Source organism: Bos indicus, chromosome 12 (assembly GCF_029378745.1).
Source record: "Bos indicus isolate NIAB-ARS_2022 breed Sahiwal x Tharparkar chromosome 12, NIAB-ARS_B.indTharparkar_mat_pri_1.0, whole genome shotgun sequence".
In the NCBI taxonomy this organism is placed as follows: Eukaryota; Metazoa; Chordata; class Mammalia; order Artiodactyla; family Bovidae; genus Bos; species Bos indicus.
In genome coordinates this window covers 32714009-32858187 of record NC_091771.1, presented here as the reverse complement: position 1 = coordinate 32858187, position 144179 = coordinate 32714009, and the positions used below count along the sequence as shown (strand labels likewise).

Genomic DNA, 144179 nt, shown 5'->3' with positions numbered 1-144179 from the left:
TTCTGTCCACTGTAAATCAATTCAGATCCCTCACACATTTTGAGAGCGCAGTGGAGGACAGGTCTTCTGAAGAGAGATTTTTCAAATGACAATTAAGCCCTCCAGGCCTTCTCCCGAGGCTGGCTGGACCCCACCTCTGGGATGATGGCTGGACAGCATCCTTCTGGAAGGTTGTGTTATTATGAAAGATCATTCTTTTCCATCCTGACCCTGTGAAGCTTATGAGACAGGCCCGATTATTGAGCCATATGGCAAAGAGAACTTTGGGTAAACAAATTTGTATTTCATTAAGATGTAACAGCCTCATAAAACGTGATAATTAAAATGTAAATGGCAGTAGGTGTGCTTGTTCAAAGCTGGCTTCCTACCTCACCAGCTGGCACATCCCAGGTGAGTGGCATTCCGGGGTTTACAGGCAGGTACTATTTTCAGTATTCTCTGCCTTCTGTTCTTTTCTCTTTCTGATTCATTGATCGGCTGTATTTTACAGAATCTCTTAGGGCATCTACGAGCATAGTCTACTAAAGGGCTTGTTCTTGTTTTCTTAACATTTTCTTGTTTACTTGCAGGAGTCTCTCCTCCAGGATGGGAGGGAAGAAATAAGAGTGCTTTCCCATGTAATTCCCATCTCAGCTTGGAATGAGCAAATGCTAAAAGCAGCTTTGCTGTGCAGAAGGCTTGCTGGGGAGGTTAGAGTTAAGTTAAGGTGACAGGAGCTGTTTTTCAGCTGAAGGGTGGGCTGGGGGAGAAGTAAGGTTTCCTCTTCTGCATCCACCCCATCCCCAATCTCCTCTTTCTTTTTCTCGCCTGTCCTGTCTCCCATGGTCAGAGGTGGAGGGAGAGGGCTGGGAAAGGACAAGCAGGGGAGGGAGGTGGCCTGAACGAGAGGGGCATGGATGCGGGGGCCACTCGGAAGTAAAGGGACTCCTGACTCTGAGCCTCCATCCAGCATGGGAGCGTCGCCCTTCCTTTCCTTTCCTTCCTCACACCCCCAGCAGCCTCCGCAGGGCAGTCTTTTTCCAATTCTTAATTGGAATTTAGCTCTAGATTCCAATTAAGGTCCCCTCTGATGGCACCAGACAAGCCCCTGCTGCGGAGAAAACAGGCTGAGAAATCCCAGATTAAGGAGGTCACGGAGGAAAGTGCAGATCAGGACGGGGGCTCACAAGAGGCTTCTTCCTAAGAAAATTGTACGAAATGGGACCTACAGAAGTCATCAAATAAAAATTTGGTGATATCACCCGCTCCTAACCATGAATTAAGATACAGCACAGGGCACAGGGTGGCTTCAAAGTCAGCTGGGCATTGAGGGGTTGGGGGCCATGAGGATGAGCGTGGGGTTCCCCTTAAGTCAACAGTGTTGAATGGTGCTACCATTGGCGGTGCAAAGAAACATGAGGTCAGTGTTCCCCCAGCTGAAAAGGGAGAGGTAGGGTCTGAAGGCGTCTGAAATACCCTCAGCCTTGCCCCCAGAGGCCACGCTGCCAGCCCGAGTTAGGGCATGATGGTTAGCATCCCAAGGACATTGGGGTAATATTATTCTAGCTCAGAGGAGAGAGGCAAGCCAGGCTGATGACCAGATGAGGCATCCCTTGAGTGCTGGGTTTACACTAAGTGAACACGTGAATAAATGATGGCTCACACGCGTGAATGCCAGCAGCCTGGTCCCGGCCCTATTGGGGAGCGTCCAACAGAGGAGCCAAGACAAACATACATGAAACGTTAACACTCGCTCTGGCATCCCAACCCAGGTCAGCCGGCGGCAAGGGTGTCAGCTTTTACGATGGGTCACCCAGAGGGCTGGCGGAACTTAAGAGTCTTCATTCTCTTAGCTGAAGCCCAGCAAGATTGAGTGGCTTCTCTGGGCCACTGCCATCCATGCATTGAAAGTGAAGGTTAGTCTCTCAGTCGTGTCCAGCTCTTTGTGACCCCGTGTGCTGTAGCCCACCAAGCTCCCCTGTCCACGGAATTCTCCAGGCAAGAATATTGGAGTGGGTAGACATTTCTTTCTCCAGGGGATCTTCTTGACCCTGGGATCAAACCCAGGTCTCTTGAATTAGTAGGCAGATTCTTCACCACTAGGGCCAGCTGGTGCCTGCAGCTTTGCATAAAAGTCCTGCCTTGAACTTATTTGGGCCATGTTGTTTAGTCACGCAGTTGTGTCCAACTCTTTTGCAACCCCACGGACTGTACCCTGCGAGGTTCCTCTGTCCATGGGATTTCCCAGGCAAGAATGCTGCAGTGGGTTGCCATTTCCTTCTCCAGGAGATCTTCCAACCCAGGGATTGAACCTGCGTCTCCTGCATTGCAGGCAGATTCTTTACCACTAAGCCACCTGGGCTTCCCTAGTATATGCATAAAGTAAACTGCAAACATACCTTTTTTCCATATTTACTGACAGCATAAGGATGTGAGATTGAAGGTACCCTGGGAAAGATATGGAAGGTGGAAGTATTTGTGGTTCCAGTGGACATAGCGGTAGATGTGGCTGCAAGGATGACCTGTCCACTTCAGCCTTCCCTCCCTGGTCCACTGGGATGTGCTCAGGAATCTATAAAGCGGGCTTGGGCAATGAACAGGCCAGAGGTTAGCAAGTACTCAGGGTCCCCACAGTGCTGCTCAGCTCAGAGTTAAACAAGAAGGAATCGTCACTTCAATTAAACTAAAGCACAGAGGGCTGGGCATCTTCCCCTCAGGTACCAGCATGGCCCCAGCCCCCAAGGAGCCACAACCGAACTAGAGCCAGTGCCCAGGGCTTCCATCTCACGGGCCAGTTTGCTCAAGTTTAATTTTGGTCCTCAAGACAAGTTTTCTTTTGACATTTAAAAAATTGCCTTGCCAGTCTATGGGCCCTGAGTTTTGTGATGGCTGTGAATGAGTTCTGACAAATTAGGGAATCTTTCTGGATCTAGATGGAGATGTAGGAAGATAAATGGTAGCTGTCTTCCACGAGAGTCACAAATCCGGCAGAATGTCAGGCCGGGAAGACAAGAAAGAATTCCTGACAGCCGCTCCACGGGACAGCCAGCGTGGGCTGAGACCCCGGGACTCACTGATAAGGCGGACAGAACACAGCGAAAGGTATAAACGAACCTCACACTCTGGAGCCCTGGGAGACAGCTGGTCATACCCATGAAGAACTCTCCACCGTCTCAGAGACGTCTCACTTCTGGCAGTCAGTTAGATGGCCAGCTCAAGTGCGCATGACGCTGCCAAGACCTAGGAAGGACGTTAGACCACTTCTGAAAAGTTAAAAGAAGATGTCACACAATCTGAGACAAAGACGTGAATTTTTAGATAGAATTCCAACAAACTTGGTTATCTGGTGTTCAGCTCACAACCCATAAGAAATACCTTTAGGAAGAACTCAGAAGTCTAGAGACAAGAACTTGAAAAAGCCTGAAAGAATAGGAGGAGACAAAGACAAAACCAAACCAAAGCCTAAAAGCAGATGAAAGTCCTCAACAAGCAGAGCATCCTGGGACCAGTCACAGAAGAGACAGGGAGCCCTGTCTTCTCAAGTCCCCAAGAGCCCAGCCATACCCCATTCCAACCTGATACAAAAGGAATATGGGCAGGCCTGGTGGAAGCAACAAGGGGATAAAATATGCTCATTATACTGCATTTATACATAAAGCCGATAAATATATTCCTCCAAAGCGATTAGACATTTTGAAAGTTTTTACTCTAAAGGAATGCTGCTAAGTCGCTTCAGTCGTGTCCGACTCTATGCGATCCCATAGACGGCAGCCCACCAGGCTCCCCCATCCCTGGGATTCTCCAGGCAAGAACACTGGAGTGGGTTGCCATTTCCTTCTCCAATGCATGAAAGTGAAAAGTGAAAGTGAAGTCACTCAGTCATGTCCAACTCTTCACGACCCCATGGACTGCAGCCTACCAGGCTCCTCTGCTCATGGGATTTTCCAGGCAAGAGTACTGGAGTGGGATGCCATTGCCTTCTCCGACTCTAAAGGAATAGATATCTTTAAACAAAATGTATTGACTATTAATAAGTCTATTCATCTCGTAGGACTGTCACAACAGACTGACTTCAACCTGACTTGTTAGCATAATTCATACAAGATTCAAGCATGATATGTATACCAGAAGCATTTCCTCTTTAGTGCTGAGTAGTATTCTGTCTCATGGATGCCCCACGCTTTGTTTATGAAAATATATTCAGGAACGCAGCTTCTTTCCATCAGATTGTACAGTGTGGCCGACACAGAGCCGATAGAGGGAGACGATGGCTTCCCCTTAGTTATGGAGGCTTCGGTCTTCACTCCCGATTCCAGGCCTCCTACTCTGTGCCTTGATCATCACCCTGCAACTAAGATGAGTGTTGTGGCTTCCTCCACCTGCCTCTGCCCCAGCCATTCCCGCCCCCCACACACGTACACACGCGCGTGTGCACACACACACACACACACACACACACACAGCACACTGCTCTCCCGCCTGGAAGGCCTCTCCCCTCTACACCCTGGAGCTCTCATTCATCTCATAAGACTTTGCCCAGGTCGAATCTCCTCTAGGGATTCTCCCATGACTGATTCGGACTAGATCAAATTCTCCTTCTCTATGATGACTTTACACGCTCTGGGTACAGCTGCCATATCATTTACCACAGGACATCACAGCTATTTCTGAGGTTGTCTCCTCAATATGCTATACATCCCTGGAAAGCCAAGGCTTCTTGTCTCTTCCATTTTATTTTTAAAAATTTTTTATTGTTTGGCCATGCCCTTTTGCATGCAGGATCTTTTTCCCCCAACCAGGGATCGAATCCACACACCCCTGCAGTGAAAGTGCAGAGTCTTAACCACTGGACCTCCAGGGAAGTCCCTGTCTCTCCCATTAAAAAAAAAAAAAACCTTTCTCTGCCTGGAACACTGCCTGGCACAATGCCTCACATATAAGTCACTCAATGCAGGATAGCTGTTATCATTTTAAATCAAACAGTAGTAAATCATGGGCAGGAAAGTGAAGTGTTATACAAGCCAATATGAATTATTTATGGACTGGATACTTTTTCTTTTCCATTTCACTTCTTTTCTTTTCTGCTGATTTCTTCCTAATCTAACTTGTTTCCAAACTGCTGATCTTTAAGACTGGGGAGAAAAAAAAAAGGGGGGGAGGAAGAAAAGAGAGATAAAGCTAAAGAGAGTGAGGGAGGACATAGACACACACACGTGTGTGCTTGCACACACCTTGAGGATAAGTATTTTACACACTGAGATAACCACATTCCATCACTAATTCCCTTACTGCCTTGAGGTGAAGTGTAGAGTCCTGAGTCTCTAAAAATAGGGCTACAAAGCACATCTCTTTCAACAAGGGGCTTAATGTATTAATTAATGCTTACTGAGTACTTTGAGGATGAAAATTTACACACAAATCCTTATTAGTATTAGCTATGCTCTGTATAATAAGCCTTAGATGTGAAATTTATGCAACAAATCAGGTAACATGGCTCAAAAGTAGACAAGCATGTACAAAGTCCATAGTCATCATCCACATTAATCACATATTCAAAAACTCCCAAATGCACACTCCAGACTGGTTTGGCGATCATCTGTATCTTAATCCTTCATGAGCATTCCAATGTGATTGTTGGCCCAGCATAGGGCTTTGTGATGTATATTTTAATGTACTTCTAGAGGATTTCCCTTTTTTTTGTTGTTGTTAGCTACATTAAAAAGACCTCATTCTGATGTATTCTTCCAGTGAAGGGAAAAAGTTGACAGCACTAAAACATATTTCATGTTATAAGATTTGAAATGCTGGATTTAGCCATTATGTTTCCATTGTAGAGGGCTTCCCAGGTGGCGCTAGTGGTAAAGAACCTGCCTGTCAATGCAGGAGATGTAATAGATGCAGGATCAATCCCTGAGTTGGGAAGATCCCCAGGAGAAGAGGATGTCAATCCACTTCAGTATTCTTGCCTGGATGGAGAAGCCTGGTGGGCTACAGTCCATGAGGTCACAAAGAGTCAGAATGACATGGTGACTAAACAACAACAACATGACTTGAAACAAGTCAGGTAGAACTCCAGGCTCTTTGGAATTCAGCCTCACTCATTTCAGGAAGCCAACCCCACCTTGCGTGATGTCTTGCACTTATTTCTCAGTGTGGTATGTGGGATGCATTGATTTCATCCCCGGCTATTGTTTATGGAGGCCTTGCTTTTTGTCAGGTTGAGCTCAGCATTTTACAGGCTTCACTGTGAAGCTCCCTTCTGTATACCGAAGGCATCCTGACACCCATTTTGCAGAATCAGGAAGCTGAAACCCAAATTACACAGAGCTACCAAGAGGCAGAACATCCATTTAGACCCATTCACGTACTTTTTCATCCCCCACTATGTCAGGGGAGAGACTGCTCTTTGGATTTAAACGTGTGACTTGAACATGTTCTTTAACTTCTGTGAGCAACCATTTTGTCATCTGTACAGTGAAGGTGTGAAAATAGTTAAGCTTTCAGGTCTGTTTTTCTCTGAAATTCTACCAGTGGAAGAGGAGACAGAGAAGAGACTCCCTGCTGTGGCAGAGCTGTCCATGGTCCTGACAAGACTGGCACCAATAAATGATAATCAGCTTATCAGAGAAAGAAGCACAAGAAGCAAGAAACGCCTCCATTAATAAAGATCTTGCTGTTATTCTCTGGGTCTCTTAAGTAATTAAGCATGCCATCTCCTGCTGCTGGGTGTCCAGATTATGCTGGGAGCCAAGCCTCTGCAAATTAAAGATGCAGGTAGACATGCACACACACACACACACACACACTCCTTTCCCCCACCCCCAAACCTGATATGCCTGTGTGTTCCAGCTAAATGATCCACAGCACATTTTGTCTCTATTTTGTATTCTTTTGCCTTGAATTACAGATTCTTTTTCTGGGAGGAAGCAGATGTTCTTGAACCTGATTTTCCAAGCTTAGCCACCCTAAGAACCAAGTGAAATTAATTTAATGAGTTCTCGAAGAAATCAAATAAGTTCCTTTGTTTTAGCACATTTTCATTGCTTTTCTCATTTATGCACATAGATATGTTTCATAAGAAGAAATATATTTACTGTATAAGCAGTAATGGGACCCCGTGCACTATAGCCTGCCAGGCTCCTCTGGCCATGGAATTCTCCAGGCAAGAATACTCGAGTGGGTTGCCATTTTCTTCTCCCGGGGGATCTTCCTGACCCAGGGATGGAACCTGAGCCTTCTGCATTGCAGGTGGGTTTTTTAATCATTTGAGCCACCAGGAAAGTCCCATTAGGTCCTTTGTTTTAGCACATTTTCATTGCTTTTCTCATTTATGCACATAGATACATTTTATAAAGGGATATATATTTACTGTATAAGTAGTGGATACAGGAATGTTGAAAACATGAGATGAACATTCAGCCATATTTTCCTCTATAAATCTTTGGCTGGTTACTGAATTTTGTGCCATCATTTCTTACTATTTACCTTATATATAACCCTGATGTATAATTTAACTTGTAAAATGGCATTCATAATAACCCCCTGGTACTTTGAAATCTTTTAATTCCTTGATGACATTTGCAAGGATTTTTTTTTAATAGCAATATTTAAAGGCCTGAGGAGATCTTTCCAAACATATTGAAATAATGTCTCCCATTGAGAATTATTATAAGCTACAATTATGTTAGCTTATAATAGCTCACATAGCTCAGTTGGTAAAGAATCCGCCTGCAATGCGGTAGACCTGGGTTTGATCCCTGGGTTGGGAAAATCCTCTGGAGAAGGGAATGGCTACCCACTCTAGTATTCCAGCCTGGAGAATTCCATGGACTGTATAGTCCATGGGGTCGAAAAGAGTCGGACAAGACTGAGTGACTTTCACTCACTCACTTCACAACTCTGTTAATGAGAATGTACTGGACTCCAGGAATATAAAATTCTAAAAGCAACAAGTGGTCAGATTATGAGCTGGGCACTGCACTTAGTGGTTGCCTGAATCTCTACTTGAATTGTGCATTCACTAGTACATCTGCTTATGTACATAAATATGGTTTTACACTTTCAAATACACACATACCTTTTTTCTTGCATGCATGTGTAAGTAAGCATATATGACTGAATCTAAGCTATTTGCGTGTGGGGCCAAGGATGATCCACTGTTCTCCAAACTCTCTTCCTGAGTGATTTGCAAGGGAAAGAAGGTCTTCCAAGGAAACACTATGAAGATTCTTGGAGCAGACAATGAACCAGGTGACCTCCTAAGTCAAGTCAAGGAAAAGAAGCAGAAAATGTAGTATCTGGTGCTCATCCCAGTACCAAGGGCTAAGGTGGACCTTGGGGAGAGGAATACTGTCCTCAGTTCACGCACAAAAGAAAAGGACCGAGGGCTGGGAGGCAGCATGAAGGCAACAGAAAGCTCTTTGGGCTCCTAGAGAGTTTGCAGTGCTGGGAATGTTGGCAGCAGCCCCTGGGAAGGGCCAGCACCACCCTGAAGGTTGTGGCAGAAACAACTGCCAGGAAATGGAGGTGCCCAGTGTTCTGGAGCTGTATCCAGGCCTGGCTGGGCAGCAGCAGCAGGGAATGGCTGGTACAGACGGAATAAATTCCTCAGGAGGCTGTGGGGACCTATGGAACAGCTTTATTTTAGCTGTGTTGGGGGAAGCAGTGACAGCCTCCAAATCAGTTACTTTTTTCACATTGTTTATGTTTACTTACAGACCCTGAAGCTGGGAAAGGTTGAAGACAAAAGGAGAAAGGGATGGCAGAGGATGAAATGGTTAGATAGCAACATTGACTCAATGGGCATGAATTTGAGCAAACTCTGGGAGGCAGAGAAGGGCAGGGAAGCCTGGCGTGCTACAGTCCATGGGGTCGCAAAGAGTCAGACACAACTGAGCAACTGAACAACACAAAAAATTTTAATTTGTAAGTATGTTAGTAGAATATATTCAACAGAGAAAGACTAAAATGCCATTTTCCATCACCCTCAAACCTGGTTCCCTCTTCCATTCTCCAGGAATAACCACCATTTGTTCATGCATACTGAGGAACATTTTTTCCGGAGGAAGAATTATTGACTGAAACTCAATGAGAATACAAGTTTTAATATTGCCTTAAAAATAAAGAAACGTAAAAGAAACATCTGAAGTGTCTAGAATTTAGGCAATACAAAATGGCCAATGAAAAGAAGAAGAACTTCCAGGGGACTTCCCTGGTGGTCAAGTGGTTAAGACTGCTTTACCTGCCAATGCAGGGAGGCAGGTTCAATCCCTGGTCAGGGAACTATACCCAACATGTCTCTTGGCCAAAAAACCATAACAGAAAACAGAAGCAATATTATAACAAATTCAATAAAGAATTTAAAAATAGTCCACAGCAAAAAAAAAAAAAAAGAAAGAAAGAAAGAAAGAGCTTCCCTTGAGATGTTGGAAACATTTATTCTGTAAGCCCAGCCTCATAAATTCAACATGTCTCAGTGGAAGGAAAATGGAATGAAAGCTTTGGACCTAAATTACTAATTGATGTGGCTCCATGGTGTTTCCCTACAGACAGACAGAAACATCTCAGCCCTGAGCTTATGTCTACAAAGGAAGTATCGGCCAAGGTCTAAGCTCTCGTCCCTAAGGGCTGGTTAGTCTTCCACACCAATGGCTTGAGGTGGGCAAGAGCCAAACAGCTGGTACTCACTGCAGGTGACCTGTTAACAGTTTATCAGGAGAATGGTGTTGGAAGATTTTTATAAAATAGGATTAAATCCCCTGGGTTGCAGCACTTCACAAAGCAGACATGATTCCTCGGGCACAGAATAGAGAGCGAGGCCTCCATGTGCTGCTTAAATCCTTCCTCATGCATTTCCATGGAACCAGATTGTCAGGACCTAATTCCATGACTCACTCAGGTGCTCTGAATGTTCTATAATCTGGTAAATGGTACTTTCAGGGCCCAAAGAGTTCACACAGCTTCCCTGTGGTTCCTGCCCAGGGGAAGAATCATTGGCACCCGGCATTTTGTTCTTTTGACCAGATCGATAAGACCCAGGACTCAGCTTGGGTGACTGAGCAGGTCTCCAGAGGGTCAGGATAGGGGCTGGACTTCTTCATGCGTGTGGGGTGAGTAAAAGGCAAATGTTGTGGGAAAACTCTTGGCCATTTGTCCCCCCTCCCCCCTTTTTTGAAACTGCATCTTTTTTTTTTTTTAATTGGAGGATAATTGCCATGAAATTAAAAGATGCTTGCTCCTTGGAAGAAAAGCTATGACAAACTTAGCGATTTAAAAAGCAGAGACATCACTTTGCCAACAAAGGTCTGTATAGTCAAAGCTATGGTTTTTCCAGTACTCATGTGAGAATTGGACCATAAAGAAGGCTGAGCACAGAAGAATTGATGCTTTTGAACTGTGGTGTTGGAGAAGACTCTTGAGAGTCCCTTGGACTGCAAGGAGATCCAACCAGTCCATCCTAAACGAAATCAGTCCTGAATATTCATTGGAAGGACTGATGCTGAAGCTGAAGTTCCAATACTTTGGCCACCTGATGCAAAGAGCTGACTCACTGGAAAAGACCCTGATGCTAGGAAAGATTGAAGGCGGGAGGAGAAGGGAACAACAAAGGATGAGATGGTTGGATGGCTTCACTGACTCAATGGACATGAGTTGGAGCAAACTCTGGGAGATGGTGAAGGACAGGGAAGCCTGGAGTGCTGCAGTCTGTGGGGTCGCACAAAGTTGAACACAACTTAATGACTGAACAACAACAACAAATTGCTTTACAATGTTGTGTTAGTTTCTGCTGTGTGATGAAGTGAATCAGCTATATGTATACATATATGCCCTCCCTCTTGGACCTCTCTCCTACCCCACCCCGCATGTCACCTCTCTAGGTCATCACAGAGCACCAAGCTGAGCTCCCTGTGCTCTACAGCAGCTTCCCATCGCTGTCTGTCTGTTTTACACACGGTAGTGTATCTATGTCAATGCTACCCTCTTGTCCCCTCTCTTACAAGGGCACCTTGAGCACCCCTGGCAGGACTCTTGGACAAGCCAGTCACCACGTGTCCTGCACATTCCTAATGCCGAGGGCTGCTGGAAGGGAGCACTCTAGGCTTTCTCTCTGTTGCCGATGCTCAGGCAGTCAGTGCACAGCAAGTTTGAGCAAGATACTTCTTAGACGTCATTTGGCGGCCAGATTGGTCTTGGACTAACACAATTTTAAATCAAAGGATTTGTTCACAGAAATGACCAGCTGGGGATCACATTGATCTTGGTGGGAGGAGGATGGGTCTACACCTGCAGCCCTGAGCTTGATCCTGGACAGCCCTGTTCTGTGGGGGCGGCATGAAGGATTTAGAAAGAAGAACCTCCCCTCCAGTAAACCTTATAAAAAGGGGAGAGGGCCCCAGGATAAATAAACCTTCTCCTAACCATTGGCCTCCAGGCTGAGAATCAGGTCGATCTAGTCACCTGTGAAGTAGGAGGGCCAGTAACAAAAACACAACCCAGGCCCTGCCCTTGAGGGAGCGACAGTTCCAACTTATCAGACGGAGGGCTTGTTCCCCTCACAGGCCTGCCCCACTGTGGGCGCTGAGGACACAGGTTTTAACGAAGTAGGCAGGAAGGAGAAGTCAAAGGATATGCCTGCGGGGGTGGGGAGTGGGAGGTAAGGTCAAGGAGGGTTTTACGAAGCATCTGTGGGAACTTCCTGGTGGTCCAGTGGTTAAGACTTGCTATTTCCAATGCAGGGGACTCAGGTTCGATACCTTGTTGGGGAGCTAAGATCTGACATGATGTGCAGTCTGACCAAAAAATAAGCAAAGAAGGGTTTGCAGCATTTGGGGATGCACACTTGGCCAAGTGGACAGATCAAGTTTGAGAGTCCTGGCTTTGGAGTCAGGCAGGCCTGTTTCATTTTCTGACCACTGCATGCCAACTCTGTGATCATGGGCAAACTCTGAAGCATTTCTGAGCCTGTTTCTTCATCTGTAAAATGGGATCAATAGTACCAACCTTGGAGGATTGTTCTACAAATCAGAGGAGATAACACATGTGAGGCCTTCAGTCTTCCCAACCTGGGGCTCAAACCCAGTCTCCCGCACTGATATACACATGGATCTGGCCACTTGTGTGTCTACCAAGAGGAAGAAGGCTAGAAGGGGGCAAAACCACCTCAGTAGAGCCTTGTAGGGCAGTGTCTGGGCTCTGACCTAAGTCCAGAGAGAACCAGTGGGAGGTCTGCCTGGGTAGGAGTGAAGGTAGGGGGCAGGGGGAGGGGAGGATCCATCTCTACTGGCAAGTGTTAACGTGTAAACACAAGTGGTGGTGGTGTTTTAGTCACTAAGTTCTGTCTGACTCTTGTGACCCTATGGACTGTAGCCCGCCAAGCTCCGCTGTCCATGCGATTCTCCAGGCAAGAATACTGGAGTGGGTTGCCATGTCCTCTGCCCGGGGGATCTACCTGACCCCGGGATCAAACCCACATGTCCTACGTCGGCAGGTGTATTCTTACCACTGAGTCACCAGGGAAGCCCGTAAACACAAGGAAGCACGGTTATTTGCTGTGGGGCCCTCATGAGATTGCAAGAAGGAAGGCGACCAGCTCAGAAGTCCTCGCTCCCTGGCGCCAGAGCTCGTGGCTGTTTGCTAGCTCTGCCCGTGTGCGTCTTCACGTGGAGGGGCGTTTGCCTGTGCTGGGCTTGAACTGGGTGCACACAGTGGAGGTGAAGCGGCAGGATGCCGGCCGGCGGAGGCACACAGTGGCCTGTCTTTGACTGGCCTCCTCCGCTCACACTGTGTCCCGCACTTGTTCTCAAAGAGATCTATGAAGCCTCTTCTTTTCCACTTCCAAGTTTTCTGTAATCCAGGAGAATAAAGACCATGTGGGAAATACAAATACTGACTAGGGCCAAGAAACAAACACAGAAACCTCTCCAAAGCGGGAGCTCACCGAAGGCCAGCTCTTGGATCCTGGAGGAGTTGCGGTTTCTCAGTTTCTCCCTCTGTACAATAGGGAGAGTGGTCCCTACAAATGAGGACTCGCAGGAGCACGGACCTTGTGGGAGGTGCTCAGTCTGTGGGAACTGAACTTGACATCGATGGTGAAAGAGACCCTGACTTAACCCACCAATAGGAATTCAGAGGTGGGCACTCCAGACAGAAAAGCAACAACTACAGCACATCTCTCCCTTCTGTCTCTTAAAAAAACAAAACAAAACCAAAAATAAAACCCAAAAATTTCCATTCAGAGCCTGCTCTGTGCAAAATTTCAAAACAGACATTTCTTTTTGTCTTTCACTACCCTTATTTAAAAGAAAACCCATAGCATAAAATTTCCCTTCCTAACAGAGTCGGACACGACTGAAGCGACACAGCAGCAGCAGCAGCAACCATTTTAAAGTGTGTAGCTCAGTAGCAGTAAGTGCTTTCACACCGTGATAGAACCAATCTCCAGTACTTTTCCATCTCGCAAAACGGCAACTCCGTATCAATTAAACACCGATGCTCCACCCCCTGCCCCCAGCCCCTGGTAACCATCCTACTCTCTGTCCCTAGAGCTTGACCACACTCGGTACCTCACGCAAGGGGAATCGTGCAGTGTTTGTCTTTCTGTGACTGGCTTATTTCACTGAGCACAATGTCCTCCAGGTTTATCTATGTGTGGTGCGTCAGGATTTCCTTCCTTTTAAAAGCCGAGTGGTATTCCACTGTATGGATGGACCACTTTTCCTTTATCCATTCACTCCCTACAGGAAACTTGGGTTGCTTCCACTTTTTGGTTGCAGTGAATAATGCTGCTCTGGACATTGGTATACAAATAACTCTCTTTTTTCTCTTCTCCCTCCCTCTGTCTCCCTCTCCTTCTTTCTGATTTGTAATCCAAGTTTCTGATGATTTTACCCTTTACTCTACACTCTGTCATCAGGAAAGGAGATCTGAGAAATCATTAACACCTTGGTGCAAATGTACTTAATGTGTTACCTCTAAAAGCGAGTGTCTGAATTTTAACAAGAGGACTAAATGGGAAGGCACAAGAGGAAATGAATATCAAACTGCTGAGTTTCAGGGCTGAGGTCCCTGGGTGGGGATTGTGTGGGCCCGTGGAGTCCCCCCACCCCCGCCAGAATGTCTCAGAGCTGACTTCAAGTTCTCCCCCAGTGAATACACCGGTCTGTTCCAATCAGGCCAAAATTTCCTTGTCTTATGAGCCAGTTCCAAACTGAGTCCTTCTGGATCACCACACTCACGGAGGACATCTAAAAATTAAGCATGCACCCTCTTAATCATTTCATTTTATACCGGGAGGGAAAATCCTTACAATAGACTCCTTCTGCTCAAATCATGGCTCAGGTCAAAGCCTGAAACCCTCCTCCACGCAGAGCTTCAGCCTCGCTCTGTCATCTCAGGAGTGGGAGCTCCCGCCTGCTTCTAATCCCCGCACTGCGGCTTTACTAATCTCCTTCTATCATCTTTCCTCCCGATGGGCTCCAGCTCAGCTCTCCACACCTGTCAATTCACCCACCTCCTGTTGTCAACCACCACGCCTGTGTTGCTGCCGGAAACGCACACCCTCCCACAGCCCAAGACGTGTGACATAGGAGATATTTTTCCTCCTACAGACTTTAAACTCTGTGTTCTCAGCAAATGTTAATCAGCTGCAGGAATTCATGGCTGTTCAATGAAATCTTGCTCTTCTCTCTTCAATTGTAGCCTGTCAGCTTCAATCAGCTGCGGAGCCCTGAGTGTTTCCTTTTGTAATGCCTCTCACATACACCACCCCCCTACACACACACACACACACTCCTATCTGCTCTACATGGTCTGGGCGTGTGGGCTTGCTGGGAAAATAACGGCTGATTATATCAACTGTGGAGGCAAATGCAGAATCTGGAGGCATAGCCGGGCCTAGTTACTGAGTGTCAGGGTGGCTGACCGAGCGTCAGGTGAGTGTGGACTGGTTAGCAGAGGTGAGAGTGGCAGGGCCTGAGAGTGGCTACCAGATTCAGGAAATAATGCAAAAGTGAGACCAGGAGCCAGGGACCCAGGGAGGAACTCGTTCCCGAAAATATCTTTCTGCTGGCTGCTTTTGGGAAAAAATGAGTAGGCCACTCAATAGTGTTTTGGGGATCACGTCCTTTCTTTAAGACTCCCCATTCCCGGTTAAACCACTCATGGTATTTAACAAATACCTCCCTGGGACCACTTACATTAGAGTCTCTGAAGATGGGCAGCCCAGTAACTGCCCAGGTGATGCTAGAGAAGTCAGAATTAAGCACTGCTTGGTCATCTCCCCCATCATCCATCCTCCATGAGACTTCCAGATGAACCTTTCAGGGCCTATGCTCTGGAACCTTCTGTGGCTCTCCTTTTACTTCTGAGGTGAACAGGTTCCTTGTCCCACTGTTCAAGACACGGTGGGGCACCCTTGCCTAGCCCACCTGCACTCTGGCATTCTCCTGCAATGTCCTTGGATGTGGTGGGTCAGCCTGGCTGACTCCAGCTGTGCAAAGGCCCTGGGAGGGATGGATGGGTCCAGGTAAGGTACAGGAGTGGGAAGGACAGCCGCCCGGCAGGCAGAGCATGGTGTCTGAGGCTTTGTGAGCGAAAACACTGACGCCCAGAGCAGGCTTTTGGGGGTCCCGTGAAAGGGTGTGTGGAAATGTTCAAGTTGCAACAGACAGGAAGTCTGCAGACCAGAGGGGGCTCCCAACCATGGATCTGTGACTTCCAGCCATGGCAGGACTACCTGTCAAGCCCAGATGGGTGCCGAGAATAAGGTGGAACGTCGGTCCTGGCCCCAGTCCTGCTCCATCCCGGTGTTTCATAATCAGCACTCAGAAGTCTGCCAGCCGCACCTGCTCCCAGGGCAGCTCTGAATCAGGCTGAATTTACCATGTCCTCTGCCCACTCTGGACGAGGTTGATAGTCCTGAGCCCCTGACCACCTCTGCTGCCTCTTCATCCTGCATTCCATCCGTTCCAGGACCTTCTTCCCTGCTTCAGACCCCAAACAACCCCTTCCCCCACCCATGTGCTTTGCACCCAACTCCCTATTAGGAGATGATAAATCAGGCTATAGATAAATATTTATTGATCCAGACAGATGTTTGTGTCGGTGCTAAGTGATAAAAAGCAGATTGCAAGGGAGTTTGTATCTGTGCAATAACCCCAGGGGTGTGGTATGTATGTACGGAGAGAGTCTTTCAGGAAACTCAGCCATATGTTATGAGTAACTGTCTTGGGGTGGGAGGTGGTGATATTCTGGAAGTCTTTTACTTTTCTTCTTTCTATCATCTGATAAGTATTGTGTTTTTAGTAAGAAAAACAACAAAAAGACAGTATTTTTATAAATTAAAAATGTATTTCCAAGAGTCCCGATTCTCTGCTGCAAGGGTGAGGCCAGCTATGAGCCCTGGCCCCAAGCAGAGTCAAGCCAAGTCGCCAAGTGTGGGGCCCAAGCTCCCTAGGGCAGGGGAAGGGGTTCTTAAGACTGTGACTGTTAACAGCTAGCCTGGTTTTCATCCAGCCCGTCATCTGACAGCTGTGCAATCCTGGGCCAACTGCTTAACCTCTCTCTGCCTTGTTTGTCTGATGGAAAAAATGGGATCAGATTATTTTATGGATAATCTGAGGAGTATTTTGAGGATTAAATGAATTATTTATGTGACAAGTACTTTGCATGGTGTCTGATATGTAGTAAGTATGCGATCAATGTTAAATCCTATGGGGAGAAGGCGGACAGGATTGGATGGGGGTGTGTGTCTCACCTGGCACTCCAACACCATTTGGGTTCCTCCTTTTTATATCTCCAAAGTTCTGCCTAGCCTTTCTTTCTTTTTTAAAAAAGAAATTTAGTTCATTTTATTTTTTTTTTTTTTGCCAAGCTGCCCTGCATGCAGGATCTTAGTTCCCTGACCAGGGATTGAACCCGTGCCCTAACCATACAGGACTGCCCGGAAAGTCCTCCATCTAGCCTTTCAACTCCATCTCAAACCTCACATACTTTACTCAAGATCTCCTTTTCTGAGCCTCTGACCTGCAGTGGCTCCACTCTCCCCTGCATCCGTCTGTCGCTCTGAACCAGGTTCCCTGAATGTGCCTCCCTTCTGTCAGTTAATTGGGCACTTGTTTTGCTCCTTTTGGGAACCATATGCCACGAAACTATGCCGTGCCTTCCATGAATTATCTGAGTTGCATCGCACGTTTTGAAGACAATCAGTTTGCCCTACAAAAATGCTACCTGGAATCTCCCGGCTGGGCACCTGTGAGATGCTCACCTTCACTGCTTCATGGCAACTGTCCTTCACTTGTTGCTTCACACCTATGAGGAAGATTAATTGCACATTCAAAACATGATCTTTGGGGGAAAAAAATATGACCTTTGGTTATGTGTAAAGGTTCACCGTTTCGACAAGTTCCACCATTAACTTTGTTCTCTGCAAGGTCAGTTGTAAGTAAGATTGCAGGTTGTCTGAAGAAGCCAGTATCTGGCCACAAACTCACAAACGACTGGGATGACGTCTCAATGCTGAGCAGTGATGGTTGCCGTTCTGGGCACATTTGAACACGAGGAAGTGTGCTGATCAGCGTGAGGCTATATTGTTGGCCTGGAGTCAGCCACATTATATTTGGAGAAGGAAAATGCTAAACTTGTTAGGGTTTTGTTTTAGATTTACCTCTACACATCTTGGCAAATAAACTGTAAATCATCTCCATCTAGACCATACTTGCTTCTCAAATGTTTTTGTCTTCTGTTTGCTGGGGAGCCACAGAATCTTAACTGGAGGACGGCATGGAAACCTGCCAGCAAGCTGGTGGGAATGCAAATTGGTGCAACCACTATGGAGAACAGTAGGGAGGACCCTCAACAAGCTAAAAATAGAACTATTGTATGATCCAGCAATCCCACTTCTGGGCATATATCCATACAAAACTATGATTTGAAAAGATACATGCACCCCTATGTCCACAGCAGCAGTATCCACAGTAACCAAGACATGGTAGCAGCCTAAATGTCCATTGACAGACGAATGAAGAAAATGTGGAACACATATACAGTGGAATACTGCTGCTGCTGCTGCTAAGTCGCTTCAGTCGTGTCCGACTCTGTGCGACCCCAGAGACGGCAGCCCACCAGGCTCCCCGGTCGCTGGGATTCTCCAGGCAAGAACACTGGAGTGGGTTGCCATTACAGTGGAATACTACTCAACCATAGAAAAGAATGCAGTAATGCCATTCGCAGCAACACGGGTGGATCTCGGGATTATCATACTAAGTGAGGTCAGAAAGAGAAAGACCGTGTGATATCACTTACAGGTGAAATCTACAATGTGGAACAAATGCACCGATCTACGAAACAGAAACAGATAGGTATAGAGACTTGTGGTTGCCAAGGGGAGGGGTGGATGGGGAGTTTGGGATTAGCAGATACAAGCTGTTACATGTAGGACAAGTAAACAACGAGGTCCTGCTGTAGAGCACAGGGACCTCTATTCAGTGTCCTGAATATAGTGATGCACTGTAATGGAAAAGGACAGAACAAGAAGCTATATACATGAACGACTTCTCACTTTGCTGTACAGTAGAAGCTAACACATTACTATACATCAACTATACTTCAATAAAATAAAAAACAAAACAAAAACAAAACCTGCCAGTGAGAAGTAGTTGTCGAGGTGGGCACCTCTTTGCCTGAAGCTGTGTCAACCTCACACACTGATGTGAGGAGGAGGGTTCAAGGCCACATATCGAGTGTGTTTCATCTGGGGTAACCAGCCCTCCCCACCTCCTCCTGCCCAAAGCCCATTGAAAGCTAAAACCCAACAGCAAGGGCTGTTGTTGCCCTGGGCGTAGACCAGGTGCTCAGCAAATGCTTATAGATTGGTGGCCTGTGACATTTATTTAGTGTCACTTTTTGGGAAGGCAACAAGTAGAGTACAGCATGAGGAGCCTACAGATTTAACAGGATGAAGAATTTCTGAATTGGGCTAAAATGTTGGAGTCTGTAAAGTAGGCAAAGAAAATGAAGACATGAAGGGGAGTAGCACAGGGCTTTGGGGCGTCATGGCTCATGGGTCGCTGTGTTGAGGCCTGAGCCCCACTTCTCTGAGTCACGTCCAGGCAGTGGCATGCTGGGGTGATACAGAGGTGGTGGGAAGGGATCTGCCCTGACTTTGACCTGGGTCTTTGTTTTTCTGGAAGCATTTCACCTGGGCTCTTGGGACCCTTCTGTGCATATGGGAGGAAGTAAAGCATGGATGAGTGGATGGATGGATGGGTGTTTGCTTAGTTTGAAAGCAAATCTGGAAAACTATGTGGGTCAAATGGGAAAAGTTGTTGGAAATGAAGGTGGATTATTTACTGATTCAGAAGACCTTTAGCTTCCAGTTAGAATTGAAAAAGTACAATAGAGATCATTCAGAGACAATGACTTCATTTTGAATCTGGTACAGAGTTGGTCCATAAAGAAAACTGAGCACCAAAAAATTGATGCTTTTGAACTGTGGTGTTGGAGAAGACTCTTGAGGGTCCCTTGGACTGCAAGGAGATCCAACCAATCAATCCTAAAGGAAATCAGTCCTGAATATTCATTGGAAGGACTGATGCTGAAGCTGAAGTTCCAATACTTTGGCCACCTGATGCAAAGAGCTGACTCCTTAGAAAAGACCCTGATGCTGGGAAAGATGGAAGGCAGGAGGAGAAGGGGATGACAGAGGATGAGATGGTTGGATGGCATCATTGACTCAATGGACATGAGTTTGAGCAAGCTCCAGGAGATGGTGAAGGACCGGGAAACCTGGCTTGCTGCAGTTCATGGCGTCGCAAAGAGCTGGACACAACTGAGTGACTGAACAGCAACAAAAAACTACCACTGTTGCATGGGGGCTGACGTGGGGGGAGTAATAGATTCATGCAGTTGTAAATGTCAGATCTAAACACCCAATTCTAGGACAAGGAGGAGAGGCGGTGTGTGGACCCCAGGTGGAATGATGGGGAAGCACTAAACAAAGAGAGCCCCCCGGTCCCAGAGCCTCGGGGCCTCAAGTCCTCTGTCCTGATATCAGAACCATGTTTAATGGCCCCTGCCTGACAATTCTCTCTCTTTCAAAACACCTGGAATTACAGAAAGACTGTGGTACTGTTGGTTTGCCCAGCCTGGCTGAGCCTGACCTCTTCTCCTGGTTGCCACTGACAATTGAGTGGGAAACGGCTTTTACAGGGCAGTTATACTGCAATAATCTATAAGTCATTAACTGTAGCTATATTTAAGCCTGCCAGAATCAATCTCTAAGATCCCAGCAATTGTTATTGACATAAAGGCTAGTTCTGCAACAAATCCTTAAAAAACAAGCATTCTAGATCTGGGGCTGGGGATTGGCACTGCCCTCACCCTCCAATTCTACTTTGTTTCCTGGGGCTGGATGTAAACCCCCCACCCCCATCATATCCTTCTTAAAAGACTCTGCCATTGGAGGGTGTTACAAGCAGGCCTGCGGTAGATCTTAGATCTTTCGTATATACTTGGGCAGATATGAGATTAGGAACTGCTGAATACAGTATAAGCCGAAGCCAATGTTTTCTGGTTAGACTTTATGAATGATGCTGTCATGTGCTAAACTGTGTCCCCCCCAGTTTCATGTACTGAAGTCCCAAACCCCAGTACTTCAAAATGTGTCTGTATTGGAAGATGCAGTCACTAAAGAGAGGGTTAAGCTGAATGAGCCCGTTGGGGTGGGACCCTAATCCAAGATGACCCATGTCTTTGTAAGAAGAGGATGAGACACGAGGGGGCTGGTGTATTTGTCACTGGAGCTAGTATCCAGGATAAAAAGCAGGTATGAATAGTGCTCATTTCTGATCAGGATTGTAGTTTTTTTTTTCCTGTATTTTATATAGAAAATATATTTCTATATCTTAAAATTTTACAAATGGTTTGGTAATAGTGGGAGAAGAGTTAAAACAAAAGGCAACGATAATGAAAACACAATGCTGGCCAGCCAGAACACCTCTGCTGGGTGTATGTGGGTGTCTGGCTCCCATGCTGATTTAATCCCAGATGGCAGGAGAGGAGCCCGAATGGCAAAGAGGGGGCGGGAGGCCTGGCTCCTGACGCAGCCGCCCCCTCAGCCTCTCATCCCGCTTGGTGCCTTACAAAGATGGTTGTCCTCAGATCTTTACTTACCTAGCTCCATGTTCCTATCAGCAAAACATCTACCCTGCGAACCTTCAGGAACCCTTTCTACATTCCAGGCACCACTGTTTCTTCTGAGCCACTGAATTCTTTTTATGTAATCAGCTTTGTGAGTCATTCTTCTTTAGGTTGGCAGCTAGGAAACTAAGAACCAAATAAACGGTCCACCTTTAACTACTCCTTGTGATTTCACCCTCATCTCACCATGTCCAGACCTCATATGTTTCTTCTTCAATTTCCTCGTTAGTTTTTTTTTTTTTTTTTAAAGATTTATTTATTTATTTGTTTCTGGTTGCACCGGCTCTTTGTTGCTGCACGTGTTTTTTCTCTGGCTGCGGCTAGCAGGGACTACTCTTCGTTGCGGTGTGCGGGCTTCTCGTTGTGGTGGCTTCTCTTGGTGCGGAGAATGGGCTCCAGGCACTCGGGTTTCAGTAGCTGTGGCACATGGTCTCGGTAGTTGCAGCTACTGGGTTCTAGGGCACAGGCTTAGTTGCTCCAAGGGCTTAGTTGATCCAAGGCATGAGGAATCTCGGATCAAGGAACAAAGCAGTGTCCCTTGCATTGCAAAGCAGATTCTTAACCGCTGAACCACCAGGGAAGCCCTCCTCATTAGTCTTTTTACCTTGTTTTGTGGAATATATGTTATGACATCCTTTAAACCTTCTTTGTAATCATATAATGTGTAAGTAAATAATTTGGCTACATGAATAGGACCTGCCTCAGTTTGCCTCCTGCCTCATTTCTGTATAACCTTTCCACACCTCTCTCCTATGCCTACACTGACATGGGTGTGCACACATACACACACTTTATGTACATTAGCTTTCTGGGTCTGTCCGGAGTAAACAGTGATATTTACCTGAATTCACCATGCACCCTGCTACCTTTGCTTTTGGTTCAACTTTGCCTACAGGTGGCTCTTTGCTCGAGCTTACTGATTCCTGCTCATCCTGAGTCTCCTCCTCAAGAAGGCTTCTGGCATCATTTTCCCTTTTTCAGCCTCTTAAGATGCTTCTCATAGAAACTTCTGGAAGTGTGTGCACACTGACTGCCATAGTCCGCTTGCTTCTCCTGATATTCTCGACTAAACTGCAAATTCCTCAGCAGCTGAGACTTTTAATTTTTGAACATTTTCATTAAGTGCAAGTAAAACGCTCCTGACTCTTGTCCACATTGGAACAAATGACGAAATAGAAACCAGCAAGGACACCTCAGAGAACGGGCCTTTGTTTGGGTGAATTAAGATAGTCTGTGTAGGCTTGGTGTAGTCATTCAGTCTTCCGTCAGTGTCAATCAATGACGCTATCTAAAATTGCTTGATTTTCCCTGGAGAGTAAGGTTTCACTCTATTAATAGCTGTCATAATAGATCACTTGGTTTAACACACACTGACCTCATATTCAGCTTTGCAGAGAGATGGTTCAGGTTTTCAGAGTCTAAAACGTCAACCTCTGTGCCTGTATAAAATACATACATACATATATATATGTTTAACTGAAGTACAGTTGATTTACAGTGCTGTGTTAGTTTCTGGTGTACAGCAAAGTCATTCAGTTACACATATACAAGTTCCCTGTGCTATATAGTAGGACTTCATTGTTCATCTATGCACCAATGTATTTTTTAAAAATTGCCTTTATTTCTGTTTTTCCTCTTGCAGAAAGGAACTACTGAGTAAATAGTATAGATAGATTTTATTTGTTATTTATTTTTTTGGTCTCACCACAAGGCATGCAGTTTCCTTATTCCCCAACCAGGGACCCAACCTGCGGCCCCTGCAGGGGGCCTCCAGGGAGTCCTTACACCAGTGTATTTTTGATTGTAGATGTCTATCTTTTCCATCTATACAGGACCCAGTGAATTTCCTTAGTGTTCACCGTGAAACTCCAGATATGTCTTCCAGCCTGCCCTTTCTCCAGCCTCCTCTGTTTATAATAACATCCTCCTGGCTTAGCCAGAAACTTGAAACCTTGACTCAGTCCCTGACATCTTAACCTCCTCTCTTCCTCCTTCCAGACCAGGGCTAAACGCCGAGGGCCAGACCACTGTCCACGCCCCACACCCGCCATTCCTCTCTGTTCCCTCTGCTGTGTAACCTCTGAATCCTTGTTACCTGTCACAGCTGTGAGAACTCAGTAACTCACCTCCGACCCCTCCTCTTCAACCCACCTCCACTCCACAAGGCAGAAGTCCACCCGAAGCACAAGTGCAAGTCCTTTCAACCCTTCCCCGGGTCGCTGGCCAGTTTGCTCGCTCGCACATGTGGCTGGATGGATCAACCGCCTCTACTGGGTCCTCGCCATCTATGCAGTGATGTCTGAATTTCTTAGCAAGACCTTAATGACCCAATGGAGATAAGTCCTAATCTCTTCCTCTGGCTTCTCCACCACTTCTTCCCATTTCTTCCCAACTCTGTTGTTTCCAAAATGACATCTACCCTTGAAGGTTCAACTTAAAGGTTATCTCTTCCATGCTTCTGCTCGAATGAATCTATATCCCCCTCTACGATGTTCCAATGGAATTTAATTTATAACTGACTTCTCCCCTAGAACTAACTACCTTTCTTCCTTGACTTACAAGGTTTGAATTTGATAACACGCCTGGGTTTCCCTCCCGAGATGCCACTCGTGGGCAGGAAGGAACACTGCTCTTGGCTTGGCATCCTTCAGAACACCTTGCAACTTACGTCTCCTTTTAGAAAAGTTGTTGAATATCATTAGTGCTTTGCAGTAACTCGGAAGACTTGATGATTGTTTATGAGTAGTGAGGGCTAGTGAACGTGATGTGGGAATCACAAAGAGAGGGGAAAAACAGCCTTTCCACCTAGGATGACTCAGACTGACAGCTAAGGCAATTAGGACATCTTCTGAGGTTTATTAAAATAAAAGTCCTCTGTAACCCCAGGCAAGATATTTAACTTCCTTGAGCCTCCCATGCCTCATATGTCAAATATCTTACTTTCAAGGGCTTTTCTAAGGAAAAATAATTTTTTTTTAAACTCCCAAATCTGTTAAGATCTTTTGGGTCTCCTACATGGCAGGCAGATTCTTTACTCTCTGAGCCACCAGGGAAGCCCTTAAATTTTATAGGAAAAGCCATTGCATCATAACCCACATATAAATGGGTTTGCAATAGTTAACTGGGAAAACTCCCAGCTCTGATGGTCAGAGGGAGCATCTGGAAATGAAGGCACGTCCCTCAGGTAGCATCCACCTGGGAGCCAGTTACTTCCTGTTAAGGACCCAATGTCTTATTTAACTCAACCTCACAGATTTGAAAATGGCCCCAGCAGCTCTAGCCGGTCACTGTGCAGTCTGCAGTGCATGAGAGATCTGTAAACATGTTTCAGGAGCAAATTAGTCACAGTAATAACCCGAGCAGTAAAATGAAGACTGTCGTTTAATAACTGAATGCACTGGGACAACCCAGAGGGATGGTATGGGGAGGGAGGAGGGAGGAGGATTCAGGATGGGGAACCCGTTATGCCTGTGGCAGATTCATTTCTATATATGGCAGAACCAATCAATATTGTGAAGTTTAAAAATAAAATAAAATTTAAAAAAAAAGAAAGAAAGAAACAAGCGCTCTTCAGTTTTTGTGATGATACGAAAATACAGTGCATGTGGATCTATTAATAAAAGAAGCACCCATCCCAGCTAGGGATTAACACACTCCCTATGAGTCTAATTGGACCAGCCTGTACCCTCAGCAATATCAACTACAGGGTTGATAAAAGAAAAAAAAAAAAAAAAAAAAAACCTCCTCATTGCAACACCCAGGTCCATCCTGTACCCTATTTACTGCTTGTTTAAATACTTACCATTAACTTGAGTCCATGTCATAGGTTTGGTTCAGGCATTTCCAAGTAACTCTTCTGTATTGTTTATAAAATACTGACTTAAGACCGGATTCCTTCAGGTGGCAAAGGGAATAGGGCTGATAAATCGAGTGTCCTCTGGACATAGAGAGGGTGGAGAAGAGGAATAATTAACATTTCCTGAACACTGGCAAGGGTTCAACCACTTTTAAAAATTTTATTTTTATTTTATGTTTTAAGTTTTCTTGAGTCAGCTGTGAGTATACATAGGGGAGGCAGGTTCAAGAGGGAGGGGACATATGCATACTTAGGGTACATTTTTTAGGGTATATATATATTTTAAGTTATTTATTTTTGGTTGCGCTGAGTGTCGGCTTTCTCTAGTTGCAGAGATCTGGGGTTACTTTTTAGTTGAGGTGTGCAGGCTTCTCATTGCACGGGCTTCTCTCGGTGCAGAGCATGGGCTCTAATGTGCGTGGGCTTCACCAGTTGGGGCTCCCGGGCTCCAGAGTACAGCACAGGCTCAGTAATCATGGTGCATAGGCTCAGTTGCCCCTTGGCTTGTGGGATCTTCCTGGACCAGGGATCAAACCAGAGTCCCTTGCCTTGCAAGGCAGATTCTTAACCACTGGACCACCAGGGAAGCCAGTACAACCACTTTTATGCACATTTTATATGAGGCAACTGGGCCTCAGAAACATGGTTACTGCCCTGAGTGAATGGGGTTCAGGAGTGCAGGTCCCAAGTGTTTAATTCCAGAACTCACATCCTTCACAGCCCATCCCTGCTGCCCTTGCAGGCTTCAGGGCCCAGAGTGAGCAGACAACAAATGGCGTTTAGTTATGGCCCGTGCTTCTCTTTCAGGAACAGATTTGGCAGCCAGGTAACTTCAGATCCACGTGCTTTCCCTGCAGCAAGGTCAGACTGCGAGGCTAGCAGATGAGGGTCAGGAGAAGGTGACCAGGGCCGTGGGGCTGGGGCAGCGCTGGAGCAGGTGGGAGCCCCAGCCATGCGTGGCCAGGCTGCCCACCATCCTGACACCTTCACCCTTCCTGCTCCCACTGCCGTCAGCTTCATGGCCTTCATGGGGGATGGAAGCCTACTTTCCACCCACTCACCATGAAAATATCTAAGCCCTGTGCCTCGGAGCCCTCTGTCCTTCAGTGCTCTGTGGATCTCTCGGATGTGAGTTACTCCTCTGCTGTCATGAAATCCATTCAACATGCATTAGTTCAATGCCTAGCATGTGGAGGGGCCTGGGATTCAAGACAGATAAGAATGAGCTGCTGCCCTCTAAGGATTCCCTGTCTGGTGGGGGCCAGTGAAGTAGCTGCGGGAAGAAAGGAAGGTGGAGGGGTACACAGGTGAGCACAGAGGCAGAGGTGAATAAGCGCCAGAAGGCTCCAGAGAGGGTGACATCGAGCTGCCTGTGAAAGGTGAGCTTCCCAGGGGCAGAAGGGGACACCACAGGTATCAGACAGCCCAGGCATGCGGGCGAGTACGGGATGCTTTAGGAAAACCGGTTGGAGCCAGAAAATGATTTGACTTAATCTTGTAGACGATAGGCACCTTGGAAGGTTTGTGAGCAGTGAAGAGATACAATCAGATTCATAGGAATTTTAAAAACCACCCACAAAATTGTGTGAAGACAGAAAGGGACTGGAGCCAGGGGACCAGTATTAGAAATATTTCTGTCACAGTACAGAAGGTGGTGGCAGTGACCTCAGCTTGCATAGTGGCACTTGGAAAGAAGGGCAGGGGACAGATGGCAGAAGCACTGGATGTGGTCTCGGAAGAGTGTGTGCACGTGGCAATTTTCACCATTCTCCTGGTTCACTGGAAAAACAGCTTTAGCACTAAAATATCACCCCAGGTAAATAACATCATTTCTCCATGTCCAGCTGTAAAATGGGCATAATTCCATGTACTGAACAAGATGTTATAAATGTTAAGGATAACAAGCACATCTCACTGCAAATAATGAATTGTCAATACATGTTAGTTATTATCACCATATGTAATTCCCCTCACTTGAAAATAAGGTTGATATTATATACCACCCTGCTCTCACAAGATAATTGAGCTAATATTCCACTGTAAGATAAAGCGCTTCATTTTTCTGGGGTAGATTTTATCCTTGTGAGATGTGGGCACGTAGATGTGTATATTTATCTCACTGTAGTGTCAAGACAAAAATAGATACTATCCTTCAACAGAAAGCTAGCGTAAGTGAAGCATGTTTATAAAGATTTATGTATGGAGCTACGTTAACTCTTGAGAACTGAGGTATTTATAGTCATTATTACACTTCATCCTGAGAACAAGGACAGATGAACATGTCAAAAGTGTTGACAATTATTGTGCTCTTCTAATTTGATTTCTTACATATTCTAATCATGTTCTTTTAATTAGTAATCACTCTCATTCCTTGGCTTTGCACAAAGTGGGACTGAACTCACTTCCTAATGCAAAACAGTTTATAATTTTTATGTAAGATGACATGCTATTAAGTAAAAAGAATGACAATTGTTTTTTCACTAAGGACTTAATAATGATAAAGAGAACTTAAGCACATCACCAAGCAAGTATCTCATTTATAAAGAGTCTCACAAAATCAGGGTGTTATCACTCTCAGATTCATCTGATTCAAAGTAAAGAGGACACTAAAACTGCCTACACTTTAACTTTGGGAATTTATCCAAGAATTTGACCAGCAAGGGTAAAGAGGAACAAAGATGGCACATTTCAAAAACTTTGAAGAATATAGCTGTGAGGATCTCATTAGGAATATACTTGAGAGCTTGTTCAGCTGTCCTGATAATAACACCGGGGCAGTGTGCATTCAGCTCACTGGTGGGCACAGCCCTGGCTGCACCACGTGCTCCACACACATCATTTCATGGTACACGAATGACTGATCGCCTTGCATCACCAGGATTCTCTTCAGCACGATGCTTTATCATCACCTCCAGTGCTCCCAAACTTAACTTTACTGCTTCAGCAGGATTTCAGTTCCTGGGGATAAGGGCACTGTATATCAGGTTGGACAAATATTTATAGGGGAAAAAAAGGAAATGATAAAGTCTTGAGTAGTTAGTGGTGCCTAGTCTCCATGAGCCCATCTTGTAGAACAAGCAAGATGTTTTTGTTCCTGGAGACACGTGCTGAAGTATTAAGGGTAGAGTGTCTGGGTGTCTGCAATTCACTTTCAGTGGTTGAATGGAAAAAAAGTCATGCATGCTGACAGAGAGACGAGATAGACAGAGATAGATAAAATAGGAGGGGATTCAGCGAGGGAGAGAGAGACTGATAAAGATTGGAAAAAAAAGTGGCAGTGGGCAAACAATTGGTGAATCTTTTACCCAGAACTAAATCTAAAATAACAAAAAAGTATATGTGAAGAATTTTTTAAGATTTAGCAGTAGGAGAAGGCAATGGCATCCCACTCCAGTACTCTTGCCTGGAGAATCCCAGGGATGGAGGAGCCTAGTGGGCTGCCGTCTCTGGGGTCGCACAGAGTCAGACACGACTGAAGGGACTTAGCAGCAGCAGCAGCAGCAGCAGAAGGGTAATAGAATTTGTCTGTGAATGCATTCAAAGTCCATAAATAAAACAAAGGTGACTCCTTCAAAGCAAATTTTTTCTTTTTATTATGATAGCTTCATTATGTTGACATCATTATGTTAACTATGGTTCCTATTTTTTTTAATGATTAATAGACTTTATTGTTTAGCACAGTTTTAGACTCACATGATAATTGGGCAGACAGTTCATAGAGGGCTGTAGATAGATGGCCAGACATCCATCACCTGCACCCCTCCCCAACCGACCCCCTCACATGATTTCTACTACTAATAATATCTTTTAGTATGGTTACAATGAATGAACCAATACTGATACATTTTTATTAATTAAAGTCTGTGGTTTACAGGATATTTCACTTTTGTGTTATACATTGGGTTCTACATTCTATGGACTTTTGACATATATATATAATGATGTGTCTACCACTATAGTATACAGAGCAGTCTCACTACCCTAAAAATTCCATGTTCTGCCTATACACCCCATCCTCCTCCTAATCCCTGGCAATGACTGACCTTTTTACTGTCTCCATAGTTTTGCCTTTTCTAGAATGTCATATAGTTGGAATTATACAGTATATAGCCTGGCTTCTCTCATTTAGCAATACTGTATATGTTTCAGATTTGTCTCCATCTTTTCATGGCTTGATAGCTCATTTCTTTTTTATCATTGAATAACATCCCATTGTCTGGATGTACCAGTTTGTTTAGCCATTAACCTACAGAAGGACATCTTGGTTGCTTCCAGTGTTTGGCGAATGTAAACAAACACATGGATGCAGGTTCTCATGGGGACCTTTGTTTCAACTCGTCTAGGTAAATACCAAGGGGCTCACATGCTGGATCACGTGGTCAGACTCTGCTTAGCTTTGTGGAAAATTACCATGCTGCCTTCCAAGATGGCTGGACCATTCTGCATTCCCACCAGCAGGGGATGAGCGCTCCAGGTGCTCTGCATCCTTTCCAGGTTTGCTATTATTAGTTTTTTGGATTTTAGCCATTCTAGAAGGTATGCTGTAGTATTTCATTGTTTAACTTACAGGTCTCTCACATGTCATGAATATTGCCCTCTCTGTTTTGATGAGGAGTCTCTTCAGACCTTTTGCTCAGTTTTACACTGGGCTGTTTGTGTTCTTACTGAGACTTGAATGACTTTTTTTAAAAAGTGGGTCATCTCATGAATAAATAAAGAAGAGTGAGGGAAGAGACTGGGTAACCATGGCAGAAACTACGTTCGCCTTTTCCCTCACTATTAGAGCCCTAACACTGGTGCCGACAAGGTCCGGGGCTTGCATTACTTAGCATTTTAGGTTCTTTGGCATCTAGGGGTGGTCAGTGTGACACATGTCTGGCCAATCAGAAGCAGGCAGAAGGTGGTGGTTGGGACCTCCCAGAAAGATTGTTAAGGGGAAGATTCAGTTGGTAGTCATCTCTTTGCTCTTGCATCCTTTACCCATCCCCCTACCGTTTTCCAGAGTACGAGACAATGTCCAGAGGGGAGCAGGCACATGTGAGACGAAGACAGAGTCACGTGTCAAGGACAGCAGAGACTATGGGGAGAAGGAGGCTGACACCCACTGACACCCTGGAGCTGAGGCAGAAGCCCCAGGCTAACTCCAGACTTGCTACTATATGGTTAAGAAACACCCCCTCTCACCCCTCCTCACTCTTATACACTTGACTCAAGTTTCTGTTACAGGCAACCAATTGACTCCTGATTTGGCAACATTTTTCAAGCTCTGTTAAGTGTAAGGCATTAGCCCCTTAATGAAAATGCTCTGAGCAATTTTATCTGAAGGACTGGATCACAGAAGTACTATATTTGAAGAAAATTTTCTACATTATGGACACAGCACTAGGGTAGGCTTATATTTACTGGATGTTCCAGCACTGCTCTAGACATTATGCAGTGAGGAAACAGGAGTAGAAAGTAAGTGCCTTACCCTCATGGGATTTACCATCTAATTTGATATCAGACCAACTTCTAGGAGACAACTCTGCACACATAAGGATAGTACAATTAAGAGCTAATAGAAGGTGTAAATTAAGTGTAGCAGCACTTTATATACGGTGGTGGGGGGTGGTCACTGAAGCCAGGAGGAGCAAGGCAAATATGATTAGCAGCCCTGAAAATACACTCTGGGTAATCTATGCCTTCATGTTTTTGAATTCTAAATCAATGACCTAAATATAGACATGGAAGTTACTCCCCTGGGTAAGAGAAGACAGAATGAAGAAAAAACATTTTCACTTGAATGCCAATTCAGCTTTGAATTGAGCAGAAATTTATCACTTGGGTATTAATACTTCAAATACAGAGCACTATGATAATTCACTAATATCCTGTATACTTTATGAATGACCAGAATATTTCATGTTGCCATGATATGGAAACTAAATATATGTCACCTTAAATTGAGCTTCAAAAACCCTTCCTTTGGAAGTAATGTAGGTTAATAGATTACACATAAAGAGGGGTGCATGCTTTTTCTTCTGCATTTCCAGTGCTGCAAACATTGCTAAAATTGTTATCAACTACTATGTATTTTTCCTAGCATGTAGTTGCTGTTACCAGCAAGATGAGATGTGGGTAGTTATCACATGTCTGTAAAGACAACCTGAGTTAGTTTTTCCAGAACTCTTTATTAGGATTTGAGCTTGGGATTTAGTGATCTTACTGGTAAATCAAAAGAATAAAGCTGTTGTTGTTCAGTCGCCAGGTAATGTCTGGCTCTTCGAAACCCCATGGGCTGTAGCACCCCAGGCTTCCCTGCTGCTGCTGCTGCTAAGTCGCTGCTAAGTTGTGTCTGACTCTGTGTGACCCCATAGACGGCAGCCCACCAGGCTCCTCTGTCCCTGGTATTCTCCAGGCAAGAATACTGGAGTGGGTTGCCATTTCCTTCTCCAATGCATGCATGCCAAGTTGCTTCAGTTGTATATGATTCTGTGAGACTTCATGGACAGCAGCCCACCAGGCTCTTCCATCCACAGGATTCTCCAGGCAAGAATACTGGAGTGAGTTTCCATTTCCTTCTCCCAGACTTCCCTGTCCCCTACCATCTCCTGGATTTTGCCCAAGTTCATGTCCATTGCATTGGTGCTGCCATCCAACCATCTCATCCTCTGTCACCCTGTTCTCCTCCTGCCTTCAATCTTTCCCAGCATCAGGGTCTTTTCCAACGAGTCAGCTCTTTGCATCAGGTGGCCAAAGTATTGGAGCTTCAGCTTCAGCTGAAGTTCCCCTTAACAATGAGTATTCAGGGTTGATTTCTTTTAAAATTGACTGGTTTGATCTCTTTGCTGTCCAGGGATTCTCAAGAGTCTTCTCCAGCACCACAGTTCAAAAGCATCAATTTTTTGGCGCTCTGCCTTCTTTACAGTCCAGCTCTCACAACTGTATGTGACTACTGGAAAGACCATAGCCTTGACTACAGGGACCTTTGTCGGCAAAGTGATGTCTTTGCTTTTTAACACACTGTCTAGGTTTGTCATAGCTTTCCTGCCAAGCAGCAATTGTCTTCTAATTTCATGGCTGCAGTCACCATCCGCAGTGATTTTAGAGCCCAAGCAGAGGAAATATGTCACTGCTTCCACCTTTCCCCCTTTTATTTGCCATGAAATGATGGGGCCAAATGCCATGATCTTAGTTTTTTTAATATTTAGTTTTAAGCCTGCTTTTTCAGTCTCCTTCACCCTCATCAAGAGGTTCTTTAGTTCCTTTCGTTTTCTGCCATTAGAGTGGTATCATCCGCATATCTGAAATTGTTGTTGTCTCTCCTTGCAAGCTTGATTCCATCTTTTAACTCATCCAGCCCTACATTTCTCATGATGTGCTCTGCACAAGTTAAAAAAAAACAGGGTGACAATAAACAGTCTATCATACTCCTTTCTGAGTCCTGAATCAGTCAGTTGTTCCATACAAGGTTTTAACTATTGCTTCTTGACCGGCATACAGGTTTCTCAGAAGGCAGGTAAGATGGTCTGATATTCCCATCTCTTTAAGAGTTTCCCACTGTTTGTTATGATCCACACATCCTTCAAGACCTGGGAGAACATAATTGGCTTTCTCTCTGTCTCTTTTTTTGTCTTCCTTTCCTCCCTTCTCCTCCCCCCTTCTTTTCTTTCCTTAAGTTTATCCCTAAGTCATCAAGTCCCACTGCCACGGGGCTTGGCTGAGTAGTTTCAGGCGTACCCTGCGTTTAATAGATACTGTGGATTCTCTCACATTTGGAAAGAGGGAGACTGGAGTTGGGGGAATAAGGGAAAACATTTGCAAAGGAAGATGAGAAGGCTCTGCAGGGAGGCCGGTAAAGGATTTGAGAAGGGCATAAGACCAACCGCGGGCACGGCTCTAATCCTCTCAGGGCGGCCAGCCCTCAACTCTGCAGCACGCAGGTAAATGCATCTCTGTCTGCAAGATCCCTCCAAGCCCGACAAGGTTCGGTTAGGGGAGGACACCCGAAGGGACTGCAGTGCGCCCATCATAAGTGGAAAGGATGCGCGGCCCCCACACTAAACTCTGCCCAAAGCGTCCTCACCTGTCCATCCCCCCGGGGGAGGGACTCTGGTCAGAGCCTCATCCCCAAGCTCGGGTCGGAGGACCAAGGCTGAGAGCCGCCTCCTCCGCAATGCCCCGCCCCTCGGCGCAGACACGCCGCGCTCCTGCCGCGCTCCCATTGGCCGAGGCGCCCGCCAATCCAAGAGCCGCGGCCGACGAGCGGGCCCTGGTTGGTGAAGCCGGCGCTGGGCCCCACCCCGCTCCGCCGGGCCCCCCACCGGGAGGGGGCGTGGCCGCGGCCGTGGCCGGGCCGGAGGCGGCGTCGCCGGCGCCTCTGCGCGCGGGGCGGTGCGGGGCGGTGCGGGAGGTGCGGGGCGGCAGCGGCGGGACCATGGAGCTGGGGGCGCGGACCGGTGAGTGCGCGCTGCGGCCGGCCAGCTCTCTGTCCCCGGCCTCGATCCCTGCCGGCTCCGGGCCGGGCGGAGGCGGGCCCCCGCAGCCCCGCGGCCAAGTGAACTTGCTGCATCGCCCGGGCGCCTGGGCGGTCGGCGGGGCCCAGTGCGGCCCGGCGCATCCTCCCCGCCGGCTTCCCGCGGTCGCTCCGCGGCCCTTGGCCCCCGTACGCGCCTCCCGGCCGCAGGGCTGGCGCCCGGGCCTCGGCCCGCGCCGCACACACGAGCGCGGGGCTGCCCGGCGCCCGGTAACCTCGCGTCCCTCCGGGCTGCGCGCGCCCTCACCGCACCTTGGCCCGGTCCCCGCGTGCCCGCCGCCCGGGGTCCGGCCCTCTCCGCTCGGCTCGGCCCTCCCCCGGTGCTGCGGGAACCCGAGGTCACGGTCCTGGCCTTGGCCTTCGGGCTGGGCTCCGGGAAGGGGTCGGCAGCCCGGGAGTGGCGCGCTGCGGGGCCGCGGGGCTGCGGGGTCGCGGGGCTGCGGGGTCGCTGGGCAGGGATGCGTCCTCCGGGGAGACTCTCCCCGCGGGGCCGGCGGGGCCCGGGGCTTCGGCACGGGGGGAAAGCCTTTGCCTCTCTCGGTGTGCCGGCTCACGGGCAATGGCGATTTCTTCTTGGTTCAGTCTCTGCAAGGGAGAGTTCCCTGGTGGAGAGCAGAGTTCTTAATTATTAAGAAACTCAGCCGTGGGCTTAAGGGATGAATGGAACATCTCATTTCTTAGCTGCTATTGGGCGGAATAGGAATTCTTTCTCATTTGGGGGTGAATTTTAAATACTCAGTCACTACTAGCAATAATTACTAAGTTTTTAAAAGCTGACACTTTAAAAGGTCTGCTTTAGCTTTTGAACCGCTTCAAATCAAGTGTCTCGTGGGGCAGGAGATACTTAAGAACTGGAATCCACATTTTTTTAAGGGGAGGAGCCAGCCATTAGAAATGTTTTGCATCTTTAAAAAAATGAGGTTTGCCAAAAGTTTAAAATGTCTGCTTCTCTATCAAAATTAGGTTCAAAGTGTTATAATTGACTTACATTTCTTTTGCCTCTAGGGCAAATTCCGTTGAAGGTTGGTTGCTTCTTTTTGTATCTGCTTCACCCAACTTTCCTTTTCTAGCCGTGAAACAATGCGGAGATTCTTGAAAGCTAGTTCTTTTTATCTGCTTGAGAGGTTAAACAAAAGGAAGCTGGCCTGGTCTTTCCCATAGGCAGTTCTCATTGTGTGTCTGGGCTCCTTTCTAAGAACAGCCGCAGTCAGACTCATTTTTCTTCATTTTTAAAGACCTTCTTAATTTATATTCATGAGAGTTGTGTCTTTTCAGACGTTTCGAGCTCACTAGGTTGGAAAGTTTGGTTGGCTTTATGTAGTTACCATCTGACCTGTAGTCTCTGTTTTCTTACCACAGTGAAAAGCTTGTTCTAGAACTATCTACTTATAAAAAATTGTTCCTGCCCTTCTGGTTGCTGACCTGAAGTTGCATTATAGCATCGTTTTCTCTGTCTGTCTCAGATTTATTGACCGAATAGTCATTGATGTTCTACACCATTTTTACAAATTCTGAACGATGCTGCTGCTGCTAAGTCGCTTCAGTCGTGTCCGACTCTGTGCAACCCCAGAGACGGCAGCCCACCAGGCTCTGCTGTCTCTGGGATTCTCCAGGCAAGAACACTGGAGTGGGTTGCCATTTCCTTCTCCAATGCATGAAAGTGAAAAGTGAAAGTGAAGTCGCTCAGTCGTGTCTCACTCTTAGTGATCCCATGGACTGCAGCCTACCAGGCTCCTCTGTCCATGGGATTTTCCAGGCAAGAGTAATGGAGTGGGTTGCTGTTGCCTTCGCCAAAATTCTGAAAATAAAGGTGGAAAAACACACTTTGCTGAGCAGTCCTGCCAGCATTAGCGCATCCCTCCTCTTCCCAGTGTGTCCTTGTAGGTGGGCTTTACCCTTCTTCCTGTGGAGATCTGCATGTGGCAAGAAACGTTTTGGTTATTGGAACATTTTGATTGAAACAGTTGCCTGTTTCAAGTGTTCAGAGTTATCTGAGCTCCTGGGCCATTGCTGATGGTCCTTCAGAGTGCCCAGAACTTTCTCTGAAGGATAGCTATTCGAGATTGTGTTTTCCAGGCATAGGTGACTGTCATTCCTTATATTTTCTTGGGAGCGCCTCCACATGGCTGGACAGACTGCAAATGCTCAACTTCTCTTTTCCATCCTTGTTTCTCAGCACATGGTTTTTCCAAATGCTCTTGGCATTTGGACCTTTGCATTCCTCTTCAGGGCTGGTTCTTTATCCCCAACTCATTTTAGGTAGGTAATACTGGAATATCCTAGACCAGCACTGCATAAATAATGCATATTGTATAATAAATTTAACATCACTCTAGAGATCAGTGGAGTAGAAAGCCTGCAGTCTCCTCTCCTCCTCTTACTGGCGCCCTAGTCCTGTCCTGTTTCTCCATGGTCAGGTGTGTCCTTGGAGAACGGGCAGTGGGGCAAGGCTGGAGGGAGGGGAGGTTGAGGAGTAGGACAGGGTTGTGTGTGTGTCAGGAGAGGGAGGGGACAGGGCCATGCAGGGTGTTGGTTGGTGGATGGCTCTGCTGTCCCTAGATACCAGATCAGGAAGTAGCAACCATTCCCTTGGGGAAGATGCTGACCTTGTCAAGTTCAAGGTGCCTGCAGGGCGCATCGGTCAGTGGCTGCACTGGGATCCTGATATTGAGAGGTGTCTGGACTAGGAGACACGCACTTGAGAGTTCTCAGCACTGGCTCCCAAACTACTTGCCACAGTGAACTCGCAGGGAGACTGTGGGGATTAAATTGTTGAAGGACCCTCAGCGGTGCAAACATCTGTCCGCCCTTAGCACCCAAGGACTGCTTCCACCAGAGTTTCTACCAAATTCCTTCTGATGATGTTGTCTTTGCAAAGCTGGGACTTCCCTGCTTGCTAGGAAAGGGGTTGGGGGAGAGGTATCCAATCCGACTGCAGGTGTGAGAAATTGTGAGCTGTTCCACACAGGCATGTGGGCTGTTCATGGTTTATTTAACAGTGAAGTAAAATACCCGTTTTCTCTCAATAGAAGTGCACTGTTTTCAAATGGAAGTGCTAGTAGATACTTGTTACTTGCATGTAGCTAAGGGTTTCATTATTCGCTGGGTATTTTCTGGTTGCAGTCAAGAGGGTGCAGTGAGCAGAGAAAGTTCTGGAACCTCTGCCTTTGTTAACAGCGGAGGCTGTGGAGTAGATTGGGTTATTCAGGAAGCATGTGTAGAGTGAGAAGAGAAGTGAGGAGAATGGACTCTGCGGGGTCCTCGTATTTAAAAGGCAGGCTGCCACGTCGAGACTGAAAGAATGGGAGTTGGGGACATGGGTGGTGTCTGGGAAACCATGATCCAGTGAAACATCGTTCAAGGGGGATGATAGCAGCCAGGTCATTATCACAGAGGTGATGGCAGTGGTGACACAGTGACGGGAATAGGAGCGAGGCAGCCGGTTTGTGAGGGGCTTCCTTGTAAGCGGGGGCCAGAAATGTGGTGCTGAAGGGTGATGGAGGAGGGTAGGCGAAGCGGGGCATTTTCTTCTTTTTTACTGGAGGGGTTTGAGCATATTAAAGGACCAAGGGGCAGAGGGTGCTAGACAGACATGCCGTTGGAAGATGGTTTCGAGGTTTCTGTTGGATTTAGCCCTAGGATGTAATTACTGATTTTGGCAGGAGGCATCTCAAGGGAGCCTTACTGCTGTGGATTGAGGGGTGATGGAGCTAAGGGGGTGAAGCCAGTCAGGGAAGGCTAGATTTTGAAGATGAGAGAAGGGCCTTCGCTTAGAGAGGAACCTTAGTCCAGAATGAGTTTTGTGTTTTGTGATAAGCACAAAACGGGGACCGGCACTCAGTGAGAGGATTGTTATGAGATGAACTAAAATGGAGCTGTTGCAGTAGGTAGTCAAATCTTTGGATTGGGACTCCCGTGCTGGTCCAGTGGCTAAGACTCCGTGCTCCCAGTGCAGGGCCTCAGGTTCAATCCCTGGTCAAGGAACTAGAACTCACATGCCGCAATTAAAGACTCCGCCTGCCACAACAGAGATCAAAGACCCTACATGCTGCAACTAAGACCCGACGCAGCCAAAATAAATGAATAAAAATAAACATAAAAAAAAAACAACTTTGAATTGCACTGGAGCACAAGTTTTAAGGTCCAATACTGTCAGAAGTTTCTCTTGCTAAAAGCAGTCTTCTTAAGATGCTGTTTTCCTCTTAAGGCACGCTTTTCCTGCAGCAGGTGGTTCTTCTAAGGGTGGGTATTTGTGTGCACAGCCTTGTCATTTTCCTGGGTCCTGGTGTCCTTGGAGGGTCACATTATCTGTGACGTCCACTCTCTGGCTGCCCCTACCTGGCGGTGCTTTCTTGGCCACTGACCTCAAGGCCAGTCTTGTTTTTTTCCGATCAGAGCCCCTCCCCCTTAACTTAATAGATGTCCTTCAATTAGAATATTCTCCATACTCAGATTTCACTCTGGATCTTTGGAATCACCCTGATCTGTTTTTCCCCTGGACCATGCCTCCTGTCTCTGAGGTTAGCTCTTCACCTCTGTTGACTTTTTATTTTTAAAAAAATTTTAAATATCCCAAACACCCCAGGGTATTTTCTCACTTTTTCAAGTCTGCTAGAGTCTCTGATGGAGAAGGCAATGGCACCCCACTCCAGTACTCTTGCCTGGAAAATCCCATGGACGGAGGAGCCTGATAGGCTGCAATCCATGGGGTCGCTAGGAATCGGACACGACTGAGCGACATCACTTTCACTTTCATGCATTGGAGAAGGAAATGGAACCCACTCCAGTGTTCTTGCCTGGAGAATCCCAGGGACAGGGGAGCCTGGTGGGCTGCCGTCTCTGGGGTCGCACAGAGTCGGACACGACTGAAGTGACTTAGCAGCAGCAGCAGCAGTAGCAGCAGAGCCTCTGAGCCTTGACTCTGAGCTCAGCATCTGGGATCATTTCTCAAGACTTTACAAATGAGATTTTTTTCCCTCTTATGCCTGTTGTTGGGGTGCCCTTCGACCTTTCGGAACAACGGTCTTGAAATTGATGTAGAGATGTTTTCAGTTGTATTTACATATTCTTGAACTTTTTCAATGTTTTATTTATTTTAATTTCTTTCTTTTAGTTTTTGCTTTCTGGTTCTATTCAGAAGGTCCCCTCGTGTTTGGATGCCTACCATGTATCATGATAGTTACTGGTGGTGACAGGATTGATACAGCCAAACTCCTGTCCTCTAAAGCCAGAGAGGTGAGGCAGAGGGTTAATTGTCTCATTCATCATCTATAAACTCCTGATGGGCAGGAACCGGACAGGTGGTGCCTGTCTTGGTAGATGTGTCTGGCTTTGTCAGATGACCTCAGGTAAAGACCACGATAGCGCATAGCCTTAGCTCAAAGGGGTAACACTCATTGTCTTCCACCAGCCAACTTGACCTTTGATCTCTGAGTACTTCTGACAGTGTTGGACCTTAAAAGTTGTGTTCCAGTACAATCCAAAGTTTTTTATTTTTTTTAATATTTATTTGTATTATTTTGGCTGTCCCGGGTCTTCGTTGCAGCATGTAGGGTCTTTGATATTTGTTTCGGCAGGTGGAGTCTTTAGTTGTGGCATGTGGGACCTAGTTCCCTGACCAGGGCTTGAACCTCGGCCCGCTGCATTGGGAGCACGGAGTCCTTGCCACTGGACCACCACGGGAGTCCCAATCCAAAGACTTTATTATCTACGGCAACAGTTGCATTTTAGTTCATCTCCTACCATCCTCTCCCTGAGTGCCGGTCCCCGTTTTGTGCTTGTCAACAGTTCAGTGAAATTCTGTTGGCAGTGTAAAGGTATGGATGTGACTGACTGTGAACCAGAGCCCATGTGGCCATATTTTATCCACTAAATGAATGAAATAGTGTATGCCTTGCACATAGAAGAGCCTCAAAAAATATATTTTCATTGACTGAATGTCATCAGTTTTGATTCATGACTTAAGCAGAACACTACCCCTACTGTGTAATTTTAAAAACTTGATTGGAGTCATTTTGTCCTGCTAGCATCACACTTATTTTCTTTCAGCGTCTCAAAATAGTATATGACACCTTGTTTTTTGGTTTTCACCTGTTCCTTTATGTAGTGCTGGGTTAGGGAATTACCTGGGCAGATTTCCACTTTGGCCTGACATTGTAACTCTTTCCTCAGGCTAGAATGAATGCTTCTGGAGAGGCTCAGGGATTTAAATTACTCCTTGTGGTGCCTGGAAGGAATAGTACCTAAACAGCCAAGCGTCCAGTCCAAAGTGGGGTGGCATTAACCAGAAAGTTGCAGGGAGAGAGACAAAGCAGCGTGTGCTCCTATTGGTCTCATCCTGTGAGTGGCTGTCCGTAGCCTGGAAAAGGGAGCCACAGAGTCACCTTCCATTTCTGCAAAGTAGTATCTTTTTTTTTTTAATTTTAAATTTTATTTTATTTTTAAACTTTACATAATTGTATTAGTTTTGTCAAATATCAAAATGAATCCGCCACAGGTATACATGTGTTCCCCATCCTGAACCCTCCTCCCTACCCATACCATCCCTCTGGGTCGTCCAGTGCACTAGCCCCAAGCATCCAGTATCGTGCATCGAACCTGGACTGGCAACTTGTTTCATACATGATATTTTACATGTTTCAATGCCATTCTCCCAAATCTTCCCACCCTCTCCCTCTCCCACAGAGTCCATAAGACTGTTCTATACATCAGTGTCTCTTTTGCTGTCTCGTACACAGGGTTATTGTTACCATCTTTCTAAATTCCATATATATGCGTTAGTATACTGTATTGGTGTTTTTCTTTCTGGCTTACTTCACTCTGTATAATAGGCTCCAGTTTCATCCACCTCATTAGAACTGATTCAAATATATTCTTAATTTTGGTACCATGATTGTAATTTTCTAATACAAGACATTCATCTATTTCAACAGTAGAAAACTAATTTATTTTATAACCGACCCTGTAGATTTAGAACATAGCTTCGTTCTTGGTTTTCCATAGGATTTGTCTCTCATTTTTGTACACCCTTTAGAGTTAACGACCTTGATTATTGATTTAAAAAACGGCAATACACAGAATCCCCCAAACTCCCCAGTCACCTGTCTTCGGATTTCAGTTACACACGGCAAACAGTTTTGTTTCCAAAGCCTTGACTGAAGTGGAAATTGTTCTTTGAGATATCCCAGGGAGGAAGATTATTAAAACATTACTTCTTTATACAAATTGGCATTGTAATTTTGAATGGTTACAGGCTTGTCAACCTTAGTGAAGTCCCTACCTGAGCCTAATTAAAAATGCATATCTTCTGCACTGTTTGTCCATTGCAATCACATAGATTAGTTAAAAACTTCTTCCATCTCCAGGATGTCCAGGAACATCCTGGACATTCTACTTCTCCAAAAAAAAAAAAAATTATGGACATGACAAAACCTTAGGGCATCATTTGAAAGAATTGTATTAGCGATTAGGCATTAAAGGGTTTAGAAGATAATTTCTTTTAAGCCACATCTGTGGCTACTATTTCCTGCTACACAGTTTGGAAGTTTGTGGCTTTATTTCTTCAGCTATTTGGTTGCTAATGATTGTCAAATTTCATTTGAAACAAATGATATTGCCCTGTATTTTAATATTTACTCAGCATTTTTTTTTCTTCTTTTTTGGACACCAAAATAACTTAGATCCACTGTGTATAAGTGAAAGTTCCAAGTACAGTTTTGTTTAAATGGAATATGTACTCTCTCCAAATATTTATTGGGATACTTGATGATTTTATTGGACAGAAACAGTGGGGGCTTATCTCTCTTGTTCCCCCATTACATAAGGGCTTGAATTAACTTATAGGAGATACTCATAATAATAAAGCTGTCATAAATAATGAGAATCAAAACTCCATGAGGACTGGGAATTAAAACAACAATACCTGTACTGTCAGCGGCACTTGAGCCTCCCAGGTCGTTGTTTTAGATGCGAGGGACTTATTTGAATAATGCAAGGTGTCAGTGACAACACGAGAAGCACCTTGGCTTGAGGTGCTGTGTGTTGGAAGCGCTGTTGGAATTCAGTTTATTCCTCTACTTAACAAGTAATTTGAAGGCCGTTGTGTTCTGCCTTCTCTATTAATGCTGGAAGGCATGGTCATAGGTGGATTTTTCACTTTTCTTGTGGATGGTTTGGAGGGAGAATGGGGAGATTTGGAATTAGGTAGACAAAAATCCTCTGAGCCTGGAAGTCCTGCCAGGCCAGCATAATTTTAATATCTAATATTGTCAAGGATATTACAAGGAAAAAAATAAAAGGGCAGTCTCATTCATGAACATGCTTGCTAAATCCTAAAAATTAATAGATCTGTTAATATAAAAGTATAATATATTATGTGCTATTTATGTTTATTCTAGAATGCAGTGTTGGTTTAGCATTCAAAATCCAGTGTATATCACCATGTTAATGAAGGAAGAAAAGCTAGACAATCACCATTAGATGCAGGAAACACTAAATTTAATATCTATTTGTGATGAAAAACTTTCAAGCAAACTAGGAAGAGTATCTGTAAGAAAATGTGCAGCAGATGTCATATTGGTGGCGAAATAATAAAAAGTGACCTTCTGAAATTGGAAATGAGATATGGATGCTTGTTATTATCACATTTATTCAGCATTATGTTGTGGGTTCTTGCCAGTGAAGTAAGATAAGAAAAAGAAATAAAAGATACAAGAGTTGAAAGAGGAGAAAATTTAGTACATGCAGACAAAACTATTTTGTATGTATAAACATCCAAAAAATTACGTGTAAGTTATTAGACTTAAGATGTGTGTTTAGCCCGCTTGCTAGATTCTCTGTAGCCATAAACAATTAGAAAATGAAGTTAATAAAGGTCCTATTTATAACAACAGTAAGTATCTGAATATACAGGAGTAGAACTTGCAAGTAATTTGCAATAACTTTACATAGAAAACTATAAATTATTTAGAAAATTCAAGGAACAGGTAAGTAAAGAAGGAATATACCATGTTCATGGAATGAAAGACTAATATTACAGAGATGTCCATTCTCCCTAAATTGATATAGATTCCTTTCAACTCTAGTCCATAGCCTGAAAAAATTTGGGGGTGTGGAAATTGGCTATGTTTATGTGTTTCTAGGATTTATATGAATGTAGAGAGCAAAGAATTTCAAGACACCCTTGAAGAAGAACAGATGGCAGGACTTATCAGATATCAAGAGTTGATAAAGTCATATGTTCTAGACAGTGCAATATTGGCACAAGTGTAGGCAAACAAATTAATGAAACTGTATAGAAAGCCCTGAAACAGAAGCAAAAATGTGTAGACATTTGATTGTATTACATACAGAAAGTTTGGAAAGTGTGGTCTTTTTGAGAATTGATGTGTGATCCAAAAGAAAAATGGGTAAGAGATTTGAATAAGTATTTTACAAATGTACAGGTATTGCCATACAGATGGCCAGTGAACACATGAAAAGAAGCTTAAATTCATTAGGAATCAGGACGCACAGATAGAAGTAATCCTGAGAAGCCACTGTAGAGTCATCAGATTGGCTAAAGTGGAAAAGGCCAGACAGAGGCATTTAGCGTGCAGAGCAGTGGGGCAGTGGGCACTCGTATCCCTGACGCATGGGTGTGCAAACTGTCACAAACATGGAGAATTGTCAGGCGTTATTTACTAAAGCTGACTATCCACGTACCACGTGAGCCAGAGTCTCTGTTCTATGTGTACATAGATCCAGCAGAAATGCACGACCCTACCAGGATGCAGGTACGGTGGTGTTCGCAACAGCATTGCTGTAATAGCCCTTTGGAAACAGCCTAGATGTTCATCAGCAGTAGAGTGACTGAGTAAATTGTGGTGAATTCATGTATTATTCAGAGATAGAAATGGAAAACTTTATGTTCCATGCAATAACAATGATAATCTCATACATTTAATGTTGGGCAGAAGATGCTAAACAACAGAATTCATAACTGCAAAATTTCACTTAAATAAAATTAAAAAGAGGTGTTAGTGAGGGAAGTGATTTCCTTTGGGAATGAGAAAGGATGAACACCTGAGCGGGCATGAGGGGCACATCTGAGGGTGCTGGCAGTGCCCTGCTTCATGATCTCTGTGAATTACCTGGGTTTGTCCACTTCATGGTAATTCTCTAAAAGTTGTTAGGGGGCTGTGAACCTTTTTGTAGATGTGAAATATTTCCAAGAAAAAAAGTTTTAAACATTTAAGTAGAAAAAGAAAAGGAAGAGGCCATTTGAGTCTGTTTTAAATGTTTTTAATGTAATTACAAAGAAAAACCTTTGTTTTCACCTGTTGTTGTTGTGTTGTTCAGTCACTCAGTTGTGTCCGACTCTTTGCAACCCCATGGACTGCAGCACACCAGGCCTCCCTGTCCGTCACCATCTCCTGAAGTTTGCCCAAGTTCATGTTCATTGCATGGGTGATGCCTTCCAGCCATCTCATCCTCTGACACCCTCTTCTCCTTCTGCCCTCAATCTTTCCCAGCATCAGGGACTTTTCCAATGAGTCGTCTGTTCGCCTCAGATGACCAAAATACTGAAACTTCAGCTTCAGCGTTAGTCCTTTCAGTGAATATTCAGGGTTGATCTCCCTTAAGATTAACAGGTTTGATCTTGCAGTCCCAGGGACTTTCAGGAATCTTCTCCAGCACCACAGTTCAAAGGCATCAGTTCTTTGGCGTTCTGCCTTCTATACGGTCCAACTCTCACAACCACTGGGAAGACCACAGCCTTGACTATATGGACCTTTGTTGGCAGAGTAATGTCTCTGCTTTTCAACACGCTGTCTAGGTTTGTCATTGCTTTCCTGCCAGGAAGCAGTCGTCTTCTGGTTTCATGGCACCACAGTTGCTTTGTGCTGGTTTGTGTCCTGTGACCTTGTAGAACCTGTCTTTCGGTTTTAGCATGTCACTTTGGATTCCCTAGGACTTTCTACATATGGGATCATGACATGCTCTAGTCATGAAATTGACTGACAGTTTTCTTCTTCCCATCTGGATGATCTCCTCTTTTTTCTTTTTTGCCTTTCTGTACCTGGTGGAACTTGCATTCCAATATTGAATAGAAGTGGTAAGAGTGGGCATTTTTGCCTTTTTCCTGATTTTAAGGGGAAAGCATTGTCATTCAGTAAGATGTTAGTTGTTTTCATAGATCCCCTTTATCAGGTTGAAGACATTTTTTCAGTTCTTAGTTTGGAAGCTTTTAATCACAAATAGGTATTAGATTTTGTGAAAGACTTTTTCTATGTCTTTTGAGACAGTCATATAGTTTTGTCCTTTATTAATATGACATGCTGTGCTAATTGATTTTGCGGGGTTAAGCTAACTTTACATTCCTGGGATAAATCCAATTTGTTCATGATATGTAACTGTATGTTTCTAATTTGATTTGTTAATATTTTGTTGAGGGTTTTTGCATCTAATCACAAGGGATATTGATGTATAGTTTCCTTGTGGTATTTTGTCAGGCTTTGGTGTCAGTTTTCAAGTAAAACTGGTTCATAGAATGAGTTAGGAAGTGTTTCCTCTTGTAGCAGAATTTGTGAAAGATTGATATTTCTTTTTAGATATTCACCTGTGAAGTCATTTGGACCTGAGCTTTTCTCTGTGGGAAGATTTTTAATTACTAATTCAGTCTCTTAACTTGCTGTCCATTTATTCAGGTTTTCTCTAAGTCAGTTTTGTTAATTTATATGTTTCTAGGAATTTCCCTTTTCATCTTAAATTGTCTAGCGGTGTAACCTTCTTCAGAGTATTCCCTTGTAATCCTTAGTAGTGATCAATGTCTGTTCTTTCATTCCTGACTCTACCGATTTGTGATTCCTCTCCTTGTTTCATGGTCAGTCTAAGGTGTGTCAGTTTTGTTAATCTTCTACCAGCTAGGTAGAACTTAACTTACTGTTGAAAAACGATCTATAAATGTGTTTTAGACTATAGAATTTTAGAATGACAGTTGTCTGGAACTGTCTTTTTACTGTGAAACTGTTGTATAGCAAGAAGAGAGAAACTAGATTAAAACACAAAAGTAAATAAAATACCCAAGCTAGAGAAGGGGGAAGATGGTGATGATCCATTATAAGCAAATTATTTAACTATAATTTTTTGCTTCCTTTTTATTGAATAACTTTTGATATAATCAAATAAAATTCAAGTATTTTAATGTTTCATGGATTCCAGACAAACATTAAATCGAAGTACAAAAGATAGGAAATAGGTTGAAAATAATAGTTCTTTATGAGGGAACATTTGTATTTTGGTTTGTTTTCCAGATATAACAAAATCTCATATATATTATCACCTTGCCTATTTTACCATTTTTCTTTTGTCTCTGAACTTTTGGGGGGGGGGATGAAAAAAAAAAAAAGAAAAAGGTGACTCTCTCTGCATCCTCATCACCCTGCATCCATCCCTCACTATGATCTTTAGAGATGGTATGTACCCTTGTGAGGGGCTTCGCCAGTGGCTCAGTGGTAAAGAATCTGCCTGCAATGCAGGAGACTTGGGTTCAGTCCCTGGATGGGGAAAATCCCCTGGAGGAGGGCATAGCAACCCACTCCAGTATTCTTGCCTGGAAAATCCCATGGACAGAGGAGCCTGGCGGGCTGCAGTCCATGGGGTCGTACAGAGTTGGGCGCAACTGAGCACATATTCTTGTGATGACCCTTTCCAGCAGGAGACGCCGTTCCTAACAGTTAGCATGCCCACTGATTATGCATGGTCATCAGAAGCAAATGAATGAGCCCAGAGAAAAATGAAACTGAAACTTGCCTGAAAAACACATGGTTTCTGGATTGACTGCCTTTCGGAAGCTTAGCTGTTGAAAATTAGAGATGCATGTATTGCCAGTCACTTCTTATCTGTATTTTTGGGTTTCCAGTATGAAAGGCACTTGAAAATAACCTCTTCAGTTTATCCTTTTAGAGCAGTTATTAGGATAGGTTCTTGTTAATATGAATGTGTCCAAAAGTTGGCTTTCATGTTTTTTTCCCCCCTCAGAAGTGCTATAGCATAATGTATTTTAAAAATATGTGCAGTTTCTGTTTCTATCAGGAACATCTCAAAGAACCTCAGTGAATGGAATCCCTTTCAATGGGCTTTGTATAAAAGCAGCCAAGCATTAGATTCATATGCTTTTGTAGGTTTAGTTAGCTTTGAAATATTATTTCTGAAGTGTTGGATTTCGGCACCTTGTCGTCTTTTTTCTGCCCCGTAATTCTAGTGTCAGCCTCAAATTATTTCTGGTAATTTCAGATTTTTTTTTTTTTTAAGATTCTGTTTGTTTTACAAGCATTGGTTTGTTGGTGAAATGAGAAACCCTTCCTTATCTAGATGGATGGAATATGATTTATTTTCCTGAATTGAGTGAAATTTGATTTATCTCAAGTACTAAAATATATAAGATTCAGCAAGTTTCATTTAAATTTAAGTTTCCAGAAGTTCTGAAGTGCTGGGGATATGAACAGTAGTGAGTTAAGCCACATTTTAGGAAAGTTGAATACATGTAAACCCAGAGAGGTTTGAGTTGACCAAAACTTTTTGATCTAATGTCCTTCCTTCTCCCCCATGCAGAAACAGTAAATGCTACATCCTAAGGCTAGTTTGTAGCCCAGTCGGTAAAGAATCTGCCTGCAATGCAGGAGACCTGGGTTCGATTCCTGGGTCGGGAAGATCCCCTGGAGAAGGAAATGGCAATCCACTCCAGTATTCTTGCCTGGAAAATCCCATGGACAGAGGAACCTGGCGTGCTGCAGTCCATGGGGTTGCAAGGGTCGGACACGACTTAGCGACTAAACCACCACCACCACCAAGGCTGTTTTAACCCTCTCGCTGTTGTTGTTGTGTTGTTCAGCTGCTAAGTTGTGTCCGACACTGCGACCCCATGGACAGCAGCATGTGAAGCTCCTCTGTCCATGGGATTCTCCAGGCAAGAATTCTGGAGTGGGTTGCCATGCCCTTCCTTAGGGGATCTTCTTGACCCAAGGATACAACCCGTATCTCTTGCATTGCAGGCAGATTCTTTATAGTCTGAGCCACCAGGGAAGCCCATTCTATTAAAAAGTATTTGTATTTGCTTTTTAAATTGTGAATTTGGTATTTCCTGCTTTTGTTGTTTCTTTGAGCAGTTTTTTGGGGAAATGGCCCAGAACACACTGTCCTGTGGCTTTGGGCCGCCTCTCCATTCCTCGTCTGTATCACATCAGTAGGATGTCCCTTCTTAGAGCCATGAACGTCTATCGGAGTCTCTCTTGCTTTCTTCAAGTTTGCCTTTGTGGTTGGGCGGCTGCGTCAGGACCATTTCAGTTTCCGCAGGTAGTTAACAGGCATCAGGAGGATGGCTGTCCCCTCAGTGGCTGGCAAAGGTTGGGTGTGCAGAAGCCACGGCTCACCAGAAAGAGATCTCAGAAAGGTCCTGAGAACTCAGTTCAGTGCAGTTCATTTTGGGCTCAGCACAGTGAATCTCTGACCTCCTGGTCCATGTGCTCAGTCATGTCTGACTCTTTGCAATCCCGTGGACTGTAGCCCACCAGGCTTCTCTGTTCATGGGATTCTCCAGGCAAGAATACTGGAGTGGGTTGCCATTCCCTTCCCCAGGGGATCTTCCCCACACAGGGATTGAACCTTGTCTCCTGCACTGGCAGGCAGATTCTTTACTGATGAACCACCAGGGAAGCCCCTGACCTCCTGTAAGATAATGCATTTTTGCCTCCTGTTTCCTTACATCTCTGACTTTTAAATGATACCTCTGGTGCTCTCCTATCATTCCCCTCCCTTCCAGAAAAGCAAAGCAAAGACACCCTTGGTTTTGCAGGATTATGGAGGTCCAGTGAGCATGATAACAAAGGCACTTTATCATGGCTGAATGACAGGGGACCCATACATTAACAGACTGGGAGTTCAGTTCAGTTCAGTCACTCAGTCGTGTCCGACTCTCTGCGACCTCATGAACCGCAGCACGCCAGGCCTCCCTGTCCATCACCAACTCCCGGAGTCCACCCAAACCCATGTCCATTGAGTCAGTGATGCCATCCAACCATCTTATCCTCTGTCGTCCCCTTCTCCTCTTGCCCTCAATCTTTCCCAGCATCAGGGTCTTTTCAAATGAGTCAGCTCTTCGCATCAGGTGGCCAAAGTATTGGAGTTTCAGCTTCAACATCAGTCCTTTCAATGAACACCCAGGACTGATCTCCTTTAGGATGGACTGGTTGGACCTCCTTGCAGTCCAAGGAACTCTCAAGAGTCTTCTCCAACACCACAGTTCAAAAGCATCAATTCTTTGGCGCTCAGCCTTCTTCACAGTCCAACTCTCACATCCATACATGACCACTGGAAAAACCATAGCCTTGACTAGACGGACCTTTGTTGGCCAAGTAATGTCTCTGCTTTTGAATATGCTGTCTAGGTTGGTCATAACTTTCCTTCCAAGGAGTAAGTGTCTTTTAATTTCATTGCTGCAATCACCATCTGCAGTGATTTTGGAGCCCAGAAAAATAAAGTCAGCCACTGTTTCCACTGTTTCCCCATCTATTTGCCATGGGAAGCCTTCTCTTAGTCCTTTTTCTTGAGGGCTGGATGGTTTCTGCTGGAATACAAATGAAACACTCAGGATTTTAAAGATATTTACTATGAAAATCCCTGACTGTGGCAAATGAAGTTGTCTTATAATTCACAAGAAATATTTGCTAAGAGTGCTTCTCTGGAGCACTTATTTTTGGAGTGGAAGTGTGACTTTAATTTCCAGTACTAGGAAGTGAACATAATTTTTATGAAACTAGTCATGGGGTCTGAAATTAAGACTATATGGCCTCTGTTAACCTAATCTACATTTAATATATTCACTGCAGTATATTGAGAGTCCTGGTTGTTAACCAAAGAATTATTTATTGCAGAAATTATTAAGGACGGCTTAATGGAATTGACTTATAATTTCATTCATCTCTTCATAACTACCAGATTAAAGGATGCTTTGTCTTGAGTTCAGTCATTTCCTCAAATTAAAATAAGGAACTTATAAAATCTTTTTCAGCTTTATGGGGAGTGTTCATGGGCAGCGAAGAAGCACATGAAATAGTCATTCAGGAATCTTTTTAGACTCTGATTGCTGAAGGGACACATAGGAGAAGAGGTTTGGGAATCTCTTGCAAAGTCAGAATTGCCCTGCAGATGACCTTACAGAAAGTCAGAACTGTTTCAAAGACTTTGTAAACGAAAAAGATGAAAAGAGTTTCTCCTTTGATAGTTCCAACCGCTGGTGCCTGGTGCGTTTGGCCAAGGACACGAAGGAGAAATGTCTCGAAGGAGAAATGTCTCCCATTCTCTGGGGAGTGATGGTGGGGTGGGGGGAAGCAAATTCCCTCTGAATCAGAGCTTCCATCATGAAATACATTAATATCCTCCAAAGTGATAGCATGGGAAGCACAAAAGGAAAAAAACTTGGCAAAAATCGACAGAAGCGAGCAAATACGTAATTGTAGCAAATGCTATTTTCATGTCAAAGAGAATGAATGGATGAAAACTTGGAGGAAAACAGGATATGGATAAAGGGGAAAGAATTCACAAGAAGTAAAAATTCCATGGTTTCAGGACCTATGTGATACTGAATAACGGTTGAGTTTAAATACTAATAGCAGCTGCAATGCAGGAGACCTGGGTTCAATCTGAGTTGGGAAGATCCCCTAGAGAAGGGAATGGTAACCCACTGCAGTATTCTTGCCTGGAGAATCCAGTGGACAGAGGAGCCTGGTGGGTCACAGTCCATGGGGTCACAAAGAGTCGGACACGACTGAGTGACTGACACATACACACACACAAAAAACAGCTGTTTACATTACCCTGCCAATGTCACAAAGAGTCAGACACAACTGACACACACACACACACACACACACACACACACACACACACACACACACACACACACACACACACACACACACACACACACACACACACACACACACACACACACACACACACACACACACACACACACACACACGGCAGCTGTTTACCATGCCAGTGGAGCCCCCACTCAGCTAAGAGGCTATTCTGTGGTGCCTTCTAGTTTGGGGCCGAGGCACTTAGGTAAGCCATGAACTGGTTTAAAAGAAACACATGGTTAGAAGTGATTTGCTTATAACTAATACATTAGATAGCAGTTGTTTTGCTTTATTTGGTCATATGGGGAAGTGAGAAGATTGAAACATGACACATGTTGCTCCTGTTGATGCGTATGGTTTGTTTGGCTAATAAGTTAGACGGTAAGCTTCTCAAAGGCAGAGGACTGGTTCTTCTCCATCTTAGAGTTTGGTGTCACAACTTACAGCAGGTACCGAGTCGCGTCTGTGGACATCATAAATCAGGAAGTGTTCACTGCTGAGTCTGCATGTGGACCGTCAGACTGTACACCCCAGAGCAGGCTTATTCTGAAAAAAAAAAGAAAAAAACAACAATGCTTGTTGCTTTGCCATGTGTATGTTTTGTTAAGTCCAACTGTGGCCCCAGATGCCAAATGAAAGATTTACTGTGTGGCTGATGGTTTCCAGTGCGAGTGGAGGTTGTAGCTGGGGACGGTGCTCTAGAAACCTCACTTCCCAGGCCCAGGCAAGAGAGAAGGTTTTGATGTTGTTCCCATGGATTGTGTGAGATTTAGGTTTTTTTTTTTTTTTTTTTAATTGTTTTAAGCCTGTCTATCTTCTGAGTGATCTGGGCTTGTATAGCAGACAGGAGTGCTGTGCACCAGTGGCAGAGAACCTGGGTGTGTTCGCTGGTTGGAATCGTGTTCTGAAGGAGGCCTCGTCTAGTGCATAATTCTGACTTTGTTTATAGAATTTTTAATAATGAAGTAATATTTGATTTCTCCAAGTAGTTTAACATTTGACTTCTGTTGTTCAATCATGTTTCAAATGATTGTGGCTCAGTGGTAAAAAATCTGCCTGCCAGCGAAGGAGATGCAGGAGACCTGGGGTTTGACCCTGGGTCAGGAAGATCCCCTGGAGAAGGAAACAGCAGCCCTCTCCAGTATTCTTCCCTGGAGAATCCCGCGGATAGAGGAACCTGGTGGGCTGCAGTCCATGGGGTAGCAAAGAGTTGGACATGACTGACAGTGCATGCATAGGATTTTCAGTAATGATGTAATATTTGATTTTTTCAAGTAATTTAACATTTGGCTTCTTGTTCAATCATTTTTTTGAAAGACCTTCTCCACTGCAAGATACATATTAAAAAAAATCTTCTGTTTCTTTCAGTCCTTTGTTGGCTTTATTTGAAATTTCTTTTGCTATAAAGGATGGGTTCAGACTCAGTGGGTTTTTAACCCCCTAATGGGTTGTTACAGTAGCATTTAATAATAATCTTTACTCCAGTGGTTTGAAATGCCTCACCCATTTTAGACTGAGTTCCTAGATGTGTATGTATTTGTCATTTTCTGCGTTTTCTAATCTGCTCTGTCATAGGTGTGTTTACTCAGAAGTCAGCACCACACGATTAATTACTGTAGCTTTAGTGTCTTTGTGTCTGATGGGGATGCTATCAGCTCTTTAGTCTTCTTTTTCAGAATTTCACATCTCTGCTTGTATTCCCGTAAGAACTTTAAAATCGGCTTGTCTTGTTCCTAAGAGGATTGTTGGGCATGCTTACCGAAAACCTTCCTCAGTGATGAGTGACACTCTGGATTCTTAGGGCCCCATCTGTGTTGTTAGCCTAGAGACTTGATTTTAAATCTAGTTCTGACATTAAGTGGCTTTGTAACTAAAAAAAATCGGATTCACGTTTTACTATTTTACAACTGTTTGCAGGTGCTTTTAAAGAATTGGCTGTGTACTCACTTTTTTTTTTTTAACTTTCTCAATCACTAGACACAACTATTGTAAGAACCCTTAACATTTTTTAGCATCAAAGTGGGGTGCTCGTCCTTGCAAAAGTTGGAAACAACTGAATTAGAGTCCTGTAAGCTCTTTTTTGTTCTAAAATTCAGTTCTAGATAAACGAGAGGTAGTATATCATCAACCCCATCAAGGATTGAATTTACATCATTGTCGTCGCTGAAAGGGCTACTCCAGCAAAAGAAACTGCAGAAGTGGTTCTTGGCAAGATCATTTGTCTGTTTCTTTCTTTTCCTCTGTAAGCAGTTGGTGTTTTGAAAGGAAGCATATTGTCTAGATTTTCAAAGTTCTCTAAAAACAGGATGGGGGAGTGCGTTATTTTCGAAGCATGTAACGCAATTGCATCTTCAGCAGAATTAAGTGCTTTGAAAGCTTGCATTCTTTATGTTGTCATAGTTGACTATTATGATTGAAATAAGTATGTATATGTGTTCTTCCCTTTCTGAGCGTTCGTTGTTAGGGCCGGAGAAAGCCTTGGATGGAATGATTATGGGAGGAGACAATCAAGGCTGTGTTAATTCTCAGATGAGCCAGAGTTTACATTTTGAAGGGCACATCACATCTATACTCTGTAGGATTCTGTAACAGATTGGAAAATAATGGAACAAATGATGGGAGAAGATTGGCCTTCATCTATCGGTGAATAGCAGTTACCATTAAAGTGAGTTTTAAAAGTGAGGAGACGACAATTTCTTTTTTTTGCCCCCTTTGGAAAATTACTTTCGGGCTTCATTGATTTTAAAATTGTTATGGGACTTAAAGAAAAAAACCTAAAAAAAAGAGCCACAAAAAAGCCTATAATTCTATCAGAATGGTATTCTGAAGTGGAGGATGAGGTTTGGGATGAGTTGAATCTAGTTACAGCAGACACAGTCTCTTTAAGAAACAGGAATCATAGGGGTCAATATAGTCATCAGATAAACTTGTTAAATCACCACCATGAAATTAGAAAGGTTAAAGAAGGGAGTTTACCAAAAACAAGAACATAAGAAAATAATCTTAGTATGGCTTCCCTGGGGCCTCAGTGATAAAGAATCCGCCTGCCATTGCAGAGACTGAGGGTTCAGTCCCTGAGTCAGGAAAATGCCCTGGAGAAAGAAATGGCAACCCACTCCAGGATTCTTGCCTGGAGAATCCCATGGACAGAGGAGCCTGGCAGGCTACAGTCCATGAGGTTGCAAAGAGTCAGGCAAGACAGGGCAACTGAAAAACAGCAGCAACAATCCTACATTTGGAAAATTCAAACTGGGAGTCAGTTGACTGGATCCAGATGCTGTTTGTGTGCTAAGTAGGAAGAGGAAATGCCAGGAACGTGGGACTTCAGTCGGTAAAGCCCTTGATGTGTTTCCTTCATTGGAGCACACATGACGGGGGTCAGCCAGAATCAGAGTCTCAGATCCCAGGTCCTGGGAGGGAAGCCAACCAGCCCACTGTGGGTCATGTCCGTCCTGGTCACACTGCGGCCGGGGAGCGTGTGTGTGTGTGTGTGTGTGTGTGTGTGTGTGTGTGTGTGGTGTCAAATTAACTCTGCATGTTTCTATCCAAACTGTGGGTCATGTCCGTCCTGGTCACACTGCGGCCGGGGAGCGTGTGTGTGTGTGTGTGTGTGTGTGTGTGTGTGTGGTGTCAAATTAACTCTGCATGTTTCTATCCAAACTGTGGGTCATGTCCGTCCTGGTCACACTGCGGCCGGGGAGCGTGTGTGTGTGTGTGTGTGTGTGTGTGTGGTGTCAAATTAACTCTGCATGTTTCTATCCAAACTGTGGGTCATGTCCGTCCTGGTCACACTGCGGCCGGGGAGCGTGTGTGTGTGTGTGTGTGTGTGTGTGTGTGTGTGTGAGGGGTGTCAAATTAACTCTGCATGTTTCTATCCAAACTGTGGGTCATGTCCGTCCTGGTCACACTGCGGCCGGGGAGCGTGTGTGTGTGTGTGTGTGTGTGTGTGTGTGTGTGAGGGGTGTCAAATTAACTCTGCGTGTTTCTATCCAAACTGACTTCTGTGTCTTTTGTCAATCACAGATTGCCTTTTGGGAAATAATTTTTAAATAATTGTTTGTTTATTCATATTTGGCTGTGCTCAGTCTTCATTGTTGTATGAAGGCTTTCTCTAGTTGCAGTGAGTGGCGCTACTCTTGTTGGGGTGCGCCGGCTTTCCTTGCGGAGGCTTCTCTTGGTTTGGAGCTCAGGTTCTAGGTGTGGGAGTTTCAGCAGTTGTGGGCTGCCTTAGTTGCGGCCCTGGCTCAGGAGTTGTGGTACATGGGCTTAGTGGCCCCAGGGCATGTGGGATCTCCCCGGGCAAGGGGTCGAACAGGTTCCCTGCATTGCAAAGCTGATTCTTAATCACCGAACCACCAGGGAAACCCGGGAAATACATATTTTTTCCTTAGATTCTAATTTGATCTTGGGCACCCTTTGCCCTCTGAAAAAGCTTCCTTTATAGCTTATATGTGTGCCAGTAAAGTGTCAGGGTGTCTGTTCCCCCACCCTGGCCAGCATGTAGATTTTTGTGTCTTAACCTTTGCTAATATAAGAAGTGAAAATAGCGTATGGCATGGCGACTCTTCTCTGCAGTTATGGATGTCACGTGAGGTTAGGCACTTCTTCATGCCTAGTGTTCGTTGCTCGTCTTGTCTGACTCTTTGCAACCCTATGGACTGTAGCCCCATGGACATAGTTCCTCTGTCCGTGGAATTCTCCAGGCAAGAATACTGGAGTGGATTGCCATTCCCTTCTCCAGAGGGTCTTCCTGACCCAGGGATTGAACCTAGATCTCCTGCATTGCAGGCAGATTCTTTATTGTCTGAGCCACAGGCAAGTCCTCTTCACACCTGCTCTTCTGTTAATCACTGGATGGAGCGTGACTTAGTTCCCTTAGTTCCCTGTTTTTGTTCGGACGAATCCCTGGGCTGCAGGGAGTCTTCTGTTTTGTGAGAGGATTCGTTTGGGAAGAGTTTCAGCTTGTTCTGTCAGGCATCAGATACAGCACTAGGAGTGGTTCATCTCGGGACCAGCTTGGGCAGAGGGAGCAGGCAGGTGCCAGCAGAGCACAGAAGGAAGTGAGCGCGCCTGGTGGGAACCCCCGGGACCGACAGGTCAATTGTGATCAGTAGGACTATAGCCATGACCACGCAGCAGGCAGCAGGGACTGTATGGTCTGGCCAGTTACCTGTGTCGCAAGTGACAAAATTCCATGAAAGTTAGAGACGTTGACCTGGTGTGGTGGTGTCCATAGATGCCTGTGTAGGAGGCGTCTTGCTGATTCAACATTGGTTGAATGCCGAGAGTAAAAATCCTTTGGGAATGATTTTGCATATATCTGGTATTTAAATCTCCCCTTTGGTTATTTCTCCAAAGCACCACGGAGCTGGGCAGACGTGTATATGCATTTCTCTTGCAGTTATATTAAAAACAGTCTCGTTGGGGAAGGTTGGGGTGGAGTGCACCGTCTTCCTCTCAGTGTTAGACCTCGTGCTCTGTGTGATCTTGGATGCGCTTAGACTCGCACTGCTTGGCTAGATGATTCTTTAGACTTTAGCCTTGGTGAACACCCTTGTCATGCCTCTCACACTGAACTGGAGCAGGGCAGCGTCCTGTCCCCAAGTTGGTTCCTTGACTGACCACCACCACCTCTTCCTGGATTTCTGCCAGTGCGGGTGAAAGTGGCCTCATAAGCTCAGGTTACAGCAGTGAATGGGGAATGTAAACACGCCTTTGTTCTCGTGTGTGTAACTTTCCCTCCCCTGTGAATGAAACCCATTCCGTTTGGGGAAACTGGTGCTGAGCCCACATCTGAATAGCGTTAACAACAGGATTTCTCATTAATATGCTTTGTCCGTCCTCGCCAGCAAGACACCGTCCGGATGTTCTTGGCTGGAGGCTGGAACGCTTGGGTTTCTACCCTGCTCTTTTCTTATCTGTGATCCTCTGCTGAGATCTCTCTTCCCCATTTAATCAGACTCAGGAAAAAAAAGGGTGCATCTTCTGACTACTGTTTTTAATTGTAAGATTGCCATCTCTCACTCTCTGTAAAAAGATGTAACATAACATTTACTTTCACTTCAGTCATTTTTTAGAAAAATTTTGACCTTTCTTATTTGATGGGGAAACTAAAAGCCATAAGTTGATGATTCTTATAAAATGTCTTTCTTCCTACAGATCTCATCTTTAAATGTAGATCTTAAACCATAAATATCCCCTGAAAATCTACTTGTAGAAAGTAATCTGGCTGAGACCTAAGTACAAGGCAGATCTAGATGAGATCACTGAGGAAAAGTTCCAAATAAATACATCTAAAATCTGATAGTCTCATAATTCTCTAGTTTCTTCTGTATAAAAAGTAGGGATGAAACGCCACACGGACTTAGGGCAGGCTGGCCATTGACTCCCGAGTTATGTGTTGTGTGCTGTCTGGGCACTGGGGATTCATCAGTGAACCAGACAGTGAAAACAGTCTTTGCCCCACCCCTGCTGAGCTGACACTAATGGGAGAAGCGGGCAGTGGAGGAGGAAACTTAGTCAGTTACACACAGGTGCACACTGGAAGGGGGCAGGGGGTCTGAGGGAAGAGGAGTCCCTGAAGGACAGGGAGGTGGCCAGAGTCAGACGGGAGAGACGAGGGCAGCGTGGTGGAGGGGGGAGAGGACACGGGCCAGGCGCCTCTCCCAGGTCATCGTAAGGCTTGTGGCTTTTACCTGGGTGAGGTGACCAGCCCTTAGAGAGCTTCCGATCAGGAAAGACCGAGATCCCGCTCCCCTGCTGACAGAATTGCTCTACCTTCTGAGTGGAGAGCAGGCTGTTGGGAGCCACAGGCAAAGCCCAGGCCTCCGTGGGCAGGTTGCCTTCCTGCACTTCCTGAGTTTTATGTTTGAGGCTGAGAGAGCTCAGAGCCTGTAAGTTCGCCTGCTGGGGATACTGAAGGGTAAACCATAAAGGACCCAGATGCTTTTTCAGTTGTCTTAATGCCACCTTTATTTTTCTAGACCTGAAATTAAGTCACCTGAAATTCGCTCTTGGTTTTTATTTTACATTTTGGCTTTTGCTTTACATTTTAAGTCAACTTCAGATTTTTTTTTTTATAGCTGATACTCTTATATCATCTGTTTAACGTTTGCCTCGTTAGCATTAATTTCACATGAGATTCTCTTGCAGATTTATTTATTTACCCTTTCTGGGATGCTTACCAGTAGAATCCATGCTCCACAAAAACAAGGAATTATATCTTTTACTGCATTTTTTACTAGGTCCCTAGGACCTAGGCACTGGTACATAGTAGATACCCAACAAATAATTTTTTCATAAGTTAATACTGTAGATACTATTTTGTACGTTTTCCATGTAATCTCGTGTCATAAAACTTTGACCATGTAATTTGGAAGTCTTCTAAAATGCAACATAGGTGGTTGCCTAATAATTTACTTTACAAATCTTACATAATTTGCTTTAAATTGTTTGTCCTATTTCTTCTGTGTTTTATTATTTTAAATAACACTAAGGGGAACATCTTAGTACACGAATCTTTGCCCACACGAATCTTTGCCCACATTTGTGTTTACTCCTTTAGAATATATTTATATATATAGTGCAGAGAAGGCGATGGCACCCACTCCAGTACTCTTGCCTGGAAAATCCCACGGACAGAGAAGCCTGGTGGGCTGCAGTTCATGGCGTTGCTAGGAGTTGGATACGACTGAGCGACTTCACTTTCCCTTTTCACTTCCATGCATTGGAGAAGGAAATGGTAACCCACTCCAGTGTTCTTGCCTGGAGAATCCCAGGGACGGGGGAGCCTGGTGGGCTTCCGTCTATGGGGTCACACAGAGTCGGACATGACTGAAGCGACTTAGCAGCAGCAGCAGCATATATATAGTGACACGTTGTAACTCAGATGGGAAAGAATCCGCCTCCACTGCAGGAGACCTGGTTTCGTTCCCTGAGTCGGGAAGATCCCCTGGAGGAGGGCATGGCAACCCACTCCAGTATTCTTCCCTGGAGAATCTCATGGACAGAGGAGCCTGGTGGGCTGTACAGTCCATGGGGTCACAAAGAGTCGGACACGGCTGAGCGACTTTCACTTTCACTTCCATATATGTAAAGAATTGCTAGTTGAAATCATTTAAATAATTTAAGGCTCTTAACATATACTGACAACAGAAGTATAACAGTTTCTACCCCCAGTGGCATTTTGGGGGAGCACCTTTCTGCTGGCGCTTGCTCTCAGAGGCTGTCTCTTCTCATCCAAGTTCATCCCCTTGGCCTCCCACCTGCAAGGTCTCTGTTCCGCCCACCCAGTTACGGCTGTGCTTTCAGACCCTGACATTCTTACTCTGGGCTCAGCTCTGTTCACTGGGGCTCTGGGGGTCTCCTCCTCCAGGCTGGTAAGTGTTCCCTTTCCATCACGACCTGCTCCTCCTGCCCTGTTCCCTGTGGAGACAAGTGAAGGTTGGGGGTGTGGGAGCCACTCTCAGTTCTTTCCCATTTCCTCTTTAGTGATGAGCTACTTTCCAGGTGACTGAAATTTCACCTGTCTTTCTGGGTGGTTATCATTCCCCCCTATTTCTGTCTCCTCCCATGGGCTGTGTTTTTCCTCCTCAGTGTTTCAGATGTGGCTACTGCAGGGTGTGACCGGGGGCTCGGGAGACTTGCATGCGGACGCATCGTAAACTGTGATAGCTGCGTGTATCTGTCTTGTTTGCATGAACAGGTCCCCTTTGGGAGAGGGGGGTGGCGTTTATGGACCCCTTTTTTATAGCGGCTGTGACTATACTCTGTCCCCAGGGAGAAAAAGAACTGACGTTACTTGTTGAACTGCTCGTGAAATCTTTATGTCAGGTTTAGTGGTAGACAGAAAGCTTTGAAATAGATTTTCATTCTGGAATACATAAAAATTGTCATGGTGATGGGAAAAACCCAGCCCTCTGCTGTGCATTTATATCCACTATTTCCATCTGATAAGGTGCAGATTTCTTAAGTATTTTTGTGCATTTATGTGATATTTTTGATCCAAATTTAAGATTCAGCATATTGAATGAAACTAAACAGTAGTCCTAATTTGGTTATGGCCTGTTTGGTGTCTGGCAGTATGCTGATTGCTGACTGTGTGGTAATTTGGGAGGCTGTAATATTGTTCAGTCCGAGTTTGAAGAGGAAGGATATTGTTGTGAGGAGGCCAGAGTGACTGCCCTCATATCTGAGTTACATCTGTCCTTCTCCTGAAGGAGCTTGGACCTGCAGGACTCAAGGTATAAGTGAAGAAGTACCCACGCTTTCCGGCAATTGTAGAAACTCTGTGGGTCCCTGTAGGGGCCGACTGTGGTCCATGTGAGGGTCAGGGTTGAGAGAACAGGTGGGGCTGGAAGTTAAAGGAATGGACAGAAGCCAGGGGCATATGGGAGTCCAGGTGGGTCATAGCAAGGACATAGACCCCATGGTCAGGTTTCCAGGTTCTCAAGAACCAACACACGGTCCAAAGCCAGGGACCATTTATAAGGGTGAAAGCAACTTGAATCATTGCTAAGGAAACCTCCTTTATATTTACTAATGATGGCCTGGGATGGACTTTCTAACATAGCTGCAGCGAGGAAGGCGAGGCCAAAGCCAAGAGTCACACCAGGGTTGGGATGTGAGCTCGGACCTTGGTCTCCACGACGGTTTCTTTATAGGAGATGTCGTAACACTGGTCCAGTGTCCTCTGTGGTGTGCATGGTGTTACTCTAGACAGCATGAAATGTAAGCTTCTGTTTTTACCCTCCAGAGCTTCTCATTGAGGTGAGAAGACAGAGCCTCTGCGTCCAGAGGGAAACCTCAGTGGGAAGAAGAGGCGTTGGGTGTTTACCTGGATGCTTGTCCTGAGTTCTGTTGAAGCCGGAGGAGGGGGTGAGCGGGCTGGCCTGGGGGTGCTTAGGAAATGTTATACTAGGTGGGACTTCAGTGAGGAGGATGTCGGGAGGGCCCTTCCCCCTCCCACCTTTCCATGCTGTGCACCCCTGTAGCCCATTTCCTCATGGGTAAGCTTGTTAATTTCTGCCTTGCTTGTTGGCATCATGCTCGTTGTAGAGATTAAATGGGACGATTTATGTGAGAGCCCTTTGTAAATGGCACCATGGATTCAGATGTAAGGTGTTATTAATAATTTGCCATTTGCAGCAGGAGCCTGTTGGATCACAGCTCTGTTTTAATTCATTCATCATATGTAAATGAGGTTGTATTCTTGCAATCAGAGGTGTTTGATGAAGGTCATGATTAGACATTGAGGGAAGGAGTCAGAGACTGCTTTTTAGTAAGGTTAGTGTATGTCTGAGATCTTACAAACTTACAAATACATAATTAGTACCGAAAATTAATGTTTAATGTGAATCTGGAGGGTTTTACATTTTTGGTTAATAAAAAGAGGAAATATATCTGAAGAGTAAGTTACTGAGCTGTGAAAAAAACAGAGTCCATTTAGTAGCAAAATCACACGATGCTTCTCATTCCACATTCTAGAACAGACTATTTTTAGCATCTGTTTGAATCAGTGATGAATCCCAGTTACAGGATTCAGTAATTAAAGCAGAGAAAAATATAACATTGTGTAGGCAAGAAAATCTTTTTACTTGAGTTGACTCTGTCTCAGGGTTCAGACTGCTATCCTCAGGGTCTGCCCAGAACTGTCGGTCTGTCATCCCCGAGGGGGTCACAAACAAGAAGAGAGAGCCAGGACCTCAGCCAAGGACACAGTGTCCCCTTTTTAAGAAGGGACGTTTAAAAAAAATGCTTGGGATGTCTTTAATGGGTAAGCTTGTGGTAACTGTGTCATCTGCAGGGCTCTGGAAGAAGCGCTCAGGGGTCCCGGGCGTCCCCCTGTTTGCCTGTCCTCGGGCCCTCCGCGATGGTCAGGCCTGTCCTTCTGTCTCCTGCCTCGGTCCTGCGGCTTGGTTGTTTTTTCCGTTCTCCGGCTGCCTGTGAATATTGTGAAAGCACAGGGCGCACAGCTGCCAGTTGGTCCCGGTCCACATTTGTATCTAATGGTTGTGGATTGTTCCATAACGTTGCTAAACAGCTCTCTGAAAACTTGCTCCCAGTCAGCAATCTCTGCTCGAGCTGGGAGCCTTATTTTATCCTGTGCAAGTTATTATTACTTTGTCTTTTATGCCCCTTCTGCAAAAGCTCATTAACTGTTGGGCTGCATTGAATCGGGGGTTCTGTTGACCCAGATTCTCCTGCCACTCCCCTGGGCGGAGCCCAGCCCTTGGGGTGGTGACCACGGGACTGACACCAGGGCACGAGGCACCTGGCTGAAGTAGGTCATGAAGATGCAGTATGATTTTTTTTTTTTAACCAAGGCATTTGGGAAAGTTCACTTATTTGACAAATGCCTTTTGATCATTGCTTGTGTGCCAAGCATTGAGCCAGGTACCAGGAATTAAAAGATCTTTGGGAGTGAAGAGTGGTTTTAGGACTTAGGTGGCTGCCCACAGCCAGACCTCTCTGCCGTGAGTGTTAAAAAGGTTATATATGTATGTGCTAAGTCGCTTCAGTCGTGTCTGACTCTGTGCAACCCTATGGACTGTAGCCTGCCAGGCTCCTCTGTCCATTGGATTCTCCAATACTCGAGTGGGTTGCCGTGCCCTCCTCCAGGGGATCTGCCCGACCCAGGGATCAGACCCGTGTCTTTTACGGCTCCTGCATTGGCAGGCAGATTCTTTACCACTAGTGCCACCTGGGAAGCCCTAAAAACATTATATATATATTTATAAATGCTTAACAGTCATAGTTGGCAGAAGCAACAAATAATTAGAAAATCCACTTTTCCTTTGAAAACTCATTGTTTACTGTGAATTTCCAAACTTTTTCAGCCTGAGTTCTTTGGTCTCGCAGTAGCAGCTCGGGTATCTTGTGCTGTGGTAATGAATAACCAGGCAGACGTAAGACCAGACCTAAATCCGGGCTTCTTCGATCGTCATGGTTTTAGACTCTTGTGTGCTCATTTACTGGTTCACTGTTTGTTTTGTTCTGGACCCAGGATGGTTCAGGAGGTCTCTGAGCTCCTTTCTGTGTAAAACCCTGGGGGTATAAGGATGAGGTGACCCTCCCGCAGCCCGGGGGGTAGTCACAGTGCCCAGGGACCAGGCAGGGCCAGCACCGGGTCAGCGATGGAGGCTCTCGGGGCGATGTTACCTTGTGGGAGGCTAGCTTGTCCCAGGGATCATTCCTTTGATTCTTGGTCTCATTTTTGTATTCCAGGGAATTTAAGCTTAAATAACCTGCCCTAGAGGGTGTAAGTGGGAGCCCAGTCTGAGCTGGATTCTGGCTCCAGAGCCCACCACACCATGCCATCTTGCATTGCCCAGCTGGTTTGGTGGGCACAGAGGGGGCAGGCTCCACCTGCAGCTAGCAATGTAAGTGATCACTCTGGTCAGAGGGGGGCCGAGGGTGTACAGGTGGGAGGGCAGGTGTGGGAGATGCAGGTGGGGAGGAGGGGCAGGTGGGGAAACCTGTGGAGCCTGCCCAGGAATTGGCTGTGCCACCCTGTGGGGTGGGGTGGTGTGGTGTGGTGCTCATCGTGCGGGGACCCCAAGGAAAAGCCAACGGAGCAGGCAGGCTGGCCGCGTTAATGGGAGGGTGCACTGCGGCCCCCAGTGCCTGTGACGCACGTGCATCTGTGAAGGGCAAACTGGAGCACCTGGGGAAGGCCAGAGGGGCTGGGAGCCCTCCCCTGCCTTCAGATCCTTGGAAGCTTGCAGAGGTGAGGGGTGGCTGAGGTGGATTCTTTGGTTTCCAAGGGCAGACAGAGAGCACGGGTTTAAAGTGATAAAGATGCAGGCTTGAACTGAATACAGGTGTTCACAACGAGAGGTTACAGTGTCCCCTGCCTGGGCAGTGTTCAGGAGAAGCACCCAGGGGTGGGGCGACCCAGAGGGGAGCCTGCACTGAGCAGTGAGTGGCTCTCTGGCCCTTCCTGCTCCAGCCACTGCATTTCCAGTAGCTGCCCAGACCTCGGCAGAGAGGACAGATGCTTTGTTTTATGAGCAGGCTCTGGACCTGGGAACTTTCTGACCCTCTCATGATGCCTTCATATTTAGGTGGTGGCAGAGCACTTGTCTATATTGACCTGGCATCGTCCCTGTACCTCTGAGGACAGGAATCAGTCTTGTGTTGTCACTTTATTCCGCACACACATCTAAGTCTTGTCTTGTTTGCGGCAGCTGGTCCTATCCTCCCAGGACACTGTGCGGGTCGCTCTGGCCACATAGCGCTTTCAGGCCTCGTTTCCACCTGATTCGTGACTGTGTTTCTTATATGCCGTAGGAAGACGCTCAGTGATCGAATGGATTGTGAGGCGTTGATGTGGCCCAGATCTCCATCTGGGTTATTTGAGTCTCCGGCTGGGGATTGTTAGCCCAGAGGTATGGGCCAGCCGTGGCTCTCTGCACAGCCAGCCGCGTTGTATCAAGAATTGATCATTTTGTCTTCCTGTTATACTGGGTAGTTATTGATTATGTACTCTTGCCTGGCAAATCCCATGGACAGAGGAGCCTGGTAGGCTGCAGTCCATGGGGTCGCTAGGAGTCGGACACGACTGAGCGACTTCACTTTCACTTTTCACTTTCATGCATTGGAGAAGGAAATGGCAACCCACTCCAGTGTTCTTGCCTGGAGAATCCCAGGGGCAGGGGAGCCTGGTGGGCTGCTGTCTCTGGGGTCGCACAGAGTTGGACATGACTGAAGTGACTTAGCAGTAGCACCAGCAGCATTGATCATGAAATGAAGGGGGAGAAACTATTGTTTTTATGATCCTAGCATATAAATCTGTGATACATACTTTTTAAATGAACAAATACTTAAAACTGGGACAATTTTTCTTCATCTGCATCCTCATAATATAATTAATGTGGTTTTGTTAATTGTTAAATGAGTGTGCCTATTTGGGAGTGGGCTCTGAATGTCAGCCGATACTATTTTTGTGTTTTATACAGCAGTGCCTCTCCTGCTGCTTGTTTTATGTGTACACACACACACACCCCCCATTCCTCCCGAGGGGAAGCTCTCAGAGCACCAGGACCATGTCTTACATGTACACACACACACACACACACACACCCCTGTTTCTCCCCCGGGGAAGCTCTCAGGGCACCAGGACTGTGTCTCTCTCTTTCTCTCTCTCTCTCACACACACACACACACACACACACACACACACCCTGTTTCTCCCCAGGGGAAGCTCTCAGGGCACCAGGACCGTGTCTCTCTCTCTCTCTCTCTCTCTCTCTCTCTCTCACACACACACACACACACACCCTGTTCCTTCCCAGGGGAAGCTCTCAGGGCACCAGGACTGTGTCTCTCTCTTTTTCTCACACACACACACATACCCTGTTCCTCCCCAGGGGAAGCTCTCAGGGCACCAGGACTGTATCTCTCTCTTTCTCTCTCTCTCTCTCTCACACACACACACACACACACACCCCTGTTTCTCCCCAGGGGAAGCTCTCAGGGCACCAGGACCGTGTCTCTCTCTCTCTCTCTCTCTCTCTCTCTCACACACACACACACACACACACACACACCCCCACCCACCCACCCCTGTTCCTCCCCAGGGGAAGCTCTCAGGGCACCAGGACCGTGTCTCTCTCTCTCTCTCTCTCTCTCTCTCTCTCTCACACACCCTGTTCCTCCTCAGGGGAAGCTCTCAGGGCATGAGGACTGTGTCACACACACACAGGGCACCAGGACCATGTGTACCCCTCGGCACTTCTACACAGGAGCTCCCTACGTGTTGAGCTGGGCTGTGGGGCCAGCTAAGTGTGTCCCTAGCGGCCCTGACCTGAGAGATGTGAAATGACTCCAGCCACGGGAGCTGAAGCTCAGATAACCAACCTGAGAGGCCAGGTGGAGCAACACAGAGGTTGCTGTTTTATCATATTGTTAGGCACACACTTCTAGCTAAAACCATTCCTGTTAGACATGCTGATGAGATGTTTCTCTGAAGATGATAGAGTCTGCATGTTCCAGGGTGCTCACCATCTTGTAAGTAGAGCTTGCTGTGTGCAGAGTGAAGATGGTTGATGCTGTGATCTCCTAGATGGAGAGGAACTTAGACTCTGAGTCTGAAGAGGAAAGTGGCCCCGGAATGCAGTGCAGAAACCACCATCCTGGACCACGTGTGCGTGTCATATGTACTCAGCTCCCCATTTCCAGAAAACTGGAATTCAGAAGCTTAGGCGGGATGGCAGGGACCGAAATAGTAAACAAATCCTGATACAATCAGATTAGGTTAATTATTGGCAGATTACCAGTGAGTTATTTAGATACAACCTGTTCTCAGGTTAGATGTTTTCACATCACAGAGTTCCTTTTTTTGTGTTGACTTTGGATGTTGTAGGAACTAAGAGGAAAGGGCAAAATCCCAGGGACAGCTTTATTATCATTGACCTTTTAAAGTGCTGTTTAGAACAAAATGCGTTATTTTGTAAGTAGATTCAATCATGTCTTTCACAGAAGAGTGTAGACCAAGTTCAGCTGAACCGCTTAGAAGCTGAGTGGCCTGTAATGTATCTGAAATGGCCTGAACTGAGGATCAAGCCACTCTCCTCTCTCTTCTCTGCCTCCTTTTTTTAGAAAAAGACATATCTTTCTAGACAGATATTTACCCTGGCTCCGTTGATTATCCTTGATCTACATTATGACTTGCTGTAGTTTCAAAATAATAGTTTTTCCTTATTCTTTATTTTTTCTCCCCCCTCCTTTTCTTTTTTTGTACTTCACAGGATAAGGGATTTTAAGTTAATAGCAGTGTTTTAAGGATTAGGCTGTGATCCGGTGCCAACATGAGTGCACTCTGATGCCCCCATGTTGAGGAACTTTGCTGGAGGCCTGACCGGTCAAGGACAGCCACAGCTTGGTGGGATTTTACAGGGAGGAGTCCTTAAGCTCACTCAGTTTGTTCCTCTGTCCTTTGACTTCTTCATCCATCTATTCAACAAAAAATTGCATGTCTGCGTGCCTTTCTCTTGGTGTTCCCTTTCCCAGATCTGGTGACCACCCCTCAGCTCAGAATCACAAGCCTGCAGCGTTAAGAGCTGCACTGTTCCATCTCTTGGCCACTAGCCACGCATTGCTGTGCACTTGAGTGTGTGCGTGCTAAGTCACTTCAGTTGTGTCTGACTCTTTGTGACCCCATGGACTATAGCCCCTCTGTCCATGGGATTCTCCAGGCAAGAATACTGGAGTGGGTTGCCATGCCCTCCTGCAGGGGATCTTCCTGACCCAGGGATTGAACCCTCATCTCTTGTGTCTCCTGCATTGGCAGGCGGATTCTTTATCACTAGCACCTCCTGGAAAGCCCCATGTATTGCTGTTTAATGTTAATTAAGAAATAAAATGGAAAACTCAGCTCCTCTGTAACACTTGTCAAGGTCAAGCAATCACTCAAGTGCTGTCTGTGGCTCAGGCTGTGCATGGACCAGTGTCCATCTGTGGAGCGCGTCCATTGCTGTGGGGCGGGGGTGTGTATGGAGGAGCTGAGCCAGGCAGTGCTGCCTCTGCCCCAGGCCCACCCCTACCCCTGGGACACCCCAGTGCCCATCTGCTCCATCACCCAGCACCCACGCCTCTCAAGTTCACTCCCATTAAAAACTTCTCCCCTGTCTCATTGTAGGTCTTGGTTATCTGTCATCTGAATTAAGGCTGTGGTGTTACCAAGGTTGTGAATTCCTCCCACATTCCCCATGGCTGTCACTCCCCCCTCGTGCTCTCTATGTCACACACATACCGTTGTCACATTGAATGCTGATTCCTCATCAATAGGACTTTTCTTCTGGGGTACCAAGAGGTTCTTGTGGGTGCAGTATGGGCTTTGACTTGACAGGGTGGGGACACACACATGAAGCCTGACACATCACCCCAGCAGGTAAATGTTCATTGAGCAGACAGAGGGAGGAACGGGTGGGTGAAGGAGGCCACTCTAGGTTGCACTGTGAAGGCTGGAGCAAATTTGGATGCACGGAAACGAGAAGAAAAGAGGCATTCATGGTGGGGACCATCACAGACCCACGCCTGTTGGCAGGAGGTGAAGGGCACTGTGCTCCCAGGAGTAGCTGCAGAGCGGCGTGTTCAGCACCATGGCCAGGGCTTCACCGAGGGACATAGACCTTTGAGCTACCGCGTTGATGGTGCAGCATATAACTGTGTTTCCCTGAGCTAGTGTGACATCTCTCTGTAGAGGCGCTACATTTCACACTTCACAGTCTTCACCTGTAACTTCCAAGGAGTTAAAGATTCACATTCCCCTGTAAAGTGAGGCAGCACATTCACAGAGCCGAGTTAATTCTTCAAGCCCTTCACAGCTCCTAACTTAGCTTAGAAGTGTTGGCCACTCAGTAGGAAAGAAGAATGCATGTGTGCACGTCCTGAGGAGGTCCTGTGATGCACGTTGTGTGATGTGGTAACTAAGAGCGATGGTGGTGGCCAGACCGCCTGTCCGGACTCTCCCTCTCCAAAGCCGTGTCGTCTGGACAAGACACCTTCCTATCCCCAGTTTCCTCTTTTTTTTAATGAGGGTGTTTACCTGTGTCAACCAAAGAAAACCACGTAGCCTGAAAGTTGGGAGTTATGTTTCATTTAGTGGGGGGGTGTGCCCTACTGAGGACTAGAGCCTTCGAGATAGCCTCGAAGTTTCTCTGAGGAACTGCTCCAAATGAACAAACATGTAGTTGAACATCAGAAGGTCACTAGCAATCATAAAAGACAGACGTCTCAAGATAATGATTTTAGTGCTTTTTTGTGTGTGGGAAGATGCAGGGATCTGGGCTCATGGAACGTAGTCCTTCATCCTCTGTCTTAACTGCTTAGGGCCGGTATCCTGTTTTTCTCCATTCTGAATCCCCTCAGGGCTGACTTGTCAGGGCAGCTGCCGTGGCTGCTGGTTGGATGGTGGGTAGCGTTCTTTGTTTATTGAAACGGCACGGAGCATGATTCTGTCCTGCCTTGCGAAGGTTGAGTTAAATGTGAGTGACATGTTAGCATTCTGCTTAGTCTTCAGTGAGACATTTACCACTAGATAACTAATAACAGAATATTAGTTGCATAGCCTTTCACACGAATGGGGAAATCCACACTTGTGTTTCCCGAAGGAAAAGGTAACTGAGGGCTGTAAATACAAAGCGTCACCCAAGACACACGTGTGTGTAGCCCTTATGCACGGCTAGCAGATACATGAAATAACATTATCCAAAGTGAAACATACATGCTGGGAGGTGATCTGGTTCAGGGGAAGTTTGGCCCGGATCATCTAAAACCCACAGATACTTCTCTGTCTTTGAAAATAGGATGATCACTTATGCAAATGACTTAGGGAAAAGTCATTTTTAATTTTGCATAATCAAGCATCCGCTGTACAGCTGCTCCTGAGAAAGGGGAAGAAAGTCATGTGCTGCTGTTAATTTTAAGTGAGCAAACTAGGAGGACATGTGTGGATCAGAGTGTCATTAAACGATCTTTTTTTTTTTTTTCACACTCTCAAAAGGGTGGTGATGATCCTAACTCTGGGTGTGCATTATCTGCCGGCCCACATACAGCTCACAACACAGCCCTTTCTAGACTTCGGGCTGCTCGCCTTCCCTAAGGACATTGCATCCTGTCCTTTCCTGGGCCTCCTTTCCTAGCTTCACCCCTCCCCACCCGCCCCTGATCTCCCGGGAAGCTTTTGCTCCACTCCACCCACTTCCGGGCCGCTCTGCCCTTTCCTGCATCTACTGTGCTGTGTTGTATCTGCCAGCATCGGCTGCCCTCACAGGGTTGAGCAGGTGTCTTCTCAGTGATTTTTGTGTCCGCAGTGTTGAAAAGCGGGGGGGGGCCAACTTACGCCAGGTACTTGGAAAAGTTTTGTTGGATGAATTAATGCTTGTTCACTATACCTTTCTTAACTGTATTCTCCACAGTGAACCGTAACTCTGGTGGGAAGCTATACTGTTTTTGGTACTGCATTTGGTGAACAGTGTTTAATTTCAGGTGACTTTGCAGACTTGCTGTTACTCTCAGTCATCCTGGAAACACTAGGGTTAGTTCGGCCCACATGGAGTCTTTGTCACTGTTTTATCCCCATATGTACTATTGAAATATTTTTGAAGTAATCACCAAGATTTTTATGGACTTGAAATAAGAGTTCTTGTGCAAAGGGTTGGTATTCCATTAATTGAGGGCGGTCACAAGCCTGCAGTGTGTGTGAGCAGTTCCACTGAACAGACCTGTGATTTACTGGGCTTTTGTGTTTCTTCCCTTTGGCTGTTATTTACTCAAAGTTACTTATAACTCTGAAGTTACTTGCAGAGCTTATTCCAAGAAAAGGAGTGGGAGTCATACCAGAATGCACATTCCTTATTAGCTCCCTGCTAATTAAAAAAGAACTAGTTCTGGGACTAGAGCTCCCTTGATGAAATAATCAAAATGTGAAATTTGAATTTTAAACTTTCTTGAAGACTCGAATGCATTTTGCTTGCCGGTATTTAATTTTATTTTTTCCTTTTTAGCTTTAATTTTGATTGCTGTTACTACTGATACCTGAGCCAGTGGTGATGCTACCTAGGGGACATTTCTGCAACCCATAAGTCAACAGCTACACGGTAAGAGTGTGTGCATTTCATCATTAAAGCCATTTAATTTCTATAACATTGTAGTTCAAAATGTTAATTTGAAATAGAATAGGATAAAGTATGTTAATGTTTCTAAATATTAAATATTAATGTAGTTTAATATATAAATATTAACAGCCAGGCAATATATCAAGCTTTTGTTCCTAGTCAACAGTAAGAATTTGAAAGAGGAAAACTGAAATTTGATATATTCATTTCCTGTTAATTTTTATGTGAACCATAAATGTGGCTATGCAGTTGCTGACTCATTAAACTGAGTCTCATTTTCTCCCCTGTATATTTTGCGCATTTATTTCAGAATTGTCCTAGTCAGTGAAACAAAGCAAGAAAAATAAATATAAGGTATATGGATAGGGAAAGAGTCGAAAGCAAATTCAGGGTTCCCCTCGCCAGGGGCCTCAGAAATGTGGGTTCGCCTGCTAGCCTCTGATACAGCAGGGAGGGTAGGGGCTGGGAGTCGCTGTTGAATACCAGCCCGTACTATCTACTACATTTTGGTTTCTGTGGTTGTGATCTAAAACTCGCAAAAGCAAGGCAACACATTTATATCACTTGTGGGTTTAAATTACTATTTTCTTTTAAATTTAAAGTTAAAAGTCAGCATCATCTATTGGGAGGTCTTATTTCGGCATTTTTCTTCTTTCTGTTAATGTAACTGGAAAGCTGCATATAGTACTTAAAAGTTACGCATTGGTTTCAATTTCATTAAATAGCCTTTGCTTTTTAAAGAAAAAGGCTATCTGAAACAATGTTTAGATGTCCTCTCAAATTCTATGAGACTATAACAGCGTTATTTGTTAACTCTGTTATAACTGTCACTTAGCTTTGGTGGAGTTAACAGTTGTTTTGTATGCTTGCTGTCCTGTTAGAATATACCGACATGTTTTGTGTAATAATATAGGATACACTGGAGGAGGGCACAGCAACCCACTCCAGTATTCTTGCCTGGAGAATCCCATGGACAGAGGAGCCTGGCAGGCTACAATCCGTGGGGTTGCAAAGAGTGGGACACAACTGAAGCAATTTAGCACACACACACCATCTTGATAAGCTGCTGAAAACATTGGAAAACCTTCCTCAGAGCACCTCAGAGACCATGGACCCTCACTTGGTGATGCTGACGGAGGATGTGAGTTGCAGAAACATACTAAGACTTTGGCACCTGCCACAGCTGGTTTGGAGTTGAAGTTCTTGCACTTACTAGTCATGTCACTCTGGATAAGTTACTTTTTTGAGCCCTGAGTTCTTAATCTGTTAAGTTTATCTTTATCTGCCAGCCTATAAAGTTGTAGTGGGTGTCAATGACATATAAAATGCTTATATATGTATTGATACCATGTTCCCATTTATCATGTGTAACCAGTTTACCATCATCAGCTTTATGATTTTGTTTCTTTGGTTGATTTTTTGTAAAATGACCTGTCCGAACGCGGGTTGGAAAAGAAGTTCCAGGCACAGATCATTTCAGAAAGGAGTGAGTTTATTGAGAACAAAGAGCAGAGATCATGTGGGCACCACGAGTGCAGTGGGCTGACCTCCTGACTGACCAGGGAAAATCAGTGCTTTTTGGGTGTTAATGGAATGCTTTTGAACTGTGGTGTTAGAGAACTCTTAAGAGTCCCTTGGACTGCAAGGAGATCCAACCAGTCCATCCTAAAGGATAAGGACTGATGTTGAAGCTGAAACTCCAATACTTTAGCCACCTGATGCAAAAAAATGACTCATTGGAAAAAGACCCTGATGCTGGGAAAGATTGAACGCGGGAGGAGAAGGGGATGACAGAGGATGAGATGGTTGGGTGGCATCACCGATGCAATGGACATGAGTTTGAGTAGGCTCCGGGAGTTGGTGGTGGACAGAGAAGTCTGGCGTGCTACATTCCATGGGATTGCAAAGAGTCGGACACGACTGAGCGACTGAACTGAGCCAATTTGTATAGCTTAAAGACAAAGAAAATTCCTGCTGAAAGGGTGGCATTAGGTGATTGGTTAGGGTGCTATAGGGAGAGTACTGGGATGGGCATTTTTGCCTAATTTGGAGTCAGGAAAACTGTCTGGTAAGGATCAGGGGGGCTATTTGGCAACAGTTACAAGGGGCCCAGTCAGTTCTGGAGATGACCTTAGTACTGGCCTCAGCTTCTGTGGCCTTGGGGCAGGACTCTGCATCACCTGGAAACCCGAATGATCCTTTTGGAGATGATCATAATCCACCTTTCGTACTGTGTTGGAACCAACAAGATGCCAGGTGTGCTATTTGAGACCGAGTGTTGCAAATTTTAGATATTTCACTAGTACATCTCTTCCTGCTTTCATAGTGCAAACAACTGAGTGTAGTTAACTAAAATAGCCATTCAGTTTATCTTAACTTTCTTTCACGAGCACAGCTTCTAGTTGCCAAAAATACTGCCATCAGGATGCTTTTGGTTTCTAAAAATACAGAGACTCTACAGATTCGTAGCACGTGTGCTGGGGAACAGTTGATAGGTTCTACAGATTTACTGCTATTTTGACCTTATTTTATGTCATTCATATGAATCACCAACATTTGGCTATTTTTGACCAACAAAAATGGTAATTTTATATGGTACAAGTTGATATTTCAGGCTATGCCGATAGTGTTTTCTTTACACGATTGGCAAATGATCTGCTTTTGTATCTTATAGTTCATTTCCTCCAGGACCTTAAATTTATTTTTAATGCATTTTGGACTTTTGTTAATTTCTTTGGCGAATGTCATTCTCAGATGGTTGCTGTAAAGGAGTAGGGTGGAGAAAAAGGAGAGCTGCATCTTTCTTAACAAGAAGAGGAGATGCTGACTTATCTCCAGGAAGACTCTCAATTTATGGTCAAGTGAGTGAACAGAAACAAAAGCTAGAGCCTTTTGAGAATTAAACCTTGAGGTCATAGGTCATATAGTAGAGTCTGAGTCCCTGGGAATTCTTGGAGATTCATGTTTTTCAGAAAGCCCTGTCTCCCTCACACGTCTTAAAGCCACTCTCGATGGTTTCAGCTTCTTCATGTGTTCCTAGGAAAAGAATGCAGTGGCCACTCAGCTTAATCTTGTGTTTGTCAAGTGTCTGTAGGTCACATGTTTATTGTACTTCGAATCAGAAATTTACTATTTTAGTTTTATTTAAAAGAGCATTCACGTAACAGACGCTTACTGTGGATCCTAATGAATACTGCAGTAATAATACGGCAGAAGGCAGCTCGTGAGCCTGGCCTGCTCATCACAGTCACAGCCCGGTCGTGGTGCTGATAAACCGTCCCCCCATTCCTGTCCAATTAAATAGGAGAGGGAGGGATGGGGCTAGTTCTTTAGTGTGTCAAGTAAGCCTCGATTCCTTCACAGGAGTAGTGTCTGGGGGTTTGGGGTCCACTTTTCGGCATTCCTGGCCTTGCTGGTGTGCAGTCTCATCACAGCCCTTGCAGGTGAGCAGCAGGGGTTGTTGCTTCCGTGTTGTAGGTGAGGACTGGGGTTTAGTGGAAGAACTCGGATTCGGCTCAGTGGTCCGGCTTGTCCGGCTGCAGTGTGGGAGGGAGGCGGGGCCCGGCAGAGCAGCTGCCTCTGCTCGGTGCTCACCCTCTTTGCAGTACTGACTTGGGGCCCGGTGAGGGGGGAACGCATCCCCTGAGGAGGAGGGAGCTCTGCAGGAGGAAACTTTTCCTCGGAACCGAGCTAGCGTTTCTGTCTGCCGGATTCACTGAGCCATTAACCGTGGCCGTTTGTGTTACTTTTCTGGAGCCATGCCCAATGAGTTGCTAAATTTATCTTTTTTCTGTGTGTGTGTTTTTTTTTGGTCTGTTGTAGTCTTTTGTCTCTTGTCTGTGGCTGACAGTAATTCTTTCTACCTGACCATCATGTCAGAATCTAAATAGGGAATACATTTCCAGGCATCTCCCAATTTGTATTCTGCTCTGCATCTCTCATCCACCCCCATGGATCCAGTTTTAAGCAGTTTTATTGGGCGTAACTGACCAACAGTAAGGGATGCGTGTTTGAGATGTCCCGTCTGACGAACTCTGACCCGTACACATGGCCACGAAACCACCAGCACAGACCAGACGTGAGCTCGCGCACCGTCACCATGGACGGCTCCTCTGGCCTCGGTCAACCCTCCCCAGGCAGCCTCCGATCTTCCCTCCGTCTCTTTAGATGGGTTTGTTTTCCAGAACGTGACTGTACAGGGAAGCACTCTCGTGTGTGTCTGTGCTTCCTCGTCTGACACCAGACATGTGGGCTTTCCAATGGCAGGCAGTTTCCAATGGAGGTGACACCAGCCTCCGGGCATGCAGTTGACCTCAGTTCCGACATGTGTCTGGTGGAGGGCAGTCACCCCACAGGTGAAGGGTCCACCCTCCACGACCCCCTGCCCGCGCCCCACCAGCTTCCTTTGTCACCTGCGCTCTGGCCGACTAGCTGTAACTTTAAGGTTCCCACAGCCCCATCTGAGCTTCATGGTGCCCAGAGCCCAGGAAGCCAGTTTTCCCACCAGACTCACGGCAGGGTTGTTAGGAGGACCTTCAAGGATATGATGAGCAGTTTGATGATGAGAACAAAGGGCGAAGTCTTGCGGGTCCTGAGCCCCTGGAGCTTCTGTCCCTGTGAGCGTGGGGCACACCACCCTCCTGGCATGTAAATGCATCTGGTGCATGAAGCTGGGAGCCCTTGAACCCCATCCTTTTGGGAGTATGGAGGCTTCATGACAAACACGGTGCATTAGGACATCAGCCATGGGTGATGGAATTCAGCCTCCAGCCCCTGTCCTCTCTTTGGGGATTCGGGGGTGGGACTGAAGCTTCCAGCCTCCTACTCACTGGGTTGGTTCCCCTGGTAACCAGCCCCCCATCCTTAGGGAGGGTCCGGAGTCACTTCACTAACATCCACAGGTGTAGTTCAGCAGGGTTGGCTTGTTTGTGGCAAAAGACACCTTTATAGTTCTTGTCACTTAGGAATTCTGAGAGTTTTTGGAGCTCTGTGCCATCGATGGAGAGGAAGACCAAATATATATATATTTGTTACTGTAAATCACAGTATCATAGTTACATAGATGGAGTCCTTCTGGCTGTGCTGTTTTTGGTCTGACTTTGGTTCAGCATGATCATCCCAGACTCGTTCACGTTGTTTCCCGGATCAGTGATTCATTCCTTGCTGTTGCTGAGAAGTGCTGTTTGTTTATCTGCTCGCCTGTTGATGAATTTGGGCTTGTTTCTATTCTGGGGTTGTTTTTGGCTTTTACAGATGAAGGTGTATGATCGTTCGTGTACAGGTCTTTTTTTGGGCGTGTGCTTTTACTTTTGCATGAGTTCCCAGGCATGGAGTAGATCCTAGGGTCATCCTGAGAAGTGTGTGTTTAATCTTTTAAGAACCTGCCAGACTGCCATAGTGACTGGGTCGTTTTCCATTCCCTTCAGCAGAGAACTGTGCTCTGCCTACATCCTTACCAAACCTTCGGTGTGGCCAGTGGTTTTGCCTTCGTCCATTCTAACAGGTGTGCCCGCCACCTCCTAGTGGTTCCAGCTTGCGTCTCCTTCATGATTAATGACTAATGGCTCTGGGGCTTCTTCTTACAGCAGACAAGCAATGAGACAGGAGCCAGTGGTGAACGCGTAGGGGCAGAGATGTCATCCTTGACCTCCGTTCTCTGCCTTTTCAGTTAGAACTGGGTGTTAGCATCCACCTGAAGGGTCCACGTGTCAAGGAAAGGTGAACAACCATTTCATATGTATCACTGTGTTAGTCCATAGACAGAACTCTGCTTTCCCCCACCCAGAGATACTTATTATTTAGTTGTAGAGGGTTTTGAGGAAAGACTGGATGATTTTTTATAAATAATGTGATGCTGCTTCTAAGTCTTGGAAGGCAGCTCTGCTCACCACTATACCTCTGATCTGCTTCTAAGCCATGGCTGTGAACTGCACTCCTCCACCCCCCTGATGTTTACTGAGTGGCCTCCGTGTGCCACGCATGGGGTTGGCGATGCAGTGTAACCCTGCCCCTACCCCTTCTTCCCCACCAGTGAAGTCTTTCCAGTGTTTTCACTTCCCAGGAAATGAGAAATACCTTAAACTAGCGCTTGTCACCCTGGATTGTAACTTCATTTATATGCCTGTCTCTCTCACTGAACCTTTTAATTCCTTGAGGAAAGGGATTTTTGTCTTATTTTTTGATGTTTATTCTCTGCATTTCCACTGGCTGAAGTATAATCAAAACGCAGATGTTTGGCATGCAGGCGAATCCAATGTGGATATTTCTGGAGGCCAGCTAAGTGTATCTCACTGGGAGGAAGGAAAGCCTATGAGAGCTTGGGACCCTGCAAGAACAGTAGCTCTGTCAATCAGAAGAGGAACCTGAGGCCCATCTCGGTTAAGACTATGTGGTATTAGTGGCAGGACCCTGGTGCCTTTCTGTCTCTCATCCTGCAGAAGTGGACGGACCATGTTCTTGTAGCAAAGCCTGGACGTTGATCCCAGTGAACCTTGACTGATGAACCATCCATGGTCCTTCCCCTGCTTCGCCCCTCACTTCATCATGACTTTCATCTGAAACTTAACTAGGAGGAGGCCAGGCGGTGTCACTGTAGAAGGTCATGGAACGGGCTGGGCCTTGGGGAAGCCCAGGTTTCCCCTCTGACTGTGGACATGTGACCTCCTGGGGACATCAGCTGGCAAGTGGAGTGCTGTAAAACCGGGGACCAGCCACAACCTTGCCCTTCACAGTGGACAGTATGGCAGAGTCAGAGCACGGGCTCTGTGTGGCCACTTCTGCTGGGATCATGTTTATTCTGAGGACAGAATTCCTACATACCTGTCAACGTGATCACAGATCCAAACACGGGAAGTCAGCACCGTGATCTCCCAGAAAAAGTGGAGTATCACCGAAAGATAATGAGGTCATTTCACTGAGAATATACAGTGGGGACTTCCCTGATGGTCCAGGGGGTAAGAATCTCTTGCCAGTGCAGGGGACGCAGTCCAATCCCTGGTTGAGGAACTAAGACCCCACATGCCGCAGAGCCACTGAGCCCAGGCACTGCAACTCCTGAGCCTGAGAGCTGCAACTGCTGAAGCCCGTGCACCTGGAGCCCATGCTCTGCAACAAGAAAAGCTGCTGCAATGAGAAGCCCACACACCACAGCTATAGAGGAGCCCCCATTTGCCACAACTAGAGAAAGCCCACGAGCAGCAGTGTAGACCCAGGGCAACCAAAGGTAATAAATTAAAAAAGAAGACACAGGAATCTTAAATGTTGTGTATATGTTCAACAGCAGACCTTCAAAATACATAAACACAAACTGATGGAGCTCAAGAGAGAAATTGACAGATCCACAGTGATCACTGACAACTTCAACACCCCTCTCAGTAATTCATGAAACGAGTGTATTAAAAATCAGCTAAGGATACAGAACATCTGAGCAGCCACGTCAGTCATTGCAGCTGATACACAATCTTTTGAAGCATGTGTGAGGCATTCACCAAGACACACCGTTTTCTGGGCTATAAAACAAAACAGATTTAAAAGAATTAAAATCAGACAAAGCATGCCCTCTGATCACAACAAAATTCAACTGAAAACCACCAGCAGTAAGATATCTGGAAAAACTGACTAATTGTGTTTGTCTCACTCAGTTGGCTGCTCACCCAAAAGACATCTTCCAGATGGTTCACATGGACAGGGATGGTCACAGAAAGAGATGTTCTGAGAACTTCATACTGTTTTAAACATCTGTGGAGTTGCTTCCATAATTTCTTTCTCTTTTTTTTTTTTTTTAAGAAAAAAGGTATTCCAGTTAATCATGCTATAGGATAACTGAAGAGCTTCATTGTATGGAATTTTATTTTATTTTTTGTATGGAATTTTAAAAAGAGATTAGATGAGTTATTGGAAGATAGGAAAGTTGCCTTAAAGTAGAAAGCATATTGATATGATTCTGAAATTCTTTAATCATTTGACTTGAATTGACTACTGGAGTTAAATGCCAATGTGCAGGCATCTTCTTACATAATGAGTAAAATCACAGGAAAAATTTGGGTTTAGATTAATTGTACAGTAAGCAAAATTAGATGGGAAATAATTTTAAGGATTTTATTTTTGTCATGCTTAACTAGAAATCGTGCATACATCATTTTTCTATAAAAGTAGGATGTGCTGTCCATACATCTTTGAAATCTGTAACGTTTATGTAAGTAGTTCGACATCTGTTGCATGTTTAGCCGGTTTGCTCACACAGAAGCGATAGGATAAGGCGGATTCCTGGGCAAGAGTCGACTTTCCAGGGAGTCGAAGTTCCAGGCGTGTTACACTGGGACTGTGAGCTTCTGAAACCATCTTTTTCATTTTCAGATCGTGAGCCATGCCCTTAGTGAAGAGGAACATCGAGCCCCGGCACCTGTGCCGGGGGGCCCTGCCGGAGGGCATCACCAGCGAGCTCGAGTGTGTGACCAACAGCACCCTGGCTGCCATCATCCGCCAGCTGAGCAGTCTGAGTGAGTCCCCTCGCCTCGGGCTCCCTCCTTTCTGATTACCAGTGACGTATTAATTTTAATGACTTTAGCCAAGTGATTTCGGTTCAGTAGTTCTGGGATTGTCCAAAGAAGAGGCTTTGGAGGAAAGAGCCTTCCTCCCTCCTGAAAATTTCCCAGCATGAAATGAGCTATCTGCCCTCTCTGGTCTGCTGACACTGGCTTGGTGTGATCAAGTTGGAATTGACTGATTTACAGATGATTAGATAAGACCAACGGAGAAGGCAATGGCACCCCACTCCAGTACTCTTGCCTGGAAAATCCCATGGATGGAGGAGCCTAGTAGGCTGTAGTCCATGGGGTCGCTAAGGGTCGGACATGACTGAGTGACTTCACTTTCATTTTTCACTTTCACTCATTGGAGAAGGAAATGGCAACCTACTCCAGTGTCCTTGACTGGAGAATCCCAGGGAGCCTCATGGGCGGCCGTCTCTGGGGTCGCACAGAGTCGGACACAACTGAAGCGACTTAGCAGCAGCAGCAGATAAGACCAAGAAGACAATGGCAACCCAGTCCAGTACTCTTGCTGGAGAATCCCATGGATGGAGAAACCCAGTAGGCTGCAGTCCATGGGGTCGCACAGAGTCGGCCACAACTGAAGCAACTTAGCAGTAGCAGCAAATAAGACCAAATGTGTAGTTTAAAGTAGTGTTTATTTTTAAAAGCTTGTTATACATAAGGATAAAATAATTGGTAGTTGTTTTTTTAAAGTGAGTTATTTATTACACTTGCACAGGACTAATCGTTTTTTTTTTAATGTAGTGAATTGAGAACTGTGCTGTGACTGTCATAGAGTGGAGGCTCGATACGTGTTTGTTGATTGAATAAGATTTCAAATGAATCAGAGGATCCAGCCTGAGGATCCAGTGAGACTTGCTGATTTTAACCTTCTAAAGGTTAAAGTGCAGGTACTGATTCCGAATGGAGGTCAGCAGTGAGCTGCTGGTGACACATATGCAGTGCCATGTACGAGTCACATGCATGGGTTACAGACATGTAAGCAAACACAAGCATAAGGAGTGGGCTCCCTTTTTTTCCAATTTTGAATATTAGTATGAGATACACAAGAAGTACTCCATTTCTTACGACTCATATGTGCATGAAAATGCTTTTCCTCCAAAGCTTTTTGAAGTTGCAGTCTTTCTGCCTAACTTTTACATTCACGTCGTGATCTTATTTTCTCACTTCATCCCACTCCTTTTTGGTTTAGATGGTTCACACTGCATTTTGGGTGACAGGTTTTCACAGTTAAATTTTCAGAACCTCTGTTAATAATGAGAAAATCCTCCATGAAATTTCACATCCTGGTCGCCTCAAGCACAGGAGAGTGGTTTAAAAAAAAAAAACAACAACTCAAGTACTTTTATTTGTTTTGAAGAAGAAACACAACAGATGAGTATTTTTCTTTTTCTTTAAAAGAATTGTACTGTGTTGTTATGGATATATTTTTGATATATGATGCCTATAATCATTGGCTGAGGCCAGAGTAACCTGGAAATTACTTAAAATGTGTTTCAAAATAGATTTCTTCTGGAGTTTGAACTAATTATAATTGATTTTTGGTAGGGGTTGTTGATAAAATTGGAAAAGGCAATGGCACCCCACTCCAGTACTCTTGCCTGGAAAATCCCATGGTCGGAGGAGCCTGGTAGACTGCAGTCCATGGGGTCTCGAAGAGTCAGACACGACTGAGCGACTTCACTTTTACTTTTCACTTTCATGCATTGGAGAAGGAAATGACAACCCACTCCAGTGTTCTCGCCTGGAGAATCCCAGGGACGGGGGAGCCTGGTGGGCTGCTGTCTATGGGGTCGCACAGAGTCGGACACAACTGAAGCGACTTAGCAGCAGTTGATAAAATGTGTAGATTCATGTTACAGGAGGATACCACGTAGATTATTGAAGGGTGAACGTGTTTCTGTGTGCCTTCATGTGTTTCTGTAAGAATGCTTTTCAGTCTCTTGTTTGTATGCCTGAAACGTCTGTGGGCATGGGGTCTAAGTGAGGAAAACCAACATAAACCATTACGGTTTTTAATCATCGTGCCGTGTTCCGTGTACAGTGTTGTGTCAGTCGCGTCTGTGGGGCCTGTTTGTAAGTGGAGCTGCCCACACAGTCTTGTCTGTTCCGTGGAGTCCCCTTTGGGCAGACTGAGGGCAGCCCCTCCGAGGGTATCCGAATCTTCACCCTTGGGACCCACGGGTGTGCTGTGTCACTCGGCAGGCAGAGGGTTGAGGCTGCTTGTCAACTCACCTCACAAGAAGCAGGTTACCCTGGGCTGTCCAGGTGGGCCCAGTGAAAACCAGGGTGAAACCAGGGTGTCCTCTAATCTGGAGTCACTAGTTCTCTAGTGCAACGGTCCCCAACCCCTGGGCCGCAGACCACTACCTCCCGTCAGGTCAGTGGTGATGTTAAATTAGAGATAAAGAGCAGAGAAACTGTAGTGTGTCGGATCATCCGGAAACCAGCCCCCTGCCCCTGATCCGTGGAAAAACTGTCTGCCACAAAATCGGTCCCCGGGTGTCAAAAAGGCTAGGAAGCACTGGTCTCGTGGGTCTAGGGGAGAAAGAACAGAGCCAGGGCCAGAAGGCGTCTCTTTGGTCTTTTCGGGTCTGGTGCACCTCTGGTGTCTCTCTGGTTCTCTTCACATCTGTGGGGGGACAGTTCAGTGTCATGAGGGGATAATAGATACCAAATAGTCCCTCAGAATGCAAACAGAACTACCGTGTGACCCAGCGATTCCACTCCTGGATTTATATCCAGAAGAAAATGTAAATACTAACTTGAAAATGTTTTTCAACAACCCCAGTGTTCATAGCAGCACTGTTTACAAGCACTGAGCATGGAAGCAGCCTGACTGTCCATTGACGACCGATGGATAGAGACAGTGGGCTACAGACGCACACATACACACAGTAGAATATTGCTCTGCCATAAAAAGAATGGAAGTCTGCCATTTGCAGCGATGTGGATGGACCGAGAGAGTATTATACTTGGTGAAATAAGTGTCAGAGAAGGACATACTGTGCATCCCTTATATGTGGAATCTAGAAAATAAATGAATGTATATTGCAAACCAGAAACAGACTCACAGATACAGAAAACAAGCTAGTGGTTACCAGTGGGCAGAGGGAGGGGCAAGATAGAGGCGTGGGATTAAGAGATACAAACTACTGTGTATAAAGCAGATAAGCAACAAGAATCTTCTAATACAGCACAGGGAATTATAGCCATTATCTTGTAACAGCTTTTAATGCAGTATATAGCCTGTAAAAATATTGAATCACTGTGTAATATAACTGAAATGAAAATAATATGTAAATCAACTTTACTTCAGTGAGGGGGGGAAAAAATTAGTGTGTTACTTGGTTTTCCAGCAATGGAGTATTGATTTTTTTTCCTTCAAATAATGGCAGTTTAGTGTAGCAATTAACATTGAATCGAGAGTGCTTTTTCATCATTTTCCTTGATTAATGATCTGAGTGCTCTTGTTCTTATCACCTAGTTGCTCAATTAAAATTAGTGTCTTGCAATCAAATTCCTTCTGACATTATAATGTAATTCTAATAGAATTTGCTTTAAAAAGGAGACAGAGCATTTGTGTCAAATCCATTTCTGTGCCTCCCAAGCCAGTTTCCACTTCTCTGTCTACGTTCTTGCAGTAATAGCTTTCTTTTCCTTTCTTACGAAGGCCTCCAAGATGGCACAAGGAAAGGAATTAGACCTTAGGTACCCCCTGCCCAGAGTTTTTGGTTATATTTGATGGTACTAATAAGATAGTATAGAGAACTTAGCACAGGATAACATGAAAGGAAAAAATTACAATTTTTTTAATTAATCACAGGAAGTCATTGATAATGGTTCATATATATCATTCTAAAAGTGATTTCTCATACATCTGGTTTTGTAGCCTATACTCGGTATATATTCAGCATCTAAGATACATTTTTAATAGCTAGAGATTACTGTATTATATTGATATACCATGAATAACCATTATCTTGCTGTTGGGCATACATATGTTTGTTTGGGGAGACACTGTCATAATTCTTGTATAAAACTAGTACTGACATCTCAAATCTTTTTTGGCATCTCTCTCTTTTTTTAAAAAGATTTCTTTCATCTTATATGTCATCAAGCTTCCTCCCACAGAGATAAGATCATCCTTACCAATGGTATAAAAATTTTGAGACTCTATCAGTTTTAAACATGAGTCTCTTAAAAAAAAACTATTACAAAACCTATTTTCCATTTAATTTCTACATTGAGTACTTGTATAAATGAGAAGGGAAGTCTGTTTTCTTCTCAGTTTTTAAATTAGTGATTAGTATTTTTATTAATACTCTTTATGTATTATGTCTCATATCAAAGCAAATGCTAAATTGAATGAAAATACTCCCTTGATGGCTTGCAGCATAACACATTTGCTTTATGTAATTGGATCTGAAGTTCAGGGTTGTGTTAATTGATTATACCAAGTGCAGTTCTAGTCAGAAGAGAGATTTTAAGTGTTTTGAAGGCATGCACTGAATAGATTTCTTGGATGTTTTTAGCCAGATGGAATATTTGAGGGGAAAAAGGGAAGATTAAACATAATATATTCAAGAGATAGATCACAAGTTCATCACCAGGCAGGTTCAGGCTAGGTTAAGGGTGCTTTAAGAGAAGAGGTGTTTATGTACTAGACAGAGTTGACTAGAAGAAACAGCATGAATTTTTTAAAATTTACTGCCTCAAACTGAGATACATGTTTGCATTTCTTGTGGATAAAAATAGAAAGCCAGTGAAGGAGGTAAGCATTCCTGTGTACCTGTATATGTAAAGTAAGGCTCTGTTGGCCACAGAATTGGAGGCAAGTAGAAGAATCCCCTCCTCACAAAGACAGGGCTGTTGGAAACTTAAGTGTTTTCCCTAACCCATCACTCACCTAGAGCATCAGAAGTGTTTCCTCAACAGAAGTAATGACACCAGGGTTGTTTCTCACCTCTCCCTGCCCCGGGCCGACTGCAATGTGGCAAGATTTAAATGCAGACTAATTCTTCCTAGCTCACGTGGAGAGCCAGCCATCAAACCTCTCTGCCTTTATCAGCTGTGTTCTTCCCATCTCATGAGTTCATAGGCCTATGGTAATGTATCATAAGTGACTTACAGGTGTCTCTCTGATCATTGTGATCTGCACTGTTATTATCACCTAAAAACATTGAGGGGAGATTTTCAAGGTTTTTAATGTTTTTTTCTAAGATTGTCCAATCCATGACACCACTCTTCTATCAGTCCATGACTGTGATAATCAGCAGTCTCAGCTGTGTTCCTCCTTGACACAGGGCCTTTCATAAGGGTAGGTCTACTATGTCTGCTTCATCCTCTACCAGCCTTTTACACACGTGATCCAGCCAAAAATAGGAGACTCATGGGAAGGGAGAAAAGCGTGACACTCGATTAAGAAAAAGAGAAGTTACAGAAAGAAGCAGGAACCACAGATGACCCCAGCCTGGCATTCCAGACGTGGAACTCCCACCCACCTGCACAAGAAAAGATCTCAGCAGCTTCTCTTAGATCATCAGAGAACTGAGGTCACAGGACAAACCACTGCCCCAGAACTGGGAAAGACAGATTCCAAGGATCACAACTTACCAGGATATGGGAGGTTTGAACGACACTGCCAGCTAGGCTGACTTCATCCATGTTTGTAGAACACAAAACTCCCACCTGCAGAATATACGTTCTTTTAATGCTCCCTCTCTAAGATGGGGCATGCGCTTGGCCATAAAATAATATATTTGAAGAGACTTATGCCACCAAGAGCATGATGTTAATGAGAAAATAATTCTAATAATCTTTCTAGATAGTTCTCACATATTGGAAAATCAAACGGCAGCTTCTAAATTAATCCTTGGGTCAAAGAAGAACCCAAAAAGGAAATTGCAAACTCTCACTGCACCGGTAATGAACACACAGAATCACCAACGTATTTGTGGGATTTATGTAAAGAGGTGCTCAGAGGGAAGTTTGTATCTTTAAGTGCTTGTGTCAGAAAAGGAGAGGGACATGAAATCAGCAGCCTTCCTCAGGTGGGCGTTCAGGGCTGCTCGGCAGTCACACTGTAATTCCTGCACTAATTAGTTTCCTGCCTGTTTCGCATCTTTTCTCCCCACAGCCCCCCATCCCAGATTGTGAGCGAATGATTTGCTTATTTCACTGGGAAAATAAAAGCTATTCCGGGAGAACCAGACATCCCCCTTCTGCCATCTCAGCCCTCTGCTTTGCCTCTGCACTGGCACGTCCTGCCCCATCTGCCTACGGTGGTGATTCCAGGACTGGGTTTACCCGCTTCTTGCCTGCTTCACACACCCCTGACACCTGTCTGCATCCTTCCTACCAAATACTCATTTATTGAGAGATCACCCTCTGCCCGTTGCCCCGTTCCTTGCTCCCTTCCTTCCCAACAAGATTTTTTGAGCTTGGACTCAAACTCGTGTGGTACAGATAAATCCCTAATTGGTTTTTTGTCAGTTAAGAATGAATCAGTGGCTCTTACCTCTTCGTGGTCTTTAATTCAGAATTAGTTCGGTTCAGCTATTATCGGACTTGCCATTGGAAGAGTGAGTCAAATTAAGCTCTTCGAACGAGTTACTGTTCGTAGAACTGAATGCTGTGGTTGCAACGCTTTATTCTCGTTCATCAGAAAATATAGTTCCTCCTATTTTCTTCTCTTTAGTCACTTGTCAGCTTCCAGCAGCTAGTAGAAGATTAAGTTTGCAAGTCTTTAATTTCTGTTTGTTTTTATAAATCGAGAACTTCCAAAGGGAGTAGAGCGTCTGTTATGTTTTTTCAAATAGGATTAAGCAGTGAAGGTGGAGGGTCCGTGATATTGATCCTTTTTGGCCTGTTTAGCATCTGCAGAGTGTGTTTTGAGAACATTCAAGTCGCTTCAGGAAGAGGCTGTGCTGTCCATGCCTGAGTTGTCAGTGGTACACACTGTTGCTATTAATTAGATTTCTGCAGCGCTGAAGGGAAAGGGGTTTTCTTGGAGTTGCACTGGAATTTTTTTTTTAAACCATGAATGGTCAAGTAGAAAAAAATTAGTTGGTTCCATTTTGATTACATCTGACATTCCAAAAAAACAGCTGCTAGACTTGAATCCAAACCATTTGGAACACGGCGCTTTGTCTCCAGGTCGTACAGCTGAATGGGCAGGCGTCTTCCCACACGGGCTTCAGAAAACGGTCTGAAAGGCGTTACTGGTGTTTCAAAACCAGTCAGTTTGAAAATGTGATGTCCACAGTGCTTGCCCTGCGGAACCCCAACACACGCGGGCATGTTAAAGATTTTGAGACGCCTGAGGCGTATACATGTTTCATCTTTCTAGTCCAGCATTTCCCAAATGTACCTGAGCTGGGAGCCTTTGTTGGCTGTGTCCTTGTGGATGAGAAAACACTGGTACAGGTTATGTGTTTTTATTCAAGAGATGCTGAGCACTGGCTAGCGCAATCAGTGCAGAGACCACAGGCGTGGCCCACGCCCTTACAGGACTTGTGTAAAAGAGCCAAGAGGAGGCGTGTAGGATGTGTCCTGTGACTAAGATGTCCTCTGGGTATCTGAGGACACAGGGAGGGGCCTCTGATCTCACAGACCCCAGTCTGCTTCCCGAAGGATGAGTTTTAAGTGTGTGCATTTTTGTTCGTTTCTTCAAATCTCTTTTTGAGCACCTACAATAAGCCAGACACGCCCTAGACCTTGGCGATTGATGTAGCAATGCATAGAGTCCCCCTGTCCTGGATCGTGTGTTCTTGTGGAAGGAGGCAGGCCGGAAACAGGATCACTAAATACAAGTGTATAACTTCTGTGGCGGCGAGTGCTCAGAGAACAACATAGCAGGGAGGGGATGGGGCGGGGGGTGTGTGGGGGTTTGTTTACATCTGTGAGTGTGTATACAGAGAGGTGATTGCCATTTAGCTAGAGAACATCTCCCTTGGAAGATGACATTTGGGTCTAGACCTGGGTGACAGAAGTGGTCCAGGCGGGAGGTACAGGAGATACGAAAGCCTGGGCAGGAGCGGGCGTGTCTGAGCATCCGCAGGGCCGTTTGGTTGGCAGGAACGTGCGAGGGAGATGGCAGCAGGGGATGGGCCCGGAAGTTCACTGAACTGGACCCGGCAGAACCTTCTGAGTCACTGCCCGCCTTCATCTCTTCTTCTGAGTGAGGTGACAGCATGAAGGGGTTTGAACACGCAGAGGACTAACAGCATCTATGAGCAAGTGGGGAGGGTTTAGGCAGTGTGTTCTGCTGGAGCCCAGAAAAAGGACAGAGCGAAAGTGCACGGGGTCCCCATGCCTGCTCAGAGCCTTGGGTTTGGTCTTGAGATGACGGGAGCAATGAAGGGTTGGAATAGCAGCATCCTGATGTGCAGATTTAAGGATGGAAGGTGAATCTGGACCCAGGAAAACAAAGCTGTTGATGTAATTCAGGAGAGAAACAGGAAGGGCCGGAGCTCAGCGGGTGGGCGCAGGAGAGGTTTGGTGTCTGCCAGTGGAGGGAGGGAGCAGTCACGGTGACTCTGTTCTTTCTGGGGCTTCATCGCGGGTGGACCATGCCTTTGCATGTAGAGGTGTGGGTTTGAGTTAATGGGAACATGAGCTCCTATGAGAACTTGTCCAGGGATTGCGATTCTTACAGGACACCAGCATGGAGATGTCTATTAGGTAATTAGACACACAAGGCTTGCTCGGGAAGTTCATAATAAAGGCAGCAAACAGCCATTACCATTGGACGCCGCATCTAGTTACAGTGTTTAAAAGCATGCATAATTCATCTGAAGACTCTTTTTTTTTTAAATTGGTTTGCCTTTTGGAACCATTTTGTATATCGCGTGAGTGGGGACTGTCGGCAGTATTTCAGGTGACTCCAGAGAGCTGCATCGCAGGTTTTCAGCTTCAGGAGAAACGAGCTACTGCTTAACTGAGATAAGAAGTCAAAGTCCCCACTCCCATTTTTAGTGGTGTTCATTGATTCCTTTCTTAATCTTATTTCCTCAGACAGCATTCCTGTTATTAAGACAGTTACACTGTTAGAATTCATGAAATTATACAGATTTTCAATTCTTAAGAGATGCTTATCCAGTATCTAGGAGTAACCACTGAAGCAGCAGAATATTTCAGTCCATTTTATTAAGTAAGCAGGACATTTCCAAGTGTCTCATGACCTGAGATAATTCATGGGAAGTTGCTGATCTCTAGCCAAGAAAGCTGAGGGAAGTACGTGCTAAGGCAGGGAATCAGAAGATAGGAGACCCACGTTGTCGTTTCATCTGTTCCTCCCACTTTCTCGGCACGGTGTCTGGACGGACCACCTGGTGCTCAGCTTAGTCACCTGGAAGGCGGGAGCAGTGGCTCCGTGTTTGGCTCATGAGTTCTCAGTCATCATACAGGTGGTGCCAGAAGGCTCTGTCCCAGGTGGGGACAGCTGGGGATGCCCAGTGGGCACAGGTGGTTCTTAACTCCCGTGGAGGTGATAGTCTCGGGGTTCACAGCAAAGACTAAGGAGAGTGAGTGTGAGAGCACCGTGTAAACTGTAAAGCGCGGTGAAAGCGTTACAGTTATTCTCGCTCCAGGTGACTCTTCTTCCGGGAAGGTTCAGGCTCTCTTCTCTTTTGAGTGATAAGTTGATAGAATATGCAGATAAAACCAATGCATCTTATACCCGTCACAAAAATTAAGTCAAAATGGATCGTAGACCTAGATGTAAAACAATGAAATTCCTCAAAGATAGCAAAGGAGAAAATCTAGATGACCTCGGATATGACTGTGACTTTTTAGATACGGTACTAAAAAGGCATGACAGTGAAAGAAATAATTGATAAGCTGGACTTTATCCAAATTAAAAACTTATGTTCTACGAAAGATATTGTGGAGAAGGCCAACAACTGGGAGAAGATGTTTCCAAAAGACATAATCTGATAAAGGACCATTATCCAAAATATATCCAAAGAACTCTTAAAACTCAGCAATAAACAACATAAACAACTTGTTTGAAAAATGGGCGAAAGATCCGAACAGACCTCTCACTGGAGAAGATGTGCAGATGGCAAACAAGCCCATGAAAAGATGCTCCACATCACAGTCTTCAGGGGAACGCAGCTTAAAACAAGATAAAACACACCTATCAGAACGGCCGAAACATAAAACACTGACAGCACCAGGCGCGGACGAGGGTGGAGAGCAACAGGAGCTCTCGTTCATTGCTGGTGGGAACGCAGGATGGTCCAGCCACTCTGGAGGACGGTTTAGCCGTTTCTTAAAGAACTAAACGTACTCATGCCGTAGCATCTAGCACTCATGCTCCTTGCATGCTTGCTGCTGCTGCTGCTAAGTCGCTTCAGTTGTTTCCAACTCTATGCGACCCCAGAGACAGCAGCCCACCAGGCTCCCCCGTCCCTGGGATTCTCCAGGCAAGAACACTGGAGTGGGTTGCCATTTCCTTCTCCAATGCACCTTGCATGCTTAGTAGGCAGTTATTAAATGTTTGTTGAGTGAGTAAAGGAATGGTGTTAGGATTTGGAAATTGAGTGAAAGCAGATACTGATTCCGATCTTGTGAAATTTTCAGAAATGTTATTAATTACACTTTAAGGAAGATGGGAGGTATGTCTCGCACTCACGGGAAAGAAGAGATCTGTACAGAAAAGTTTAACTCAGAATTCAACATACTGATTTTTAGGGAGGGCCAGAGTTAGCATTGTATACCTAGATTTTGAAATATGAATTAGAAGAATTTAATGCCATTGGAAGTGTGAGGCACTGTATAAGATATCTGACGTTGCTGATTGTGAATGAGGTTAAAACCCTGAATTTAGAAGCCAACATGATTTGTTGAATCAAATTTGTTTACTTGGGAAGTAAAAGGAAAGTTCAGGTCCTGAACTGTGTATGCGTAAAGCATGCAAAATGAGAGCTAATTTTTTCCCAAAGAAGCTTAATTTAGTGGGAAGCAACTTGGTGGGGTCGGAAAGCTCATAGTAAAAATTCTGTATTATCTGGGTCATTTAAAAATCCTACAACTTGGGGTCACTTTCAGATACATGTGAATATTCCTAATAAATTTTGAAAAATCCTACAGGCCTTTGATAGTGATGCATTTTGTGATGATTTGCACAAAACCACACATGCGGAGGTTGGCGCTGGGCTTGGGTGAGAGTGTGGCCTCTGACAGGCGGCCTTCTGTTGGTGCCTTCTGCAGGCAAACATGCTGAGGACATATTCGGAGAGCTGTTCAACGAGGCCAACAACTTCTACATCCGCGCAAACTCTCTGCAGGACAGGATTGATCGCCTCGCTGTCAAGGTCACCCAGCTGGATTCCACGGTGGAAGAGGGTAGGTCATCCCTGGAGAGTGATGCTGAAGGAGGGCAGGGAGTCACCCTGCTGCTTCCTCGAGGTCGTGCGCTCATCCTTCATCTCGTCTTTTCCTAGAAGAAAAGCAAGGGGAAAAACCCACAGCGCAGGGTTACTTAGTAATTAAGAGTCACATCTGGTCTACCTTGTGAACCACACTCAATTTGTAAATAAACGACACACGCAGTATTTGTTTTAAAGGACTCTCTGAATGCATTCAGTGTTAGAAGTCCTAATGGAGGTTACTGGTAGTTATTGGAAAGATACTTTCTTACTGGAAAAATCACAGACTCACTCCAAAGATACTGTCCAGCTAAGAGAGCCCTGTACCCTCTGCCCCGCTTAGGACCAATTATAAGTAATTGAGCCGATCCTGCTGACTTAATTGCCCAGAAATGAAGGGCTTCAGGCCTCTGAAACAAAGTTAATATCCACAGGTGCTGTGAAGTTAACTGATGGTCATTTTGATGACGTTCCCTGAAATTAGGATAGTTTCAAAAAAAATTAAAATTCAACAATCCCTTAAAAAATTTTTCGCTTTTTGTCTCTTTCAAATAAAAGACTATTTTGGGGGGAAAAAAACTATCTCCCCAAATCAAGATGTGCCATTTTATATTTACTTTGAAGAAAACACTCAAATTAAAAATTATTTTTCCCTTTATATAGGCAGTTACAGTTTCCCTCCTGGCATTAAAATGATCCTAGCATCTTATTTTTCTACTAGGCCTTCAATAGCAGTATTAATAAAAACTGAAAGTTTTTTTTAATGTAGTTATTTATGAAATTCATCCCTCATCACTCAAAAAAACATGTTTTCTTATCTTCAGATCTGTTTCAAAGGTCAAAATTAGATTAGTGAACTAAAAATTTAACAAGTGTAGAACATTGAGACTTTAATATTTGTTATGAACATTCTTACTTTTCCAACAGAAAGTAGGAAGTTAGAGATGTGCTCTTTTTAATTTAATTTTAAAATGTGTCTTTTATTTAAAAGGAAAAGTTTGAATAGCTACTGGGTCTATTCAGACAAGGAGTTTTAATATTTTAAATCAATCATATACTTTTCAAATGGTATAAAAAATGATTTTAAAAATATTTGTCTTTATTCAGCTTTTTGTTGACTCTTGCAGTTGTGATGCTTGTGATAAACTTTACCCTGGAAAAGGTTAGCATCGTGAGATTCTACAGCACATTTTATATAGCCTTACATTCCCTTCCCAATCAGTATTCTCCCTTAAGACTTTCCTTGGTGGATATTCCTATAGAAGAATCCTTGACCAAGTCAGGAAATCTATGCTCTATGTGATCCTGCCACTCCGTTGGGCAATCTTGGAAAGGTCATTTAACACCCCTGACCGTCAGCCTCATTGGTCCAATGGGTGAATGTGCCTGTACACCCACCTCAGAAAGTCATGTCAAGGTCAGATGAGTTGATACCTGAGATGCAGTATGCCGTTCAGACTCAAGAAATGAGTGTAAATAGCCTGCTTCTCTCAGACTCCTTAGTGCAGATTTGTATCATGCTGCTTAATTTTCAGAACTCTAGGTGTGCTGAAAAGCTTTACCATTTCTCCTTAATATTACTGTCAGAAAAACTTAATACACTTTCTACATTGGTGTATTTTTTGCAGACGTATTAACTGTTTGAATGGTTCCCCTCCCCCTGGATACCCCGAACCTTTGTGTTTACATACCTATTACACTCATAACTTTATCCCTGTGTGGTTTCTGAGAAATGCTATTTAAGTAAAGAATGATGCACTCATAATTAGGCTCAATGAAATCATTATATTGCCACAAAAGAAGGAAAGACATGATTTATAGAGATTACTGTTGTTTATCAGAGGGAGGGGTTGTGCATACTAGTAAACATGATTTTAAATGAACAATAGTAGGTACTATTATTCTGCTAGAATAGATGTTATGTATTCGGCTATTCTAGGAGATGTTTATGATTGTGAATCAAATTATACTTGTTTCTAAACGGTTCAAAATATTTCCACATAACCCGACTTGGGGGACTTTTCTCTAAACAGTGTCACTACAGGATATCAACATGAAAAAGGCTTTCAAAAGTTCCACAGTCCAAGACCAGCAGGTGGTTTCAAAGAACAGCATTCCTAATCCTGTTGCTGACATTTACAACCAGAGCGATAAACCGCCTCCTCTGAACATCCTTACACCGTACAGGTAGGTCTTCTGTGTGCAGGTGCGTCCCCAGAGCCTCTCAGGTAAGTAAGTTGAGAGAGGTGGGCAGTGTGGTGAAAAGATCTTTTCAAACTTTGAGAATAATTACTGCAGTGTTATCCAGGATGAAATTGGGCTTCCCAGGTGGCACAGATGGTAAAGAACCCTCCTGCCAATGCAGGAGAGGCAGGAGACACAGGTTCGATCCCTGGGTCAGGAAGATGCCCTGGAGTAGGAAAAGACAACCCACTCCAGTGGGTTCTTGCCTGGAGAATTACATGGACAGAGGAGCCTGGCAGGCTACAGTCCTTGGGGTCACAAAAGAGTCGACTCTTAGCAGCTCAACAACAAAAACAACCACGATGACATTAGTGATTTACAGAATTTCTAAAGTTTGAGTATTTCAAAATACAGATAAGCTTACCAAGGGAAGTGTGAGCTCTGATGTTAGCTTTCAGATGCAGATATCGTGAGTAGAAGATGGCACATTACATAGTAATGGTGTGTGATTGTGTTGATCCTCACGTTCAAAGTCAAGTTTAAAGGAGTTGCATAATTCATCTCTAATGCAGCCAAGTACCTGTCTCAGCATTTCAGCCCCGCAGACATGTGTTATTTAATTCAGAAACGTGTGTTCTGCAGTGTTGGGTTTTCTAAGAGTGAATATAGAATCAAGAAGGTATCCTTTCATTTGAATTGGTAGGACACTCTATCAGGACCAAACTTCCTAGAAAAAGAACGAAAAATAAACTGTACAAAAATTATTATGAAGACACTAAAAACGCTCTTTAGAACTCCTCTCCGACCTGCTGCCGCGTCACTGAGTTCTTTCCTGTTTCCATGTATTGGGTTGGCTAACAGGTTCATTTGGGTTTTTTGGAACAGCTGCAGGAAAACCCGAACGAACTTTTTGGCCTACCCAGTAATTCTCTGTTCGTCCCCATCTCTCACCCCCTGTAGAGCTCGCTCCTCAGCCTCTGATGAGCTTAGACTGGTGGGGGTGATCCTCGCAGCCCCCCAGGATTAGCTCCACTGGGTGGTGCCCCCACCTTCCTGAATTCACTGAGTCCTCCACATCCGTTACTGCTCTCCTGGGTCTGGTAGCCCTTCTCAGGCAGTGCCCAGGGGTTCTCTTGGTCTGAATTCCTGTCCTTTCTCGGGGTCCAAAAGGAGATGTTTGGATCCATCCTTTATTGCAGCTCTACTGGGAAAGTAGTCGTTCAGACTGCATCCCTTTCTTCAGCATGGACAGAAAGATGCTCCAGGAAATGAAATAGGGATTCCATGGAAGCTGTGATGGGAGAGGATCAGGATACCACATTTTTCTATGAAACAAATGTATGTTTCTGGAGTCTTTAGATACTCAACTTAAAGATTAATAGTAGTATTGTAAACCTAATTTTTTTTTTACCTTTTTAAAATTTATTTTTAATTGAAGGATAATTGCTTTATAATACTGTGTTGGTTTCTGCCGTACATCAACATGAATCTGTCATAGGTGTACACATTTCCCCTCCCTCTTGTACCTCCGTCCTGCCTCCTGCTCTGCTGTATGTAAAATAGATAGCCAGTGGGAATTTGTCATGTGACTCTGGGAACTCAAACCGTGGCTCTGTGACAAGCTAGAGGTGAGATGGGATGGGAAGCCTAATGCTTTAACTTGTGAATTTGCTTTTGTTCAGCAGACATTTTTCTGGGGGCAATTTCAGCTTTATTTATTCCAGAGCCAGAGAACTTACTAAAATTTTCCTAAGAAACCTCACTAAATATTTTGTTATAAAGGAAAAAAGAAACCCAGAAAACTCAATGAACCACTCATATTTGACTAATCAAGATCATGATTAAATATTTGTGGTGGTTAAAATTTTTAATTGCATAAAATAAATTGATGCTCATATATATTGTGTATATTCAGTTTTATAGAAAAGAAAAATATCTTTTAATAGTGTGTTTAAAAATAGTCATGCCAACTCAAATCTACTTTTTATTAATGCAGAAATATTTTGGTAGGAAAAAACACAAACTTTTGCAGTTGGATTTACATATGACAGTGACAACACAGTTTTAAATAAGTACAGTGTGACTGAAAAGTCAAGTGTTTAGTTGCAATAAACATATAATATTTCTGCTTGTATTCTGGTGTCAAGGTTAACGTTTGCTTAAGTTATTATACATATTTGTTCCATTAAGTAGTAACTCCTCATCAAAGTATTAGCTCCACTTTTGAAAAAAGAAGATGCATTTTATACATTTTTAAATTGCAGCAAGTTGCTGCTCAGTTTTTCTATGTCCTCAAATATATTGACAACCTAGTAGTATCTTAGGGCAATAGTTTATATTTTTCACAACAATGTTTTCAGTAAAATCCCAATAATGCAGGTTGCTTGTCACTAGGAAATTGGGAAGAGAGAGGATTTTAAATAACTAAAGAATTGAAGTACAGAGTGGATTGTGCTGGTTTGTTAGCGACTTCCAGGCAGAGAATTGCCAGATCACCCTCCTGAGAGCTTGGCTTATCATTTGATGCTGAGAAGCTTAGAGAACCCGGCATAGCAGGGACTTCAAGACTAGTTTCCCTCGAGTAATTCATGTCACTTTGTTTGACTACTGGGCCACAAACTCTTTACTTATTTCTCTGATTTTTTTTTTCTTTCTCTGTATGCCTCAAATGACTAATTGAAATGCTGTCTTTAAGTGAAAATGTTTTGCTTCCTCTTGAAGGTAATATATAGGTCACATACTGTTTTTAAAGCATTAGCAGATAGAGTGTTCACTTCTTAACATGATTATTTTGAGCTTTGCTGTCTATTGATGTATATTACAACTTTGGGTCCACGTCCATGTTGGCTGCATTTTATTGACTTTGTGATGAATGAGTAGCATATAAAGACTTGAAATATTTTTTAATATATAGTAATTATAGCAGTTCTTGAAAACTAAATAGCTGCAAGTGAATTTTCTTTGTGAGTTACTTCCATTTAGAACCCTGGAGAAGGGAATGGCAACCCACTCCGGTATTCTTGCCTGCAGAGTTCCATGGACAGAGGAGCCTGGTGGGTTACAGCCCCAGGGGTCACAACATGACATGACTGAGTGACTAAGACTTTCCATTTGGAAAGTATTTAGGTCATCACTTTCTATCCGAGTTACGTGTATGCACCATGAATATTCTGCTCCTTTCCTAATTGAATTATAGATGTTGGGCAAACCTGATTTTTTAAAAAAGGCAGAGTGCTTGCTAATTTTTATCCAAATAGCCTTGTTGCTCCAGAATAGAAGTGAACATATATGTGCTAAGAGATCCATCCATCTCTATATGTAGCCCCCATTAGAATAAACAGAACATACCTTGAAATAATTGTGGTATTAAATATTGCTGTTTATGAGCCATATTGTGATTTTGGGGTAGCAGTTTTCTAAATCTAAATATGCAAGAGTAGTTTTTACTTAATTATTCTAGAAAAAACTGCTGTTACTGCATGTTCACACATTTTTTTCAAATAAGAAAAATTGGGAGACTTCAGAGAGTATAGGATAGTTCAGATTCCTCATGCAGATGTTATCTTGTGAGTTTAAATGAACATTAATAATCACCCCATATGTGCAACCCCATAGACGGCAGCCCACCAGGCTCCCCCATCCCTGGGATTCTCCAGGCAAGAACACTGGAGTGGGTTGCCATTTCCTTTTCCAACACATGAAAGTGAAAAGTGAAAGTAAAGTCGCTCAGTCTCGTCCGACCCTCAGCGACCCCATGGACTGCAGCCTTCCAGGCTCCTCCGTCCATGGGATTTTCCAGGCAAGAGTACTAGAGTGGGGTGCCACTGCCTTCTCTGATATGAAAATATACAACCTTTTTTTCCCACCTGACTTGTAATACATTGATTTACAGAGATGATAAGAAGGATGGGCTGAAGTTCTATACTGATCCTTCCTATTTCTTTGACCTCTGGAAAGAAAAAATGCTACAGGACACGGAAGACAAAAGGAAAGAGAAAAGACGTCAAAAGGTAAAGAATTCAAGTATGGGAAATGTTCATATAAATGTGTAATTGAGATGCTGACTTAGAAATTAGAGATTTAAAGATCCGTACATTTTTTTAAACAGTTGAGATGCTGGGTTTTGTGCTGAAGTTTTTCTAGAGGTTGCATTCTTCACATGAAGATACCATTCAATCTAACACAGTAATACAGTACTACTGGCAATAAATTCTATTGATTTATTCTCTAAAACTTGCTTTGCTTTCATAAAAGTAGTGGCAAAAATTTCAGTTTTGTCACTGCATTTTATAACTTTTCTCTTGCACTTTCAAATTTCATAAAGCAGTCAACCTTCCATATCAGTTAGAATTATCTGCTTTTGGCATTTTTAACATTATTAATTGTTGGGCTGCCACCTAACTGTAATTAAGACCTTGGTGAGAGAGGTTCGTATCGGATGGAAAAGCATGTGTGGTCAGCACACTGAAAGGATAGTATTTCCTGAAAATGAGCTGCTTCCCTTTGGTGGGGTGGTCGTAGGCAGGAGAACTGAGGTGCCTGCCTTGCAAACACTCTTAGAGGGACAAACCCACCCTCGGGTTCAGGAACTTCTATTTTGAAAATTGTCTCTTTGGGGCCCAGAAATTAGACTTAAATGACTGAAAATCAGTTAATTCTCCAAAGGCAATTAGTTGCCAAGCCTTTTATATATGAATGATGTTTTAAAAAATGACCATCTAGTGTGTGAGTTAAGAGCTCATTAGCATTTTGTGGGCCGGCTCCCTGGAGGCTTGAGACAACTAGGAGGTGCTGGCGCCGCAGGAGTGACAGTTCAGGATGGAAGAGGACTGGAGACTGGAAGACAGGATTTCAGAAAGGGAGCACGGCAGTCGCAGACTGCAGGTGTGAAACGTTACCTCAAATCCTGGGAGGGAATATCTCAGATTGTCATCTGTGTGCTCTTCTTGGGGTTTGCCAGGGGGCTCAGATGGTAAAGAATCCGCCTGCAATGCAGGAGACCCAGGTTCGATCCCTGGGTCGGGAAGATCCCTTGGAGAACAGCATGGCAACCTGCTCCGGTATTCTTGCCTGGAGAATCCCGTTGGAGTGATTTAATGGGGAATCTTGGAAGGGTTGCTGGGTGTTCAAGTGGAGCAATATTCAAGCAAAGACACTGCTAAGGACTGAAGTGCAGAATGGGAAGATGCTGATCTCTCCAAAGAAGAACGGAGATTTGAAGGCCTGTGGCTCTGAATCCCCAAACCTCTTCATGGCACCAGGGCAGAATCCCAAGACTTTACAAGTTCTCTCCTTTAAAGCATGCCTCCTTTCAGATGGCCTCCCAGAATTCCCTCGAAGCAGCAGTGTTCATTTTGGCAAAAATATTTAACTTTTCCACCACTGTTCTTCAGGGGAAAGCAGTCTTGTCCACTGTGTGTGATTACCCTCAGTACAGAATTATTTGTCATTTCCTTGGTGGTTTTGTCTCATCCTGTGTGCCTCAAACACATAAAATTCTGATGAGAATTTCTCCTTCATTCATTTGTATAGTGGTTCTTTTTTGAATGCCTTCTAAAGGCTGTGATGTAAAAGAAAGGACTATCACCCTCATGGAGATGAGAGTTGAGTGGGGGAAACAAACATTAAAAAAAGTCATGCCATCCTCTGGAACTCATAAGGAGGGAAAGAAATTTGACATTTTTAATACAAAATCTGCTTTCTATAGGAACAGAAAACGAGGCAAGGTAGCCTTCATTTCCCAGGATTCTAGAAACCCCAGGAGTCACACTCTTATTTGGAACAGACAAACCCATGGGAAGGAAGAATTAATTTAGAAAATTTGGGGAGAAGACATCCGTTGTTTCTGAACATGAAATTTCCTTCGTTTGCTGGTGTAAAAACATTTTTTTAAGTCATGCAAATAACGACGTTGGTGTCAGGCTGAAGTTGCAGAGCTGGAAAGTGAGGGATCGGGTGGCTTTGTCGGGGGTGGGCAGCAGGAGGCGAGGTGACCGTGGGGGAGGATGTGGAGAGGGGAGGAGGTCTGTCCCTGAGATGCAGATAGAAGAGGCTGGCTGAGCGGAGTGTGTGCGTGGAGGTGGTGGGGCTTCAGGATGGAGCAGCGTTCTAAATAGCAGCAGCTGAGATCATCCAGGTGTAAAAAGGAGCTGGGGACAGCCTTGGGGTCTTCATGTAGGCGGCGTAGCCAGGTGCAGATGTGTCAGGGTCAGTGTTACATCATAGTCAGCTTGTGTGTGTGTGTGTGTGTCGGCCGTGCATTGATGGGTAGATTGGAGGCTGAGCCATTGTAAAGAGAGTGGCAGATACCACCACACTTGTCCCTACCCACTCAGCATTCATCTCTTAAAAGTAAGGGTGATAGCTATTAATTAGTCGAAGACAGTGACTCTCAAGCAGGAGGTATGTTGGAATCCAGAGAAATCTCCCTCCTTTTCTTTCTCTTGATTTTAAAAGCATTCAGACAGTACACACCAGTTGTAAAATGCCCAACCCATCCTGAAGTAAACACATGTGTTTAGAAAATTTGGAGGTGAGTGTCTCCCTTTCCCAGGCATAACTGCCCTCTGGTAACAGCTGTGCATTCATAATACAGGTGTACAATAGATACAGACATATCCATATCATGATATAATAAAGATGTACTTTGTTCTTCTTAATAGTTGTATTATATTCCAAAGTTTGGATACTTCATGAGCTATTTACCAGTTAATGAATTAATGAGTATTTAGGTTGCTTCCAAACTGTCCCTGATACAGCACTGGAGGGGTACCTGTACTCAGGTACAGGTATTTCTTCAGGGTCAGTTCCCAGCAGTGCAGTGTGGACTTAAAATTTTGAAAGGTGCCACCCTCTTGCTCTTGACCCTCTCAGGACTGGACCAGTTTATGCCCCTAAAAGGACTCCTCCAGTTGTGAAGATTATCGCTATTGTTATTAGGCATTATCTTCATTTATTTAAAATTTTAAAATGTAGTTTTTAATGGTTCCTTTCCATTGACAGTTGGGAGTTCAGCTTGGGTGAGATCGCAATCCCCATGAGGGCAGACACCTGTCCTCTCTTGTTTTCCATTCATACCTTCCGGGCTTGGCAGGTGCCCCAGCCATAGTGAACATCTTGTTACCTGGATTTGTTCATTGCAGAGCCACGTGTGGAGGGGCTGTAAGGGGGGCGTAGGACTTAAAGGCTCATAGATCGGTTTCCCGAAGATCATCAGATTTCACGAGGGGAGCAGGAAGGACATATAAACACATATGGAAGTAGGGTCCTCACCTTTAAAAAAGCACCTGCATAGAACCCAAGTTATTTATTGAAGACATTTTTACTGGCAAAGTAGATCTGGAGCAGGAGTGAGAGGGAAGGTAAGTTCTTAACCTTGTTTTTAGTTTGTGTTAAGCTAGTTGCAGGGTTCACTCAAATATTCTGAAATAATCCTTTTGAAACTGAACACTTAAAATTATTTTGTGACAGATAATTACACATTAACAAGTCAGAGCAGTATAAGGGTGGGAAATGATGTCTCTGGAGCAGGCAGGTATTTCATGTGTATAAAATAGATCTAGAAGTATCGTACACTGAAAAGAAGCTAAATCTTAGTGAGGTGAGAATTCTTGACCAAAAATGATGGTAAGCAACTCTTGAAACTGCAGCATAGTAACTTTTACGTGTTGGTGTTAAATTAGTAAGTGTCTGTTTTCTTGGTTGGGTCTGAGTTGGGCGAGGGTGTTAGGAGGTTCTCGACCCGGGAGTGATGGAAAGGGGCCTGCCCTGTCTGCACCCCAGGCTCACTGCTGCCGTGGCAACCGCACTAACCTGCTCTTTTCCTTCCCTCTGTCTCGGCACGCTTGCCTTCCTCCTTGGACGTCAGGAGCAAAAGCGTATAGATGGCACAACCCGGGAGGTGAAAAAGGTTAGAAAAGCCAGAAACAGGCGCCAAGAATGGAATATGATGGCGTATGACAAAGAGCTTAGACCTGACACCAGGTTATCACAGAGCGCACACCACGGAGCGTCTTCTGAAGGATCCTTGTCCCCAGACACTAGGTGTGTGTATGTGTGTGTGTGTGTGTGTGTGTGTGTGTGTGTGTGTGCGCGCGCGTGTGCATGCATGCGTTGTGAGGGTGAGCGGGGCTTGGCTTCCCTGTAAGTGGAAGCGTAGCACGGCTTTGTGTTTATATGGACCACAGTGTGTTTCCAAACTTTCCCTAAAGATGAGTGTTGCATATGTTTTGAGTTTGAAATAATACTTTAGTTTTGTTTGGTGTTGGGTTACTTTGCATCATTTTCCATCTGTGACTTCACTTAATCATTCTACTAATCAAGATGTACTATTTTAACCTCGATTCTGAATTTGGGCTTAGTACCTGCCCATAACTGGCATTTTCATTTTGATAATCGTTTCATTCTTTCTCTGCCTCTTTTGCTTAGAATTTTGCTTTTCCTTTGCCACTTGGTATCTGAAATGATTGGTAGCGATTGATGTGATCAAGGAATAACTTCATTGTTCTTCTTGATAACCTTTCCAAAAGGGATGAACAAAGTTTCCCCCCGCCCCTTTCAGTTTGCTAATCTTACGTATTCTAATTGCAGGAGGAGAATTCTCTTAGGAATTTAAGAATTGTTAGCAATTCAGTAAAACTGTTTTCTTGCAGATGTGAAAGACATGGTCCCTAAGCAGCATCTATCCCAAAAGGGCTTCACTGGACAGGAAGAACTGACCAGTAATTGTAATTTACAGTTAATTTCGTATTTCTGCTTCTGTAAAGGTGGGCTCTTCCATCGGCATTTAAAAACGTGAATAGAGGATTCTTACATCAGCAGTAACCTGGACCTTGCAATAAATCTGTGTTTTAAGAAATGCGTATTAACCTCCATGTTTAGCTCAGACTAATGTACAGAAGATGCTTAGTGCTCGGTGGGTACAGTTCCCATAAATACACTTCCCCACAAGGGCTGCCGGTCACTGACTGACGCAGGGTCTAGATTTTTCTGTAGAAGCTGTTATCAGGTAATGATCTGACAATTCCTGGAGCTTTAACTGAGCTGTAGCCTCAAGTTTTAGTCTTTGTGTCAGTTTATCTCTGTAGAAAGTAAGACTGAAGATACACTTCCGCTCATAGTTCTTTGGGTGAGAAGTACGTGAACTTCACAGCTCCCAGGATGTCATATCTGCTGCTCGGTTTTCTCCGGCTAAGCTCTGACTGTTTATTCGTGCAAAACGTACACTTTGTAATAATCCATACATAAGTCTTTCCATAGGTACAGATGGAAAAATGAGTTTTTAAAAATCTTTCAGTTGAATTAATCGATATTCATTCTGGAATCTGAGATTAGACGTGCCATGCTGGGTATAAAATTGATGGATTATAGCCCTTAAATTATTTTGGATACTTTTTATTTTATGAAAGTATAACAGTTTTCTTATTATAAAATAAGATTAAATTTTTATATTTGGAAAAAATTATTCATAATCTTATTACCAGAGAAACCACTGTTTTTGTATTTTAGTGTATTTCTCTTTTTGGTCTTTTTTCTGTACATGTGTATATTTTTTACTTAATGAAATTGAAGTCTGCCCTGTGTTATTTACCTTTTGATTTTATAATGTCTCATATTCCTGGGCTTCTCTGGTAGCTCAGAGAACAAAGAATCGCCTGCAGTGTGGGAGACCTGGGCCAATCCCTGGGTTGGGAAGAGCCCCTGGAGAAGGGAATGGCTACCCACTCCAGTATTCTTGCTGGAGAATCCCTTGGACAGAGGAGCCTGGTGGGCTACAGTCCATGGGATTGCAAACAGTCAAACGCAACTGAGCGACTTTCACACGTTCCTGTTTTAAGTGTTATTTAGAAACGTGGTTTTTAATGGATGTACTCAGGGTAACTGAGGGAAATTTGAGCATTAAGTTTGATGGTATGTATATAATTTATTCTTGTAAGTAATACATTTTCAGCTCATCACACAAACTAATGATAAGTTTTCACTCTCTTTGTAGATCATCAGGAATGGTTTGATTCTAAGCATACGTTTAGGATGGGCCTTGATCAAATGCTCGTCCCTGGCTCCCCACATCAGTTGGGAAGCAGGGTGCCCCCCGGCCCCTGTGCTTCCCCCTTCCTCGCCCTGTTCTGGGTGTTGCAGCTGCCTGACCCTGGGTCGCAGCCACTCGACCCTGCCCTCCCGCAGAACCCCGAGGGCTTCATTTGCTTCTCCCACTGAGTCTCCACTGCTGACACTTCCTCCTGTCCCATCTTTTCTTCACTCTTCCACATTCTCTTTCCCCTAACAGATAACTCCTGGTGCCCCTGCAGCTTCAGGACCACCCGCCCGGGCTCACACGAGTGCCATGTCTCCTGAGGCTGATTCTGCCTTCCTGTTGGGGGGTCCTTTTCGCTCAGCAGTCACCCTCCTCCTCATCTCTTGTCCAGCCTACCAGTGTCCCCTGAACAGGGGCAGTGACACCTCGAGTGACCAGTCAGCCCCCTCTCCACTCCACCCCACCACCGTCACAGAGCCCTGCCCCCCAGGCTCTCCTGCTGTAATTCCCGACATTGGGCATGCCCTGCTCGCATCTGTCCTCCATCCAGTTTTGTCCTCCATTGCCTCCATTCGGCCCTCTATCACCCCGAACCTTACAGAACAGAGCTCTGAATTGTGCCATGATATTTCCAGCCCCGGCTCCTCACCCCATCAGAAGCACTCTGTAGCCTGTAGATAAGTTTGTTTCCATTTGAAAGTTGTACCCCGGCTATGACACAGTTACCCACACGGGGCCACGCTCCCATCATCAGGGAATCCAGAGTTTCAGGTATCTACATTTTTAAAATACGCTAAAACTAAGAACAGGTCAGATTCTTCCCCCACTGAAAATATTTTTAACTCCCTTGCCAACAGTTGGCATAGTTCAAAAGACAGTCATATGCACACCATAATGTACAGTTCATACTGTACATGAGGGAAAAAGGAAGTGAGTTACAAATTATGTTTATATTGAAATTAGGGAAGAAAAAAGGAAAAAAAAAACAAAAACAGTAGTCTTTTGCCATTTAGAGAACTTTTCTATGCAGTGATGTCCTGGGGAAGCTGCTGTCTGAATTCCAAAGACCCGACGTGTGTTTGCCTCTTCCCTTCAGAGAGAGAGACACAAGCTGAATCCCAACAGAAGCCAGCAAATAAGTGTGAGAAAAGTCAGGACCAGAAGAGAAGAGTGGGAGAGAAGGAAGATGGGCATTGAGTTCATGAGTGACGCGAGGAAGCTGCAGCAGGCGGGGGGCGCGGCAGAGCACAGGACGCCCGCCGGGTTTGTGCTTCCGCTTGCTCCGGTCCCCGCCCCCACGGCCCCCTGCTTCGGCGTCACGAGAGGATGCTCTGCCCTGTACTGACCACACGTCCCATAACCCGGGTGACTAACGCCCTGCGGCGCTGCCCAGCCCTTCCCACCCCCAGCGGTACCCCCAGGGTCCCAGCATTCTTCTGAACTCTGCCAACTAACACGGAGACGCGTGCACCCTTTCAGAGTTTCTCTCTCCCGCAAGCCTTGGAGGCAGCAAGAGGGCTTCTGCCTGCGGCACTGTGTTCCTTCTCTCTCTTTTGGCCATAAATACATCTCTCCTGTTCAAGAAGACTACCACTCACCTCATTCTTGACTTCTTTCTCTGTTCTTACCGTTCATTTTTTTTCCCCCGATTCATCTGCCATTTGTTAAGGTCTAGTTATACGCGCTCAGTTTAATCGCCGCTGAAATCTTCCACCTTGGATGCCGTTTTCAAGTTCAGCGCCCTGTCTTGGAGGCTCCTGTCTTACAAACGTGTCCGCTGCGATGCTGTGAAGGGGGCTGTGCTGTCTGTCGCTTGTCCGTCTGTCTGACCACGCACTTCACAGCTGTGGCTCTGAAACCTAACCCTGGAGCTTTGCCGCTAAAGTCATGATTGCATTGTGCTTGGAAGCTCTTGTGGGCCTCGACCTTGTCGATAGTACAGGGAATAAGCGTGTGATTTCTGTGCCTTGCCGTGTTCTGATTTAAATGTACGCTGATGCCTGGTGGCCGGGGTGGGGGAAGTCTTCTTAACTGACGCCACTTTCTCCCACCCCTGGCTCTGGCCCGCAGGTCCCATGCATCGGATGTCACGGATTACTCGTACCCGGCCACCCCCAACCACTCTCTGCACCCGCAGCCTGGGACCCCTTCCTACGGAGCAGGTGACGCCCCGTCCCACGGGCCGGCAGCCCAGGCCCCCGAGCACGAGTTCCGGCCCCCGTCAGCCTCGGCCCGGCACCTGGCCCTGAACAGGCCCCAGCAGCCCCCACCACCCCCACCGCAGGCCACGGAGGGCCCCCAGGCCCCCGCACCCATGGCCCCAGCCGACTACGGGTAAATACCCCATCTTGGGCTCACTCTGGGGCTCACCATTGCATGGGGGTCTTGCGGGTGGGTGATGAGGAATTGTCACTGAATAACCTGGAGAAGGAAATGGCAGCCCCCTCCAGTATTCTTGCTTGGGGAAGTCTATAGACAGAGGAGCCTGGTGGGCTACAGTCCATGGGGTCACAAAGAGTCGGACATGACTGAGGGACTAACACTGAACACTGAGCCGAACTCTGGAGGCTAGGATGCAGCCAGGAATGAGCGGGTGCAGATACCATCCGTTATGAGAAACTCTGTTAGGAAAGGCAGGGTCACGCTGCTCCCCTTTTATTACACATAAGCCTCAGGTTTGTGTCTATGTTCGTGAACACACATTATCTTTGTGTTTGAATGACCAAGCCAGGGCCTTGGCAAAGGACAACTTGCCAGTTTTGTGAGCGGGTCCCAAATGCTCCAGAGAATCCGAATCTCAAAGGAGACAACGATAATAAGCAACACAGGACTTCTTAGACGTGGATGCACGTAGCCCTGGCCTCTGGGCACCCAAATGTCATTCTGCCTCCAGGTCCTGTTGTTCTGTGTCTTTTGGGAAAGGTTCAAACATCTCCTAAAAAAAGATCCTCATGTTAAGGGCTTATTAAGTTAAGCACTGCCTGTATTTTGGTAAGCAGTCTTTTTGGCTTAAGCTCAGTCTTTCAAGAGTTTAGTCCCTCCCAGTTGGCACCCAGGGGATTGAACACGTGTTTCCACGGACAGGGTTTTCTCCACTCTGGAGTAGCGAGGGTGGCGCTCTAAACGTACATCCCTCAGCCCCCAGAGGTTTTCTCTCCGACCGCAGGGTCTTAGACGGTCCCTGCAATTTGGTTATCTGTAACTCAGGGTTCCCACAGAGTGTTCTGAGGCTCTGAGTGTCAGGCAGAGAGAGTTTGTGGTCCAGTTGGTTTGGAAAACCCTCAGCTAAATAGAACTCTGCAGGTTTCTTGGCTGGAGGGGTTTTCGAAGCTTTGGATGTTCTGATGGGCTTTGTGGGCTTTGGGGAATTTATATGGGGACGGGATGTAAAATACAGAATTTGCCAATCTGATTGGCCTCAGAACCCTTATAAGACAGATTTCCAAGCACCTTTTCTGAGATGCCCCCGTGTAACAATGCCTTGTCCTGACTTCTTTGTGCTGCAGTCAGCTGTCCAGCGCTCTGTAGACGTCACCTTTTCCAGTGGTTATCATTTGGTGCACGTCAGCAGACCATCTTGAATCCCATCACAGTGACTTGTGATGACCTGTGGTCCAAAGCATGGTTGTTTGCGTCCTGCAGTGTTTCACATGACAGCGTGGGCAGTGTCTTGGGGGGTGGGGCTGCTGTCTCCGAGGTGGGGGATACCCTCTGAGGATGGGACCAGCCATTGCTCTCTAGTGATTCTTTGCTTCCTGTCTCTGACAGGATGCTGCCGGCTCAGATCACGGAGTATTACAGCCCCTCAGGACCCCCACCGCCCCCGCCCCCACCCGTGATCCCCTCCGCACAAACTGCTTTCGTCTGCCCCCTCCAGATGCCCCTGCAGCCCCCCTTCCCGGCCTCCGCCGGATCCGCCTACGCTGGCCCTCCCCACCCTCCCTCCGGTGGGCTTGTGGTCACAGCCCCGCCGCCCCCAGGCCCCCCACCGCCCCCGCCCGGCCCTCCAGGTGCCGGCTCCTCGCTCTCCTCCTCCCCAATGCACGCCCCTCCGGGGGCTGAAGCCAAGAGGCAGGAGGCTGTGCAGCCGCCCGTCAGCGACGCCCGCAGCGACCTCCTCGCCGCCATCCGGATGGGTGAGTGCCCGTCCCAGGACAGCGGCCCACCAGCCATGGCCTCCTCGGTTTCCAGCAGCTCCAACCTCCACCAGATGGCGTTTAGGAGAGGGTGACAGGAGCCTCGGTTTTTTTTTTTTTTTTAACAGCTGATGTGTTTTTTCAGCACCAAGTAAACACGGTGATAAAGCACTGAGAATTCAGGAAAGCTTTACTTGACTAGGAATAGATTATAAAAATGATCATCAATTAATTGGATCTTCTTTTTTTCACTGCATCTTACTCTAAGGTCAAAAGTATAAATTAAAGAAAATGAGCTCCTGTCAGTGATCTAGTTTTTCAGACTAGTTTTTCATATCTAGGATACGTATTAGCCTTTTCGTATTTTTAGTTTGATGTGCCAGTGAGCTGCAGGCCGACCAGGAGTATGGTCTTCATGACGGAAACACTCGTGTTGGCACAATTGTCCCAGTATAGGGGGCCACTGGAAACCTTGAAACAGCCTCTGGTGGCCGGTGGCTCCCTGGTTGGGCTGTGCTGCTCTAGAATGTTCTTTCTCGGTGCTGATGCGCGCTGGAATCGTAACTGACTATCTTACATTTCAATACATCACTTAAGGAATGTCACGACTCCTATACATTTTATTTTTTTTCTTGGTCCTGTAACATCTATTTCCCAAGCATTTCCCATCCAGTTTCTAAAACGTTTTATGCTAGCGTCAGTAGGCCAAAAAAAGTCTAATAGGCTTGTTGGTCCATCTCTGTTTAAATCGGAGCGAGCGGAGGGATTGCATTCTGAGCCGCGTCTCGTGTCTCTAGGGATTCAGCTGAAGAAGGTGCAAGAACAGCGGGAGCAGGAGGCCAAGCGCGAGCCGGTGGGCAACGACGTGGCCACCATCCTGTCCCGGCGCATCGCCGTCGAGTACAGCGACTCGGACGACGACTCGGAGTTCGATGAGAACGACTGGTCCGACTGAGACGGGCGCCCAGCAGGCCGGGCCAGGCCGGGGGGAGCGTGTCGACAATGTCAGTGGTCCCAGCACCCAGATAGTGGTATTATAATCCCGTAGCTTAGCCACTTTTGTATCAATAATGTGAGATTGCTTTTGCACATCCAAAACTTCTGGGTTTTTTCAGTATTTACTGTGTAATACTTAAGTGCCACTAAACATAGCAAACCGTGCTGCACACGAAGAAATAATGCTGTAACTATTGCATCGTCCTGAAAACAGCCTCTTGCTTCTTTCTCTCGGCCACAAACGCGTTTAGTGCTGTTTGGGTTCACGCTCCTTAATCATGAAAATCCTGCAGACTTGCTGTGTGTTTGTGAAGCTGCCTGTTGTCAGGTCTCTGCGAGATTCAGGACTGTGCGACAGACCAGTGTCTTCCGATCAGTAAGCGATACTGTTTTCCACTTTTTTTTTTTTTAATGTGTTCAGAAGAAGTTGGTTCTCAAGAGAAAGATTTGACAAGTAGGAGACTCAGCTGTCTGAGCTTGCACTGTCATGGCTGGTGGCCTCTGTCTCTCTGGAGGCTCTGCTGAAGAACCTCATTTTCTCTGCTGACCTTGTGAAATGTGAACTTGGCCCTTCTCAGGCAGGATCCCTCACGGGCGTTCATGGAGTCAGTGCTTGCTGGTGGTTTCTGTAGGAGGTTTCAGCAGCACAGTAGGAAGGAAAGTGGAGAACGGCCCTTTTTCCTTTGGTGTCGTCGGGACGGGGGTTGCACTCAGCACCCTTGGCGGCCTCTGGAGCTGGGGAACCAGCCCACACGGACCTGGGATCAGAGCCCGTACAACCTCTCTCCCAGAACCATGTCCCAGGTGGGCCCACGTGGAGGCCTTGGAGCCACAGAGAAGGCTCCAGGTGGCACCTGGCCCCAACTGATCTTGAGTTCTGAGAGCTTCATTTAGGTGAGAGGAGACTGTCGCATCTTTTTCGCCTTCCCTGGTGCTGTGGCCAGTTAGGGACCCAGCCCTCGAAGCACACGGGTTCCTCTTCCACTTGGTGGTCGGCACACCACCCTTGACCAAGTACCCCAGGGGAGGGTCGACCCTTCCTTGTCCCTTCCCACGTGGTGACAGGTGAGCCCCGAGCAGGCCTTCCTGTTCCAGATAAACTGCTAGGAAACTTGTGAATGAGAACTTAGATTCTGTAATGCTGGGTGGAGGTGAACTGTTTGTTTGAAAGAAAAAAACAACCCAGGCTTTAATCTCAGGTGTAACTTCACAGATGTACAAAGACACTTTACCCCCGAGCAGTTCTGACTTCTCTGCTGTGTGCAACTCGGGTCCTAGTGATGCTCAGTTGTGACCAAGGAATCTGTGGCTAAAACAGAGATGTTTGGGTGGATGTAGGGTGTCAGCAGGACCCTGACTGCTGGGGGTGGGGGGTGTGGTTGCTGAGTTCTCCCCAGGAAGCTGCTGCTCCACCATCACGTCTCTGTCCCTGAGGGACACACACGGGCTGTGGAAGGTCCCGGTCATCCTGTAAGGGCTGCCTGATGGGCCTTGAGTCCCCTGGGCTGGAACTCGAGAAGAGCCTCAGATCTGTATGACCCTTGTTTCCAAGCTCCCAGGCCAGGTTGTCTGAGTCTTTTCAGCTAGAACCAGCTGTTCAGGCGCATGCTTGTTGGTGCTCCTCACCACGTTGTGTTGCCTCTGAGTAGTTATAATGAACGCCTCAGTTCCTCTCTTTTAATTTCTCTTTTTCTCCAGTGCAGAGGCCAGCTATGTTGGCATTTTCTTGGGACTTTTACCAGTTGTGGTCATATTTTGTCTTTCTTTACAGTATTTTGTCTTTAGTGTTACTTTTGGATACAGAAGCACCTGTGTCCTTCTAGAACCTATGTTTGATAAATCTTCTTTGTCTCTTTTTTTGTAATGTCCCTTCTGTCCTCAGGATGGAGAGAATGCATAAAGCTACTATCCGTGTCAGGATTTCTTCTATTTATATCTTATCACAGTAAAATTAGTGGCACTTTATACATATTCATGAGCCTGTTAAGTATTGGTTGTCCTCCTGTAGTTTAATCAACAAGTTATTTTCAACTTGATGTTCTGACCAGTGAAAACGCTTTTGCTCTGATGTGTTATGTAGCCTCTAAGAGAATGGAAAAGGACTAAAATCCATTTTAGATTATTTTTCGCAGTATTTTTCTCAGCACTGATTTATTCTAAAAATGAAATCCAGACTTTTTCTAATACGATAGCACACGAAAAGGAAAAAGTGACTATTTTGAACTGTCCATTTTCATTTTCAAGAAATATTTACGAGAGAAATGGAGAAAAACATTTAAATGCATACTTCCTATCTATGGATTTTACATTTTAAAGTAAGCTCTATGTTGTAAGGTTATTTTTTTGTTTAGTCTAATTTCTTACAAGCTTTTTCTCATGTCATGGATCAGGTAGAGGGATGAGAAGACGACTCAGAACCACCCATTAACTGCACGCATATGATGTAGTCAGTTTTCTGTTGTTTAGCCCTAAAACCATAAGATTTGGTCACTTATGTTTTTCTTCAGTAAAAGTATACTGTTGGAGAATTAGCATTTTCATTTCAGTAAAATTTTAGAATGTCGAAATCTTTTCTGAGCACCACGTGGCTAGATTGTGAAAGTTTTGTAATAATTTGCAGCTGAAATTCACGATACATTTTCATCCATTGAAGACTCATGGGAATGTATCAGCCAGAGTAGCAAGTAATTTTTGTTTTCTAAACAAGAGTCTGTCACCTTGCAGTATTACCAATGCTGTTGTACACTGAATTTAAAGTGGTATTAAAAAAAAAAAAACTCCTGGTAAACAATTTTTATCTGTTTGTATATCTTACTATAGATTATGTACAAGTAACATCTAAATAAAATTACACTTTTAACCCTAAACAGTTTTGCTTATTGCAGTATTGTATGGTTAACCTTTTGGGGTGGGAATAGAAATTGGGGCTTGGTGGGGTTTTTAATTAGCCTTTCCATTATTCCCTGGTGGCTCAGATGGTAAAGTGTCTGACTGTGATGCAGAAGACCTAGGTTCTATCTCTGGGTCCGGAAGATCCCCTGGAGAAGGAAATGGCAACCCACTCTAGTACTCGTGCCTGGAAAATTCCATGGATGGAGGAGCCTGGTACAGTCCATGGGGTCGCAAAGAGTTGGACACAACTGAGCAACTTCACTTTCACTTTCCATTATTAGATAATAAAAGATACTGCTCGGATGCCATTTAAATTTCTACACAATTTTTGTGTAGATAAGAGTTGAGGTTGGTTCTGTGAGTGACTTGGGAAAGGACTGGTATAGTTTGAAAGCGCCATTCCCGGAGCAGGAAGCAACCTGCCCAGGATACTCTGGCATCTTAACCACATCTAGTCTCAATTGTAGTGACTGATATTCTGGAGCATTGATAGCTTCTGAGATGCTTCCGTCTACTCCTTAAAATGATCCTTTGAAAGGGGGCGTTCTCCCTGTTTCCTGTGGGAGAGAACAGAGTGAAGCTCAGCTGCTGGCCGGGGAAGGTTTCTGATGGACCTGCACCGCACATGGGGTCAGCACTGCAGGGGATTGTGGCAGCTGAGGTCAGGGGGCAAGAGCAGCCACCTCAGGGGGAGCAGGCTGGCATCCAGGCTCCTGCGGCCGCTGCTCCAAGCTGGCTATCCACGTGCTGTGTTCTTCGAGGACTCTGGTCATCTGTGTGTCTGAGCCCCAGCTCGGCCCCGACTCCTCCACAGCTCCTCGTGGAGTGATTGGATAGATGGTGGATTTCCGAGTTACTTTGTTACCAAAAGTTAGCTGTGTGCAATTTTTTAAACATGAAGCATTTTGCCAGGTACTCCGTATTTCCAGCACTTGTCCCTAGATGCCTGGCTCCCACTGTATTTACGTTGCGTCCTCCAGCAGCTGGGCCTCAGCAGGGCAGGCAGGGGCATCATATTTACTGTTACAGCCTGTTTGTCAAGCAACAGCGCCTGGTGCTTCATAGGGGTCCGTACATATTTATTGACTAATTTATTTACAGAGCTTCATCAGAAAGGGAGTCTTCATCAACACATATTTGAAGGCTTAAGAAGAAGGTAAATGCAATAACCCATGTGAAACACAGAACTGTGCCGGACGCCTAGCTGACAGAGGGGACTGTTAGCCATCGGCATCTGCAGGCCACTTACTTGCTAGAGACAGAAACAGGGCAGTCTCTGCCCTCAGGGAGCGTCTCATCTAAAGAGACGACGGTAAATGCTGTCACATCCTTAGCTGGGATTTTCTTTGTATTTATCCTGCTTGGGGTTCACCAATCTTGAATCTGTAAAGGTATGTCTTTCATGAAATTTGGGGACTATTTGGGCGTAATTTTTTAGATACATTTTCTGCCCCTTTCCACACTTACCTTCTTACCCCTCTGTTACAGGCAGACCTTGTTTTATGCTTTGCTTTATCGCTCTTTACAGATGATGCGTTTTGTTTCAAGTTGAGGCTCTGCAGCACCCCTGCCTCAAGCGCGCCTGCTGGTGCCATTTTTCCAGCAGCGTTTGGTCACTTCATGTTCTGTGTCACTCTTGGGTAATTCTCTCAATATTTTAGACTTTTTCATGGTGCGTTACAGTGATGTGTGATCAGTGATCTTTGTTGTTACTGTTGTAATTGTTCTGGCTTTTTTTAGCAATAAAATATTTTTAAATTAAGGTAAGTACATTGTTTTTGTGGACATAATTCTATTGCACACTTTAATAGACTACAGCATGTGTAAACATGACTTTCATAAACACTGGGAACACACCGGGAAAATTCATATGACTTACTATCTTACAAGGGATGTGAGGCCAAACCTGCAGTGTCTCTGAGGTCTGCCTGTCTACGTATGTTAGACCTTTTAGTGCTGGCCCACAGTTGCCTGGGACTGTTTCAATTTTAAAAGTTTCTTTCTCTCTGTTTTGCAGGTTGGATAATTTTTATGTATCCATCTTCAGTTTCACTGAGTCTTTATCGGTCATCTATAATTTGCTCTTGCTGCTGCTGCTACTGCTGCTAAGTCACCTCAGTCGTGTCCGACTCTGTGTGACCCCATAGACGGCAGCCCAACAGGCTCCCCCGTCCCTGGGATTCTCCAGGCAAGAACACTGGAGTGGGTTGCCATTTCTTTCTTCAACGCATGAAAGTGAAAAGTGAAAGTGAAGTCGCTCAATCATGTCCGACTCTTTGTGACCCCATGGACTGCAGCCTTCCAGGCTCCTCCGTCCATGGGATTTTCCAGGCAAGAGTACTGGAGTGGAGTGCCATCGCCTTCTCCGATAATTTGCTCTTAAGCTCATCTAATCTTTTATTCATTTTTTTCCATTCTAGAATTTGCTGTTCTTTTTTAAAAAATAGTTTCTTTCCTGAGATTTCCTACTTGCTCATGTACTAAAAGCTCATTTTCCTTCATATCTTTGTATGTACACTACCTCTTAAAAAACCCTTGCCTGCTAATCCCCAACATCGGGCTATTCCCAGGATCAGTCTCTATTGATACTGATGAGTGCATGATGCCTAGTAGTTTTGGATCGTAAACTACTCAGCATTGGATTGTATCGTAAACTTGGTGAATAACACATTTTAGAGACTCTGGATTCTGTTATGTCCCTCTGAAAAGTGCTAATTTTTTAAAAAGAGAGTTTATGTGGCTAGAATTAAACTGCCAATGCTTCCTCAATGGCCTTACAATGGGTAGCAGCAGAAATCTTTTCGGTTCTTTCAGCTTAGCCAGGCTGCCTGGAGCTTTCCTGGTGCATGCCTGGTTGCAGGTTCAACCACAGATGTGCAGTTTTACACACAACGTTTGGGCCCCCTCTCCAGTTCTTCTTTCTTGGATCCCCCCTCACTTTCTATCTACTCTGGTCACTCTGAATTTGGTTCTCTTATTCTTTAAGCCAATAGACTTTGGAGTGAGCCAGCAAGGCTGCAGGGTTCCTTTTCTTTTTTTAAGTTTGGTTTTATCAGATCTTAGTTGATGCATGTAGGATATAGTTCCCTGACTAGGGATCAAACCAGGCCCCCTGCATTGAGAGCACCCTGGAATCTTAGCCATTGAACCGCCAGGAAAGTCCCTGCAGGGTTTCTATTCAAATTTAGTTGCCCTGCCTGATAGGATGAAGTCTGTCCTCATGCCAAAAAAAAAGGCAGTTAAAAAACAGGAAATGCACCAAACTTCTCTCCTTTCAAGCACCAGCTTTCTCTAGTGTCTTTCTGACTGCTCTCCAGTGCCTGGAATAGTTGTGTGGTGTAGTTTGTCCAGCTTATAATTGTTTTCTGTAAAGAACTGGCCTGGCATGGGTTCATCCTCCATTCCCAGGAGCCTCATTCTGTAAATATCTGATGCAATGTTTATTTAAAAAATATTTTTAAGTGTAATTTAAAAAAATGCAGACCATTTTAAAATACCAAAATATAACAGAAGATCAGTGGTTCAATTTTTCTACCAAGCAAACTTGTTTTTGCAAGGACCCTGTGGTGAGGCTTGTGGTCTCTTTATATGTACACGGTGTAGAGGAATTGCATGCATGCTGTGCTTCCCTGGTGGCTCAGCGGTAAAGAATCCACCTGCCAATGCAGAAGACGCAAGTTTGATCCCTGGGTAGGGAAGATCCCCTGGAGATGGAAATGGCAACCCACTCCAGTGTTCTTGCCTGGAGAATCCCATGGACAGAGAAGCCTGGTGGGCTACTACAGTCCATGGGGTCACAGAGAGTCAGACGTGGCTGTGACTAAGGAACAACGTGCTCTGAAACACTCGCTGTTCCCATCTCCTTATGTCTATGAATCAGGATAGTCTCTAAGCTGTAAGCAAAACACAGCACATAAATAATGTGGAAATTGAGATTACTTTAATAAATTGCACAGCCCTAACCCCAGTCTCAAATTTTTATGTTCCCCAAAGCACTTTAATGTTTTCACTGTTAGAAATGTAAATTCTGTTATTAGGGGTTCATTTGAAACACTGGTTTTACTACTCAGAAGCTGGAGAACCACTGCGTGACATCATCACTCTCTGTTTCTTACCTTTAGACCAAGAAGGTTTCACACTGTTACTGCGCTTTGCCCTGTGCTCTCATTGTATATTCAGCAAAGGCAGTGCCAACACCGATTCGTCAAAGCCTGAGCAGACTAACGTATTTGCAGGTGCGAGTAACTTGTAGTGGTGTCTTGACAAGGACTTAGATGAGAAAGATTTGCTCTCAAAGTACACTTTCTTCACAGAGCTGACACCTGCTGGACGTGTATGTGCAAAACACAGCAGCTCTGTGGTGAATATTTGCATATGTCATCTTTCTAAGTCCCCACTATATTCATCTGCATGCTTGTGATTTGAGTAATTAGCTTCAAACACAGCACCGTGATTAGAGGTGGTGAACTGGTGGATGATTCACTGTGAAGAAAATAGGCCCCCTGAGAGTAATTTAAAACTACCAAGCGCTGGTACTTTCCATGAAGTGACATTTCAAAGCATTTAGCATTCTAGGCTGCGATCTGGCAGTTCTGGCTCCAAACCGGTTTAAATCGAAGTCAGGCAATTTGAGAGGATGCAGCCTTCCTGTCCTGCAGACGGGAGTTGTAACTCAGCATTTATGTGGATCACACATTGCCTTTTGTGGGCGCAGGTGATGGTGGCTTGAAATGGACCCTCTTGGAATCAAGACTGCGATCTTGATTTAAGTTAGGGTGTTACCTCTCAGTTGCTTTGAAACGTCTTTGAACATTTCAGGAACCTAGGCATTCATTTGACTTGCAAGTTAGAGACTTTCAATGGCAGCTACGTTGAGACCGAGCTGAGCAATGAGTCACTACTGAGCCCCTGGATTCCTCCAGAGCACTGCCCCAACCTCCAGTGGCTGGCTTGCAGCTCCCTGCTCTGCTCCCCTCTGTGTCCAGACCCTGCCACACCACCGGGTCTTGAGGCAATACTGGGGGCGCTGAGGCCCAAGGCAGTTAATAAAGGAGCCAGTGCGTCTGAGCCAGGATGTCCCTGGATGCTGCCGGAGGAGCCCTTCACGTTCCCTTCAGGGTCTTACCAGCCAAGAGTCTGAGTTTTCTCCCAGCATTGTTCCCACTCCACCTGCACCACAGTTACCTGGGGACGCTTGTTAAAAATGCAGGTTTCTGGGCTCCATCGCAAACCTCGAGCAGGCGACCCTGGAATCGCAGTTCACCCCACCAGGTGAGTGATTCTTGGGGACACCAGAGTTCAAGAAACACGAGCTCAGCACCTGCCCTTACAGGACTGATCAGAACCCAAACATTCTGACAGTGACCCAGGCCAGCCCACTGAGGCACCAAGTGGATTCAACGTGGGGCTCAGACCCCTCCACAGTCCGGGGCTGTCTGCCACTAGTGCCCGATGGAGGGAAGTGTGCAGCCCTGGTGTGCATGGAGAAGCAGAGTCCCCCACCAAGCAACTTCATCTAGGACCCCCAGGGCTGGGATGCAGAGTGGCCATCCTAACTTCACATGTTCCTGCAGGATGGCTGTCCCCTCATCTCCAAACCTGCCTGCTGATCACCGCCTCCCCCACCCCCAAGCTCCTTGTTTGTTTGTACTGATGGGTCTTGGCTGCACACAGCACCTGGGAGAGTTTATGGTTCTGGGCAGAGCAGGTAATTTAGGAGCCCCTCTGAACTCTTGGCTTCAATACCTTGGAGGACAAAATCCCAGGACCTGACTCTTGTCCAGGGGCTGTCCCCGTTGACACCACTCATTGGACAGAGCTTCGTCCTGCCCTGGCTAGACTGGGAGATGAGTCTGATTCTCTGCTCCAATTCTACCACTGTAGGGTCCTTGGGGTGGGGACAGGGCTGGTGTGATACGCTTAGGGGTGTGAATTGGCCCCAAGCTCCCAGGACTTCTCTCTTGGAGGTGTGAGCACCCTGCTCTTAAAAGTTCCCTTTTGACTTCCCTGGTGGTCCAGTGGTTAGAATGCCACACTTCCACCACAGGGGTCATGGGTTCACATCGTGGTCAGGGAACTAAGACCCTGCACAGTGGAGACAAAAGATAAAGGTGTATTAAAAATATATATATTTTTTTAAAAAGTTGCCCCACCCCCTTTCACGGCCCTTAGAACTGGTATGTGAGGCAAGTTTATGATGAGAGGCACGGGGCCCTAACCCCCAGCCCTGGGGGGACGGCAACAGGAATGGAAGCCAAGCACTGCCTTGGTTTTCTAGAGTCACATGTTTTACAAAAGATGCTTCTGTGGGGGCTGGTGGAGGTCTGTCATGTGGGGTGGGAAGTGGGGTAAGCGGCTTCGTCTCCCTAAGTCCAGTCGGTCTGCAGGTGCAGGACTGACCCAAGCAGGTGGGTCCCCTAGCTGGTCCCAGGGTGGGGGGTGCCCTAGGGTGTCCCTTCCCATTTGGTAACTGACTTTAAACGGGAAAGAGCTTCCCTGGTGGCTGCAATGGTAAAGAATCTGCCTGCGGTGCAGGAGACCCAGGTTCAATCCTTGGGTCGGGAAGTTCCCCTGGAGAAGGAAATGGTTACCTGCTCCAGTATTCTTGCCTGGAGAAGCTCATAGACAAGCGGAGCCTGGTGGAGTACAGTCCATGGGATTGCAAAGAGTCAGACGAGTGAGCAACTAACACTTTAGATGGGAAACAATAAAGATTCTTGGCTGGATCCCACACCTGATAACATGGTTATCTGCCCTCTGCTAAGATGAGTGGCCAAAGAGACTCATCTACATACTGGTGGGCCCTCAGCTCATCAGGAATACTGTGTTCAGCCTGGGGGCCCAGGGAGCCTGGGGCTGAGCCAGCTGGAGCCCGCCCACCCCTGCCGGGCCCTGCCGCGGAACTCACTCCAGCCTCGCCCGGAAGGAGGGAGCAACACCATCTATCCTAAGGCCACGGCTAGGAAGCCATCCTAAAAGCAGGTTGGATAGAGGCCTCCTCGGAGCAGGGAGACTGGAGGCGGGGCTTCCTGTATTCTGGCTCCTTAGTGGATGCTAACAGAGGGCAGTGAGAGGCCTGCTAGGGTGTGATAAGGAGGACGCCCCCGCCCCACACCATGGCCTGGGGCCACTGGCACGGGAGTTGGGATGAGGTCAAGCATACCCTGTAGTCCAGCAGAGAGTCAGCAGGGCGGGGCCCTCGGGGGCGGGCACTCAGGGCCTGGCAAGCAGACTGCTCCTCTCCCCCGCTGCAGGGTGATACAGGGGAAGCAATCGAGTGTCCTCGAGGGCCCGTCCACCTCAGATGGAGAAAGCATGTGCAGGGGGTGGCTAAAGGGACACCCGTGACCCCCGGTCCGCGTGGCCTGAGTCTCTGCCTGACCCCTTTCTGCTCTGACTGTGGCCAGAACACCTGCCTCTCCCACTGGGATGAAGGTGCTGGGCCCAGAGCTATAAGAGCAGGACAGAATCAGGGTGATGGGAACAGACCCCCCCCACCCCCAGCTTCCCCGTGCCCAGCCCCACACTAGGACAGCTGCGTGAGCCGTCGGGTTGAACACGGCGATTCTCTGCAGTGGGGTGTGACCGTTTCACAGGTGAGAAAAGTGAGGCCACCTGTTTTCCCCAGGGGTCCCAGGACCGAGGTTCAAACCAGGCGTCCCAGTGGGACTCTGCTCTCTTGGCCAGGCGAACTGGCAGGAATTTGCAAGAGGACTCGGTGGGCAGCTGGTAGACCCCACTGCTGCCGCTGCTCTGCCAGAAAGCTGAGGCAGGACTTCAAGGTGGAAAGTGGAAGTCGGGGCCCCAAGGCACCCCAGAGGTAGATGAGTCCACCCAGGCAAAATGACAACACGGCCTCTTCATGGTGGGCGGCAGGCCAGCTGGTCCCCTTGTTGCTTAGTCGCTCAGTTGTGTCCAACTCTTTGTGACCCCGTGGACTGTGGCCCACCAGGCTCCTCTGTCCATGGGATTGTCCAGGCGATGGTGCTGGAGTGGGTTGCCATGCCCTTCTCCAGGGGATCTTCCTGACCCAGGGATTGAACCCGCGTCTCTTGCGTCTCCTGCATTTACAGGCAGATTTTTACTAGTGCCACCTGGGAAGCCCTGCTGGTCCACCTGCTGGTCCCCTGCTTGGACTGCAAGCAAATCGACTCTACCAGCCCCAGAGCCCTGGTGGAGAGGGACATGGTGTGTGGAGGGGAGGGTGATGAGTAGGGGGTCCACGCACCCATTTCACTGGTGTTTGGAAGGTTTATGCACAATGGAACCATCCTGGCATCAAAGGTTCATGGTTAAGACATCCTGCTTTGGGCCCCACTGATGTCTGAGGAGCGGTGTGTAGGCAGGGAGCTGGCCTGGACCTCCCTGGGGATTGGTGAGGGTGCCTGGCCTGACCCCTCCCTCCCACAGGTGGCCTTCAGCTGGTGAAAGATGCTCACAGCCAGTGGACAGGCCCCCTTGGTGCTCTAGGCCAGGCAGGAAGATGGGAAGGTGGGCATTTTCAGGGCAGACTCATGGGCGCTGGAGGTGGGAGTGGGTCTGTGTGAATGATGACCCCAAGGCGGACCTGCATCTCAGACCTCGTGCACAGAGAGCTACTGAGCGGGTGCTGCCACCAGCACCCCCCGCCCGTGCCATACCCGGGGCCTCACAGCGCCATGGAGGAGCCTCAGTCCCAAGGGCTGTGGTCTTGGGGTCCCTGGAAGTGACTGAGAGTTCAGCAAGGTGGAATCAGAGACAATCACCCCTGGAGTCATCTGGGCAGGAGCACTGCTTGGGGCTCAGCATCGGCACAACCTCTGACCCCAGCAGCATCTCCTGTTCCTCTGGGGACTGAGTGAGCCGGGAGCTGGCACTTAACCCTGAGGTCGTCTGGAAACCTGCCTTGAATGGAACTGCATCACCCGAGTCCCGTGGAGGATGGTGGGGCTGGAGTCCCTGGATGGGGTCTCCAGGGAGACCAGACAGCGCTGTACTGAAAGAGCTCGGGAGACGGACGGCTCTGACCCACCTCTCCTCTTCAGTCCACCGAGGCACCCACGCGGTGTGAGCCCGCAGGGCGGACAGGATGCAGAGAGCGTCTGGCCTGCTCTTAGAGCGCGTTGCGGTCACCAGGGGCCTCCGGGCTTCGGAGGGCACCGCCCTGTGCTTCTCCGGGGAAGCGCCGCCCCCCAGCGGCTGTGTGGTGGGACAGCTGCGCTCTTGCGGCCCTTCCCCGCACCCCTTCTTTGCTTCCATCTCTCATTCCTCCATCAAACTGGTGTGTTTCTCACTCACCACCGTTGGGAGGAAACTGGGACATATTCCCCCAAGGGCGATTAGCAAACATCTATCAAGACTGCGCATGCCTGTGATCCAGCAAGTCCATCTCTGTGCAGGACTTTTCCAGAAGTAGTATTTCTGGGCCCACCTTCCCTTCCAGTGTCAGGAGTGGATTCTATTTCCCTCCCCTCGGAGCCGGGTGGGGTTTTGGAGGCTGCTTCTCTGCAGGCCAGACTTCCCAGCTGAGGTCACAAAGACAAGGAAGCCTGGCTCAGAACCCACCTCTGGGGTCAGCCTCCATGTTGTGAGGAAGCCCACTAGAGGGGCCACATTAAGGTCTGGTCCCAGCTGGCACCCAGCATCACCTGCCAGACCTGGAGTGGGAGAGACCCCTGGTGAGGACTGGGGTCCTCCCCACGGCCCACCATTGCTGGGGCAATGACATCCATTCCCACTGAGTTCTGCCAGCTGAAATTGCAGATTTGTGAGCAAAAATAAATGTCCCTTTAGGTTACTCAGATTTGGGGTAATTTGTTACACACCTTTAGGAACTGAAACATACTCCAGTCGCTGGCACAGAGAGGCGTTTCCAGCTTATTTGCACACTGCAAAATGACATCTTTCCCCACAGCATGGTTTGAAATAACAGAACATTGGAGACAGCCTCCTGTTCTATCGACAGAATACAAATTAAATTGTAGAATTTAATGTATACACAGTGGAATACTCTGCCACTGTAGAAAATATGAGGGTGTTTTAAATGAATTAATATGATTTTCAAGATAAATCATTAATGTGAAACGATTCGATCCCTGGGTCAGGAAGATCCCCTGGAGAAGGAAATGGCAACCCACTCCAGTATTCTTGCCCGGGAAATCCCATGGACAGAGGAGGCTGGTGGGCTACACAGTCCATGGTGTGGCAAAAGAGCTGGACACAACTTGCCAACTGAACAACAACAAATGTTCACCAGCCTAAAAACATTGACCAATTATTTTTTAAATATATAAAGTCCTTTCGATATGCTGCACATGTGATATAGAGATGAAAGACTCCTGTTCATCATAAAATTCACCTTATTTGTCTACAAGTAAGGCAAACAGCAAAGAATGGGGCCCTAGAATTGGGCTTCTGGAATTCCAATCCTGCCTCTGCCCCGTGACCTTGGGCAAGTTACTCAAATAGCTTTTGGCCAATCCAATATTTAGAAATGTTAATTTCCAAACATAAAGACTTTCTAGGGTTTTTTGGTTTTTTATTTCTAGCTTTGTTGCGTCTAGTTCTAGAATATGTTTTTCATGATTTCATGCAGGCTTTGTATGAAACTTGCTAACATTTACTTTATGACACAGTATATGTCAAATTTTGGAAAATAACTCATAGGAGGTTATTGGATGCAGTGTTTTATATGTGTTCATTGATTTAAGGTTTTTGTACTGTCAACTTTTCCATATTGTTACTGAATTTTTTAAATCACTGAGAGGATGTGTCTGGAGTAGCCCACTGAGAATCTGGACTGGTTGTCTCTTACATTTTGTAGTTCTAGTAAACTTATCTTCACATATGTTGATTCATGTTGTTAGGGTTTGTAATTTCAAGTCCTATGGATGGAATGCATACCATATACATACATGCCAGGCATTGTTCTAATTGCTTTACATACATGCTAACTTGTTTATCCTCTCAACCATTCTGTGTTGCTTAGCCACTAAGTTGCATCTGACTCCATGACCCCATGGACTGCAGCTTGCCAGGCTCCTCTGTACATGGAATTTCCCAGGCAGGAATACTGAATGGGGTGCCATTTCCTTCTCCAAGGATCTTCCTGACCCAGGGATAGAACCTGAGTCTCCTACATTATTAGGCAGATTCTTTATAGCACTGAGCCACCAGAGAAGCCCAACAGTCCTATGAGGTAGTTACTATTAGTAGCCCACTTACGTATGGAAACTGAAAAATACAGAGACTAAGTAATTTGCTGTAGACTCCACATATCGTAAGTAGCCATGCTGGGATTTGAACAGACTGTCCCTGGAATCTGTTCTTTTAACCAGATCATACATCGTTCTAGTGAGTGAGCTTTGTCATTATGACACGAGCTTCTTTCTGATGATTGTCTTTACTTTAAATCTGTTCTAATATTTATAATGCTCCAGTAGCATTTTTTAAAATGAACATCTTCTTGGTGTATCTTTTTCTGTCCTTTGACTTTCAATCTTGTGTATTCTTATGTTTTAGATATGCTTCTTGTTAGCAAATATTTGGAATTTTTTTCCCTCCTTCTGACAATTTTTGTGTTTTAATTGGAAAATTTTTAATGGGTCATTACTCTCAGCATTGTAATATGAAAGCTTAATTTATCAAAGTCTAAAAATGGTCAATAATTTCCCAGAGGTAATGAACTTATTTGTTTTATGACACACACAGGCCAATCAGAACCCTAGTGGCCAGTCCACTCAGGAAGATGTGCAAGTTCAAGCTGCCTGGCGGCCAGCCCTGTCTGCTCACTCCTTCAGGACAAGATGAGGGCTTTGCTGCATCTCCAGTGTAAAACAACTTCCCTGGTGTAGCTCAGCTGCCATAACGAAGTACCGCAGCCTGGGTGGTTTAGACAGCAGAAATGTATTTTCTCACGGTTCTAAAGGCTCGAAGTCCAACATCAGGGTACCAGTATGTCTAGATTCTGGCCGGGGGGCAAGGGGCACCTCCTCCCGGCTTGCAGACGGCCGCCTTCCTCCTGTGCCCTCACGGGGCAGGGTGGAGGAGAACTCTCCAGGGTCTCTTCTTATAAGAGCACCCATCCCATCCCGAAGGTCTCCTCTTATAACTTAATCACATCTGAACACCATCACAGTGGGATTAGGGCTTCTCCGTGTGAATTTTGGGGACACAATTCAGTCCATAGCATCCCCATCTGACATATGGATTCTTTTTTCAACCTCATAAGATAGCATTGTTTCATGTCTTTTTAGATCTACCCCAAAAGTCATCATTATTTTTGCTCCTCCTTTCTTCCTGTATTTCAGACCTTCCCTTTAGGATCACTTCATTCTTTCCTGAAGTACATTACTTAAAAATGTTCTTCAGTGAGGGTTTGCTGATGGAAAAACTCATTATTTTCATCTGAAATTATCTTTATTTCACCCTTGGTTTAGTTGTTGAGTGATTGACTCTTATCTTCACAAGCATCCCCCAACCGCACCCCCCTGCTCCCACTCCCTTTTGTGGCCTGGGATGGGGGGGGCTCTGCCAGAGATCTGCCTCCAGTCTTGAGTCTTGAGCTCTGCCAGCAGGCTATCAGGGTTCAACTGGAAACAGTAACTACACTGGTTATTTGAACAGGGATATTTGGTGGCTTAGGCAGCAAAGAATCTGCCTGCAAAGCAGGAGACCTGGGTTTGATCCCTGGTTCCAGAAGATCCCCTGGAGGAGGAAATGGCAACCCACTCCAGGATTCTTGCCTGCAGAATCCCATGGACAGAGGAGCCTGGCAGGCTACAGTCCTTGGGGTTGCAAAGAGTCAGACATGACTGAGCGACTAACGATTTTTTTTTTTAACTTTTTGTATTGGTTGCATTGTACTCTGTTTACATATTTTACTAAATTGGTTTCTGGCATACAACAACACAAATCAGTAATTATAACAAATAATTATACATATATGGCCTCCCTCTTGAGCCTCCCTCCCTTCCTCCCACACCCCACCCCTCTAGGTCATCAGAGAGCCCGCCGGGGCTCCCCGTGTTACACAGCGGCTTCCCCAAAGCTAGCGTTCTCACACATGGTAGCGTATATACGTCAGTGCTACTCTCTCAATTGACCCCGCCTTCTCAATTGACCCCGCCTTCTCAATTGACCCCGCCTTCCCCTGAACAGGTGACCTCCCTGGTGGCTCAGACAGTAAAGCGTCTGCCTACAGTGAGGGAGACCTGGGTTCGATCCCTGGATCAGGAAGATCCTCTGGAGAAGGAAATGGCAACCCACTCCAGTACTCTTGCCTGGAAAATCCCATGGACGGAGGAGCATGGTAGGCTACATACAGTACATGGGGTCGCAAAAAGTCGGACACGACTGAGCCACTTCAATTTCACTTTCCCCTGAACAAGGGCATTTTGATAAAAATAATTACTCCTAGCATAGGTTCAGAGGACCCCGGGGAATGAAGAGGGAGGAGGTATGAAAAAACAGCCTCTGCTTCTTGGTGGGCGAGAGAGGGCAGTGAAGGAGCGCAGGTCTAGGACAGGGACCCCTCCCCGAGGTCCGCCCCCGCGGACTAAACCAAAACAGAAGAAAACCAAAACCAAACCTTGCCAAAGTGTGCGCTGGCGCTGGCCTACACAGCGACCACTGCTCCAGGAGGAAGCGGCTGGGGGCCTGGCCTGTCCGAGTCTGGGACACAGGTGGGGCTGGTCTGGGGGAGGGTGTGGATGGGCCAGTGGCCCGAGAGGCGGTCTGAGAGGCGAGAGACAGCCGCCCAGAGGTTGAAGGATCCTGCTTGAGCTGCAGCGGTCAGTCCGGTGTGGGGCCGGGGAGGAGCAAGCCCACAGGGCACAGGGCTCCCAGGCCCCTGTCGGCCCGTCACGGGCTGCACGGCTAGGTCGCGGGTGGCTTCTGAGTGTTGGATTCCTCGCCCGGAACGTGGTGAGAATGGTGCCTGGCCCTGAGTGGGGGCATCGGTGGATCTGAATCCAGCGACCGTGCGGCCGGGTCCAAGGCGGCTGCCCCGCGGGCCTTGCGCAGCCAGGTGGCTGCAGTGCAGGGAATGTCCACAGGAGGGCAGTGCTGCCTCGGCTCCGGGACCAGGATGAGGCGTCACCGGGCGCAGGGTCCCTCGGCACTGGGGAGTCCTCCCACCTGCCTAGTCACCCCTTGCCCTCAGGTGATCCGCTGCCCAGTCCAGGAGGGCACTGCTGCAGAGCTGGTCCCCCTTACCCCCGGACCGAGAGCTCAGGGCTTCCCAGCCCCTCAGCCCAGCTTCTAAGAGCAGGTAGTCAGGGTGACCCGGCCTAAAACGTTTGCTTTCCCCAGGCTATTTCTGCCTGGAAAGGGGTTTTTCCTTCCACGTGGGAAGTGCCCTGGATGGAGCCGGGGAGAGGAGGGTGGTGCGGGCGTCCTGCCGAGGTCCTCACTCCTCCTGGAAGAAGCCGGGGTTGAGTTGTCCCCTCCTGTCAGTCCTGGACGTGGGTGGGACCCCAGAGGCGGGATGCTGAGTCAAGAGGTGGCCCTGTCTGCTCTCTGATGGGCTTGAAGGATCCTTCAGGAGACCTGGTGGGGAGTGGGGTTTGGACCTAGCTTCATGGTAAGTGGAGGTGGCTGTCACATCAAACCAGACAGCCGGGGCGGGGGTTGGGGGGAGCACCTCTCTGGCCAGGAAGCTTTCTCCTCAGCACCCTCTCTGCTCCAGGGAGCTGGGGGAGAGCCACTGACTCAGAAAAAGAAGTTGCAAAAAGTACACTAAGTTCCATGTTTGGAGCTGCCAGGCGGTTGTAACAGAGAAACCAAGGCCAGAGGAGGCTGGATCAGCCTGCTCAGGCTGCCTTGGCTCATGGACCAGGCTGGGTTGGAGGCTGGGTGCAAGAGATGGAAATCACTTCACTGCATTTGTGCTCTGAGACCCTGAAGGCCCTCCTGGGAGCCGGAGAGGGTGGGAGGAAGAGCTGGAAGGGGCACAGGGGGATAGGTTACACTGTGGAAGAGAGGGCACTCTAAGCAGGGCACCCCTGGGCTCTCCTAGACTCCTACTGTTGAGTGACCCAAGGCAGTTCGAGTAAAATAAGAAATTGGTTCCCACCCTCATGTGTTATGGATTTAGGTCTAAGAAGCCTCTTCATTCACCATAATCTTCCTGAGCCTCACATCAGTGGAATCTATGGGCAGGTCTATTTCAACTGGCATGATGCCTTCGAGTCTAAACTGGCTTTTTATCTCAGTCAGAATTATTAGACCAGAGTGGCGTAGACAGAAAGACTTTGTGCCTAGAGTCAATAGTGTATTATACACTTAAAAATTTTACTGTTATTTATCTCATCTTTATGATAATTAAATAAAGCAAATGTAGTCTGTTTCTACATTTCTTTCATTCCGAGATAGTTTTACATTGTTAGAGAATGCAATTTTTTTTTTTTGCTTACATTAGCTTGTGTGTGTGTGCTCAGTCGCTCAGTCATGTCCGACTCTTTACTACCCCATGGACTGTAACCCGCCAGTCTCCTCTGTCCATGGGATTCTCCAGGCAAGAATACTGAAATGGGTTGCTGTGCCCTCCTCCAGGGGATCTTCCCAACCCAGGGATCGAACCTGTCTTCTGCATTGACAGACAGGTTCTTTACCACTGCTTACTAAGCACCACCTGGGAAGCCCAAATATTGTGTTTCTATACATTAAAAAAAAAAAAAGAAAGAAGACTTTGGACTCAGAGGTACCCAGTGTTTTGAATCCTGTCTCTGCCTCTCCTGGTTGTATAATTTTGGACAATGCGTGTGCTTGGGTCTCTGTTTTGCCTGAGTTAAGAAAGTCTCATCATTTATCTCATCAAGTTGCAAGCACAGGCGCCTGACCCAGTTCCTTGCCACACACAGGTAGTGAGAATGGTTTCTTCTCTTTCAAATCCAAGGACACAGGCTCAAAGGGCTCAGGTGGCCGGGGCAGGAGCGTGTCTCCTGATGGGGCAGGTCGTGGTCCGACTCACGCTGCTTCCTGGGTGGCTGTGCTGTGTCCTGCAGGTGGAAGTCTTGTTTCTGTTCTACAACACGAGCTGGGGCTGAATTCACGTCTGCAGTGCTGGTGTGTGCCAGGACTGCTTTCGCCTTTTAGAGTATTTTAAAATGAGCTATCTGCTCTGTTCTTTTTTTTTTCCCCCTCTCTTTCTCTCATGCTTAAAATGCAGTGCTAACAAAATATTTCTGACTTAGTAAGCATAATATATTGAGAGATTTTTATGAAGAATTAATGTAACTTGGAATCCAATTAAGATGAAGAAAGCGGTTCTCATTAAGATTCCAAATTATGCCAATGCACTACAATTTTATGATGATTAGGATGGCAGCGTGGCAAGGGAGCTGACTGTTCTTAGCATCATGCAAAGTTGATACTATGATCATTTAAAGCCGCCTGCTCATCAGGCCTCAGTCGGTGGCTCGGGGGTGCCTCAGTGGCCTGGGGCCGGGCTTCCCAACACTGGCTGCATGTAAGAGCCATCTGGAGGCGATTTTGAAAGTCCCAGTGTCCAGACTGTGCTGGTAAATAGGAAGGTGGTTGACTTTGTCTGTTAACCTTGTATCCTGCTACCGTTGCTGACAGTTTCGGAAGTCAGCCCAATTAATTTCAAGTGTCACCCTTAGACAGCTGCCAGTTTTCGAATAACTACCGTTTATACTGGACTCTGCATATGGAGCCATCTTCTAAGTTCTCTGCGTGAGTCCACTTCTTGGGGACTTGGTTTTCCCATCTGTAGCACGGGGCAGAGGACGTTGTTTTGAGGCCTGAGTTCACCTGCCTGTGTCACAGGGTGGGAGGTGGATGAGAAGCTCAGCGTTGTGACTCCTGGGGCCGTGTGAAAATGTGGCCCCCTCAACAGCACTGTCAGCGGAACAAGACTCGTCTTCGGGGAGCCTGGCCCCTCCTTGGCCCTAACCCCTGGTGTTCTTTTGAGCCACACCACTGTCTGTGTCTCTTCTTTACAAAGACTGGCTATACTGAGATCTATTCTCTTGTGAAAGCTGAACTTTGGTCATTTTTCAAAACATTATCCGTGTGTTTGTCCCAATCACATTTTATAAAGAGAAGAATCGCAATTTCATAGAGAGAAGAATATACCTGCAGGGGAAGGGAATCCATCATCGTCAGAGAATGACCAGCATCCCAGGGCTCCCAGGGCCCCGGCGTCATGAATCCATTGCAGGAGAGGGTCAATTGTTGCTTTTAAAGAAGCAGAGCTTTAATAACCGATCAAGTTATGTTAGATATTGATCATGTGCAATGAGCTCAACTCTGGAAGGAATGATCAAGATATCAGATATTAGATTCCCTGGCCCTCTGGCTCAAAATATAAATGTTCCCATTATTGATAAAAATGCTAGAATGAGGGATTTGTCCACATCTTACAGGCACTGGCTCTAGTTGGCACGGGGGCCAAAAGAAATCCTGTGAGATTAGGACGATCCCCTGTAGTCCTGTTTCCTAAATGTTTTATCAAGAATGAATACTGAATTCTTAAAAGTGCTTTTTCTGCATGTGTTCGGCTGATCATTCATTTTTCTCCATATTCTATCAGTGCGGTGAATTACATCTTTTGATGTCCTAGTGTTAAACCACTTCATATTGCTAATATGATACCAACTTGTGGACAGTTAGTGAAAGTCGCTCAGTCATGTCTGACTCTTGGCGACCCCATGGAATTTTCCAGGCCAGAATACTGGAGTGGGTAGCCTTTCCCTTCTCCAGGGGATCTTCCCAACCCAGAGACTGAACCCAGGTCTCCCACATTACAGGCAGATTCTTTACCAGCTGAGCCACAGGGAAGCCCTTAAGGACCCCTTTAAAATGCTTTACTGGATTTTTAAATCTTTTTTAAAAAATAATGAAATTGGTACAGTATTCCTCTCGTAATATTGGTGGCAGCTTTTGATTTCAGCCATGTACTTGCAAAAAAGTCATGGGCCTTCAATGTTTTTATCAAGGGCGAGAAGTTTGTGTTCACCAAATAAGTCACAAAGAGGTGATGGGAAAGAAAATAAAGTAGCCTTTTAATCACACACACACAAATAATACTACTAATAATGCTGGGCTTCCCCAATGGCTCAGTGGGGTAAAAAATCCGCCTGCAATACAGGTGGCTTGAATTTAGGTTCAATCCCTGGGTCAGACAGATCCCCTGGAGGAGGAAGTGGTAATCCACTCCAGTATTCTTGCCTGGAGAATCCCCTGGACAGAGGAGCCTGGGGGGTCAGAGTTCATGGGTTTGCAAAGAATCGGACGTAACTAAGCAACTAAACACACACACACAATGAAGCTGCTAGTAATGCCACTAAGGGGCCTAGGCAAATATTTATGTGCAACACACGTGGTGGCTCGGATGGTAAAGAATCCGCCTGCAATGCAGGAGACCTGGGTTCCATCCCTGGGTCGGGAAGATCCCCTGGGGGAGGGCAGGGCAACCCATTCCAGTATCCTTGCCTGGAGAATCCCATGGACAGGGGAGCCTGGCAGGCTTCAGTCCATGGGGTCACAAAGAGTCGGGTACCCCTGAGGCACTAACTCTTTCACTCTATTTTCACATAAGATGAAGGAAAGGGCCAAGGCTCCTTTCTCGATGCTCAGGAGTATGTGGGTTGGTGGGGGGCCCTGCGAACACATCTGACATCATCTCCTTCTGCCCACCCTCAGGACCGCCCCCCTTATCCAGGTCAATGCTCTCCCTCCTTCTTTCTCAGGTGAGACAACCCCTTCCCACCATCTCTCCTTGTCACCCTGTGCCCTGTATCTGCCTCTCGCAGAGCAACCAAGTAACTTCCTAACTGCCCTGATTAAACCTCTGTGATTTGCAGCACCTTCCAGCAGATTCTAATGCAAATCACAGATGTGAACCACAGGTATAACTTTCTGTTTCTCATAGCCATACTGCAAATTTTGAAAAACTGAAATTAATTTTAATAATATATTTCGAGCCTAGTTGCTCAGTGGTGTCCGACTGTTTGTGACCCCATAGACCAAAGTCTGCCAAACTCCTCTGTCCACGGGGATCTTCTAGGCAAGAATACTGGAGTAGGTAGCGTTTCCCTTCTCCAGGAATAATATACTTTAGTTAACCTAATACAGAATATTCAACATAATATCATTTCAAAATGAAATTAAAAGTTGCTGAGTTAGTTGACACGGTTATTTCCCCCTAAGTCTTAGAAATCCTAGTATATTTTCCATGTGGGACACATCTCAGTACACGTTCCAGCACTTGAGGGCACCCGTGACTGCGGCTCCCTCAGGGGACGGGGTGCCCCTGCTGCCCATGGTCACTGGTCACCTGCAGTGTCCGCCAGGCTCCCTGCCCTCGGGCCCACTGGCGTTTGGTTTTCAGCCTTGAGCTCCTGGAGTTCTCTCTTAGGGTCTTTGTGCACAGAGCTCCCTCTGCCCGGAGAGCATGCCCACCGCCCACTTCATCCAAGTCATTCCGTCCTCCTGCTCTTTCCTCTTACAGCCCTTGATACGATTCACAGTTATAAATGTACTTGTGCACCGAGCACCCATAGTCTTGTAACATGTGTACTTCCCCGGGCCAGGCATTATCTCCTTAGCTTAGCACTACGTATTAGGTGTCCAGCCCACACGCCACCAGGGAGGGACTCAAAATTATTCACTGAAAGAATGAACAGGTTCCTGATGTATGGGTTCCTTAATCTAGTCTTTTCAAAATGTGCATTGGAAATCAATTCGAAGACATGAAATCAATTTTCTGGGTCATAAACAGCACTGGCAAAAAGAAATGGAATAACTAGCATGTGGAGAGTGGTGGCGTGTCACGTTTCCTACCGTAGTCGTGTTCAGAAGCCTGTGGAAGCCTCGCTCTCATCGCTGCTGAGATGCAGGAGGAGGATTCCAGGTCCTTAGGGTCCCACTGGCCCCGAGTTGCCAGGCATGCAGGACCAGAGCTGGGGTTCCACTGTGCTGTTCCCTAAAGCCGGGGTCAGATTCAGTGGAGAAGCCTGCACACTGGCAGCTTCCTTGGAGGGTCCTGGGGGTCTTCTCTCCGTCCTGGAGCCCCTGGTGCCCAGCAGAGCCGGGGAGTGCCAAGGGCAGGCCTTCCCGTCAGACCTCCTCAGAGATAAGGATGGACACCCTGCAGAGCACGGGGTGGCCTGGCTGCAAACTCTTTCACTCCGTGGAGCAGGGGACGCACACTCCATGAGGGCCTCCCTGCGCCCCCCAGCTCCGCGCCCGTTGCAGTTGTGTTTCATTTAGGTAACAATCAAGAGCTGCTGGACGTTTCTTGTCTGAAGCCCAGCTCCGGTGTCTGCGATGGGCCCACAGGCCAAGGGAGTGGGGAAGGTTCTTCAGGCACACGAGCCGGCATCCTGGGGAGAGTGGGCAGGCTTCGCAGGCAGGCCCACCAGTGTCCTGAGCTTCTAGAGGCTGGTGAGTGGGGCAGGAAGGGGGCCAGGACGAGGGTCCTGTGATCTGAAGGCCTAGAGGCAGCAGAGGTGAGACGGCCCTGGACAGAGGCCTGGGGGGAGGCCCCAGGTCAGCCTGCGAGCCCCACATCTGGGGTCCGTTCACCCCCTCCCCCGGGGGGAAGGTCTCTCCTCCCAGCACCTAGGCTCGGACCCACAGGCTTCTTTGTCCCCTCACCCCAGGCTGGTGTGGCCTCTGGGAGGAGCTGGCATCTCTGAGGTGCCGCAGACACGTATCCTGGGTCCCCAGGTCCCTCAGTGAGATTCCAGGGACAGCTGTGGGGGAGTCTGGGAGCAGATGACCTAGGGGCAGCGTAGGGGGATCTTCTCCAGAAACGAGCTTCACCAGGGCGACCGCTGCACAGGCGCATTGAGAGCCGTCGCAGCTGAGCAAGAGGCAGAGACTTTCAGAAAAATGACCGAAGGGTGTTCAGCGTGGTCGTGATCAGATTCCCCAGAAGGTCTGGCTGGAACCTCGCCGCATGTCTGTGGCATCAAGTGGAGGAGCTTAGACTTGGCAGTTTCCATGCCCTTATCTTGCAAACTTAGAGGACAAGCTCTCCCCACATGGGTTTTTCTTTTAGTTTAGATGATGATCTTTTTTTTTTTTTTTAACAGACTGCCCAGGGATCTGGAGTCTCTTCTGGGGAGTAGGAAAGCGATCACACAAACGCTGACTCCAGGCCTCGGGCCGCAGCCCTGGGTGATTCTGGTACCGCACACAGGTGGCAGGGGGCTGCTCCCCTTCCGTGGAGCACTGGCAGGGTCTCCAGTGTTCCACCCGGTGGGTCAGACTCTCTTCTGTCTGCATGTCAGGTCCTACAATTTCCCCCCAGTCAGTGACATCCAGATAGAAGAGACCCCACCACTCTGGTGGCACCTCGGGGAGGGGACCCCCATCCGAGAGTCCAGTAGTCCAGCTCTTCAGCGCGCACCCACCCAGGTGGGGCCAGGCATGTGGCCCGGTGTCTTGCAGAGGACAGGGGTCTAAGTGTCAGCTCCCTAGAGAGGCCTGACCTGGAGTGGGGCTCTGTGTTCTGCCCCATCTCCTCCTCCCCGGGGTGTATTTCCTCTCTGGAGGCTTGATATCGCTCAGTGAACCTTGACCTCCACTTGCCACCCCCACCACGCATGTCACATGGGCCTGCAGACGTCCGGGTGTCATTGTAAACAAATACAGTCTTGAGGAAACACAGACTCCATCTTCTGGACAAGTGGAGTCTGTGTTTTGAGCCTGAGCTCTGGCCCAGCCAGGACACCGGTGCAGACGTAGAGAACAAACATATGGACACCAAGGGGAAGGGCGGTGGGATGGGTTGGGAGGTTGGGAGGGACATATATACTCTATTGATACTATGTATAAATTAGCTAACTGTTGAGAACTGACATAGAGCACAGGGAACTCTGCTCGGTGCTCTGTGGTGACCTAAATGGGAAGGAAATCCATGAAAAAGGCATTATATGTACATGTATAGCTGATTCACTTTGCTGTACAGAAGAAACTGACTCAACATTGTAAAGCAACTGTACTCTAATGAAAATTAATTTTAAAAATGCATTCAACAATCCAAGGCAGAAGAAGGGACAGAAAGCAGGACACAGCAGAAAGAAGCAGACGACCAATTCATGCTGGACTTTGGCACGTCTGGAGTGTTGTTGTAATCTCTATGGTAACCACTAGAATATGAAAAACTGTATAATGAGATAATAGAATGAAATTATAAAAGTAATCTATAATACACAACATCATTCATGGTAAACATGATAAATGTTCTAATTAATACAAAGTTTGCCAGATGGGATAAACACAACCCAGCGATATGCCGTTTACAAGAGACACATCTAAAATAGAAGGAAGATGAGAATATTTTTTCACTTCAATGCAACTAGGTTAAAAATCAATAACAAAAAGATAAGTGGATTTGATGGGTAATTAAGCAGTATTTTTTCTAAGGAACTATATGGGACAAAGAAGAAATCATAATAAAAATTAGAAAATATTTTTGAATTAAATTATTCTTAAACACTACATATCAAAATATTTGGGATGCAGCTAAAGCCATGGCTGAAGGAAAATTTATGGCCTTCAATGACTCTGTTGCTGTTGCTGCAGTTTAGTCCCTCAGCCGTGTCCAGTTCTTTGCGACCCCATGGACTGTGGCTGGCCAGGCTCCTCTGTCCATGAGATTCTCCAGGCAAGAATACTGGAGTGGATTGCCACTTCCTCCTCCAGGGGATCTTCCTGACCCAGGGATCAAACCCCCATCTCCTAGTTGGCAGGCAGATTCTTTACCACTGAGATACCTGCGAAGCCCAAATGAATTTATTAGACAAGAATAAATGCTAAAAATTAAAGCACCAAGAGTCTATCTCAACAAGTTTGAAAACGAACAGGAAAATAAAGCCAAAGAAAGTATCATTTATAATAAGGATAAAGGCCAAGGAAAAGACTTCGAAAAATAAGCATACAAAAGAGGACTAAGAAAGCCAAAGGCTGGTTCTTTGAGAAGGCAAAAATTACAACCCCAGTTTAAAGAAAAAGGAAGTAACAAAATCAACGTCAAGATGTACAAAGGGGATTTTTCTAAAAGTCCCACCAATCATCAAAAAGGTAATAAGCAATTACACCAACACATTTGAAAATGCAGGTGAAATGGACCAAGTCCTGAAGCCAGGCCATGGGCCTTGCAGTCTTTACTAAAGCCCAAGACCATGACGTGCTGCCCATGAGGGTCGCTGGTCTGCGGCTACACTCCAGACCTAAGTGCTTTAGAGAGGTCAGTCTTTGTATCAAATCCAGCTGGCTGGAGGGATGCGGTCTGACAGGGTCCTGGGAGTCTGGAAGGCTGGAGGAGCATCCTCACTCCTGAGTGGTCAAAAGGGGGCTCTGGAGCATGGTCCCTCTGCATGCATCCTGCCCACACCAGCTTCTGCCTCAGTTTACCCGGCCAGGCCAGCCACCTCGGCTGAGCTACTGGGAAGGCCTGCCCGGGAGGCACCCGCTGGCTTTGGTCCCTTCAGCTGTTTGAGGGCTCTGCGCGCCTCCAGACTGTGTGCTGATTGCACACAGCCCCCGCCAGGGCCCCTCGTGGCGCTTCAGAAGGCTCCAGGGACTGGCTATTGGCCCCCAAGCAAGGCTGGCTGGCAGAGTGAAGGCACTGCAGAGTGTTTCCCCAGAGGGCATGTGCAGGGCAGCGACTGCTCCCTGTTGTGCAAAAACAAACCTCAAAGCAGTCCCAGCTCCAAGGGACAGTGAGCGATTACGATTGAACAAGGGACCACTCGCCTGGGGCTATGGGGAGCTGGCTGTCAAGGAAGGGTGGCTGGCTGATTGCGCTGCCAGGGACCTGCTGATGGAGGAGACTATTTTTGACTCTGCTTTATTTTCCCCTAAATAGACCATCCAGCCTACCTTGGCTACAGTTGGTCTGGCTGCACAGCCCTGAGCTTTTATTTTCGTCTGTCCAAGAGTCAGGGATATTTGCTGTTTCCCAAATGCTCATTCTATGCAGTGTTCTTTTTTCCCCCAATTCACATAACGCAGCACCATATTGAGGACCTCCTATTTGGAAGTCATCTCCAAATATCTGGCTTTGTGTATCCTCTTGCCCCTGAACACCTCCTCCATCAACAGAGGGTGGTTTGTCAGTAAACTGGGGAATCTGTATAATGGGTATAGTTGGCACAGACTGGAATAGGATGTCACATGTTGCAGATCCAGATCCTTCCACCTTGATCCTCAGCACAAAGATTTCCTATTTCAGCTAAGATAACTGTTGTAGCTCCAGCTATCGCATATGCGTTCAGCTGGCTAGAAGAGAGAAGGTGGGGCAGGTGTATTTCTTACTTTTAAGGACATTTCTAGGTAGTTGTGGACCCGAATCCTGCTTCTATCCCAGGGGCCACCCCAGGGGCAAGGAAAGTAGGTATAGTTTTTCTTCTGGGCAGGCTTGTATCACAGACAAAATTTGGGTGTAATACTAAGGGAAGGAGAAAACTGATACCGGAGGATAAACCTTGTCACAGATCCCGAGCAGTTTTACCTTCACACACACAGATTCTCACCGACAGCGCCTCAGTGCAAAGCGTCATCTCCCATCCTCCTGGACGTGGGGCTTGAGACAGCACAGGGGTCGACATCCACCACGATGAGCCCACACCTTTCCCGAAATTCCGCTCGCTTTTCCGCCTCTGGGTCTGACCCGCAGATGCCCACCCCTCTGGCCTCAGCCTACCACCCACCCACGTTTCATCCTGAAATGGTCTCGTTCCCACTGATGTGTGGATTCTGTCCCTCTGAGTAGCCGAGAATCTTTCAGACATCCTTAGTCACAGCATAACATCCCACCGTGTGTCCTCAGCCAAGTGTTACTGACAAGAAAGAGCTACAGCTGGAATTATTTACTCTTTCAAACCCTTTTAAAACAGAGTCAAGGTTATCTCCAGGGTGGCTATCATCCTCCTTCGAATCCTGGTGTGTTTCCTGGAGTGAAATGGACGTGGAAGGAGTCGCAGCCTCCCTGTGGGTGACAGGGCTCCAGAGTATGTCCTACCCCAAGTATCAGCCACCCTTATTCCATTGTTATCTCAAGACATATCTCATATGGTGCTTCTTAGAAACCATAGAAAAGATATGACTCTTCGGCCCAGGTAACCTTGGTTTTGCCAGAGAAATTAAAGAAAGGAAAAGCAGTAACAAGTGTGGGCTGAGGGCCTCTGGGGACCTGTGCAACCATGTCCTGTGTGATTTGGTGGCAGGGAGCTCCCCGAGTGTGTGTCCTCCCAAGGGAAATCTCCACCGGGAGATGTGAGGGCGGCGGACATGCTGTGTACTACTCACCCACGTGCACTATTGTGCGCCCACGTTCTAGCCCGCACCCGCATCTGAATTTCAGCCAAAGCAGATGCCTTAGAACATAGAACTGCTGGTCCTCGCCGATGAAGAGGCAAGTTGTGATGTGACAGCTGCTTGCCCACCAGTCCTTCGCTTCCTCCCAAAACTGTTTGTAGCTCGTTGGCCTGTTTCTAGCCAAGGAGGTGGTTCCTGAGCTTGGAGGGTCTCCCAGCTCCAGGCAGGCCACGTGTGCTTCTTGGACAAACTGGCAGATCGTCAGAGGCTAGAGGTCCAGGGCGCCTACTGGCCAGTGCTGGGCTGGTGGTTAGAGCTGTGCTGGGTGGGGGTGTGGAGCTAGGGTCCTCGAAACTGTGGGAGGCCAGAGGAGCTTTGCCAGGAGGTTGGTGTGGGCTCATGGGAAGGAAATGTTCTTATACCTTCATACCAGGTGCATGCGTGCGTGCTAAGTCACATTAGCCATGTCAGACTCTCTGTGACCCCATCGACTGTAGCCTGCCAGGCTCCTCTGTCCATGGGATTTTCCAGGCCAGAATGCTGGAGTGGGTTGCCATGCCCTCCTCCAGGGGATCTTCCTGACCCAGGGATCGAATCCGTGTCTATTATGTCTCCTGCATTGCCAGGCGGGTTCTTTACCACTAGGCCTGGGAAGCCTCATACCAAGTAGTATCTGTGATTAAATGAGATGACTGGGAGTAAACATCATTGTCTCAGCAGTCGCTGGGAGACTTTACCCTGCCTGAGACCTGCATGCGGGAGGGTGGAAGTTTCCTTAAGCTCATCAGGATTTGGGATACAGACCAGGCTCCCGGGCCTGTGTGCCAGCTACTGCCTGTGACAGAGACACACTGGCAGAGCTGAGAGCTGCCAAGATAGAGGATGAGAGAAGGCTGTCTCTGGAGGAAGGAGCCGGGGAAGCCCCCTCTGTTGGGACAGGGGAGGACAGATCTTAGATTTGGAGAAGAGGCCTGCCCAGGGGGACTTGGCAGTGAGATGCCACTCTTTATGATGGGAAAAGCGAATGCTTAGAAGAGAGCTGATGACAGGACCAAGATATCTGTGCTACAGAGATTCTTTAGAGAGCATCACCTGTTGACTATGCATCGGGGACCTTGTATCCCAGTGGTTACAGACAAGGAATCCAGTAGGAGTGCGTTCAAGCACTCAAGTCAACGGTCAGTAAATACAAACCCCTTTCCAGGCATAGTGCCAGGGGCTTGGGCATCCACTGGAGAGTGGAAGAGCACCTGTGGGCCTTTAGCAAGTTTTGTGATTTCTTCAATCACCTTAATGTAGATTTGAGGCACCAATGATACCTGTAGAGATTTGCCCTCAGCAAAAGATCATCATCAGATTCAGTGAGATGATGCATGGAAAGCATTTCCGTTGTATCCAACTGGAAAATATCCCACTCCAATGTGATCTATTCTCCTTATTCAATACTCCACCCATACTGAAAAAAAAAAAAAAAAAAAAAACACTCTCTTTCAAGTTCTTTATAACCTCAAGGTAGTAATTAGGTCATGAACTGGCCTCCTTTCCTCCAGGACAGAGAATCCAGTTCTTTTCTTCTTTCCTCATTGACTCCATTTCCTGACCCTTTAATCACATTGTAAACTGAATTTATTTCACTGTATCTGTAACCATTTCCAAAGATGATGTCCCCGGATGGGAGCACGGACTAACAGAAGTGCAACCAGCACAGAAGGGAGAGGAGGTGGTCCCAGCCCTCCTGCCTCGTGGAGCCTGCTCCCTCACGTCTCTCCTCTCTGTGCCTCTGAGTTGAGATGGAGCCCATCGTGCCATCAGGGCACACCTGCAAGGCCGTCACTCACGGGGCAGAATCATCCAGGCATCCTGCCCTCCCTCGTCCGCACAGACACACCTAGGATAGAACCACGTCTACTGAGGATGTTTGCATGCGATGCTGGCTGGATTGCGAATCACTACTGAGGGCTTCCCTGGTGGCTCAGACAGTAAAGAATCTGCCTGCAATCAAGGAGACCTGGATTCGATCCCTGGGTCAGGAAGGTCCCCCAGAGAAGAGAATGGCTATCCACTCCAGTATTCTTGCCTGGAGGATCCCAAGGACAGAGGAGCCTGGCGGGCTACTATCTATGGGGTTGCAAAGAGTCGGACACGACTAAACAGCTAACACTTTCACCTGGAGGGCAGTTTGGAACTTTGATGCGGTAATTCCTCTTCTAGAGTTTTTATTTTTAATTTAAGGATGCAAATAGCATCATACCATATTTTATACAAATGAAAGGAAAACAATACTAAGTTCAGATCAGATCAGATCAGTCGCTCAGTCGTGTCCGACTCTTTGCGACCCCATGAATCGCAGCACGCCAGGCCTCCCTGTCCATCACCAACTCCCGGAGTTCACCCAGACTCATGTCCATCGAGTCAGTGATGCCATCCAGCCATCTCATCCTCTGTCGTCCCCTTCTCCTCCTGCCCTAATCCCTCCCAGCATCAGAGTCTTTTCCAATGAGTCAACTCTTCACAAGAGGTGGCCAAAGTACTGGAGTTTCAGCTTTAGCATCAGTCCTTCCAAAGAAATCCCAGGGCTGATCTCCTTCAGAATGGACTGGTTGGATCTCCTTGCAGTGCAAGGGACTCTCAAGAGTCTTCTCCAACACCACAGTTCAAAAGTATCAATTCTTCAGCGCTCAGCCTTCTTCACAGTCCAACTCGCACATCCATATATGACCACAGGAAAAACCATAGCCTTGACTAGACGAACCTTTGTTGGCAAAGTAATGTCTCTGCTTTTGAATATGCTATCTAGGTTGGTCATAACTTTCCTTCCAAGGAGTAAGCGTCTTTTAATTTCATGGCTGCAGTCACCATCTGCAGTGATTTTGGAGCCCAGAAAAATAAAGTCTGACACTGTTTCCACTGTTTCCCCATCTATTTCCCATGAAGTGGTGGGACCGGATGCCATGATCTTCATTTTCTGAATGTTGAGCTTTAAGCCAACTTTTTCACTTTCCACTTTCACTTTCATCAAGAGGCTTTTGAGTTCCTCTTCACTTTCTGCCATAAGGGTGGTGTCATCTGCATATCTGAGGTTATTGATATTTCTCCCGGCAATCTTGATTCCAACTTGTGTTTCTCCCAGTCCAGGCAGTGGTTATTTTTATTCATTTATTTATTTCTGGCCGTGCCATGTGGCTGTGGGATCTCAGCTTCCCAGCCAGGGATTGAACCCGGGTCATGGTAGTGAAAGCACCAAGGCCTAACCACTGGGCCAGGAGGGAACACCTATCTTCTAGGATTTTTAGAGAAAAATCGTAGGTGTGGGCAAATGTGCATTCAGGGCTAATCCTTGCAGCATGTTTCTGGTAACAAAATTGGAAATTGGCCAGATAATCAATATAAAGAGGATTGCTTAAATAACAACTGTATTTTCATCTGATATAAACCTATAGTCATTAAAGAGTATGTACATGGTCATAGACCAGGCCCTGCCTGAGGAAATGTATTTGCCATACATGAAGTGACAAAACAGCACATTAAAAAATCATGGTGTCAGACAGAATGCAGGCGAAGCTCTTAGCACCATGCTGGGTCTGTAAGTGTTGGCAACCATCACCGTTAGCAATATGAGCGAGGCCTTAGACAAGCATTCATGAATAATGGAGGAAAATAAAGCAGGACTGGACCAGCCCACTCCATGTCCTGTGATCATGGACCCCTCCCCTCCCCTCGCTAGACTTGGTTTACCTGTTTGGGAAATAATATCTGACTTTTATTAGGTTAGAGGGTACTTGCTTATGCGGATGCTCAGCAGAATTTTCATGCAGAATAATAAAGACAGCTCCCTTTGTGAGTCCATAGGGACATGGCTCTACACCCATGATCTCATGGACAGCTTCTCACAGAGGACATTTGGGCTTGGAGAAGTGAAGTGACTCACCCAAGGTGGGAGCCCCAGGACACGGTCACACGTCCCCAACTGCAGGCACCAGCCCACCACCTTCGTACAGGACCCCTGGCCCTGGGTGGTGTTTCCAGCAACTAGCTCAAGGTCCTGACATCCACCACCACGGTCTAAAGAGAAAGCTGAGGATGGGGCTGGGTGGTGGACCCGGGCTGTGGCCTGAGACGGGGTGGCAGCCGGCAAACCTGGGGGCTCAGTTCTGACCCAGACCACAGCATCCACACCTGCAAAGGGGTGAGGCGGGAGGATGGCCCCACACGGAGGGTCTGCAATGCTGCTGTGTACAGCAACTGGATCACACGGGGCAGGAAGCTGGGCTTGGTGGTCTGGGGCTGGTGTGGGGTGTGTGTCTGGGCTCTGTGAGATGCGATCAGTCTCCTTGGGACTGACCCATAGGAAATGGTTCTCAGTAAAGCCGACCCCATGCCCCCGATACCAACTGCTCTAGGAAGCTTTCCAGGTGACTCTTCTCCACTTCCATCCTGGGATCCAGGGCATCTCCTACCCTGAGTCCTTAATCACACAGACCCACAGGAGCCAGTCTTTATTGTAGTTGTCTCCATGACAAAAGCAGTGCATACCTATATATTTGCTGTGCAGTGCAGTAGCTAGCAGCAATAAATGGCTTTTAAAATTTAAATCAATTGAAATGAAATGAAAAAAAAAAAAAAATCAGTTCCTCAGTCTCACTAGCCACATTTCCAATCCCAGTTGCCACACAAGGCTGCAAGTTCCTGTATCGAATAATAGCACACACACAACTTTCCCATCATCACAGAAACTTCCCTCAGACAGCCCTGCTCCAGAGTTTTTCTATCAAAATAGATTCACATAGAAATAAACATGAGTAGAGCTGGTGGTTATCTTATTTCACTTTTCTTAAGTAACCATTGACACAGCTTTTAATAGTAACTGTTTAGATTTGATAGTTTCATACTAAATATTTACCAAACAAAATTATACAATCCAAAATACATACCACTGACATTAAACATTAAGAATAACTCACTAATGACTGAATTGTATGCTTTTAAAAGTATATAAAAACATGTTTGGAAAAACTGAGTATGTGTTGAAGGCTTCAGCTTTGTCCTATCCCTTTTTATTTCATATTTCATGCAGAAAAATCAAGCTTGGTTTTATATATCCTCAACTGTTTTTCAAACTGTTTCAAAACCTAAAATGAGAATACATAGGTTACAGTCCATCCTAATGCACAAACACACACTCCACTGAATATACTTCTATTAGATGTTGCTTGCTGGGGTGTGCTCAGTTGAGTCCGATTCTTTGTGTCTCTATGGACTGTAGCCCGTCAGGCTCCTCTGTCCATGGGATTATCCCGGGAAGAATACTGGAGTGGGCTGCCATTTCCTCCTCCAGGGGATCTTCCCAACCCAGTGACTATTTCCTACATCTCTTGCATTGCAGGCAGATTATTTACCCCTGAGCCACCAGGAAGCCCAATGTTGGTTGAGGCAAAGATTATTATTCTTGGGTCTCAAGTTCTGTGAGGCAGCTGATTGCTATCCTGAAATGAACTGCCAAATCCATCATTTTCAGTGAAATCTCTTATCCAATATATAGACCATCTTCTTAGAAAGCCTGTAAACTTCGCAGACTGGAAAATAGCCAGTCTGTGCTTTTCTCCCTCAGGAGAACTAAGAAAGCAGCTGTCCCAGTTTAAAAAAAAAAAAAAAAAAATCCTGTTTTTATTAGCTAGCTTATTTTGAAGGTTTCTTCAATTTAACTGTATTTCTGCAATTTCCAATTTGCAAATCCTTCTTCTGAGCTTGCCGGCCCTGTTGTGACAAAGCACCGCATTGCCCAGTTATTTTGTGCTCATATCTGGGGCATGCAAACATCATATAACCTGTGTTGAAAACACAATGACTTCTGAAATGCAATGTTGCTTATTAAGCCAGTAAATCATCAGACGATTTGAGCTCAGAAGTGTGTTGAACTCCCAGACGTGCAGAGTAGAGCACCGGGGGCTATGGAAGAAGGAGGCTTGTAGGACTGGCTCTGAATCTGCCGGTGCAAAGAGCCCCCCACCCCCGCTTTAGGCTAGTTTTCAAATACTACCTTCAAGGGATGAAAAATGAGTGAGTCTCATTTTATTAGCAGCAGTGCTAATAAAAACACTAAGGCAAAGTAACACCCAAGTAGGTCTGTGCAAAGCGCTGTATGCTAGACCCTTCCAGTGTCCCATCTCCCGTAGCGCTGCGTGGTGGGTCCTTGGGTCATGCTCATTTCATAAAACCAGGAGATGGAGGTTCAGGGAGGTTAAGCAACACACCCCAAAGCCAGTAATCGGAAGTGACGTGAACCCAGGTGGCGTGTGTTCAGAGCCCGTGTTCCCAATCATTTTATTCAGGAAGACTACATAACCATTGATTGACATCTTTCCCTCTTACAATCATACACCTATTTTTACTCCAATAGAAATGACATCTATGATCAGTGTTGCCGACTCAAGCCCTGTCACTCTGGCAGGTCTGCAGGTAGAGGCGGGCACCCTGAGTGGTAGGTTTTCTTTCCCAAACCTCTGCAACCCAGGGGAGCTTCCTGGAGGAAATCAGTAGGAGCCTGCTGGTAACTAGAGGAGAAACCTAGTCTGAGAGATGGAAGAAACCATCTTCACACAAACAGAAGGGCTGGGTACAGTGAAATAAGCTTTTCTGAAGCTTATTTCTGTACTGTGTGAGATTCCTCAGCATTTGTCACCTGTTCCAGAACTAAAGCAATTACCTAATGAGGAGTTTGGCAGTTTTTTTTCTTTTTTTTTTTTAACTTAACCAAAGGAGTATAGCTCCTTTGGTCTTCCCAGGTGTTTCACTGGTAAAGAATCTGCCTGCAAAGCAGGAGATGCAGGTTTGATCCCTGGGTTGGGAAGACCCCCTGGAGAAGGAAATGGCAACCCACTCCAGTCTTCTTGCCTGGAGAATCCCGTGGACAGAGGAGCCTGGCGGGCTACAGTCCATGGGGTCACAGAGTCGGACACGACTGAAGCGACTTGTCAGGCACGCACCAAGCATGCATGGTACCTGTTTACAAGGCTGAGTTTGCTGGGGGCTGCGGGGAGAGGGATGGGTGGTAGGGCAGAGAGGAAGCCCCTGTGGGGGTGGGGGAGGACATCCAGAGGGAGGGAGGCCCCTGGGTGCCTAGAGTAGCACCTGGACTGCAAAACTAGTGTTTTCAGTTACCTCTAGTCACGTGCACCAGGTGGGGGCGGGGGCGGGGGCGGGGGGCTTGTTAAAGGTCCGACTGCAGGGTCTCATGCCCTAAGTGTCTGAGTCAGTAGGTCTGGGGTGAGGCCTGAGACTCTGCGTTTTTAACAGGTTCCCAGGAGACGCTGAGGCTGCTGGCTGGGGTCTATGCTTGAAAGCCCACAGCTACAGGGCCAGCAGATGCAGAGGGTAATTAATCACTCTGCCCCAGGAAGTTCCAAATTTAGTGGGACACTGGAGCCCAGTTTTGATGACTACAAGAGGCTGCAGAGAAATGGTAGATGATGTGGGGGAAAGGATCAGGAAAATGATCCAAGGGTATAAAATAAAATCAACCAGGAAAAATGATTTAATTCTTTGGGATAACGTCATTTGAAGAAGAGAATACTGTTTAATCAATATTTTCAATATATAAATGTTGACTGTGACGAAGGCGTTCTCTATGTCTCCAGGGCTGGGCCATGGTAAACAGAATTACAGCATCATAAGGCAGACTGTGATTAGGAATACTAAAACACACTAAGCTTTGAGCGAAAAGTGTGGCACTTCAGTTTCCAAAGCTACCTTGACTTAGATGGTTTAAACTCCATATAGAAAATTCCACTCTGTAAATTTCCTTCCAGCTGTTAGACTCTATAGTACCCAAGAATAAATGTGTTCCTATTTCAAAAGGATTCTGGAAGGAGTAAGGATGTAGTTGGAATAAACCAATTTTCCCTTAGGTTTTTTCCTTTCAGTTTCCTAAGTCAGTAACCTTGACTTCTGGTACCTTTCAGAGGATGCCGTTAAGATGTTCTTTTTCCTTTTAAAATATACTCCTTGTAGTTGTCCGTTCAGACAGTCAATTACCAGGGACTCTGTGCACTAGGGTTTTCATTTCTGCTCCAAACTTACTTTCAATGCAAAGTTTGTTCACTGGTGTTTTGATGCTATTATTCGGACTTTTATGAGTAAAAAATTCTTAGGTTTATTCTGTAAGTATGTAATACAATGGAGATATTTAAGTTATACATTAAATTCCACTTCAACTTTGTACTTTAACATACTTCTGTTGGATTAAAAAAAAATGTTCTTACCTCCTTGGGCAGAAATGTAGCACAGTGGATGTAAGGACCATCGTCACTAATAACATTAATAGCATTTTTGATACAAAAGATTACAGATAAATGTCAAAAATCACGGTGAGATATTTTTCAATTTCTCTGATTTATCTTGGCTGGAAAAGGGATGCCTTAGGATGAGTTTGGTTGAATTTTAGAACCCAGAGGACAAAAGTTTTCATCTCAGTTATTTCAAAATGAAATCATGCAAGCACCCACAGCCCCCCAAACACAAATCACATGCATCATGGGGAAAGCTGTCCTTGGATAAATGGCAGTGACAACCTTGGTTGTGGTGTATATAATCATATATATATATATATACACACACACACATATATGTACACACACACATTGCATTGTTATATAAGGATTGTGAAAGAATTACCTTA

At 46.0% G+C, this 144179-nt stretch overlaps 1 protein-coding gene across 3 annotated transcripts; it reads left to right on the top strand.

Moving 5' to 3' along the window:
• The first annotated feature begins 33373 nt into the window (after positions 1-33373).
• On the top strand, positions 33374-110208 carry WASF3 (WASP family member 3). 3 transcript variants are annotated; one of them, XM_019971483.2, is made up of 10 exons: positions 33374-33468; positions 69955-70047; positions 78421-78563; positions 89835-89969; positions 92026-92179; positions 96069-96186; positions 103306-103472; positions 104280-104543; positions 105978-106345; positions 107143-110208. In XM_019971483.2, the coding sequence occupies exons 3-10, from the start codon at positions 78431-78433 to the stop codon at positions 107298-107300; spliced, it is 1497 nt and encodes a 498-aa protein (XP_019827042.2). In that variant the 5' UTR covers positions 33374-33468; positions 69955-70047; positions 78421-78430; the 3' UTR covers positions 107301-110208. The 3 variants fall into 3 exon arrangements, with proteins under 3 accessions (XP_019827042.2, XP_070656356.1, XP_070656357.1); XM_070800255.1 differs by lacking the exon at positions 103306-103472 and adding an exon at positions 100044-100219; XM_070800256.1 differs by lacking the exons at positions 33374-33468; positions 103306-103472 and adding exons at positions 62440-62826; positions 100044-100219.
• Positions 110209-144179: the final 33971 nt, after the last annotated feature.

Coding starts and splice junctions, on each gene's coding strand:
- WASF3 (XM_070800255.1), top strand. CDS start 78,431: ATGCCCTTAGTGAAGAGGAACATCGAGCCCCGGCACCTGTGCCGGGGG. Junction 78,564..89,834: donor CCGCCAGCTGAGCAGTCTGA/GTGAGTCCCCTC, acceptor TGCCTTCTGCAG/GCAAACATGCTGAGGACATA. Junction 92,180..96,068: donor AACATCCTTACACCGTACAG/GTAGGTCTTCTG, acceptor ATTGATTTACAG/AGATGATAAGAAGGATGGGC.